This window comes from Balaenoptera ricei, chromosome 5 (genome assembly GCF_028023285.1).
Source record: "Balaenoptera ricei isolate mBalRic1 chromosome 5, mBalRic1.hap2, whole genome shotgun sequence".
NCBI lineage: Eukaryota > Metazoa > Chordata > Mammalia > Artiodactyla > Balaenopteridae > Balaenoptera > Balaenoptera ricei.
In genome coordinates this window covers 28,986,989-29,131,167 of record NC_082643.1, presented here as the reverse complement: position 1 = coordinate 29,131,167, position 144,179 = coordinate 28,986,989, and the positions used below count along the sequence as shown (strand labels likewise).

At 40.4% G+C, this 144,179-nt stretch overlaps 1 protein-coding gene across 4 annotated transcripts; it reads right to left on the bottom strand.

The window, feature by feature from the left end:
- Nucleotides 1-43,244: 43,244 nt before the first annotated feature.
- On the bottom strand, nt 43,245-123,988 carry SMAD1 (SMAD family member 1). 4 transcript variants are annotated; one of them, XM_059922564.1, is made up of 8 exons: nt 123,692-123,988; nt 111,351-111,439; nt 93,812-94,389; nt 65,175-65,432; nt 62,429-62,545; nt 55,311-55,532; nt 49,217-49,473; nt 43,245-44,586 (listed from the first exon to the last, which is right to left on the bottom strand). In XM_059922564.1, the coding sequence occupies exons 3-8, from the start codon at nt 94,209-94,211 to the stop codon at nt 44,443-44,445; spliced, it is 1,398 nt and encodes a 465-aa protein (XP_059778547.1). In that variant the 5' UTR covers nt 94,212-94,389; nt 111,351-111,439; nt 123,692-123,988; the 3' UTR covers nt 43,245-44,442. The 4 variants fall into 4 exon arrangements, with proteins under 4 accessions (XP_059778547.1, XP_059778546.1, XP_059778545.1 ...); XM_059922563.1 differs by lacking the exons at nt 111,351-111,439; nt 123,692-123,988 and adding exons at nt 98,656-98,760; nt 99,700-99,784; XM_059922562.1 differs by lacking the exon at nt 111,351-111,439.
- Between the last annotated feature and the right edge of the window lie 20,191 nt (nt 123,989-144,179).

The window sequence follows — 144,179 nt, the reverse complement described above, 5'->3', positions numbered from 1 at the left end:
AAAATAGAGGAGAGAATACTATCCAACAAATGTTATAATGACTGCATAACCCTGATAGAAATATCTGACCAAGACATTAGAAGAAAAAAATCACAGACCACTATCACATCTATGAATATAAATGCAAAAATCCTATACAAAACACTAGTAAATTGGATGCAGCAATATAGAAAAAGGATAAAATACAATGGCTGGGTTTTTCCCAGTATGCAAGGTTTACCAAATCAAACAATGTAATTTAATGACATTAATAAAGGAGAAAAAAAATGTGATCATCTCAGTGAATTCAGGAAAAGCAATTTGACACAATTTATTTCCAGTTAATGACAGAAACAGTCATAAAATTAGAAATTAGAACTGAGTTCATATTATGAAGATATCTACAGCTACTATAAGACCAATAGCTACTATCATTCTTGGTGGTGAATTAGTCAATCCTAGGATTAGGAAGGTGAGAATGTCTGCTCTCACCACTTCTATTCGACTGTGTATCAGAGGTCCTAGATGGTACAATAGGCAAAAATTAACAAAAATAATAGAAGGTATAAAGATTAGGAAAGAGTAAAACTTTCTATTTACAGTGGTCTACATAGAAAGTCTAATTTTTAAACTATTAATTGCCTTTAGATTAATAGATTTATCTAGATTGTCTTTATTGTTTAATATTATTTTTTACATTTATTTATTCTATTTTATTTTTTGGCTGCATCGGGTCTTAGTTGTGGCACGTGGGCTTCTCTCTAGCTGCAGCGCGCGGGCGCCAGAGCGCGTGGGCTCTGTAGTTATGGCGCGCAGGCTTAGTTGCCCTACGGCATGTGGGATCTTAGTTCCCCCACCAGGGATCGAACCCGAGTCCCCTGCGTTGGAAGGCAGGTTCTTAACCACTGGCCTACCAGGGAAGTCCCTAATTAATTGTCTTTAGAATAATAAGTTGTCCAATTAGAGAATCTTTTAAATCTACTAGAATTAATAATTGAAATTAGTGAGCTCATAGGATAAAAGATCAGTATATGAAAATCAATACTTCTATATATTAGCAAGCAGCAATTAAAAAATGAAATTTTAAAATGTACCGTTTATAATAGTATTATAAATACCTAGGAATAAATTCAGTGAAAGGTATGCAAGAGCTATGCTCTGAAACTACAAAACATTGCTGAAATGAAAGAAGATCTAAGTAAATGGGGATATATACCATATTCGTGCACACAAAACATATACCACATTCTGGGCAAAAACACGTCTCAGTTCATTCATAAGGATTCAAATCATGCAAAATTTGCTCTCTGTCCACAATGAAATAAAAACAGAAGTCAATAATAGATTTCTGGAAAATTCCCAAATCTCAATAATCAAAGGCATAAATTTTCGAGACTGCTTGCCTCAGAAGTTCAGGTTGACACTGAAGACATTTTTCTGCTTTGCACAGCCAGTTGAATGACATAGGAATTGATTACGAACATATTAATACCACATTCTAACCAACTGCGCTAACCTGGCACCTCCCTGAGACTGGGTATGCTGGGAGCAGCGGCAGACGGCTGTTACACACTGGAATACTGCACTGAAACAGAGTTACAGCATATTTAAAATTCATAAAAGTGTTCCATTTCTTGTTTCCTTTCCCTCACAGTCTGAAAATGCTGATGAAAAATCTGGGAACAAGACTGTGGGTGTAGTTGACAAAACAGAAAATTTGTTCCTGGACAGCTTTTTTTTTTTTTAATTTTTATTTATTTATTTATTCTTGGTTGTGTTGGCTCTTCGTTTCTGTGCTAGGGCTTTCTTTAGTTGCGGCAAGCGGGGGCCACTCTTCATCGCGGTGCGCGGGCCTCTCACTATCGCGGCCTCTCGTTGTGGAGCACAGGCTCCAGACGCACAGGCTCAGTAGTTGTGGCTCACGGGCCTAGTTGCTCCGCGGCATGTGGGATCTTCCCAGACCAGGGCTCGAACCCGTGTCCCCTGCATTGGCAGGCGGATTCTCAACCACTGCGCCACCAGGGAAGCCCCCTGGACAGCTTTTGATGAATTTAATAAGTAGAAAGATAATGAACATAGACTACATTTGCATAGTGGCATAACAAAAACTTATTGAATGAGGCTAACTGTCTGAGAAAACTACAGTTTGAAAACTGAATGTAAGATTATGGTTCTGGGGACTTCCTGGGGCGCAGTGGTTACGAGTCTGCCTGCCAGTGCAGGGGACGTGGGTTCAACCCCTGGTCTGGGAATATCCCGCATGCCGTGGAGCAACTAAGCCCGTGCGCCACAGCTACTGAGCCCACGTGCCACAACTACGGAGCCCATGAGCCCACAGCTACTGAAGCCCGTGCGCCTAGAGGATGCTCCGCAACAAGAGAAGCCACTGCAATGAGAAGCCGGTGCTCCGCAATGAAGAGTAGCCCCCGCTGGCCGCAACTAGAGAAAGCCCGTGCGAAACAGCAGCAACGAAGACCCAACGCAGCCAAAAATAAATAAATAAATAAAATTTATCAAAAAAAAAAAAAAGATTCTGGTTCTGGCAAGATTTCCCATTCTATTCAATCATGATGCATTGTTTTAAGGTGGGGGGTGGAATACCCCACATGCTTTATTCTCACTGGTCTTCAGTATCTTTTCATCCTATTTTTCTAATCAAATAATTAAAATTCATTTTTAATAGAAAAATGTCCAACATCCAGTTTGTCCTAAGTGTATCTTTTCCAAGGATTTATAAAAGTAAACATTTCTCTTTAATAGAACTTTGAAAGGATTTGGGGCTATAAATCATTTTTAATATTTAAAAGTTTGTTTCCACCCTTAAAAAGGATTTTAAGTTACTCCCCCCGCCAACTGTTTATTTTGATTGTAAATTATGGTTACTTTAGACAGATAATTTTCAAATTTCACTTTGTAGGTAGAGTTTAGAAGACTTTTTTTTTTTTCACAAGTTCCCTTCCTTTTTTCTATAAAATCATTTTTATTTAAATGTTTTTTTCAACATCAACATTTTGTGGCTTTTACCTTCATGCTACTTCTGATCATTCTAAAAATTATTATGCCATTTTGGTATAACTTTCTAAAAATCTCATGGGAATTATTCTTTCCTGATACTCTTTCTATCCTGGGTTTGAATGTAAAAGGAAAACCAAATGTGATGGTTTGTTAACAGCTAATGATAGCTGATATTATTGAACTGTTTGATGGCCATTGTGCTATTATCATAATAATATCTGCTTCTCTCAACATCCCTGTGAGATAGATGCTCCTGGTATCCCCATACTCAGGAGTAAACTGAGGTTCAAGGAGATTAACCTGGCACACAAGTTCATATCATTATAAGTGGTCTGAGCCAGGGTTTGAGCTCATGTCCTTGACTCCAGTATCCGCATGCTTAATCGTTGGTGTTTATTAGCTCCCATTTTGCTGTGTATTTACTAAACTAACAGAATTATTCCAGATCCCCCAACTTATCATGACCTCTCTAATTTCAGTGTTATCTCTATGTAAGATGTGATATGGCATCCTGTCTCACTGTATGTGGCAGATTTTCCAATGTGATACACAATTTCACCACATGATGGTGCCAATGTAGTGAGAAGCCATGTGATCCTAGTATTTGACGTTAGGCTCAGACCAAAATATAAATGTCAACAGAATGTAAAGGTGTTAAAAAAATAAGAATTTTTTTTAAAAAGCAGCCATAAAGAATTAGTCTAAAGTGTCTTTTTTAAAACATAAGGAATGAAAAGATCACAACTATAAAAAGGGTAGGAGTAAATGACTCATAAAAGTTAAAAATAAAAAGATAAAAGATGAGCCTTTGTATTTATAAAGAAGTATGTGGGACAGATGTCAGAGACTTCCCACAGGAAGGAAAACACCAAAGGAAATGAATTAAATGAGAGCAGGTGACTTACCAAAAAAAATAATAAAGAAAGAAAGAGACCAGCTGTATAGTGATGGAGCTCCAGGGTCAAATGGATGCCTGTTCCAGTAAGATTCCACAGTAAGTGCAAATGGGTTAGCAAAAGCCAGTGACTAAAAGATTTTAGAGAACCTTTAAATAGACATCACTACTTCCTTTTCCAACCAGGATAAGCATTACTATTTTTTCCCTGCAATATCAAAGATATAACCTACTGTGGAAGGAAGAAGCATTGCTTCTCAGAAATTTATTGAAGCAAATCCTTACACATTCTATTAATTACAGTGATTCTAGTGACTCTGAAAATGTGGTCCAGGCACCATCAGCATCACCTGTAGTTATTAGAAATGTGAATTCTTTGCCCCGCCCCAGACTTACTGAATCAGTAACTCTGGGCAAGGGGCTCTCCAGGTGCTTCTGATGCACCTGAAAGTTCAAGGTCCACTGTATTACTGGAAAAAAAGAAAAGAAAAGAAATTCATCAAAGCATTATTAACAATACAAAGATATTGAAAATTATATTCTATCATTAATGGAATATTTAGTAAACAGTAGAATGTTATCAAGGTATTTAAACATGAGCTTGATGGATAGTTTTTAAGAATGGAAAATGCCTATGATATAATACTGGAAAAATCAGAATACAAAATTGATTCAATTGTGTAAAAACAATTCTTGAAAAAAATAGAAGGAAACAGGCAAAACTACTTAATAGTGGTTGCGTTGGAGTATTGGGATTATATGTACCTTTTCTCTTTGTCCTGCTTCTTAATATTGCAGATGCTGTTTTCAAATTTTCTATGAGAAACCATTTTCTTCCTATTAAATTCCTATTTTATTCCTATATTTTATCAATATAATGATTAAGGAAGAAATAGAGAGAGGGACTTTCCAAAGTCAAAATACTAGTTAGAGATACCATTCTTGCCCATTTTTTCCCCTAAACATATGGTTACTAGGAAAAGATGGACACAGTGACCATCCAAGGCATAAAGAAAAAACACAGTCGTCATGTTACCTACTGGAGAGACAAGACACAGAAAGACTGTAGTTGATGTGTATTCAACTGTGGCAAAGTTGATATGTATTTAGTTTGAAAGAGGTACAGGGAATAAAAATTTGACAGAGAAAATAATCTTGTTACAGACACTAACCATGTGCTTTACTCTTTCCAGTATCATTAGTTAGTGAAAATATTAAGTATTCTAAAGTAATGTAAAGGAAAATGTCTTCAAATTTAGAAAAACATAGGCTTAAACATGTTATCCCTAAGAAGATTCATATTCTATACCTGTGTCATTTGAATTAATGACCTGACAAATCAAGTAGGAAAAAAAACCCCTCAGATGACTATAATTTTAAAGATTGGTATCTATCTATCTACCTGTCAACTATCTGTTTATGTATATCTTGAATGTTAGACCCGATGTATCACTACTTCTTTTTGACAAGGATCTATAAAATATATGTTAAAATTGATATACATTAAGCCACAAAAAACTCAGTAAATTTTTTAAAAATCTGAAACTGAACAGGTCACATTCTCTAAAAATAATAAAATACAATCAAAATTAATAATAAATGGTCAGGGACTTTCCTGGTGGCACAGTGGTTAAGAATCTGCCTGCCAGTGCAGGGGACATGGGTTCGAGCCCTGGTCCGGGAAGATTCCACATGCCGTGGAGCAACTAAGCCCGTGAGCCACAACTACTGAGCCCGTGTGCCACAACTACTGAAGCCCGTGCGCCTAAAGCCCGTGCTCCACAACAAGAGAAGCCATCGCAGTGAGAAGCCTGTGCACCTCAATGAAGAGCAGCCCCTGCTCGCCACAACTAGAGAAAGCCGGCACGCAGCAACAAAGACCCAACGCAGCCAAAGAAAAGAAAAAAAAAATAGATGGATTCAGAGAGCACATGTTTAAAAATAATAATAATAATAATAAATGGTCAAACACAAAGGAAAAAAGCAATCTTTTGGAAACTGAGGAAGGAAATTATTCCAAATAAGTCTTAGAACAAAAATGAAATCAAAACTACATAGATCCTTTACAAAAGAAAGATATGAAATAATAAAACTAATGGGATGCCTACAAAGATGAACTCAAAAACAAATTCATTATTAAATATTTTCAATATTTAAAAAAAAAGCCTAAAAGTAAATGAACTAAGCATTCAAATCAATAAGTTAGAAAGAATTTTTTAAAAATGAGAAAGGAAATAAAGGTAAAACCAGAAATTAAAGAATTATGAAATAAAAACTATTAGAATTATAAATAGACCAAGAGTTATATATTTGGAGGAAAAATAATACAAAAATACCCTGGGAATTTCTAGTTAAGGAACACACACATGCAAGCACACATTAATATATTAGGAATGAGAAAGGGAATAGAAAAACAGGTTGAATATAATCTTTTTTTTTATTATAAAAGACCTCCATTTCCCATAATATGGAAGGCTACATTACTTACTCCCAGCTGGAGGGAAGAACAACTTAAAATGATGGATAGCACATAAAAGCAAATTCTTTAAAGCAACAGGCATTTGATGGGATCATAAGAAATTTCCAGGTCAAAATCTAAATAGAGAAGGAACCCCAGAAATATAAGTAGAGCACTTGAACTGCTTTTGCCTTAGGAACATTTGCTAAACCAGGGAAATTTTGGCTTTAGTAGCTTTGTAGAGCATGGAAAAAGAAATTAAAGCCAAGGGTTTACCCAAGGTGAAGATCTAAAAGGAGATCCTTACCCCATAAAGCCAAGATACCAAAGGGAAGGACGAGCCAGCAGTGAACATGCCCACTTCTGCAAGGAAAGTTGCCTTGGCTCTGACCAGAGCAGGGATGGGAAATAAAAACCATTTCTGAAAAGTTGTAACAATATGAATGCTTCAGATCAACACTGAAGGATCACAAAAACATAATATTTAGTGAAAGAATCTAGATATAAAATACTTTATGCTATATGATTTCATCTATATAAAGTTCAAAAATAAGCAAATTAAACTATAATTTATGGATATTACTTGGGTGGGAAAACTATTTAAGAAAAAAAGTAGAAAGGTGATTTTTTAAAAGTCAGTACAGTCTGCCCTCCATATCCATGGATTTCCAATACTTGGATTCAACCAATCTCAGATCAAAAATACTTAGAAAAAAAAATTCCAGAAAGTTTCAAAAAGCAAAACTTGAATTAGCCATACAACTATTTACCTAGCATTTACATTGTATGAGGTATTATAAATAGTCTAGAGGTGATTTAAAGCATACAGGAGGATGCGTGTAGGTTAACGTGCAAGTACTACACCGTTTTATATAAAGGACTTGAGCATCTGAGTATTTTGGTATGTGTGGGGGTCCTAGAACCAATCCCCTGTGAATACTTAGGGACAACTTTATTATGGTTGCCTTTAGGAGTTGGAGGGGTTGTGTTTGGGAAGAGGATTGAGGAAGGCTTCTGGGAATCTGAGAGCATTCTATTTCTTGACCTAAGTAGTGGTTATATGACTAGTTACGTCACTTTTTATCATTTATTAATCAGTACACATATATTTCATGTACTTTTCTATGTTTATATTATATTTCACAATAAAAATATTTTTTACTATATGGGTCATGTTTCTCTGACATTTCAATTCAGTTAAGCTGAGAGGGCAATAAGAAAGTAGTAGAGGGAATTCCCTGGTGGTCCAGTGGTTAGGACCCCACACTTACACTGCAGGGGCATAGGTTTGATCCCTGGTCGGGGAACTAAGATCCCACAAGCCACACAGCACAGCCAAAAAAAAAAAAAAAAGGAAAGAAAGTAGGAGAAAAAATTCCCATATGTTTGCAAAAAAATCACTGGAGAAAATGTTATAGTGAAAATTGGAATATACTTTGACGTGACTAATACTCAAAATAGTACATAACAAAAAGTGATGGGATGCAGATAAGCTGTACATAGAAGGAAATTTACTGCCTTAAATACTCAGTATAAGAAATGAAGAAAGAGTGAAGATTAATGAGTTATATACATCATCTCAAGAAGGCAGAAAAATACTAACAAAATAAATTCACAGAAAGTAGAAGGAAATAGTAAGAAGACAAGCAGAAATAAATGAAATAGAAAACAAACATACAATGAAGAGAAACAACAAAGGCAAAAGTTGGATCTTTGAAAAGATTAATAAAATTCTAAACCTCTAAGGAGAGTAATCAAAAGCAAATAGATATGGCACAAATGATCAATACAAATAATATAAAATAGAATATAAGGGAGGTTAAAGATATTATACATAATAATTAGAGGGTATTGTGAACATTTTATCTGTTATGTCAGCAGATTTGAAAATTTAAGTGAAATAGGGGAATACTTTAAAAATATAACCACAACTTACACAAGAAGAAATAGAAAACTTGAATAGTCCTATAACCATTGAAAAAACTGAACCAGAAGTCATATATATTCCCATTTAAAAAAAAAAAAAAACCTTCAAGCCCAGATGTTTTCATCAGTGAGTTTCAGCAAACAATCAGAAAAAAAGTATCCAATTTCACACAAACATTCCCAGAGAATAGAAAAGAGGGAAAACTCCCATACTAATTTTAATAGGCTACCATAACTTGGATATGAAAATCTACCAAAAACTTTTCAAGAAATGTATTTACAGGCCGGTCTGAAACATGAACTTAAATGCATAAATTGTAATTGAAACTAACATCAAATACAGCAATGTATAAAAAGTACAGTAATTCAAGACCAAGTTGAGGTTCTCCCAGAATGTAGATTTGGTTTTAATTAGAAAGTCAATTAATGTAATTCACCACATTGACAATTCATAAGAGAGATACTGAAAGCCAACATAAAACTTAAGGCTTATTCCAGAAATACAAAGATATTTTAATGTTGACTATTAAAGCTACATCAGCTTGGTCATGTTAGGGAAGCATCTTATTCCTTGTTTACTATAACTTTAAAAATATAATCAAGAATGAATGATAAGTATTATCAAATGTCTTAATTTTTATCTAAACAGATGGTCATGTGGTTTTTCTCCAATGATCTATTTGATTTAACATCTTACATTATATTTATAAGGTATAAATACTGACAAGGTGTGACCAAACTATTTTTATTTCCTGATGGTATTATTGTTTACCAAGAAAATTAATTTTAAAACTATTAGAACTAGTTAGAGAGTATCACCTGAGACTCTTGATAAACCTTATCATCAGCAGGTTAGTCTTCATTCTTTCTCACAGGAACACATGGGGTTAATAAACTGTGACACATTCTTAATTAAGTCACACTAAGATCCGTGTGTTCCCTCCCAGAAAATGAATTATACATAATGCAACACGAGAAGATCATTTAATGTTTAAAACATTCTTGTTAAAGATTTTATTTGTCTAGAAATTATGCTTCTTGCTATTTAACACTTATAGTTTAGGTATACAAGTTAGCCCTAATGAGGTTAAAGTTGTTTTTGGAAATCACCACTGAACATGTTTCACTGGTAAAAGTCTTGAGACTGAAGGATACCTTGAGCACACAGGTTCTGACCCAGAGGTCGTAGTAACAGGGGTCGGCACAACCCCTTTTTGTGACGAGTAAGGCAGTGGTCCTAAGAAACCACTTCTTCACAAGAGGACTGCAAGCAAGAAGGGCATTGTCTGAACGTGCTTGATCGTATTTGACGAGGAACAAAAGGGGACCAGAATCCCTTCATTGGTCTCCATTTCTTGATGTCATAAAATTTCCACACACTGTGACCAGATTTTAGAGCTGGAATAAGGCCTCACCAAAGAAGGGGTAGCAGTTGGTAAGTTTGACAAGCTTTTTACATAGAAACTTTACTAAGGAAGCCAAAATAAAACAAATGGATAAACATTGATAAATTTCCTTTATAACAGCAAAACTAGTTATTAGGCACAATAAAAAATGCCTGATTCACAATATCAAAAAAATTTTGTACATCATAAAGATGGCATCACAAATAAATGGGGAAAGGAAGCACTATGTAATCAATGGTCTAGGGAAAATTGGTTAATTAGGAAGGGAAGCAAGAGCAAGGCAGTATGTGAAGCTGGGTTGTCACTACTCGTCCTCTTTGAGGTGCCTGGTAGAAAGCAGAGAAGACAGCAGATTTTTTTTTTTTAATTTTTATTGGTATATCGTTGATTTACAATGTTGTGTTAGTTTCAGGTGTACAGCAAAGTGAATCAGTTACACATATACATATATCTACTCTTTTTTTAGATTCTTTTCCCATATAGGCCATTACAGAGTATTGAGTAGAGTTCCCTGTGCTATACAGCAGGTTCGTAATTTTGTTATCTATTTTACATATAATAGTGTGTATATGTCAGTCCCAATCTCCCAATTTATCCCTCCCCCCCTTATCCCCTGCTAACCATAAGTTTGTTTTCTATATCCATGACTCTACTTCTCTTTTGTAAATAAATTCATTTGTACCCTTTCTTTTTAGATTCCACATATAAGCGATATCGTATGATATTTGTCTTTCTGTGTCTGACTTACTTCACTCAGTATGACAATCTCTAGGTCCATCCATGTTGCTGCAAATGGCATTATTTTGTTCATTTTTATGGCTAAGTAACATTCCATTGTATATATGTACCACACCTTCTTTATCCATTCCTCTGTTGATGGACATTTAGGTTGATTCCATGTCCTGGCTATTGTAAATGTTGCTGCAATGAACACTGGGGTGTATGTATCTTTTTGAATTATGGTTTTCTCAGGGTATGTGCCCAGGAGTGGGATTGCTGAGTCATATGGTAGTTCTATTTTTAGTTTTTTAAGGAAACTCCATACTGTTCTCCATAGTGGCTGTATCAATTTACATTCCCAAGGACGGCAGATTTGAGAGTCTTCTGCCTCAGTTATCAAATCTCCCAGTAATGTGTGATTCCTAGATCTACATCTATCTAATTTAGTTATTTAAAGGTTGGAAGGGAATACACAGTGTTAGCAGTGGCTATCTCCCAGTTTCATAATGTTTTCACTTAATATGCAAAGAGCACTTTTTTACTTTTTTCAATGAAAAGAACATTTAATAATGACAGCAGAGACATACTCTGCTTCTGGTTTCAACAAGATGATGATGTAGCCTTATTTCTCCCTGCCCCTCCCTGCTAAGGACAACTATAAACCCCAGACACAAGGCAAGACACAAGCAAAGGAAAACTCTGGAAATGTAAAGAGGAGATGAGCTGATTTAGGACCCAGGAAAGGAGGACATCTAACACCTTTCCCAAGTTTTTCTTTGTTTTGTTTTAAATCAGAGAAGTCTGTTTCTAAGTAGCTCTAAGAGCAGGTAAACAACATTACTGCAAAGAATTTTTAAGCAAAAAAAAACCCCACAAACCCTAAATTAGGGTTGCCAGATTCAGTACTTGTATTTGTTGTTAATCTGAAATTCAAATTTAACTAACCATCCGCTATTTTATCTGGCAACCTAACCTAAACTTAAACGCATTTTGAATTTATAGAATTTTGATGGTTATGTTACCACAATTATTTCTTAGGACAGTAGTTCTTAACTTTGATGTCAGATTATAATCAACTAGGGAGCTAGAGTCTCAGGGGGTGGGAACAGGGTATCAGTAATTTTAAAATTGACCCTTCCCCACCCTCTCCACCAGCCACCTCTCTCCCAACCAAGTGATCCTAATGTGCAAAGCTTAGAAAAACTGATCAATGTTTTCAGGTGCTTAAACATTCTCTAGTTTACAGAAAGTTATGAAAAATCAAATTTCCAAGATAATTACCTTAATCTAATTTGATGTCTTTAAATACATTGTCTTAACTGGACAGTAATATATGTGATATATGTGACGTGACCACATCACTCTACAGGCAGCCTGTTTTTCACTACATTTCTCTGGAAATTTCAAGTTTTTTTCCCTCTCATTTCGGAGAAAAATTGCTAAAGATGATGGTATAAAAGCAAGTAAAAACTCTTCCCTAAGCGGAGATGAAAAGCAATTCAATGTAGTATTTTTTAAATTGTATTTGGTGACGGACTTTTATTTCAAAGGAGAAGGAAAGAAATTTATAAAAAGCAGATTATGTTAAAAGTATGAGCCCTTGCCTTCTAGCATAATTCAATATTTATCAAATTCTTTGTGTATTTCTGCTGAGCTTGGAAAGAGTAGCTTTGGTCTCATGACTAATATTCAACTGTCTATGATAAATATTCTTAGTCCCATTTACACAAAATTCAAGCGTGCTTTTTTTTTTCTCCTTTCAATTTCACAAGAAAGGGAGAAAAGACTGAACCGCTGAATGTTTCTTTTTTGATCTTATGTACTACTTCAGCTTGTTGGAAGAAATGAGAAATGTCTGCATTCCATTGTCCGTGTTAGCCTGTCTTCCTACTGCTAAGTGTAGGCAACTACACTTACAAAAGGATCAAAAGTTGTGAGTTCAATTGCTCCTTCATTTTCTAGTCTCTTGACATTTCTTGGGAATATCAGCCAATTTTGTTGAAAATGGTTTATTATAAACCTTGAAATGACCATTTCCTACCTCACATCCTAAATCATTATTTCCTCCCTAGGGATAGTTGATGAGGTGTCTTCCAAATACCTCATGATCATTGGTTAATGCAAACTGCTGATCGGAAAGAGAATTCACCCTAAAACTGGTGGTCTCATGGAGAAAGCCTGGGGCCACCCTGACGGGTAGGTACTGGGGCACCACCTGGGGTGAGAGCTCCACACTCCATCCAGAGCCAGCCCTTGACCTCACAGATTTGATTTATAATCTCTCAGGTAAAGACTCAGGTTAAACACACTCTTACAGATTAATGTGTGTGACCAGAATGCCAATTTATTGATCGGTCATAAAAATATAACATAGACTTGTCAACAATTCTCTCTACAGGCAAATTTCCATTTGAGTCCAAATTTCAATCAGAAGAGGGGTAAGATGATTTAAAAACCTGAAACGGCAGCTCCATTTGGGGATTTTATCTTCTACATTGCTAGTCACCAGGTTAGAGCCAAGTGTTGTCAGGCAAGGGTATATCTCTTATCCCTGTGGTGATCTTGCATTACTGAAGAACTGATGCTTTATAAGCTTTTAAATATTGGGTTGGTCAAAAAGTTCATTCGGGTCTCCCATAATATCTTATGGAAAAACGCAAACGAACTTTTTGGCCAACCCAGTAGTTTACTCCAGAGTTTAGCTATATTTTTATCTTTTCATATTCTGAGGAGCATTTCAACTCTTAAGCCGCATGAGAACAGAAATCTTGTCCGTCTCAGTCACAACTCTACCCCAGAGCCTAGAACAGTGCCTGGAACATAGTAAACACTAACAATGATAACAATAATTGAAAGAACAAAGCCTGTTGTCTCTTAGGTGTTCCTACACTACACAAATGTTGTTAGAAAAAAGAGCATATACTAAGTACCCATGGATTATTCTGCTTTTTGAAGATCTCAAAGAGAATAATTCACAGAGCATTTGCCCTTGAACAATCAATTTAAATTAGACTTCCCCTCCCCCACCCACCCCTTTATTATTCTCTCTCTCATCCTTCTTTTCCTTCAGCACTTACCGTAATCGGTAGTTTGCAATTTATATGTGTTTATTTATTTAAGGTCTGAATCATAAGCTCCAGAAGGCAGGGACTGTGTCCATTTCATATATCACCTGTATCTATAGCCCACCTTTATGCTGTGGGCTTCATGATATTTAATAAAAATCGCCTTGAATTTTATGAGCTGCATCTATCTTGCTCCTAGGAGAAATCACTAATGACTTGAGGACTTTGGATATCAGGCTAGTTGGAGGATGAGCTATTCTGGAAGGCAGGCAGCCATCCCAACACCCCAAAATCCCACCCCATAGGGAACTGCTGGTCATAGGCAGACTGTGAATCATCAGTGTTCCCAGGCTATCTATAGAAGGAAAGAGCAAGGAAACAATTTAGTTCATGTTCATTTTGTAAATCTGAAAGTTAAGATTAATTTATCATTTGGATAGGAATCTAGTTGCATGCTTAATAATCACTAAAATTTGTTCATCTCAACTAACATTCAGTTAATAATGCACTTTTGCCTTGACTATTAAATTTTATATATTTAAATGCTATTTACATCTAACTTTACATTTTTATTGTGTTATGATAGGCAATTCACTGAAATAAATCGCGTGCTTAGAGGTAGTTAAGTAAAATATAAAGGTAGTGATAAAAATGGTAATGTAATAGAACAGCAATGTAAATGTAAACAGTGAACAGGAGTCCAATGCAAATATTGAATGTGAGGCTGTATATGTTAGAACAAGTGAATCTTGATGAATATGTGAAAATTGGATTTTATCAGACCAGCAATCAATTTGCCTCTAGTTTCTATTACATTGTCTCTTACAAAACTTTGTTAAAGAATGGCAAGAAGCCACAGAGGCTTTTGCATTGCTTTCAAAGTATCATGACCTTTCTGATAAACCAATTGAGTTTTTCCTGAACAAGCACAAAATAATGCTTTCTAATATGAAATTGATAAATTTTGTCATTTAAAGGTGGAGAAGAGACCAAAACTAAAGAAACATTAATCAAAGTTGTACACCAAACAAAACAAAACACACCAACCAACCAACAAACAAAATAACAAATATAGAAGTCACATATTGCTAAAAAGTTTACAAATCCAGCTATAAGGCTAATGATAATTACCATGCTCAGAAAGAAATTTTAATTAGCTACTGGGAATTTCATAATCCAAGTGGACTGTTGAACATCGTATAATATTAATGGCATTCAGCAAGGAAGGGCCATGTCTATCATGAGTGCATGCTGGTAGATATTTAGCCTACATTTGGAAAGAATCAGATGTCCAGAGTATCAGTCAATGCTTGGCAGAAATGTGCAGAAATATATAAAAGGGAAGTGCTCAGCGACCTACTGATTAGTTTATTGCTCCACCCCCATGCTAGAGGAGATTTTTTTCATGTAGTTGACAATATTTTGTGAACCATGATGTAGGCTGGAAGGATACCGCCAGCACCAGTTATGAATTCAAGGAGGAAGTGCTTACTTATTTGGATAAAATACTTGTATCCTTATCCCTTGCTTCCTCCCCAGAACATAGTTGGTGAAAGTAGTTAATACGTTTAAACTGTGGTCACCAAGTGTTTATCTTTTAAGCATGCTTTGTGAAGAAATTGGTGGTAAGTACAAGCCTTCTTTTCCACACAGAAGTAAACTGTTTATCAAGATGAAGTTGTTTAAACAAGCTTTTAAAATCAGGGATGCAATAAAAGCATTTCTTCATGACACTAGTAATGCCATTTTTTAAAGTAGTTTTTTCAAGTAGTATATTTCAATGATATATTCTGTTTTTAACAGCCTTAGTCTATCACGTCAGAGTATAAATTTTTATCATTTTAAATATTATGGCTCTCAGGATGTCTTAAGAAGATCAAACTATGGTATAAATATCTTAATCAACAAGTTTGATTTTAACACGTGATTTTTTTCATTCATCGGAGAAATCCAAGACATTATGGGATGTGCTTATGTGTTATATCCCTAAAATTAAGATAAATAAAAGAAACTTAACTCAAATGCTGTCCCCAAGCCTGGAGAAACACTTTGCAGAGCCAAATGAAATCAAAGTGGAGACCTACTCCATTTACCATCATCTCTGAGGTTGCAACAGAGAACGTTCCAGGTATTACATGTGGTGGGTTTTTTTTTTATCCTAAAATTTTTTTTTTATCCTAATGACTGACTTACTGCTGAGAGAGAAACCAGAACATACTTTCTGGGTATATGTTTGAGCCGTAGATTTAGAAGTATCAGACAGAGGTCATGAACAATTTTGCGAATTCTGATGACCAGTAAGTATGGTTAGGATTTTCTATTTCAGTAGAAATGAGTAAGGTAAAAATCTGGAGAGTTCCCTGGTGGCCTTGTGGTTAGGATTCTGGGCTTTCACTTCCGTGGCCTGGGGTTCAATCCCTGACTGGAGAACTGAGATCTTGCAAGCCTCGCGGTGTGGCCAAAAAAAAAAAAAAGAATCTGACTGGATGTGGGCTGTAACCTGTGCCTCCCGTGCTCCCTCTTTTAGAGGGTTAATGAAACCTTCATGAAAGATTACAAACAGTATTGTCCCTTTCCCTGATACAATAATTATTATTAGTCGCTGAAAACTATTCTGTTTCAGATGAACCTTGCAAACATTATGTGAAGTGAAATAAGCCAGATGCAAAAGGACAAATATTGTATGATTCCGCTTATATGAAGTACCTAGAATAATTTATAGAGACAGAAGGTAAACTAGAAGTTACCAGGGATGCAGGGGTGGGGGGAGGGCAGTGGGGAGTTCGTGTTTAAGGGTTCAGAGTTTCTGTGTCGGGTGACTGAAAAGTTCTAGAAGCGGATGGGAATGATGGTTGCATAACAAAGTGAATGTACTTAATACCACTGAACTGTACACTCGAAAATGGTTAAAATGGTAAATATTATGTTATGTGTATTTTACCACAGTGAAAAACAATGTTTTATTACTATTTTAGATCTTTTTTTTTTTTTGGCCACACTGCACGGCTTGTGGGATCTTAGTTCCCCGACAAGGGATCGAACCCACACCCCCTGCAGTGAGAGCACAGAGTCAGACCACTGGACCACCAGGGAATTCCCTTATTACTATTTTAAAACTGTAATAAAAATGCATTTCAGCATACCCCACATGGTTAGTCTTGCGTGGAGAAAACGCCCAACGAGCAGCCCATGCATGCCGGAAACCAGCTCTGGAAATTCCCACTACGGCCTTTTGAAGCATCAATGCTACAGTCTAAAGGAAGTGAGAACCGATTGGCAAAGGCCAAGAGGAGGTGGCCTTGAAGAATGAAGGCCCGGAGGTGAAAGTTGGAGCCCCATGTAGTTTGCTGTGGAGAATCCACTCTCCTCTGGAGTCCAAAGAGAAACTGAACGTTTGGTTTCCTCCCCACGGAGAATTCCGTGCAGTGTCAGGCAACAGAAGCACACTTGCTGTTTGTTTGATAGTTTATTTTGCACTTTAACTCATTAGGCATATTCAGCTGAAAGCCTTTGGCTGTGGAATTTCTTCTTTAGGCAACTGCAGTAATGGAAACACGAGGCCTTTGGGACTTAAAGAGGAGCATCTCCTGGGCCTTTACTGGAAGACGGGCTCCTAGAGTGAGCCATGGAATGCTAATAAGTGTTCCATGAAAAAAGGTATCTGTGGTCCAGTAAGTAACTGCTGCCGCAGGTTTCTCCACCGCAGAACTTTCCAAAGTGGTTTTTGAACTGACAAAAGGGTTAGTTCTTTCTTTTTGTTTTTAAAATTTTTATACAATTTTTAAAGGTTACTTTCCATTTGCAGTTATTACAAAGTATTAGCTATATTCCCCATGTTGTACAATACATCCTTGAGACTATCTTACACCCAGTAGTTTGTACTTCCCACTCCAGGTTAGTCCTTTCTTAAATGTTGCTGACATTGTGGTAGGTCTTAAAGTCGACCTCCTTTATTCTTTTCACAGGGTATTTTGTGGCACGTGTGTTCTGGGGAGCACATCCTGGGGAAGGTTGGCCCTGAGGAATTGTGATACTGTGATCAGAAATATGTATTTGGCTTTCCTCCCGATTTCTGGCACAGAGCTCTTAAAGCCCCTGGTATTTTCTAAGTGATAAGAATGATAAAGGTGTCTTTTAAAAAATTTAAGTACAGTTGATTTACAATATTGTGTTTGTTTCAGGTGTACAGCATAGTGATTCAGTTTTTTTTGCAGATTATACTCCATTATAGATTACTGTAAGATAATGGATATAACTCCCTGTGCTATACAGTATATCCTTGTTACTTACCTATTTTATTTATTTTATATATAGTAGTTTGCACCTGTTAATCCCATACCCCTAATTTGTCCCTCCCCACCTTCTCTCTCCCCTTTGGTAACCACAAATTTGTTTCCTGTAGCTGTGAGTCTGTTTCTGCTTTGTGGAAACATTCATTTGTATTATTTTTTTAGAGTCCACATGTAAGTGATACCATATAGTATTTGTCTTTCTCTGACTCATTTCATCTCATTTTCTAGGTCCATCCACGCTGCTGCAAATGGCAGTATATCATTTTTTCAGGCCCACCCTTTGACTTCTGGAGATTGCATCAGTTGTCAATGGCCAATGATTTAATCAACCCTGCCTATGTAATGAGGCCTCAAAATGACAGGGTCAGAGAGCTTCCTTGTTGGTGAACATGTGGAGATTTGGGGATAGCGGTGCTCTCGGAGGGCATGGAGATCTGCATCCTTTCCCGGTCTCTTGTCCTGTGCATCTCTTCCATATGGCGGTTCCTGAGTTATACCCTTTTATAATAAATCAGTAATACAGTAAGTAAAATGTTTCTCTGAGTGCTGTGACTCGCTCTAGCAAAGTAATTGACTCTAAGCAGTGGGGTCGGGGGTGGGGTCACTGGAATCCCTAATATACAGCTGGTCAATCAGAAGCACAGGACACAACCTGGACTTGCACTCGTGTCTCGTGGGTGTGTGTGAAGGGAAGCGAGGAGCAGTCTTGAGGGACTGAGCCCTTAACTTGTGGGATTCTTTAAAGTTTTTTTAAAGTGTGTTCATTGACTTCATAACTTTTTTTTTTGTTTGTTTTATGGCTGCATTGGGTCTTCGTTTCTGTGCGAGGGCCTTCTCCTGTCGCGGCAGGTGGGGGCCACTCTTCATCGCGGTGCGCGGGCCTCTCACTGTCGCGGCCTCTCTTGTTGTGGAGCACAGGCTCCAGACGCGCAGGCTCAGCAATCGTGGCTCACGGGCCCAGCTGCTCCGCGGCATGTGGGATCTTCCCAGACCAGGGCTCGAACCCGTGTCCCCTGCATTGGCAGGCAGACTCTCAACCACTGCGCCACCAGGGAAGCCCAACTTGTGGGATTCTTGGTAGATAAGTGTCAGAACTGAGTTAAATTGTAGTACACACAGCTGGTGTTGGAGAATTGCTCGCTGGTGGGCGCAAAACCCATACACTGGAACTGGTGTCAGAATCAAGAGAATCATTTATACTGTTATTTATTTGCTTCTCACTCCTGTTTTATATGATCACTGCAGGTTATCTGTCAGTGGCTCAGTTGCTCTCAAATATCCTAACACTTTTTGTTTATCATAAGTTTAAAGTAACATTTACTGTTTTTTTCCTTATTAGAAAAAGCAATGCAATCTTATTGAAGAAAATTGTAAAACACAGATCAGCAAAAAGAGTAACTAAAACACCCATCTAGGGGTAATCACTGGTAACAACTCCTAGTTATCAATTCAGCTCTCTTCTTATTATAAATATATACACATTTATTTATTACAAAGATACCATTCGGTACACATTTATTTAAATCTGAATTTTAAGTTAACAGTCTACCACAAACTTCTTCCCATTCCAATAAATATCCATCCACAGTATAATTTCTCATGGCTAAAAAATTCCATATTTATAAATATATATGCATAATATTAAAATGCATTTCTGAACTATTGGCACAGACTTTGTAGGTTTAGGAAATACGTAAATGCATTCATTTCTTTTATCTCTTCTGTGTTGCACTTTAATGCAATTATAAAGAAAGGATTTCGTCCACCTTTCCTAATCCCTCCACAGCTGCATTTTGACTGTTTGGGTATAGCCACAGCTGATCAAGGTTATGTATGTTGCTATTTTTGCCTATACTATGGCTCTCAGATGAATCATGGGAAGTGACTATAGTTTCTAGAGACACCTGTTAGCAGTTCACTGTTAGCAGTGTATTTATTTATGCACTGATCATCGTCTCGTTGTACACTCAGGACTATAGATGGCGGTTAGCAACTGAAACGCAAAGTTCAAAATGGAAAACGGGGAAAATATGAAACTTCTGCCAGGAAAGGAATTTGGCTTTTGAACTGAAACCTGTAGAGAACGCCAGCACTTTTCCAAAGACGATGCTACCTAAGTATTTCCACTTGCTACCCAAAGCCTATCTGTAATTATGTTCATATTTCAAAGGCCCTCAGAGATCAAAAGGAATTGAGGACTGCGTTCTGCTGGCAAACCCCTGTTTCTCGGGAAACAAAGAATGTCGGTGAAAGGAGCCATTTCTCTCTTGACTTTTTTCAGGGACCCAAGTGAGTCTCCTCTCCTTGTCAATCAAGTCTCCTCTTTTCTCACTGCCTCAATATCACGCAAAGAAATCACGGTAGAGCAACGTTTCCTGTGAGTTCAGCTAAACCACCTGAGTTCCCACTCCATCCTTGGTGAGAGGGACCGCTCCGCTGGTGAAAGAAAAAGTTCCCTTCAATTTGAGGACCAAGTCAGCCACCAACTAGAAGCTGTGGAGTCTAGAGGGTTTAGTCCGAGGTAGAAATTAAAATTATGAACATAATCAAAGATATTTTGACATTAAATTAAATTAAATTAAAAGTGGAGTGTATACCTTTACTTTTTAAAATATATAGGTGATAGATTCACTGGGAGATATTACTGTTTCTAAACCATAAGCATTTCTAATCACATACCAGACTAAGCACAAACTGATAAACAAAGGATCAAAGATCACACACTTCAAGAAACAAGGCTAGTCTAATTCTAAAATCTATTTTGGTTTATCAAATATAACTTTCCCCTTTCAATTCCAAATCATGCAGGCCATTTCTAAGGATATTTCTATGGACTTAGAAAATAGATCTTGTTTTTCCCCCAAACGAGGGTTTTGTTACCAGTAAACGAACTACACACACACACACACACACACACACACACACACACGCACATGCATGCACACAGGCACACACAAGCTTCCATCCAGTTTCCAATAATATTTCCAGAGCAGTTGTTAATACTGTTGCATGCTAACATTTTAGAAACTTTCACAATTTAAAACGAAGCCAGGATTCATTTAAAAAGTTCCAATTGAAAAAGTCCCAAAGGAATACTTAATTAATGCTCCAAAAAGTAATTGTTGATTGAAACCCTGTTCTTCAGTCAACGCATCTCCCAGAAACAACAAAAAATATGTATTTGCTGACATAGAAATATATTTCTATTTTCACTTAAAATGACCCATCTTACTCACATGTGTTTAGTCATTTAAAAAAAATAAATTTATTTATTTTATTTATCTTTGGCTGCATTGAGTCTTCGTTGCTGTGCGCGGGCTTTCTCTGGTTGTGGCGAGCGGAGGCTACTCTTCGTTGTGGTGCGTGGGCTTCTCATTGCGGTGGCTTCTCTTGTTGCAGAGCATGGGCTCTAGGCACGCAGGCTTCAGTAGTTGCAGCATGCAGGCTCAGTAGTTGTGGCTCGAGGGCTCTAGAGTGCAGGCTCAGTAGTTGTGGCGCAAGGGCTTAGTTGCTCCGCGGCATGTGGGATCTTCCTGGATGAGGGCTCAAACCCCTGCCTTGGCAGGCAGATTCTTAAACACTGCACCACCAGGGAAGTCCCACATGTGCTTAGTTCTCTCTCTTTTCTCTCTCTCTCTCTCTCTCCCTCTCTCTCTCTCTCTCCCCCCGCCACACACACACGCACACACACACAATTAGATAATAAGTACCCCCAAAATATTTCTCGAATAAATGATCCTTCCTTAGGGTAAGAAAGTATATGCACATGACCTGAGCAGAATTATTTCTTAAATCAAGACCGTTAAGAGAGACAAGACTTTTAATGAAAATGTATAAATTTTGAGAGACTTTTAGAGCTGGTAATGACCTAATAGATCCTTTCATCCAACTCCTTCACTGTATAGATGAAAAACTCCTGCCCAGGAAAGCTAAGTTGAGCTGCCCAAGGCCATACAGCCATCTGTTGGCAAAGCTGACACTGAAACTCCCCAGGCCTCCCAGGTTTCCCAACACCCATGCTGAACACTTTTCACTCCTACTCTATCATCTTTCATGCAGTGTATGTTTCATGAAATCTATATATGCAATAATAATATACAAAGGCATTTATTGAAAATTATGCTACTCATGAGTCCATTCCTTACAGAAACCTTCACCTACCTCTCAGACTTTGTCAGCAAGCCCCCATTCACTGTCATAGATTGACATCCCACTCCTTCGAAGCACCAACCACAGATGTAATTTTACATTTACTTGTCTGATCATAAGCGTGTAAACTCTATGAGGGCAGGAAATATATCTACTTTTGCTCACCTTTATATCCCAAGCATCCAGCACAAAATAGATCTTAATATATTATATGGCACAAAATAGATGCTTAATTAACTACTTATTGAATGAATGGTGATCATTTGTGCTAATGGTTAAAAAAATTAATGCTGAGTTAACATATACACACATAATTATATATCTATATTCCTCTCTCTCTCTCTCTATATATATAAAATCTTCCTGTTTTATATATAATAGGAATATTATATATAAAACAGGAAGATTTTATACATAAATATATATATATATAATAGGAATTGGTTCATGCATTATGAAGGTCAAGAAGTCCCATGCTCTGTTGTCTGCAAGATGGAGAACCAGGAAAGTTGGTGGTATAATTTGGTCCCAATCTGAAGATCTGAGAACCAGGAGCACCAGTGTCCAAAAGCAGGAGATGATGGATGTCTCAGGTCAAGAAAAAAGAGCATATTCACCCTTGCTCTGCCCTTTTGTTGTATTCAGGCCCTCAACAGTTCAGATGATGCCCACCCAGATCGCTCTCTCTCACCTCTGCTTCCGTTGTCACATCTCCTTCTCTGATTCTGACTCTCTTTCCCTTATAAGAACCTTTGTGATTACACTGGGCCCATCTGAACAATCTCTCCATTTCAAGATCTTTAACTTAATCATATCTGCAGAGTCCCTTTTGCCTTGTAAGATAACATATTCACAGGTTCTAGGGATTAGGACGTGCCTAGCAAAATTGATGGAATAAATTTAATAACTCCTAGAACTATCATTGTGAATTTAGCACAACAAAGATAAAAGATTCCAAAGGCTTCCTAGTGGTGAAAATTAACAGGTCATCTAAAAAAGATTGATAATCAGGCTGGTACCAGTTTCTCACCAGCAGTCCTAGATAACAAGGACAAACTCTATCAGTGCTTTCAAAGTTTTTAGGGGGAAATTATTTTCAACCTGGAATTCTGTACCCAAACTGTCCATCAAGGGGGAGAGCAAAATGTAAAACATTTTCTCAAAGTTTACCTTCATTTTTTTAAAAGGAAATAACTTGTAGTAGAACTCCAACAAATTGAGGCAATAAACCAATAGACAGGATGATATGAATCCAGGAAACATAAGTTCAACTTGAGAGAGCAGTGAAGGGAAGTCCTGAGAAAGTGGCTGTCTGTTAGGAGCTAGAGAGTGATATCTGTGGGTTGGAAGGGGAGGGAAACAGCTCCAGGAGGGAGGGCTCCAGAAAACGGGGCATTTGGTGGACTAAACAGTCGGATGAAGACACTGGTAAATTTTGAAGTTGTGATAAAGGAACAGAAGGATTCAAGTAGAAAAGCAGAACCAGTTTGAGATGATAGAAGATTGACAGATGACAGATTAGATAGATAGATAGATATATAGAGAGATGGATAGATAGATAGAGAGATGGATAGATAGAGAGATAGAGAGATGGACAGATAGATGGACAGATAGAGAGATAGAGAGATGGATAGATAGATAGATATAGAGATAGAGAGATGGATAGAGAGATAGATAGATAGAGAGATGGATAGATAGATAGAGAGATAGAGAGATGGATAGATAGGGAGATAGAGAGATGGACAGATAGATGGACAGATAGAGAGATGGATAGATAGAGAGATAGAGAGATGGATAGATAGGGAGATAGAGAGATGGATAGATAGATAGTAGATAGATAGATAGATAGATATAGAGATAGAGAGATGGATAGAGAGATAGATAGAGAGATGGATAGATAGAGAGATAGAGAGATAGAGAGAGAGATATGGATAGATAGAGAGATAGAGAGATGGATAGATAGAGAGATAGAGAGATGGATAGATAGAGAGATAGAGAGATGGACAGATAGATGGACAGATAGAGAGATGGATAGATAGAGAGATAGAGAGATGGATAGATAGAGAGATAGAGAGAGAGAGAGATATGAATAGATAGATAGAGAGATAGAGAGATGGATAGATAGACTGATCACAAAGGAATTGGCTTACATGATTGTGGGGACTGGTTACAGAAGTCTCAAATCCATAGGCCAGGTTATTGGGAAGAAAGTATCACGGCAGGCTTGAAACCATAGGCACAGACTGAAACTGTTGTCCATAGGTCCAAAGAAATTATTTTTCTCTGAGGGAAACGTCACCCCACCCACTTTAACCTCCCTTACTTAGAATCAACTAATTGGGGACTTTAATGATCAAAATCCCTTCAGAGCAACACCCAGATTAGAGTCTGAATAACAGAACTCTAGCCTAGACAAGCTGACACATCAAAAACCTCATCCCATCTAGGCAAAACAAAAGAGAAGAAAAGCAATCAGAAACTACAAGAAAAAAATTCATATCATCAGAAAGTTATGGTCTACTACTGTACAGCACAGGCAACTACACTCAATTTTCTGTATTAACCTATATGGGAAAAGAATCTGAAAAAGAAGGGATATATGTATATGTATAACTGAATCGCTTTGCTGTGCACCTGAAACTAACACATCATTGTAAATCAACTATACTCCAATAAAAATTAAAAAATAAAATAAAATTTTGATTATCTAAAAAAAACAAAGAAAGTTATGGTCCAAGTAAAAATCAAACTAATATTAACTGTTATTTTGATTACACAGTAGAACACAGAAAAGGAGAATCCTTTTGAACTTGACTGTAGAAACATTTTCCATTCAGGGGCACAGTTGTTGTGATATTGGAGGAAGCCTGGTGATCTAGGCTCACCACTTGGCTCTGGATGGATACTATTTACCTAGTTATGATAGTAAACATTGTTTATTGACTTGGAACATGTAGAATCAACCTGTGGGCAAATCACAGGAGACTTGACTCTGTTTAAGGAACACAGTGTAAATGCCATCAACCTTGACATTTTACCAACAGAGGTTCAGGTAACAAGGCTGGGAGGAGAAGTTAAGGGCAAAGTGAAGGAAACAAGAATCGTGAAATTGCTACACTGGGATTGTAATAGGGAAGAACAAATCTGACTCCATGTTGGATCCATTTCGTTTACTTCAACCTTTGTATTCTATTGCTTTTGCTACAAGTTAATCACTAAATTGGATGTTGCCTATAATTTAAAGTATACATAATGGCCCATCTCCTGGAACCCTTCCTCCCGTGCCTGAGCATTGAGCTAAAATACCTTTGGGGCTTCCCTGGTGGCGCAGTGGTTGAGAATCTGCCTGCCAATGCAGGGGACACGGGTTTGAGCCCTGGTCTGGGAGGATCCCACATGCCGCGGAGCAACTGGGCCCGTGAGCCACAACTACTGAGCCTGCGCGTCTGGAGCCTGTGCTCCGCAACAAGAGAGGCCACGATAGTGAGAGGCCCGCGCACCGCGATGAAGAGTGGCCCCCGCTCGCCGCAACTGGAGAAAGCCCTCTCACAGAAACGAAGACCCAACACAGCCAAAAATAAATAAATAAAAATAAAATTAAAATACCTTTGTTTAAGCTCACAGGAAACATCCTCACCAGGCTCACCTGCGAATGGCTGCAGGAAAGAAGAAATTAACACATCCCCTCCTGAGTCTGGCCAGAGCCAGGAAACATTTGCAACAGCTTATCACCTTGTTTACTTTACCTCCTCACTACCCTCTCTTTGCTCTATAAGAGAAACTAGCAGCCAAACCTGGTCAAGATGGTTCTTTGGGACACTATTCCACCATGTTCTCAGTCTGCTGGCTTTCTGAATAATGTCTATTCCTTACCCCAGCAACTTGTCTCTCAATTTATCAGCCTGTCGTGTGGGCAGCACGAGCTTGGACTCAGTAACAGGAGGAGGCAGGAAGGGGATGTGGGAGCCATGTAGACTAGCTAAGTCCTCTATCGCAGTGAGAGGGATTCAGTAGGATAATCAAATAGTCAGCTTGGAAACCTCATTAGGGGATTGCAGGTAGGGAGGGAACTTTAGGGGGCTTTGGGAGACCACAGTAAGATTAATGATCACTCAAGAAAGTAATGGAAAAATCCTGAAACAATGTGGGCTTGCTTGACTCATAAAGCAGAACAAGTCGCTTAGCATCAAAGCCAGATTGGCTTGCTTAACAACAAAATAAAGCTAAAACTTGATTAGCAACAAAATCGCACAACAGAAGCACGAGACATGCCCCCAAACAATAAAACAATGGTGGCATGAGACCTACATCCTGCCCAGTGAGCTCAGTGAGTTAATGACCCCCAAAACATGCTCTTTGACCCCTAGGACATGCTGTTTGCACACTACCCTATAAACAAGAAGATAATAGTGGAGAATAAGGCCTACAACCTGCCCAGTGGTGTCATCAAGTTAATGACCCCCAGGACATGCTCTGTGCACACAAAAAACAATCATTTATGGAAAGGTGACATTTCAAAGTGAAAGACCCTCATTGCACTGAGACCTGAAATAATTTTTCCAAAGTGCCATGATAGTCCTGGCCTGACCATGTAGGGACAAAAAACCCAACCTGGAGAAGGAGCTGATGTTGAAAGCGTGATGTCTACTCAAGAAAGACAAAGAAAGTCCTCTCCCCCTCCCCTCTCTTCCTTTATTATAAAAATGTAACCCACTAAGTACTCGGGGGCAGTGCAATGCTTGCCTGCCCGCTTGTAAGCCTTACAATCATCCTATTCTAATAATTCACTTCTTATCCATCACTTTGCCTCTCGCTGAATTCTTTCTGCGCTGAGACACAAAGAGCCTGAGCCTCAGCAAGTCCAGACATCAGGTGAGTGATTATAATTAAAAGACCATGGGTTCGGGCTTCCCTGGTGGTGCAGTGGTTGAGAATCCGCCTGCCAACGCAGGCGACACGGGTTCGAGCCCTGGTCTGGGAAGATCCCACATGACGCGGAGCAACTAGGCCCGTGAGCCACAATTACTGAGCCTGCGCGTCTGGAGCCTGTGCTCCGCAACAAGAGAGGCCGCGACCCGCGCACCGCGATGAAGAGTGGCCCCCGCTTGCCGCAACTGGAGAAAGCCCTCGCACAGAAATGAGGACCCAACACAGCCATAAATAAATAAATAAAATAAATTTTTTTAATCTCTTAAAAAAAAAAAAAAAAGACCATGGGTTCAAGTCCCAATCTAAGTTACATCAGTTTCAACGGGAGGGAATCAATAAATGAGGTCTACAATTGATAAATCAAGACATAGAAGTAGAAGCTTATTATTTAGAGCTGTGGAGATGGCAACCAAAAGAAAACAACAGATGGAACAGTGGTTAGGCCTGGGCAGCAAAATCAAGAAAGGGGAGAGCAGAGTCCAGGATAGTTGCTTCACAATGATGAGTCCTTCTGGACTATTTGATTGTTAATTAATCATGTGCATTTTAACTTTATGAAAAATTTAAACAATTGTATCTGTAAACAGAATCTCAAACCAAAACAAAGGGCCATGTGAGGTTTGTAAGCGATGAAATTAGACACAAGAGGGCACTGTGGTGATCACAGTATTTATAACAGGAATCCAGGATTACCGCCCAGTCTTCTATTGCCTGTGTCCTCAATGAAGACCCCTAGGATTGGTGTTTGGGGGTGAAGGTTCAGCATGGTGGTGCACACACCCAGCCTGGAGAATGGGGAAGAATATCAGAGAATAAGTCAAGTATAAAGTGGTAATAACATAATATCTGACCCCTAAGCAGTATCACAGGGCGTTTCTCCAATCTCCCGGCTTCTCAGGCCATCTGCCTTTTGACTGCTCACACATACAGTTACCTCAGAGCAAACAGCTACTTGACTACCGTGTGAAGGAACCTGGGGAGAGGGGACCATTTTGTCAGTGACCCCAATTCTCTTAGCGTGTCACCCCACACTGCAGGTGATTAAGGCTCTCCTTGAAACTGTCCCAGGTTTTACTTCCTCTTTGCAATTTTCCGGCAGCCCTGCTCCAAGGCTAGATGAAATCTTGACTCTTGCCAGAAGCCACTTTCAGTAAACATTTGCTGGGTAAATGCTTGCATACATGAATGAATGCATGATTGATTAGAAGCTAGAGGAAAAAGCTCGCAAGAGGGGTTTGGAGACAAGCAGGGTAGCAAGTGGGAACCTGAGTCCCTTTGAGGCTGTGGGTACCTGGTGGGCTTGCGAGGCGCGTACCGTGGGGAACAGGGAGTGGGGGGCAGACAAGAGTCTTCTCCTTTTCCTCTTTTTGCTGTCAGCTCTGAACTCAGCTCCTGTTTCTCTCCTGCCTTGGGTGGCTTTGCCCCTGGCCTGGGCTTCCAGGGCCCCCCTCGTGTTCTACTCCATTCTGTTCTGCATTTGCACTGTACACGCAGCTTTCCCTCCTACATATGTGATGCTAACTTCATTTCTCCATATTTACATAAGGTTCCTATCATTTCCTTTCTGGCCTTTCTTCTTCCGAAACATCTAGTCATTTTTAGGGATCCCTAGAGAGAGAGGACAGGTGTTTCAGAATGATAGTGACATATCTCATTGAGCTCTTCTGCACCTGGGAGCTTTTTCTCCCTCTCTCTCTCCCTCCCCTGATTGATTTGAGCCCTCTGAGTGAGACTTTTTCAGCAGTAATTCCAAGTTTTCAGTAGAATCACCACAGGCAGTTGTGCAACCCGGGAAGAACTCCTGTTCTTTAGTATTATTTAAAAGCCAAGGGAAACGGGGTTGGGGGAGGGATGGAGTGGGAGGTTGGGGTTAGCAGATGTAAGCTATTATATAGAGAATGGATAAACAACAAGGTCCTACTGTATAGCACAGGGAGCTATATTCGATATCCTATGATAGAACATAATGTAAAAGAATATAAAAAAAGAATGTATATATATACATATATGTATGTATGTATAACTGAATCACTTTGCTGTACAGCAGAAATTAAACAACATTGTGGATCAACTATACTTCAATAATAAAAAAAAAAAAAAAGCCAAGAAAACCAGCATGTGACGATAGACCATTCTTGTCGCTTTTGACAGCAATTGCACCAGGGCAGTAATTCTAAAGAGGGTCCCATTCCACGAGGAACAGAAACACAGAACCTCTTTTTTACCATCCCCAGCCAAAGAGCCATGATGATCCTCTTTCTAAAAGCATAAAAATGGAGTCAAAACAAGAATTTTCCTGGGAACTTCTCATGGTAATTTCCAACAGAAAAAACAAAGTAATAAAATTCATAGGCCCTTTAAAAGAGTTAGTTTGGCTCATGTATAAATAAAGCAAGTCATCACAATTTTAGAAACCAAGAGCCTATGAAACTGCAATTTGAAAAGCTCAAACACAGCTTAGTAATTTTATTACAAAATTTGCATTCTGACCTGTAGGACAAATATAAATGAAATTTAGAAGTGCCTCCAAAGTTTGTGTGGGGAAAAAATGGAGGTATCCAATAGCGCTTAATGGCAGTACAGTTATATAATCTTGGTGAAAAACGGAGATCAAATGTAATGAACATATTATTTACCCCCAGTTTTAAAGTGGTACCCCTTGATATTATATTTAATTTAGGACAAATGGGTTCCTGCCATCAGTTGGAGAAGCACTGCTAAGGAAACTGTCAGAGCATCAGGCCTCCCTGAAGGGATGGCAACATGGCTAAGGGGAGGGAAGATCCCAGAGACTGGGTTCTAGATGCAGGCATGACACCAAGATGCTGTGAGGCCTTGGACAAATCACCCAACTGCTCAGGCCTCAGTTTATTTCATAAAGGGAGAGGGGTTGATAGTGGGCTGTATCTTAACCTTTTACTGGTCACAGATGGTTTTGAGAATGTAGTGAAATCTACAAGCCCATCTACCCCCAGGGAAAATACACCCTTCCAGGAAAAACATATGTTGGTGCATACACAAAGCATTTTCTACGTGATTTCAGGGGTTCATCACCGTACACCTAAAGCCCATACTTGGACCATCTGAGGGCCTGGGGGCTATGTGATCTCCTGGTCCCTTGAGCTCTCTCCCCTGTGACTGTCTGCTGGGTCCCTGTGAACCAGGCTGGGCTGCAGCCTCCACTCTTGGAAACCCCATTATAGTGTTATGGCCACAAACACCCTCCGTAAAAGCTTGTTGAATTTAACATACATAAATATTCACTTGCCTCCATTCATCTTTTACTAAACAATATTCGAAAGAGGTAGAACATATGAATCCCAAGGAAAGAAAGCCCAGCTCTCACATTCAGACTCAGTGAGCTTTCCCAAGGGAATCGTGTTCAATTCTCAAAGGATGAAAATCATATTTAAAATAGCAGCTTCTGGGATATCAGTTTGCTCCAGCGAGAAGAGTTATGAAGCTTTCGGTGAATTCATTCTTTCATTCAGACAAGCACGTACTGAGTGCCTATTATATTCCAAGCCTGGGGATAGTAGCACCGGGGGGCCTAATATAAGTAAGATGCAGTCCTGTAAGCAAACAGCAGCTAGATGAGTGGAGAAGTATGATGAAAATTACACTAGAAATGTTTACTGCTTAAAATGGGGGCCTGTTGAGGGTAGTGCAATGGGAGAATAAGAGAGGGGCACCCAACACTGCCTGAGACAGACATCAGGGAGGCTATACAGAAGAGGTGATGCCTCAGCATTTCTTGATGATGAGTTAGGATTTTCCAGGCAGCAGAAGGGCCTCTCAGGGAGGGGCTGTGTAAGAGCAAGCCACTGTCATGAGTGAGGATGACAAGTTTTCCAGTGTGACTGGAGCTTAGGGCCCGTGTGGGGACATACAAGGGGATGGGAGGACCCAGACCATGAAGGGTCTTTGCCTCCTCTGCAAATAGTGGCACTTCACTGCTTTCATGATTATGCACATCATATGCGGCAATAAGGACTTACCGGAGGATTTCCGTCAGAGTAGAGAGGTAACACTGGTATTTTAGAAAGAGGGTGTAGAGGATGGATTGGAGGTGAGGGAGGCTGGAGGCAAGTTAATTACCACCCTTCACACACATCTCTCTTTGCATACTCTCTGGATAAATTTTTACTCACCTAAGCCCGATGCTTATACTCCAATTATTGATGCTGATAATTTCCTCATTAGTGATAGTTTGCTGGGAGTCATCTGACCTCATGTTCATCCATTATCGTTTTGTTTTAACCTCAGTTTGAACAAGATCTCACTTTTATGAGCTTTTATGCCCTACACGTATGCCCACAAATATATAATAGTTTAACTAAAACACCACACCTAATCGGAAAAAAAGAGCTTGCAAAATATTGTGAACGTCACTTTCGGTTAGCACTAATTTGCAGTCTCTGAAATGGTGAGCATGGGTGCTGTCCCTGCCACAAGATTTGTTCAAGTGTCTCAACATTTTATTTCATAATGCAAAGCCTTACAGTTTTAGATATGATCAAACGATGAATGCTCTTTATAGATCACCAACAAGATGCTTTACCTTGCCTTATCTTATTCATTCTTTCATTCCACAAATATTTACTGGGCCCCTACCATATCCCAGGCAATGTTCAAGGCACGGAGGATACACTGTGGCATAGACAGAAAAGGTCCCTAATCAGGTGGCGACAAGGGCTAAAGAGAATTCAAGTAGGTGGTGTGACAGTGAGGGCCTCGGGGCCACGCCTGCCAGGGAGGTCAGCAAGGACCCTGGAAGTAAAACTCAAGGAGGCGCCATCCTGCAAACAGCACGGAGGAAACCCTGGAGCAGGAAGCGTTCGCTGAAGAGGGAGGGGCTGGTGCAGAGGAGCGCAGGGGGAAGGAGCTTGGTGTGTTTGAGGAATTGGATTGGGGTGGGATGAAGTGAGGTGGGAGAGGTCAGCAGAAGCCAGTGCATGCAGGACATTGGCTCTCAAACTCGAGACCCAGTGCCTCCTTAAAAAAATATACTTTATATTGCCCTTCCTCCTGCCCTAAAATGAAGTTCCCAGATAATATGGGGGTTTTTCCACCTTAACTGTTTTTTAAATTTAAAAACATATTAAGAAGACAAAAGCTATCTAATTCTCCTAGGAAACAAAAGTGGTGTTAAAACTGAAATTCCAGCCCCTAGTTTGTGGGTGGTCCGTAAATTAATGGACCTCATCCACAATTTTTCTCATGAGAAGAGTAAGACCCCTCCTATGTGGCCATGTCAGTTATCGGTTATTTTGTTATAAGGTTGTTATGACAACCGTACTCCATGCATTGGGAAATAATTTGTGCTTCATATCCAAGGGCCCTCATCTCATCCCTCAATGGATGAATATAATTAGTCCAAAATTTTTACTCTTAAGCCCGGACTGGTGTCATCAACCAATGACTAATTCATGCTAAAGGAATAATTTTAAAAAGCAGTTTATAACAAAGTACTACTTTTGTATCATAAAAGTAGCAATTAATGTTAGCATTAAGGGCAGGATACATAAGGGACAACTTGGGCTCCTGTTCTCATGAAAAACTACAGATGAAGTCCATTAATCAATATTTATTTACTGGTCACCTACAGAATAGGCCCTGAGATTTTTTGGTTTAAAAATCACTTGTGGGCTTCCCTGGTGGCGCAGTGGTTGAGAATCCACCTGCCAATGCAGGGGACACGGGTTTGAGCCCTGGTCCGGGAAGATGCCACATGCCTCGGAGCAACTAAGCCCGTGCGCCACAACCACTGAGGCTGTGCGTCACAACTACTGAAGCCCGTGTGCCTAGAGCCCGTGCTCCGCAACAAGAGAAGCCACCGCAATGAGAAGCCCACGCACCGCAACGAAGAGTAGCCCCCGCTCGCCTCAACTAGAGAAAGCCCGCGTGCAGCAACGAAGACCCAACGCAGCCAAATAAATAAATAAATTTATTAAAGAAAAATCACTTGAATGTTTTCTAAGGGAATTTGATAGATCCCCTTTTCTAAATTTTAAAAATCTTTCTTTTTTGTACCTTTATTGAGATGTATATACAATTTTCATACCATACAACTTTAATATTTTTGAGTTTGAAGGCAGTTACAGTGAATTTTCAAACAAACCTAAATAAATTAAAAAAATAAATCACCCCGCCGGCTCAACCAAACATAATAATAGCAACTACTGTTTATTGGGCATCAACTCCGGTGACAGGTGTGGCAAGCAGCACTTTACATAATCATTCCTAATCTTTACAACATCCCTGAAGAGTTTGTTTCCCACTTTACAGAGAGAAAAGCTGGCCTCAGAGGATCTGGAGAACTTCACAGAGGTCACCACGAAGGGAGCTCCGGGGCCAGGATCAGGAAGCAATTCTCTGACTCAAAGCCTTTCTCTCTCCGTTACTTCATCCTGCACCCAGTCTCCCCAGAAACAGAAGCTAGAGGCTGGAATATATATATAGAAACCCTCCACCCATTTTAAACATAGATCAATGTCACACCCCATCAGGACTAGCTTCTCAAGGGCTCAAATTTTAAAGCGTTTTAGTGTCCTACGGGGATTAGCTTCAGAGACACTTCTTAATGGTTACCTTTAATGCCTTATGCTTAAGTAGAATTACATATCCTATAAAGGTTAAATTGGGTTTATCTTGTCTCCTTCCTCTCAAAAGGACCTATGTTAATTGAAGTTTCTAAATATATTTAGGCAAGCAAGGGGGTGGGGTAGGAAAATTGGTAGGGCCCTGAGTTAATGGATTTTACTAGATACAAGTGAGCTATTAATATCTGATGACTGGTAAGGGTAGAATCTGCTGTGTACTTAGGCAGACACCCAGGGCAGAATGGCTGCCAGTTCAACCAGTTAGGAATCATACCCTTCCAGAAGTAGAACAGGAGCCTTCCATGTCCCGACCAGCGGAGACAAAGTTACACTACCAAAATAAATCCTTGCCTACAAAGGGATAAACAAGAATCTGGAATGTGGCACTACACAGACGGACAATGGCTGAAGTTGTGGCAAAGGATGAGAATTCCCAGTGGCGCGTTCTTTCAGCAGATGAAGTAGAATCCGGGTGAAAGCAAGCATGGAAGAGTGGCTTGAATCCTCTGGGGTTAGCAGCACCCTAAGACTGGTGGTGAAAGTTACAGGTCTGAGATCAGGCGGGGCAAACATTCAAGTAGAAATGGAACCAGGAATAAAGAAATGTTTTTAGAATTAGAAATTAGAAATGTTTTTAGAAGAGATGTCCTACCAAGGAGTTAGTCTCTAAATTAGGGGTGACGTAGGGAGTGATGTAAATGAAAATCAATATTTATAAGCACCTCGACAGCACAAGTATTTAGCAAATAGGATAAAACTTTCAATATAGTCACCTCAAGCTTCTTCAGTCAAGAATCCACAGATGGATATCACTCATTTGGAATCTAAAAAATACAACAGACTAGTGAATAAATCAAAAAAGAAGCAGATTCATAGATACAGAGAACAAACTAGCGGTTACCAGTGGGGAGATGGGGAGGGGCAACATAGGGGTGGAGGAGAAAAGGGGGTCATTATGGGATTATATGAAATCATGTGTGTGAAACTTTTGAAAATTGTAAAGCACTATAGAATTTAAAGAATCTTTCATTTAATTAAAAAAAAGAAAAAAAATGCAGAAAAACAAAACAAAACGAAGACTCCACAGACAGGATTCTTGTTGGAAGCATCAGGGGGAAATGGACAAGATTTATGTTTTATTAACATTAGTCATGCTACACACTGGGCATTTCTTCTTCTTCTTTTTTTTTTCCTTTGCCAGAACTCACTGCATTTTTCTTTACTAGAATGTTTATTATTGTTATGGGGATTTGAAAAATTCTTACAGGTTTCAGGTCATCTACCAACTCCCAGAGGTACCAAAGAGCCTACCACCCCCCTTTATTGAGAGACCTGCATTTATGAAGCCCACTGGGTCAGCATCACCAATGCCACCAAGCCACTACTAAGCATTCACAGCGTGCCTGGCTCTGCACCAAACATTCAGTGTGAATCACACAACCTACGAGAACATGGCTATTATTTTCCCATTTTACAGACAGTGAGACTGAAGCTCAGACATTCATTCACTTGCCTGAAATGACACAGCTCGAAAGTGATGGAGCCGGCATTAAAAACAGGTCCCTATAACTCAGGTGCCCTGACTCAACAATCACATCCACATGGGATGGAAATAAGGTGGAGGCGACTCTGACCCAAGACCAAGGGAAAGAAGAACATTTTCTCCCTCAGGTTCTCAAAGGGTATCTAGTCCTAAAGGGTAACAGCAGCTCAATTTCAATGTTTTTCTTCTCTCTTTTTTTTCCTTTTTAAAACTTACTCTATGTTAAGGGATAAAGAGAGCTGAGCTGTGTTACTTGGATTTATTTGGTTTTCCAATCAAGGGGGGTGGAATTTACACACTGTCAGCTTTTCACAAAGTCTTCCTTAGAGAAGTCAGTCTCTACCTTTTAAATATAATACAGCCCTGCCTGTTAAATATCATGTTACGTTTCAACTGGAGTGGATTATGGCCTCTCAATTGCCAGCACCGAGCTTCCAGATCTGCTGAAGAGGTTTTCAGTTCCACTGCTTGGAAACTGCAGCCCTCAGGATTCCCTACAGCACCCTCTTTGGGCACCACTGCCTTGAAAACCACTTAAGAATGATAAAAGTCACCAGACTCAATAAAAATAGACTTTGCAGTAAACTGCCCACAATTTTTCCAATCCCACTTCTCCCAGAAAAAAATAAGAAATGTATATGGAACAAATAAATCGACTAACATGGAGGCTACCAGCTCAGCTACTGTGCTGGGGGAAACCTAGCAGTGAAATCTAAATCTAGCACAATAACTTGCAAGGCTTGGGCAAATTATTTCTTTTTAATAAGTTCTGCTAGTGTAGGAAAACACTGTAGACCCAATGCAGGCAATACACGAAACATATTCTTTTCTTTTTTTTAATTAATTAATTAATTTATTTATTATTTTTGGCTGTGTTGGGTCTTCGTTTCTGTGCGAGGGCTCTCTCCAGTTGCGGCGAGCGGGGGCCACTCTTCATCGCGGTGCACGGGCCTCTCACTATCGCGGCCTCTCTCGTTGCGGAGCACAGGCTCCAGACGCGCAGGCTCAGTAGCTGTGGCTCACGGGCCTAGTTGCTCCGCGGCATGTGGGATCCTCCCAGACCAGGGCTCGAACCCATGTCCCCTGCATTGGCAGGCAGACTCTCAACCACTGCGCCACCAAGGAAGCCCCAAACGAAACATATTCTTTTAAGAAAAACCTACTGCTCTAAATGATTCAGCTGGTATTGTATCAGCCCAGAAATTACCTGAAGTTTCCACACCCATGGTCCCTAGAGCTGGCAGTGGGCAAGCAGCTCTTCTGCTTTACTCTTCTTTCGCCTGCTGGAAATCTGGTGTGCTTTGGGAAGTGGAGGAGATTGCCCTCACATTCTAGAGCAGCTAGGATCACCATCTTCCTGTCCTGCTATTGTGTCCGTCCCACTGCCTTCCATTTATTCCGCTTGCTGACCCTGCTCTTATAATACACATTATCGTTAACATCGTATCATCTGGGGAAGCAACTAGTCTATAACCTGAAATACAAGAGATAAGACTCCCAGGAGCCCAGAATTCTACCCCATGTGCTTCGTCAACTTCACTCTTCCCCACACCTGTTTCCTCTTTCTTGAGTTCCTATTTTATTTAACTGTATCACAAACCCTATGAACTGAGCAAGAAATTCTTCAGAAGTCCTTTCCAAAACCTCAGGCACAGGGAATCTTTAAAAGACACAGATGACGTAAATTAGTGTGTCTGAAATATGCCAAGCACTGGGGAGAAGGAAGCTTTTCACCTTCCACTTGGCTCCCTCTCGGATCCTGGGATGAATCGATAGACGCTCCTAAGTCTCTCTGGTTTTCTTTCTCATTTGTCTTCCCTTGAAGACTGATGTTCTTCTGGATTCTTTTTTCTCACTACAGTAGTTCTGCTGGTCCCTTGCCCTAATTCCACTGTAAGCTCCTACACTGTCTCCTCCATCACCCTAAATGACCTCCGTAACCATGCTGTTAGACCATATCATTCATTCATTCATTTTTTACGGAGTACCTATCACGGGTTAAGCACTATCTGGTGACACAATGATGGGCAAAAACACTTGTTACCTAGTCCAAGCTCTTAACTGCTCACCACACGACAGGCCAGTAAATCGAGAGACGAGGTGCTGGGGCAAGGAATAGTGACTTTAGTCGGAAAGCCAGCAGACCAAGAAGATGGTGGACCAGTGTCCCAAAGAACCATCTTCCCCGAGTTAGAACTCTGGCTTCTTTTATACTAAAAGGGGAGGGGGTGTGGCTGGTTGTTACAAACTTCTTGGTGCCGGAATCCTTTGTTCTTGCAGCAGTCCATGTAGGTCAGGTCATGGTGTTCCTATAAACCTGCAGCAAGACAAATATTATTCTCTGCTCTGCAACTTTTTCTCTCTATGTGAATAGAAAAGTGTTATCCCTTTAAAGGTCAGAGCCTTGAGGATGAGCTATCCTGTATATTTCAGGCTCTAGGCAACATTCTTAACTCCTAGCAACAGCAACAGAATACAAAGTCAAAGAAACAGATCCAATATGGAGTCAGATTTGTTCTTCCCTATGACACACTTGACTCCTCTCAGCCTACTTCTTGGTTCCTTGATTTTCTTTCCTCCAACCACTTTCACAACTCTACCCCACAAAGCACCCTTTATGAAGGGCCTTGGTTCAGGATTTATTGTCTGAGATGCAGCATTTTCAAATTTCTCTGAGTGATGGAAGGAGAGCAGGCTATGGTCATTCACACCAAACATGCTCTCTGGTCTCATCCCAGTTTCCCAGCGACTCCTGCTTGGTTTCTCGTTCCTCATTTGCTTCTCAGCCTGGACCACCTGGGCCACTGTTCCAATGATGGTCATTAGTCCCCTTGAGTTTCCCCAGGACTGCCTTGTCAATAATCAACTCTGGGAATCTTACCACAGTCTTTTTCTCTAATCCTGCCCCCGATTCCAGAGCCTTTATGGAACCATGAAGATGGGATCGACTTCCAGGCCATGTCCCCCACCTCGGCTGTGCCAATGATGCTCTCCCAGGGCTTGAGCTTGTTGCTGGTTGAGTTCTCTCTTCAGCCCCTGCCGTGGCCCTTCCACTCTTCCCCAGCCCAGCCTCATCTTCTTGTGGTGGATGACCTCACCGAAGAGGCCACACCATCTCACAGGCGTGCCACAGCTCTTTGTTCTAACACAGCTTTGTTCTAACACTCTGTCCTCACATCCTCCTCTCCAGCCACCATATCCACTTCCTTGTCTCCTCCACACCACTCAACTTTTCCAGATTCAATGCTCTTTGCCTCCATTTTTTTAGTTCAGACTCTCTAACCCTTATCTGTTGGCTTTATGCACCACCCCCCAGAACTTCTAAGGTCGCCAGAGACTTCCTAAGTACCAAGCGTACACCTTTTCTAAGTTCTCACCTTTCTGCATCTGTTCTCTTCATGTTGTTCTTTAAACCCTCCTTATTGACACGCTCCCCTTGGTTTCTACGATTCTTTTCTACGTTGTTAGCTCCTCTCTGCTCCTTGTGTGTATGCTTCACTGTAGATTCTCTCCTGGACTCTGAACTGTCATAACCACTTCCAGGTTGAGATCTCTAGGAGCTAAAATTCTAGGGGGGAAATCCCATTTTTAGTATTACATATACAAGATCTTTAATGACCTGGCCCCTTCTTTCCCCTCCATTCTTTCCTTTACCATTGCAAATTGCCCTACACTCCAGCTACACTGCATTTTTGCCCCCAAAGGTGCCAGGCTCTCGCACCCTCTGCCCCTCCTGCCTGGCACACATCCTTCCCCACCCATCCCATGCCCATATCATTCCTAGCCAGCACTCTAAGACTGAGCCTGGAGGCACCATCTCCTGTTATAAGTCTTCCCTTACTCTTCTGGTCCCGTTTATATCCCCTTCTGGGCCCCTCGCTGTCACAGCACTGTGTCGTTGCCTATTCACTTGTCTGCCTCTATCAATAGAGTGCAGGCTCCTTGAGGGCAGGGCTGAGGATTTGTTTACTTTTATAGTCCTGCACGGTGGCTGGCACAGGACTGGTGCCAGTAACTGCTTAACAAATGGAGCCAATCATTTCTCTAATAAGACCAACCTTTAGACCTGAATTTCCTATAGCCTGCTGAGTATCTCTCTGCCAGGTTATCATAATCACCTAGTTCAAGGATAAATTTACTTATAAAGGGTTAGTACAGGTGACTTTGTTTCTTCTTTTTGTTTTCCTTGGACTTTTAAAATCTTGCATGAACAAGAATTGCTTTGGTTATAATTACCTATAAAAATGATCTATCTTTAAAAAGTCAAATGTGTTCTTACTTATATTGCTTAAGTCACATTTGCTTGCAGGTAACAAAAACGCAAATCAAACTACATGAAGCAGAAGAGGGGATTCTCCCTAGATTCTGGTGTGTCCCAGGATAGCCAAGAATAGGAACATGGCAGCACTTGGGAAATCCTAGACCCAGGAACAAAGATTCCCTGAGAACCCTATCTCTCTCACTTTTTGTCTCCAGCACAGGTAGCAGAAGAGATGGCAGGAGACAATTCCCAAGGTTTACCACAGCTTCAGCCAGGCACAGAAAAACCCTCTTCCCTATTTCCAGTCCCAGAACAGGCCCCTGCCTGGACCATGTGACAGTAGCCAGAAGAGACATCACATTATACTGTATGGTAAATCCCACAGTAACCCTGTGGGTTGGAGACGGGTCTTTAGAAATTGGTGGGCAGATGCTGGGGTGTTCCAAACAACAGGTGACTGTCACACACACTTCTACTCAGACTGTTCTCTTGCCTCAAAGTTTCAAAATGCTTTCATCCTTCAAGGTTCAACCTTAAACACCACTCTCTTTAAAACCTTCATTGATCTCCACTCAGCCAAGTCCGAACATTTTTCTTTCCTCTGTTCTCTTCTATGCTTTTCATTTTGCCTTATTTTATTATTACTATTTTTTAAATTTTATTTATTTACTTTTGGCTGCGTTGGGTCTTCATTGCTGTTCGCGGGCTTTTCTCTAGTTGTGGCGAGTGGGGGCTACTCTTCGTTGCGGTGCGTGGGCTTCTCATTGTGGTGGCTTCTCTTGTTGCGGAGCTTGGGCTCTAGGCACATGGGCTTCAGTAGTTGTGGCACACGGGCTCAGTAGTTGTGGCTTGTGGGTTCTAGAGCACAGGCTCAGTAGTTGTGGTGCACAGGCTTAGTTGCTCCGCGGCATGTGGGATCTTCCCAGACCAGGGCTCGAACCCGTGTCCTCTGCATTGGCGGGCGGATTCTTAACTGCTGCGCCACCAGGGAAGTCCTTGCCTTATTTTATAGTAAGTTTACATGTCTGCAAACTGACAAGAGTTAAGAATATAATGGAATTAACTCTTGATTTTAATTTTTTTTTTGGCTGCACTGCGTGGCATGTGGGATCTTAGTCCTCCGACCAGGGATCGAAACTGTGCCCCCTGCAGTGGAAGCGCAGAGTCTTAACCACTGGGCTGCCAGGGAAGTCCCAACTCTAGATTTTTAAATCAGACCAGAATTGAAATTCTGATTCCCATACTACCTAGCTAGGTGACTTTGGACAAGTTATTTAGCTTCTGAATTAGTTTTCTCATTTATTAAAAAAAAGGACATAAGGAGTCAAGGACATTGTAGTTCACACATCCTTGTGAGGATGAAACAGTATGTGTGGAAACTTCAGGCACAGAGCCTGGCTCAGTGGACACTCACAAATTGCTAGTTTTCTCCCTTTGGGTTTCTCTCACTGAGCTGTAAAATCCTTTAGGTCAGGATTTCCCACTGTGCTTATTAATAAATGCCTTAAAGGTAAGTAGGTCTTCCTCAAATGTTCGTTGAATTGAACTCCTTTTGGATTGTCTCCTGAGCCAGATTTAATCAGTAGTATTAATACTCATTGAGAGGTCCCTAAGTGCTTTGAATGTATGGACTTAATCTCCGAGATAACCCATGAGGTAGGCTTTATTGCCTTTTTTAAAAATAACTTCATTTATTTATTTATTCTTGGCTGTGTTGGGTCTTTGTTGCTGCACACAGGCTTTCTCTAGCTGCGGTGAGCAGGGGCTACTCTTCGTTGCGGTGCATGGGCTTCTCATTGCGGTGGCTTCTCTTGTCGCAGAGCATGGGCTCTAGGCGCACGGGCTTCAGTAGTTGTGGCATGTGGGCTCAGTAGTTGTGGCTCGCGGGCTCTAGAGCACAGGCTCAGTAGCTGTGGTGCACTGGCTTAGATGCTCCATGGCGTGTGGGATCTTCCTGGCCCAGGGCTCGAACCCGTGTCCCCTGCATCAGCAGGCAGATTCTTAACCACTGAGCCACCAGGGAAGTCCCATTGCCTGTTTTTACAGATGAGGAAATAGGTGCAGAAAAGTTCACAAACTTGCTGGAGGTCTAATTCTATGAAGTAGTGGAGTGAAGCAGTGGCTTCAGGGCCCTCCACTTCTAATCATCCCACATAGTGCTCTCTTAGGGGCAGAAAACATGTCTACTATGAAACAGTTCACATCGCCTTTTTTGTTTGAACTAGCTTAAATTTTTTCTAGTAATCCAAACAAATGGTAGCTTTGACTTTTTCATTCCTTTAATTAAAAACTTCCAGGAGACTTAAAAGCCTCCTATGGCTGATGACAACAGTCCTAGGATTTCACCAAAAATACAAATAATTGCAGTTGTATGAGGACCACACTGCCAACTCCTAGGGTCGTGGACCCAGTACGTTTCAATCTCCTGGACAATCTGGGGGTTTCACCTGATAGATCTCCAAGCTGGCTGCCAGCATAGCTACACCAATTAACCCCTTGCATAACTGTCTTAGCAGGCAGCCCCAGGAACTCGGGGAAAGCAAAAAATAGCTGTCCACTAGGAACAAGGTGAGAAATCCTGACCTGAGCTCTTTATTCTTAGATAATTTCCAGTTATACTTCATTGCTGACGCCTGATAGTTTTATTAATCTCCTTTTATTACAGCTCACCAATCCCCACTGTGTATCCAGATCACCTGGGCCAGGAATGATAGCAGGTAAGTGAGAAACAGAGTACGGGGCAGGGGGGGCAGCATCAAAGAAAAGAGTGAGCCCATACTGGCACGGCAGTTATGTTTGCCAGGTATATTCAAACACATTTTTCTTCCAATAGATCCTCCCCTCAACCTGTGATGAGGACACAACGACATTACCTCCATTTTACAGATGAGGACACAGGTTCACAGAAGTGAAATGCCCTAGCAAAGCATAAATGTGTGTCGTAATGGAGGTCTTCCATTCAGGGCTTTCTACACTTACACCACGATGCTTTTGGAGACAGCAAGATGCCGCAGAATTTTCTGCTTGGTCATAGTTTGGGGAGTAGAAGGGGCTGATAAATACCTCTGGGAAAGAGGTATAAAAATGTACAGGAGAGGGCTTCCCTGGTGGCGCAGTGGTTGAGAATCTGCCTGCCAATGCAGGGGACACGGGTTCGAGCCCTGGTCTGGGAAGATCCCACACGCCGCGGAGCAACCGGGCCCGTGAGCCACAATTACTGAGCCTGCGCGTCTGGAGCCTGTGCTCCACAACAAGAGAGGCCGCGATAGTGAGAGGCCCGCGCACCGCGATGAAGAGTGGCCCCCACTTGCCGCAACTAGAGAAAGCCCTCGCACAGAAACGAAGACCCAACACAGCCATAAATAAATAAAAATTAAAAAAAAAAAAAATTAAAAAAAAAAATGTACAGGAGAAACAGTGGCATCTATTTGGCCAGGGAAGAATCTGAGTCTTCCCAAATCTGTGTCCTTCGTGGGCAAACTCCATGTTGGGGGCGACGTGGGGCTGAGAGAGGGAGGATGGGCTCATCCCAGTCACAAGTAGACGGCAGAAGCGATCACCCTGTCTTGCTGCAGTTTTAGTTCTCCTTCTTCCCCCAGTGTTACATCCTTTCACGTTCACCCTTGCATCCCCATCTGAAGTTTAGAAATTGGGACTTTCGATGGACTCAGAGGCGTCCACCAGTAATGGCTGCGGCTGACCCTGCTCACACGAGAAAGCCTGTACGTTTAGGTCTGCAATTCCAGGTTGTGCAAGTTAGCTTTTCCTTAATTTTTCAAGTTCCGTATGTCCTTTCTTTTCTGATTTAAAGGGATTCTGCTCTTTTCATGATTCAGTCTCCCTGTCTCTGCAATTTAGGTTTTCAGTCATCTAGTGTGTTATGTTTGGCAAAGAATATTTGAGAAAAATCTCTCAAGAGAGTGGTGAACTTTATTAATCTTAAAATCTTGTGCGTGAAGAAAGGAAACAACAAATTTTTAATCAAAGTAAGCAATAATGACAGGTTTATTTAAAATTTCCAGTAGAGAAAACCCACTAGTTTTGGAATAAAAGTACTCAATGTACGAGAGCGTAAGTGAATATAAAAGATTAGCAGAAGAAAAATAAAACCAAACATAGTACAAAAAAACTTAAGTTTGAAATGGATTTAAACTGAGATGTTCCTTAAATCCTCCAAATATTTAACAGAGTTACTAGGTTTGGCAAACAATTCACCTGAAAATTAAAGCCTATTTCTGTACTGTAAACTCCATAAAAACTCCTTATTAAATTCAAGCACTCCATACAACTGGTACTGAAACATACAGGCAGTCAATTTCAGAATAGCAGGAATTATTCATTTGCTCTCACAGTTATATGAATTAACCAGCTGCATAACTGTTTTTTGGAGAGGATGGGATAGAAGATGGAAAAAAAAAAAAAAAGGTAGGATAAAATCTCTAAAAAATTGAAACACAGCAAAATTCAGACATCAGTTTGTTTCTTTAAAGCAACAAACTGAATTTTTACAGTATATTCTACATTTGTCATTTCCCTCTCCCCCCCACCCCCTCCAATACTCCTAAATCCACTAGTCTAATCAATTCTTAACTTCCAAATATTCTGTACATATATATTTAGCAAAGAGCATATGCCTAACATTATTCTGACAGCATTATGGTCAGCATACAATTTTAGAAAGATTACTATGTATATCACCAAGATTAACCTTTACTTAAAAAAAACGAACAAACAAAAACCATTACTAAACAAATAGTTTTAAAATATTATGAAAACCCATGCAAGAAGACTCCACATGGGCTCTAAACCTGATAAAAACACACGTCAGAAAGACTATTAATGCTCAGCTTCTGCCAAACGATGACCTTAAAGTGCCAAACACAACAGAATCTCTCTTAGGACTGTTTTTCCAATAGATGATTTGTCCCTGGCTTGGCCACCTCTCCTTTAACTATACACGAAGTCCTGCTAAAAGTATGCATTTTAGTTGATTTTACAATAGAATGTTACAATGTAAACTAAACAGGTTCTTGATATCAACAGTATGTTACCCAGGTTTTTAAATTTCTGAATCCAACAGTTGGTCACAGAGGTCAAGTATTATCAAGGCTCCTTTGTCAGTTCAGATGGTGTCTGACTCATCCATCCTTCAAGTACATGCAAGGCTCAATAGTTTTCAAGAGGCAGAAGCCCGAGGCCGTTTTAAGACACAGATGAAATAGGATTATGAGGTGAACCCATCTGGGTAAGAACTTTATCCAGCCACTGGAGGGGGCCATGCAGATGGATCTCAATCCAGCAGGGGGTGCTAGTAACATCTTGGCGGTGATATTCTGCTCCCCAACCCTAGAAACAACATTGGAGGTCATTTAACTTGTTTGACTCAGTGGTTAAACTTATGCAGTAAAAAGAGCTCACACAGTCAGACACTCCGATTAAAGATCTGGTTCTCTCCACAAGACAAACGTGCACAAATGTGCACACATGATTCGGCAGGCAATTTCACAGCCCCCCGAAGTCCATACATGGATTCCAGATTAAGAAGTACTGGTCTTGGGGAATGAAAGTTTTAAACTACATTATAAGGCTGTTGTAATAAAGACATTTTCTAACTTTCATTTTTATTGCCCATTATCTCACCGATAATATTGTGACAGATGTTGTTAAATTCTCAATTCACCATCAAGAAAATAAGGAAAAAGGTATGTAAGACAAATTGACATTCTGTTTCTTCCTATTTTAGCCACTGAAGTCTCTATAAACACAGAGCTTGACCTTTCAATCGCTAAGCAAAACTGGCAGGAGCACGTAAGTATCCAAAAATCTATTAGTAACACCTAAGCATTGTCTTGAATCTATTAGTAACACCTAGCCACTGTCTTGAATCTATTAGTAACACCTAACCACTGTTTTGAATCTATTAGTAACACCTAACCATTGTCTTGAATCTATTAGTAACACCTAGCCACTGTCTTGAATCTATTAGTAACACCTAACCACTGTCTTGAATCTATTAGCAACACCTAATCATTGTCTTGAATCTATTAGCAACACCTAACCATTGTCTTGAATCTATTAGTAACACCTAGCCACTGTCTTGAATCTATTAGTAACACCTAAGCATTGTCTTGAATCTATTAGTAACACCTAGCCACTGTCTTGAATCTATTAGTAACACCTAACCACTGTCTTGAATCTATTAGTAACACCTAACCATTGTCTTGACTCTATTAGTAACACCTAGCCAGTCTTGAATCTATTAGTAACACCTAGCCATTGTCTTGAATCTATTAGTAACACCTAGCCACTGTCTTGAATCTATTAGTAACACCTAAGCACGGTCTTGAATCTATTAGTAACACCTAGCCATTGTCTTGACTCTATTAGTAACACCTAGCCACTGTCTTGAATCTATTAGTAACACCTAACCACTGTTTTGAATCTATTAGTAACACCGAACCACTGTCTTGAAAATATTAGTAACACCTAACCATTGTCTTGACTGTATTAGTAACACCTAGCCAGTCTTGAATCTATTAGTAACACCTAGCCATTGTCTTGAATCTATTAGTAACACCTAGCCACTGTCTTGAATCTATTAGTAACACCTAAGCACAGTCTTGAATCTATTAGTAACACCTAGCCACTGTCTTGAATCTATTAGTAACACCTAGCCACTGTCTTGAATCTATTAGTAACACCTAGCCATTGTCTTGAATCTATTAGTAACACCTAACCATTGTCTTGACTCTATTAGTAACACCTAGCCAGTCTTGAATCTATTAGTAACACCTAACCATTGCCTGGAATCATCTGTACAAGAGGGTAGCTTGCCAGGCATCTTCAGGATTACTGAATTAGGACATGAAAGCTGACAGAAGCAAGTCCCTGTACAAAAGAGGAAAATAGTTTCGCCATTGCAAAGATCAAAACCTCACTGGTATGGTGGACGATGGCATACAAGGTCCTGATAAACCTTGTTTCCTGAGGGATGTCAGAGAAGGCCAGGTTCTATTTATCTCTGCTATCTACCTACCCCAGGAATTTCAAGAAATGTATCTGAATATCAGAACTTTCAGGAGAAAGTTGTGATACATGAACATGTATAAACATCCAAGCATTTGTCCATGTATCAACAAACTGCTAAGTTTAATCAAAAGATGTATGTGCATGTTTCCTACATTAGATAGGAAGTTCTTTGAAGGCAGAATCTTATTTATCTTTGATTTCAAACATCTAGCACAGTGACTGGCACAAAGCAGAAGCTCTAGAAACACTTGTTCAGCTGAAATGACTTGGATTTTTCAGATATGTGGAGTTTACTGTGCAAATAATTTATAAAGTATGTTTTATATTAAAGTCCAAAAATGATCATCTTTAAAAAATAGTACAAAATTGGCTATTAATATTAGTAAAACGTTCTATATCCTTTCTCTAAGATGCTAAGTGTGAGAAGGCAAAGTATGCAGTCCTTATGTTAATAAAGAACAATGTTGTACCATGTGCAAATTTTTTGTTGCTAACGTGTAATAAAGTAGCTGCCCTTTATCATGTCAGCAGGGGGTTTAAAATAAGATGTTTATCTTTAACTCTCCAAATCCAGCTTCCTAGCTATGTCCATTATAGCCTGTATAACCCTTCATTCCAATACTTACCACTTTATATTATAATTAAACACAGACTGGGCCATCAGCATCTTGAAGCTAGAGACTTTAGGTGCTTTTTCATCTTTGTATTAATTCTCTGGAATGGTGCTAAAAATGTTCGCTGAATAAATGAAATCTAATACATTTTTAATGCATATCTTTGCATTATAAACACTTTTTATCAGCGTAATGGTGGTTTTTACTTGTGTAAAAGTCAGTAATTAAAAATGTGTAAAAGTAATATCATTAAAATTGATTGGGTAATCCATAAGAAAGATGTTTGAGGAGAAAGCCAATTGGAGCATTAGGGTCATAAATTCTCCTAGAGTGGTCCTTCAGTGACAACAGACTTATCAAGGGACCTCAGTAATGATCACCACAGTTCCCCAAATGCAGCCACCCATTTTAAAGATAATGAAAGTGGGGATCAGGAAGGAATCCCAGGGCCTTAATCACACACACAGAACTAGAACCTGGATCTCCTGACTCTCAAGAGGTCTTCTTTCCTCCATATCAATAAAAACAACAAACAAAAACAATGCTGGCAAGTCACTGTTCTCATTTTAAAATTCATTTCAGTCAAAATGCTAAGTCAAAAATTAAACAGTGTACATTAATAATGGATGAGAAAGCTCTTTGTAGTCTCATAGGTACATAGTATATAGGTAAACCTCTTTAAAAGGTAAAAAAAAAAACCCTCCTTCAATACTAAAAAGGTTCCGGACTCAGCTATAAGAAACTGTTGAATTGTGTTTCAAGAAAACAAACACTAAGAAAACACACTGAAAATCTGCTAATGTGACTCAAAGAAGTAGGGAAAAAATGATATTCAGGGAAAGATATCTTTGACGTAAAGGATGAATAACAAAGTAAGGTTCCAAAGTTACCCTCTGTAATAAATACATCACAGAACAGGTTTAACAACAAGTTCTGTGAGCTTCTGAAGAGAGGATATGAAAGGTGATTGCCTCGCCCAAATATATAATTAGTTTTGTTTCTCAGAGTAACAGAGGAGGAAAATCTATCTTTGAGGATTCAGAGCCAAGTCAGTCAGCCACTAGAATAAGTTTCTGACTCATAAATTTAATCAGACATATGAGTTTCTTTTTTCCATTTCGATGGCATCTTAAAACTTTTTATTTCTCAGAGGCAGAAGAGGAGGCAAAAAAGAGATCAATTCTTGTGAGCAATGTCTGTAACCTTCACCCTCCTCGAACCTCAGAGCACGATCCTAGCGCTGAGGCAAGGGCCTTATTAACTCTTGAATATAAGAAAATCGGGGGACGGGGAGGCTGGGATGTACTGAGAGAGTAGCCTTGCCATATATACACTACCAAATGTAAAACAGATAGCTAGTGGGAAGCAGCTGCATAGCACAGGGAGATCAGCTCGGTGCTTTGTGACCACCTAGAGGGGTGGGATAGGGAGGGTGGGAGGGAGGAAGACGCAAGAGGGAGGGGATATGGGGGTATATGTATACGTATAGCTGATTCACTTTGTTATACAGCAGAAACTAACACAACAGTGTAAAGCAGTTATACTCTAATAAAGATGTATTAAAAAAAAAAAAGGATGAGTGTCATATGGGACAGAGCCACCCCCAGTGGCACTCATACTAGATTAGTGCATCCCTTGCCCACCCATACATATGTACCTGAGAATAAATTATTGTTTTTTGGGAAAAAAAACCCCAGAAAATCACAAGCTTTACTGGAACCACTAAAAAACTGACCAATCAAAAATAAATCCCAGTGTGATGAACTTTTACTTTCACACAAAAAAAAGACCACTTGCTTACTGTTGAAACAACAATCCTAAAAGTACTAACAAGCATAGCATTAAAAAAAAAAGAGGGGTGTGTTTATAGAACTGATCTCTGGGAATTCCCTGGCGGCCCAGGGGTTAGGACTCCGCACTGTCACTGCCTACGGCGAAGGTTCAACCCCTAGTCAGGGAACTAAGATCCCTGAAGCCACGCGGCACGGCCAAAAAATAAATAAACAAAAAAAGAAAAAGAACGGATCTCATAAGACAACCATGCATTTAAAGCATATACTTTATATATATACATAACATATTCTAATAGTATTACAATAGCTAAAATAGTGCTACTTGAATAAGGAAAAGTTATTAAAGCCTGCTACTACTAACATTTAACACAAACACTCCTATATTCCAATGATACTTTCCTCATAGTTGACATCCTTGTTAAAGGTTAAAAATGTCTAGATAATAAGTTGGTGTCTATGGACACATATCAAGAGGATATAGATTTACATATAACATGGAAGTGCGTTAAACCCTGACCAGAGGAATCAGAGATCACTTACCTTCACAAAGCTCATGCGAATAGTACACATTTTTGTGAGCTCATAGACTGTCTCGAAGCCATGGTTCACAGACTGTGCCAGTAACTGAGCAAATTCTTGGTTGTTAAAAATTTTCAAACTACACCCACTAGGGATCTTGCAAACAGTAGTGGGATGAAATCCGTGATGGTAGTTGCAGTTCCGACTTTGCACAAAGATACTGCTGTCACTGAGGCATTCGGCATATACCTCGCCTCCGACATAATAAAGATGAACTCCTGCAGGGAGACAAAGCATAGAGTGTGGTCATTATCGCTTTTCACAGCTGAAAAGCATCCATGTAGCTTCAGAATGTAAATTTACATGGTTGATTCGATAAACAGACATTCTCCAAGTCTTGCACAATTGATAAAATCTTAGTTAACTGTATTAGTTAATACAATGTCCATATGTCAACATGCATGTCTAGAAGGTTGCAGGAAATAACACAACAAAGTCTCTTAAAAATAAGTAACAGTGCAGCAATTTCATTTTGAAAAGCATTTAATGCCTATTTGGCCATGGATTGAGAGCAAATTCTCACTTTAAAAACATAGCACAATAAAGCTGAACTTGACTATGGGATCCTACGCATATTCGTTACATAAGCTCTCTTGTATTTATTTTGCAGCTAAGCTTTTTGAAAAATTTTAGGGTAGGGGAAGGGAGGATCGAGAGGAGTAAAAGAACTAGAAAACCACAGGTGGAGGAAGTATTGCTGAGAAGTGTAAGATGTAAGGTCCAGGAAAAAAAAAAAAACCTAGAAAAAATAATTCGTACTGTGTGGAATCTGATCTCACTCTACTATTATCTGCTCCAAACTTCTTCCTGTGAGACCTAGAGCGCCAGGAGTGTAGGAAACTGATCTTACCCAGCCTTTAAAAAAAATGAAAGGGGAAAAAACCACTCTGACAAAACCCCACACCATTATAGGCCACCCAGCAAACAGAGTCACATCCCATGTGGCTTTCAGTGATGGACCTTGCAGGTAACTCTGGCAAGGCTTAGTCAATGCTAGAACTACTGTCTCATCCAAAATACTATGTGCTCATATATAGAATCCAAAAAAAACAGTACTGATGAACCTAGGGGCAGGGCAGGAATAAAGACGCAGACGTAGAGAACGGACCTGAGGACACAGTGGGGGGAAAGGGAAGCTGGGACGAAGTGAGAGAGTAGCACTGACATATATACACTACCAAATGTAAAATGGATGGTTAGTGGGAACCTGCTGTGTAGTGCAGGGAGATCAGCTCAGTGATCTGTGACCACCTAGAGGGGTGGGATAGGGAGGGTGGGAGGGAGACTCAAAAGGGAGGGGATATGGGGATATATGTATACGTAAAGCTGATTCACTTTGTTGTACAGCATAAACTAACACAACAGTAGAAAGCAACTATTCTCCAATAAAGATATTAAAAAAAGAAAGAAGGAAAAAAAATGCAAGTTGAGCTGCTGGCTGTGTCTACAGGGCTGTCATGATTTGAGTGAACTAAAGTATTTTAGAAAAATGGAAAAAAAAATACTATGTGCTGTGTTGATAGATATACACAATGGCTAAGACTGCTGTAACAAGTAAATAGCCGCTGGAGCAGAAGCCCATTTTTCTGTCTGATGTAGAGAAAACAGTTTAAGGGTGTGTGTGTTTGCTACTTTTTTCCTGATTATAAAAATGAGGAATTTTCATTTTAGAAAATTTAGAAAGTAAAGCAAAATATAAAGAAGCAGAAAACATTATCACTCCTTTAGTGGCCCAGAGGCAATAACTGTGAATACACATCGTATTCGGTCTTGAGTATCATTAAACTTTCTTTGCAAACATTTAACATATCTCCACCATTGAATGACTACAACAATTTATTTAAAGGATTCTCCCATTATTGGACCATTCTGTTGATACTAATTTTCTGCTGTGATAACGATGCCATGATCAATGTCTCAGCATAATTTTTGATAATATCGTTAGGAGCGATTCCTGGAAGTTAAGTCATTGGATCGAAGGCTCTTGATTCACTTTGCCAGAGTGCTTGTATCAATATACACTCTCTCCAGCAGCAGATGAGTGCCTTTCTTACTTCACCTGCGCCAGTACTGAGTCTGAGTTTAAAACAACAAGGAAATTCCCCTAATTTATAGCTGGAAAACAGTATTGTTTTAATTTGCACATGAGCCTTGATATGCTCTCCTCTGTTTACTAGCCATCTGTGTTTCTCTTATGGATTTACTGTTCATATTTCTTACTTATTTATTCCTCTGGGGTTCTAGTATTTTTATTATTTTTTTAATGAGCTGCGCATATAGAAAAGATATAAATAATTTATTTCTTATTTGTTTCCCCATTAGTCCTTTGTCTTTTAATTTTGTTCACGGTATCGTTTTTCTTTAACCTACAGAAGTTTGAAATCTTTAAGTAGACAAATCTCTTGCAATCTTTCTGTTGCTTTTTAAGCTTAGGAAATCTCTGCCACTTTTTTTTTTAAAGCATTTTCCAGTCTATCTCATCTTTTTTTTTTTAAATTTATTTAATTTATTTAATTTTTGTCTGCGTTGGGTCTTCGCTGTCACGTGCAGGCTTTTCTCCAGTTGCGGAGAGCAGGGGCCACTCTTCATTGCGGTGCATGGGCTTATTGTGGAGTAGTTATGGCACGCGGACTCAGCCGCTCCGCAGCACATGGGATCCTCCCGGACCAGGGATCGAACCCGTGTTTCCTGCATTGGCAGGTGGACTCCCAACCACTGCGTCACCAGGGAAGTCCAAATCTCTGCCACTCTTGATCAATATATGTTCTTCTAGCTTTTCAACAGCTTGCCTTAAAAAATAATTCAACTCAATAATCCACTTGCATATGTGGAATGAGGTCAGGGTTTCTACCCCCAGCCTCACCCCAAAGCTAACTTTGTTATTGCAGGACCACTGGAAGACTCTACTAATTTGTTATGCTTCACTTATCATACATTAAATTTTTAAATACAGTATAGTCTGAGTTTACTTTATTCTATTGTTTTGTCTACACACCGATTTAATTGTAGTTTCATAATCTTTCATTAATCCTCACCTTGAGAATTTTTTCTTTACTCTTCCATTAAAAAATTTAGCTATTTTCACTTATTTATCCTTCTGGGTAATATGCAGAATACATCTTCCAACTTTCAAAAAACAAAACATTGTGATTCTGACATGGATTGTTTAAACTATGAATTAAATTAGGAAGAATGAATATCCTTAAAATGTTCTCACAATATTAAGCCTTTTCTTTAAGGAACACAGACTACCTATTTATTACTCAAATTTTCTTTCGCTCTCAGTGAAATTTGGTTTTCTTTACATAATTCTCATATATTGTGGTTCAGATTATTTATGCATTCTGTTGCTACTCAGAATGTAATTTTCCTCTCCATTATATTTTCTAACTGGTTATTGCCAGATTAAAGAAAACTGACACATAATTTATAAAAATAGAGTCGAGGCATCTGGAACAATTTGAAATAACAGCATTCCCAGAATCCTTATTTTCTTCCTAATTGTTAATAGGAATGTTCCAGAGTACAATGGCTTTTTACTACTTTGGAGTAATGGTCAACTTTAGAATATAATGAAAACTGTCCCTCTGTCCCAAATGTATGCAAAATTGTGTTTATATACAATTTCAGGGGTTTACAGACCACAGAAAGATACCCATACGATATGAACCTGAGTTCTGACATTTCATCATTAGATGTGTAATTTAGGCTTATTTTTTTTCCTTAAGCATACTAAGGAATTATCTATCAGTTCCTGTTTTTTTTTTTTTTTTTTCAGTTCCTGTTTTAAGAGTTGTTGTTTTTGTTTCCAGGATTCAATGTTAAACTTCACCTCAAATGTCTTTTAAGCACCTAATGAATAACCTTTTAATTTGGTCTAAATTTCATAGTAGGTCATTTAAAAAAACTTTTACTCTGGAAATAATTTCAAAACTTACAGAAATAGAACAAACAACAAAGAAAAACAGAACAAAGATCACCCACACAACCATTCTCCAGATTCACCTGTTGGGACAGTTCACTCCATACGCTTCATCAAGGGTCCCTCCGACCTCTCTATGCTTCCACACACACCCTCATATACACACACACAGGTACATACGTGTATACATTCGGACACAGGATTGTTTTAGGTGGAGAGATATCTCTATCTATAAACATAAGATACATATATAATTTCCTCCTGAACCATTTCATCATGGTCCTTTACCCCTACATACTTAAGTGTGTATTTCCTAAGAATAGGGGTCTTCTCTTGCAAGCCACAGCATAAGCAGCAATGCCACTGCATTTAACACTGATGTAATACTTTTATCTTATCTACCACTCATATTCTAATTCTGTCTGCTAAGCCCAGTAATGCTCTTTGTAGTATTTCCCCCTGTCTGCTGCAGGATCACGTCCAGGGGCAGATTATTACATAGAGCTGTTGTGTTTCTTTAGCCGTTTTAACGTGGAACATTCTCACACCTTTGTCTTTCGACATCAGTATTTTGGAAGAACACAGGCAGTCCCTCTTCACCCTTTGTGTCTGGGGTCTATCTGAAGGCACCCTGAGATTCGATTCGGATCTGCATGCTCAGCTGGATTTCTGTGTAGGTGACGTTACTCCCTCCTCAGAGCACCACAGCTGGAGGTTCACGACCTCCATCTGCCTCTCACTGGCGATGATAATTCTCATCGCCTAGTCAAGATGTTGTCCAATTTCTCCACTAAATAGTTACTGATTTTTATTCTCCCATGTCAGTAATAGGCAGCCTGGGAGGAGATACTTAAAGACCATGAAAATATCCTGATTCTCATAAAAAATTCTCTCTGTATTTAGCATCACTGACTATTCTTGCCTGATGGCTGCAAAATGGGGACTTTCTAACTCCACCAACTCACTCTGCATTTACCAGTCAGCCTCCCCCATTCATTTATTTATCGGTTATCGGCATGGACTTATGAATTACTATGGTTTTCCAGTGGTTTAAAACTCACTACTGTATTTAATTATTTTGGCACTCGAACTGTCCCAGAGTTGGCCAGTGGAAGCCCCTCCAAGTTGGCTCCTGGGAAATGCCTCCATCATGTGCATACGTATTTGTTTACTTCCGGACATAACAGAATGTTTCGGCTCATCTTGCGTCTACCTGTCCCAGCCTTGCAGTCAGCCCTTTCTCCAAAAGCCCCAGTTCCTCTTAGCAGCCACAGAGTTAAGAGATGATGGTCTGAGCATTGTATCTGCTTATTACTACTGGGTATCTTTGCCTCTTGGCCCTCTCAGCAGACAGATCAGAAACTATATGCATGCAGACACATCTACATATGCCTTCAGACACGTGCATACATACATGTGTACAGGAGGACATAAACATGCATATACACATTATTAAAATCACGATCTCACACTGATACCTCCACAGGGTTTATTTTTTACCCTCCTCCACACTTGTATGTCTCTTCTTATTCCACAGTGAAAACCCAGGTTTCCCACAACCACCACACATTTAGTCATTTGCTTAATATTATAATACACCTTAAAATTTCATAACTGTCTCCTTCATACTGCCACTAAATAATCAAGTCTACCAAAAAGAGTTCAGGATTTGTTTGCAGTCGCTCTACCTTACCTGGCTCAGGCTGAGGTTCTGTAGCCAAATACTATATATTCATAAGTTATTTTGAATTAGTTCTTTTTTATTTCCCCAGTGAGTTATGGTATTCATTTGAAATAAACTCAGTTTACTTGTTTTCATTTGCTTTTTGCTTTTAGTTTTAGGTTGTAAAGAATTTTTTGACAGCTATTTCATTCTTTGGCAAAACACGTGATAGACTGGTGTCCCCAGACACCAAATCACTATTCCATCTATAATTATTACGAGTCAGCAAACCACAAAAATTGCTGATTGGAAAATGAAGAACTTCCTGATAATACGAATTGAAAAAATATTTACAAACCATAGCGGCAAGTGTACATCATCTGGTATTGACTCCAGGAACGACTGGTGAGTTCTGGGGGAAGAGGGACATGGCAGACAAACATTTGAGAGAGGTTCCAGTGAAAACTCACCTTTCCCGATATGTCGCCTAGTGTTTTCGATCGTGGAATTCCGGTTGACATTGGAGAGCAGCCCAAGGCAGAAACGGTTCTTGTTGTTGGAAGGATCGGTGAAACCGTCCACCAGCACGCTCGTGGAGGAGGCATGGAAAGCTTCGCCCACACGATTATTGAGCTCGTAGTAGACAATAGAGCACCAGTGTTTTGGTTCCTCGTAAGCAACTGCTTGAACATCTTTAAGAAAGAAAAGCTTAGAGTCAACCATGGTGAGTGCCCTGGGCTCTCAAAAACTGAAACTGTGTCGTGAAGTTGGCTCAGGGTCGTGGAATGAAGATGTGAAAAAGCCACTGCTATTATAATGTATAGAGTTTATCTCTGATCGCGGAAGCAGGTACTCCTTGCTAAGTGCGACGACATTCACCTTTCACTGGAAGATATTTTCTCCAATGGCTATCAGATAACCGAGACACTGGCTAAGCAAGCACACGAGCAGCCTGTGCTGAACGCTCTGTAATTCACCAAAATGGAAATGACCCCACCACTGACCCTGGCTCACCATCTACAGAAACGCAACAAGTGGCAAGTGAAAAAACAAGTGCGGAGAGAACAATAGAGGACAGGAAATATGCCAAAGGTGCTGGCACAAAGAGGAATTACTTTGGACAACGCCTCAGTATGCCGACGCTTTTTCAAAGCAATGAAAATCAGTTTCTAATTATTGATAAGAAGTTACCTTACTTCACATTCGGTTGCCAATAACTCTCACAGCTACAGCTTTGCTCCAGTCCTCAAGCTCAGGAAGAAATCCTGCCAGCTGGCCATTCTTACAGGATGAATCATATCTCTCTCATCCAGATTTCATGCTAACTTCCTTATATTTGCTTTAAGTCATGCAGAGCAGGTGTGTTTTGTCTCTCCATTCCCAGAATGGGCCAACAATGGAAATTACCCAACTTTACTGACAGGATGCAGCTTGTTAAGTCAAATCTCTTAAGACTAACAAATCTCCAAACAGAACATGCTTCTAAACATTTGCAACTAAAAAGTTCTAAAGATAAGTTCCTTCTGTAGTAAAACCTCTTATACCACTGCTTTAGCAATTCCAGGAATACAAAGCATATATATCTAGTATGCCAATATGCAATGATCTGAGGTTTATGAAGACTTGAGTGTACAATCTTAAAAAAAAAAAAAAAAAAAAAAAGAGAAAATCCACATTGGAAGCACGAACTCTAACTGTTAAGGGAGAATGACCTCTGTGTTCTTAACATCAACCTCCACGAATATTAAAATGAGCTTTACTGTAGAATTTGGTAAAGAAAATAAGGAAAATGATCATTAAGAAAATCCACACAAACAATAGCAAAGATCAATAAAACTAAAAGCTGGTTCTTTGAGAAGATAAACAAAATTGATAAGCCATTAGCCAGACTCATCAAGAAAAAGAGGGAGAGGACTCAAATCAATAAAATCAGAAATGAAAAAGGAGAAGTTACAACAGACACTGCAGAAATACAAAGCATCCTAAGAGACTACTACAAGCAACTTTATGCCAATAAAATGGACAACCTGGAAGAAATGGACAAATTCTTAGAAAGGTATAACCTTCCAAGACTGAACCAAGAAGAAACAGAAAATATGAACAGACCAATCACAAGTAATGAAATTGAAACTGTGATTAAAAATCTTCCAACAAACAAAAGTCCAGGACCAGATGGCTTCACAGGTGAATTCTATCAAACATTTAGAGAAGAGCTAACACCCATCCTTCTCAAACTCTTCCAAAAAATTGCAGAGGAAGGAACACTCCCAAACTCATTCTATGAGGCCACCATCACCCTGGTACCAAAACCAGACAAAGACACTACCAGAAAAGAAAATTACAGCCAATATCACTGATGAATATAGATGCAAAAATCCTCAACAAAATACTAGCAAACAGAATCCAACAACACATTAAAAGGATCATACACCACGATCAAGTGGGATTTATCCCAGGGATGCAAGGATTCTTCAATACACGCAAATCAATCAATGTGATACACCATATTAACAAATTGAAGAATAAAAACCATATGATCATCTCAATAGATGCAGAAAAAGCTTTTGACAAAATTCAACACCCATTTATGATAAAAACTCTCCACAAAGTGGGCATAGAGGGAACCTACCTCAACATAATAAAGACCATATATGACAAACCCACAGCAAACATGATTCTCAACAGTGAAAAACTGAAAGCATTTCCTCTAAGATCAGGAACGAGACAAGGATGTCCACTCTCACCACTATTATTCAACATAGTTCTGGAAGTCCTAGCCACGGCAATCAGAGAAGAAAAAGAAATAAAAGGAATACAAATTGGAAAAGAAGAAGTAAAACTGTCACTGTTTGCAGATGACATGATACTATACATATAGAATCCTAAAACTGTCACCAGAAAACTGCTAGAGCTAATTAATGAATATGGTAAAGTTGCAGGATACAAAATTAATGCACAGAAATCTCTTGCATTCCTATACACTAATGATGAAAAATCTGAAAGAGAAATTATAGAAACACTCTCATTTACCATTGCAACAAAAAGAATAAAATACCTAGGAATAAACCTACCTAGGGAGACAAAAGACCTGTATGCAGAAAACTATTAAGACACAGATGAAAGAAATTAAAGATGATACCAACAGATGGAGAGATATACCATGTTCTTGGATTGGAAGAATCAACATTGTGAAAATGACTATACTACCCAAAGCAATCTACAGATTCAATGCAATCTCTATCAAATTACCAATGGCATTTTTAATGGAACTAGAACAAATCATCTTAAAATTTGTATGGAGACACAAAAGACCCCGAATAGCCAAAGCAGTCTTGAGGGGAAAAAACGGAGCTGGAGGAATCAGACTCCCTGACTTCAGACTATACTACAAAGCTACAGTAATCAAGACAATATGGTACTGGCACAAAAACAGAAATATAGATCAATGGAACAAGATAGAAAGCCCAGAGATAAACCCACGCACCTATGGTCAACTAATCTATGACAAAGGAGGCAAAGATATACAATGGAGAAAAGACAGTCTCTTCAATAAGTGGTGCTGGGAAAACTGGACAGCTACATGTAAAAGAATGAAATTAGAATACTCCCTAACACCATACACAAAAATAAACTCAAAATGGATTAGAGACCTAAATGTAAGACTGGACACTATAAAACTATTAGAGGAAAACATAGGAAGAACACTCTTTGACATAAATCACAGCCAGATCTTTTTTGATCCACCTCCTAGAGTAATGGAAATAAAAACAAAAACAAACAAATGGGACCTAATGAAACTTCAAAGCTTTTGCACAGCAAAGGAAACCATAAACAAGACGAAAAGACAACCCTCAGAATGGGAGAAAATATTTGCAAACGCATCAACGGACAAAGGATTAATCTCCAAAATATATAAACAGCTCATTCAGCTCAATATTAAAGAAACAAACACCCTAATCCAAAAATGGGCAGAAGACCTAAATAGACATTTCTCCAAAGAAGACATACAGACGGCCACGAAGCACATGAAAAGATGCTCAACATCACTAATTATTAGAGAAATGCAAATCAAAACTACAATGAGGTATCACCTCACACCAGTTAGAATGGGCATCATCAGAAAATCTACAAACAACAAATGCTGGAGAGGGTGTGGAGAAAAGGGAACCCTCTTGCACTGTTGGTGGGAATGTAAATTGATACAGCCACTATGGAGAACAATATGGAGGTTCCTTAAAAAACTAAAAATAGAATTACCATATGACCCAGCAATCCCACTACTGGGCATATACCCAGAGAAAACCATAATTCAAAAAGACACATGCACCCGAATGTTCATTGCAGCACTATTTACAATAGCCAGGTCATGGAAGCAACCTAAATGCCCATCAACAGACGAATGGATAAAGAAGTTGTGGTACATATATACAATGGAATATTACTCAGCCATAAAAAGGAACGAAATTGAGTCATTTGTTGAGACGTGGATGGATCTAGAGACTGTCATACAGAGTGAAGTAAGTCAGAAAGAGAAAAACAAATATCGTATATTAACTCATGTATGTGGAACCTAGAAAAATGGTACAGATGAGCCGGTTTGCAGGGCAGAAGTTGAGGCACAGATGTAGAGAACAGACATATGGACACCAAGGGGGGAAAGTGGTGGTGGGGTGGTGATGGTGGTGTGCTGAATTGGGCGACTGGGATTGACATGTATACACTGATGTGTATAAAATTGATGACTAATAAGAACCTGCAGAATAAAAAAACAAACAAATGAAACAACTAATACTAAACTTTCATTGGGTTATTTGTATGGAAATATGTTAATATAAATGTTTCAGACACTACAAGAAATTTCTAAAAATCTTATATGTTCTGGTATAATGTTATAAGTCATAATCCTAGATATTACTTTAAAATGTATATCTCAGAAATAACTAATTTTCTTGTCAACTGCATTATTATGAACTTTCATCAAATCTTTAACCGTGGTCACTTTTAAGTCTTTTGTCACTTACAGACAGTTCTGGGTGTACTCTGATGCTTTTGCAAATATGTTCCTATAAAAGGGTTTCATCTTCAAGAAATTCATGGAAAAGACTCTGACAAGTACAGGTTTCTGGTAACTGACTGTACTGCTGAACTGAATGAATAAGCATTTTCAGAACTCTAATGAAAAACTGATGAACTCATAAAAGTGCTAACAAAAGAACAAGATGAAAAAAAAATTAATTACATGGGACTGAGTGAACTGATGAGGATGAGTATAATTTTTGTGACTTTCTGTTTGAATTAAAAAAAAAAAAATCCCACAAGGACTCAGAGGCAAAGAATATACAAATCAATTTTCACTGCAAAGTAAAGGAGCTGTTACAGTGGAGGATTACTGGACTGAATGTCAATATTATGACATAGTATGAGTGTGTTTTGTGTTTGGTAATTGCAATCATTGTTGCTTTTGTTGTGGTCATCCATGTACAATGCTTGGTGTCAGTCTATTTATCTCTTGTAAAAATAAAATACAGTGTGTGTGTGTGTGAAAAAAAGAAAAAAAAAAGAAAATCCACACATACAGTAACTGCTTTATACACTTAAGCGGGTAAGCTGAACACAAACATATACCATCTTCCCTGTTTGCTAAGTGTTACCCCATGTCAATAAGCTGTATTTCACAGAGCAAAGTTTTAGTGATTTACAGGTGCCAAATCTTAAGGAAGACTGCAACATCATTAAGAGAAGGCTTTTTTTTTTTTTCGGCTGTGCTGCACGGCATGTGGAACTTCCCCGACCACGGATCAAATGTTCACCCCGTGCATTGGAAGCTCGGAGTCTTAACCACTGGACCATCAGGGAAGTCCGAGAGAGGGCTTTAATCAGCTATCAGGATTGCTCACAGGACTATTCATCCAGGTTGGAGGCTGACAATTTTTTTTCTGTAAAAGGCCAGAAAGGTCTTGGGGGCCACGTGGTCTCTATGGCCCCTATTCAACTGTGCCCTAGCTGTGCAAAAGCAGCCACAGATAATATGTAATGAAAGAACACAGCTGTGTCCCAATAAAGCTTTGTTTACAAAAACAGGCAGCAGGCTGAAGTGGCCTGTGGGCTGCAGTCTGCTGACCCCTGCTCCAGGAAAACCACCAAAGTATAACAACCACAAGGCCAATAGCCTGTCCTCATGAAAATATTAAGTGTAAACTTATTCTAATGAGGAGAGAATTTTAAGCCATTTAAAGGAAAAATTTTAAAGCAAATTAAAGGTCTATTTCCTGAAATCAGACATTTTGGGCTTAGCCACCATGGCTGCAGGTCCACAGGCTTATAACTGTTTCACAGTGCTGCGCCCATTCTCTCCTGCTATTCTGTTCCCCAAATACACATTCCAAAGATGTGTGAGACAGGAGTTATTTTCCCCAACCAAAATCTTTGTCAACTCATAATTTTATGTTTGAGAGTATATTCTAGAGATTATCAAAATACAGAGCTAATAAAAAAGATGAAATACATAGCCAATAAAAAAGATATAAGAAATGTTTTTAGATTAAAAAGGTGTAAATTCCAATTTATTACACTGCACACTGAAGGAAGGTTCTTTGAGTTCATCCACAACTTTTAAGAAGTTAAAAAATATCAGCAACTCTGACAAAGTCTGAGGTATCTCCAGACCTTTACTAAAAAAGTGATAAGAATGCGATAAATAAGACATACCTAGTAATGAAATGGCATTTTAACTTCAATTTGCATTAAATGAATACAAATTGAATGAGCCATCTCTGCCGCTGTTGAGCAGGCCAGTGAAGCACTTTCCTCCAGGGGAGGTTACCTGGGGACAGTTTCATTCAACGTGTGGTCATGACTTCTTACAGATGCTCAGGGATTCTCCCAACGCTTATTTACCCGAGTTCCCTGCTCGCTTAAGCCTCTGCAGACCTGGCAGAATGATGCATCCTCCTCTCAGACACTGCCAGGGATCACAAAGACCCACCCTCTACTAGAGAGGAAAAGAAGTCGGCTCCTCAGGGTAAGAATAGGAAAAACATGTGCCTCCCATCCCTTCTTGTAACAAGGTAAGAAACAAATAAATAGAGCAAGAAGGGAACAAAAGCTATTAGTTTGTTTCAGCTGCAGCTATACATAGATGAGGCCTAGAAAATAGATGGGGCTTATGAATATCTATCCCAACGACCAAAGAACCTTTTGGAAAGCCTTGTTATATGAACTATAAATTTTGGAAATCACCAGTGAAAACTCTAGTTTTATGTTCTTTTTTCTCCCTCAACATCCTCTGTCTTTCACTTAAAAATACTCTTTTATCACCAATTCAAAAGTATTGAGTATTGAAGTTATAAACAGATGACTGCACAATTATATCTAGGCCTTCATTAGTTAAATCAGTGTGCCTGTTCTTCATATAAAAGGCTTATCTGTAATCCAAAGAATTCTTTCTATTGAGCTTCTCTTACTATAAGTGCTCTATCTTTTTCAAATAGCTATCTTTTTAAAGACTAATAAAAATCTGTGAGAGAAAGCAACACTTGGACAGATAAACTTCAGACTCTAAAAGGGAATAAGCAGCAATTCATTTTACCTCCTCTGTTGATTTCTGGGGGCAGTGAAGGCGCCATCATATTTGTGTCCATGGGCTGAGAGCCATCCTGGGTCATGGGGTCTTCAGGAGGCAGATAAGCAGGTGGAGGCGTATCGGCTAGAAAATTTGAAAAAAAGCTTTAGTAAGCACACGTGCTTAAAACATATATTCTCTTCGGTGCCGAAATTCTTAAGAGATTAAGTTGCCGTTTCAACCTCCCCATTGGAAGATTAGATGCTACAGGCACTGGACTTGGTGTACACTTTTTGAAAATTACTACCATCTTATGCAATAAATAACCTTATACAATTGTAGTGAAGATTCAGTGGGACGAAAGCACCATATGCCAGTTCTAGAAGTTGTCTGCCTACCGAGGATCATGCCATTTTAAAACAATCAGAAGGGCATTTAAACATGCTTTCACCCAACCCACTTTAAAAGGACCTCTGCATTTCATCATTTCCCTGGTGGACGGAAAACCTTTGAAAGCTACGCAGGACTTCTTAAGAAAAGGAGCTTCAGGGTCTCTTGCATTAAATCTATGGGCTCTTAGGAATTTACCAACTGAGTTTCATTACAGCCAACTTACTGACTCCAACTGTGAATTTCCCATGACTTCAAGAAATCTGCTAGGACTACCTTCTCCCTACCCACTTAAATATATAACAGATTCACTTTGCTGTACACCTGAAACTAACACAATGTTGTAAATCAACTATACCCCAATAAAATTTTTTAAAAAATCTTCTGTACCCATATTAAAAAAAAAATAATCACGAGTTTCGAAATCCCTAGTAGCAGAATAATAGGAAAGAAATCAGTTTGTCACAACTATCTTCTGTTTCAGAATATGCATACATGTTTCTCCTGGAAAGCTCACAGCTAACTGGCAAATAAGAGGCAAACAGTGTGATTTTTGAAACAAAGAACACTAACACAAGTCGTGTGCTTTCTTAAATAAGGATTTCCCACAAATAATCCTTTGTGATGGAAAAACAAGTTCCTCATGGGCTATGGTGAGCCCACCTCATACCACTTAGCACATACAACAGAGCAGGGAACAAAGTTTCACCTTAAAGAACCACCAATAGCTTGGATAGGTACTCTGGACCACTCAGGGCAACCATCAAATAGAAAAAGCTAACACTACTCTTGCAGAGTTTCTCAAGAGATTTCCCAGACTGACTTTCCAGCTGAATCACAACCTGGCCACTTCTACCGTCCAGGTGCTAACAAGCCAGGCCTCAGAGCACAAAGACAGGACTATGGGGACCTGATCTGGATGTATTTTCCACCCTTTCCCCAGCTTTTTAAAATTCAGCTTCTTCCCTGCAGCTGTAACACTGCCTCTGCTTTACTTCCAGCCAGGAATGAAGACAAAGAGCCTCCTCTGAGACCAAATCCAACACCATTTCTGCAAACAAGCTGGTGAAAACATCATCAACGGCTTAAGGCATCAGCGTCCCTGGGAGGCACCAGATACTCTGGGTGATGCTCTGCTCTCCCCACAAAGTCCTCCTCCCACCCCTTCAGCTTTCTCTGCTCCGTATTTCCTCTACTTGGCCTGTGCGTTAAATTACCCTGACAGCCAGGGACAAGGTGTAAATTCAAGCAGTAATCTTCAGTTTTTTCACTCTTGGGCCCACCCTGGGTCTGCCACTGCTACACAGCCTTCCGAAACAACCTCCTTGCCACTAACCTGTTCCTCAAACCCAGCGGGTCCAGGAGGGAGTGCGGTGGATAGCAGATTACCAGATGATACTAGTTTGATTTTGAAACAAGTCTATCCCTCACCCTCATCTTAAACCGTTTTCGACTGAAAAACAAACAGTGCAAAATAATAGGCTAAAAATGTAAAAAAGCAATAAATATATAAATAAAAGATAGGAATATCAAGTGTGGACCACTTTTCAATTTTTGAGGACATACCAGCTCTGCTGTCGAATTCAAATCTGCCCGAAAACATTTCAAGTGACACATTAAACATGCTTGCCCACTCATTTTCCCTTCCTGCAATGTTAATAGATGTCAAGTGTATCTTTGCTTAGCGTATCCTTTGTGAGGTCTGCTGGCAAGAAATTGGGCACTAATCACTTTTTGAGGTGCTCGCTTATGAACCTATAACTCGAAAAATATAATGTCCTAATTAATCATTTAATTTGACAAACATTACACCACCAGAGAAGTCTAAGAAAGAAGGATAATGGTTTTTTGGTCTTTGTTAAGTTAAACAAGCAGATGGTTTCCAGTACTCCTGATGCAAGTCTTTTGTTGTTAAAGTATATGTTTCTTGGGATTACATCACCACTTAAACGAATTTAATTAAGTTGTGTGGTGGGGTGTGATCCCCCAGGAAATATCTTTTCTGAGGTTGCACTTACGACAGCGTTTTTTTTCCTTGCATGGGAACAGCAAATGTGTGCAGCACGCTATTTTTTTTCCTCTTTCTTTTATCAAGCGCAAAGGCTGGAACAACTATGCCACTCCCAGAAGGATGCAGCTGTTTTAAAACCTTTCAAAAATCAAAAATGAAAATGTATTCAAGCATCTGCGCCAGACAAACAGAACACCGGCTTACTTGGCTAGAAGTCCCCTTTCATTCAAAGTTGCATCCTGAGTTCTAGAGGCGCAGTGCCACGTACCAGGGCTGGAAAGCGCTCTCCATTCCAGGGAACCCAGCTTCGCCTTAACGCTGTGATGACAATTTGGATCTGACCACAGAACATCACGGAACACTGCAACCCACCTGGCATCTGAAAGGGGCTTCCTGGGTCCGAGCTGGTCGGAGAGTGAGGGTAGGTGCTACTGCTGCTCCCAGGAGAGTTTGGGTAACTGCTATTGGGAGAATGAGGAAACGGATGGCTGCTGGGTTGCTGGAAAGAATCCGGGAAAGTGGCGTTGAGTGGCATGTGAGGCTCATTTTGTCCTAAGTTCCGGAACTGAGCTAAGAGGCTGTGCTGAGGATTATATTCACTGTGTCTTGGAACCAGTACTGGAGGAAGAACTGGAAAAAGGGAAAGAAAAGAAAAGAGGGACAAAAATGAGAATGATGAAAATCGTTAATAACGTCACAATAAAACACAATAAAGTTGAATCATAATCTGTAAGTAACAACAAATTATTCGAACACTGTTATGCTGCCAACTCAAAAGCACCATTCAAATGAAAAGACATTTTTCACTCAGGAATAAATGCAGTAAAAACTACGGTCTCCTTAGAATCACTGATGGCCTATGCCTGAGACCTGCAGCATTGACAAACTACCCAAGGAAAGTCTGCAAAATACATTCTTTTAGGTTAAAAATGTTAAGGTTCCCTTATTCTTAATTTTTTCATTCACTAAAAACCAAAGCACAACTAGGAACATATATCGCCACTGACAATTCCAGTTTACATCCCTGGCTGATGAGATTTCACATTTAAGAGTTAATAATATTTATTGAATGCTATGAGTTATTCACCACAAATGCTTTAAATGGACATATTAACTCACTTTAAACTAAAGGAAGTAAATAAATAAGTAAGTAAATAAAGTAGTAAATAAAGTTGAGAGGGTAAATACAGTGAGCTGTATAAAATCCAAGTGCCAATGAAGACAGTTAATTGGATAAAATATGATTTTTTGTGGGACGGACTTTATGTTGTGTCCTAGCAGTCATACTTTATGAATATTTTTCCTCTAAGGATCTTAATGTATTTACCCACTTCTCAGTAATCCTTATCACCACCTGATAGGCAAAGGAAGAAACAGGTCATACAATCCACATTTTGCTAACTGAATGAATACTCAAGGTACAAAGGCCAAAAAACATACACACCAGTAGAGAAGGAAATAAAACAACTCAAGCCATTCCTAAAAGCTCCGTATGTTAAGAACCTAAGGAGTTAATAATTAGCATGGTCCTCAACCTCCAGAAACCTCCAGAGGCAAAGCCACTACAAAGGCAATGATAAAGGGAAGGGCAGGCTGGTTTCCAGAGCCCTAACTGGGGTTAGATCCTAAGCTTCTTGCCAGGGTCACCAGATGGCTCCTTCCCATAATAAAGGTCCTTGGAATCCCTACTGCTCTTGTGGCCTTGGCTGGAAGGAGAAAAACAACCCATCTGGTAAACTACATGGGAGGAGAGAGGAGGAGATTTAAAATCTGTTATTGTTGTTGGGAGTTAGGCCTCAGAATACATTTTCCCAAAGAAACCATATTTAGTGGCATTAGGAATTAAGTAGATTTTTGAGGGCTTTCCAGGGAATCTATTCATGACTGATACCATTTCTACAGGAAAAAGTACTCTTAATGCTTGGATTATTACTAATTTATGAGCTGAAAATTGTTTAAGAAAAAAAAAAGTTTTTGAAGGTATTAAAAGCTCTCATGTGCTATATCGTAAATTTCTCCATAATCCTGTAGCAATAAGATTTGCTGATTCCCCTACTATTTGATCCCTTAGAAACAAATCTTTTTAGTATAATAAATGTATTTCCTTTTTCACAGTGATGGAATCTGTCCAAATCAAGTCATCAAAAGCATGATTCCTACCTATAGTGGAAAAAGAATAAATACATATATATATCAGAATTACTTTGTTGTATGCCTGAAACTAACCTAACATTGTAAATCAATTACACTCCAAAAAACCCAATGCCCCCCACAAAATAACCCAAGAAGGAAAAAAGTGGCGGTAAGGGAAAAGAAGGCCTAATTCCTCCTACCTTTCAGTAGTCATTTGAAATGTAAACCACTTTGCTTTGTTGTCGACAAAGTTCCCAACAGTCACAAAGGCTCCCCCAACACCAAGAGAAATCTATATTCCAAAATAAACACATGCTCTGAAATAGTGCAATATCTTTAAATTACCTATGCAATCAAACACTCTTCTTTTTCTTTCAACTGTTGCAGCTTGAATTACCGCTTCCCAGCTTGCCTTTTATGGTCATCTAGCTACAGCCTCCTTTAAAAGGTGGATAATACTGGCTTCTAAACCCCTCCTGCCAACTACAGCACCATACAGCAACTTAAAACAATTCTCCATCTCTCTTCTCTCTCCCACCCACACCCCCTTACTGGAGCCCTTGTTTTAGCGACTCTTATTGCCTAACAGAGTTTTAGAACTGGGAATTTACTTCTTCCCACTGCTTGCAGGTGACAGTGGCAGCAGAAGGCAATGTGTTTCTGTACCTCCGGCTGATACTACGCACACGTGTTCCTGTGTAACTGTTGCGTGGTGTGCAGTGGTCTGGCTCTAAAGCACCGGGCTGCCCTTAGTGTACACCACAGGTGAGATCAATCAGCTTTTGTACATGACCTGGGATGTGAGCCACCAACTACAACAAAGCAGCACTCTATAGATGAACTTGACGAGATCGATACCTTTTTCTCACCTCTGATTATTAAGATGAGATGATTTTGCTGCTGCTGTTATAGGTACAGGTATATTTTAATGAACTTAAAAAAGGTATTGAGGTATCACACACCTATAATAAAATGCAGAAATCTTCGTATAAATGAAATCGTATATACTCTTGTGTCTGGCTTCTTAAGTTCAACATTATGTCTGTATGATTGATTCATCGAATGTGTGTAGCATCTCATCATATGTATATATTACTATTTATCAGTCCGCCCATCTAACCTCCTCAGAGGATAATCAATTTCATTTTTTTCTGTTTTATCCTTTCTGTGTTTCTTCTTGAAGAAATTAAGCAGATAAATGTTTGCTTTCTGATTTCATCTTTATTACTAAAAAGAAAGGCAGCCTGCTATACAGCCTTTGCACTTAGCTTTTTCAACTATATCTTAGAATTAACTTCATATTAGTTTATAGAGATTGACCTTATTTGTTTTACCGCTAATAGCACCATAGTTTATTCAACCAATCTCCAATGTCTGGGCATTTAGGTAGTTTACAATATTCTACCATTACATACCATATTGCAATGAATAACTCCAGGCATATATTGCAGTATTGTTAAAGGTGTATCTTCAGGGTAAATTCCTAGAAGTGGAAATACTGGGTGAAAGGGTAAATGCAGGTATAATTTTGTTATTGTCAAGTATCCCTACATAGGGGTTGTACCATTTTGCATTGCTACCAGCGACAAATGAGAGTGACTTCTCCCTCAAAGCCTCCTGAACAGACTATTTTGACAGGTTTTTAAAAACATTTTTTGACAATCTGATGGGTGGAAAATGGTAGGTATTGTGGTGCAATTTTAATTTACATTTCTATTATGGTGAAAGTTGATCATCTTTTCATGTATTTCAGAAGATGTATTTTTATCTTTTTTTGGTGAATTGTCTGCTTGTGCCTTTTGCCCATTTTTGGTCTTCCCATTTTTCATTTATATATATATATATGATATTAGCCCATGATATATTATGTTACAAATATCTTATCACAATCTGTCAATTTGTCTTTTGGCTCTGCTTCTGGGCAAGTTTATTTTTTATTTTTTGGTAGTCAAATTTATCAGTGTTTTCTTTTATTGCATATGGATTTTGAGTGATAAAAAGCCTTCTTCTACACCCAGACTGTAAGGAGGAATTCATCCATTCTTCCAGTGCATAGAAAGTTTCATATTTTACTTAAATCTCTGATCCATTTGGAGTTCAGTTTATTTATAGTATGAGGAATAGATCTCACTTTCTCTTTTTCCAAATGTTTGGCCAGTTGCCCCAATACCATTAATTAAAAAGCCCAACTCTGGGGAATTCCCTGATGGCCCAGTGGTTAAGACTCCATGCTTCCATTTCAGGGGGCACGGGTTCGATCCCTGGTGGGAGAACTAAGATCCTCCAAGCCAAGCGGCGAGGCCAAAAAAAAAAAAAAAAAAAAAGCCCACCCCTGTCCTAGTGGTTGGAGATAACACCTTTCTCATAAATGTCCATGTATGTTAGGGTCTATTTTTAGACATTCCATCCCATTCCATTCTAGTCCGTGCCCCAGTATCACTCTGTTTTAATTACAGAGACTTTATAGTACATGCTAATATCTGTAGGGCTAGTCCCCTCTCATAGTTCTTCCTTTTCAGTGTTGTACTCATACGCTGACTTTTCCATATGAACTTTGGTTATCACCTTGTCGACCTCCAGACAAAAAGATTATTGGTACTTTTATTGGGATCACATTATATATATATATATTTTTTAAAATTTACTTTTAGTTTATTTATTTATTATTATTTTTTGGCTGTGTTGGGTCTTCGTTTCTGTGCGAGGGCTTTCTCTAGTTGCGGCAAGTGGGGGCCATTCTTCATGCGGTGCGCGGGCCTCTCACTGTCGCGGCCTCTCTTGTTGCGGAGCACAGGCTCCAGACGCGCAGGCTCAGTAGTTGTGGCTCACGGGCCTAGTTGCTCCGCGGCATGTGGGATCTTCCCAGACTAGGGCTCGAACCCATGTCCCCTGCATTGGCAGGCAGATTCTCAACCACTGCGCCACCAGGGAAGCCCGGGATCACATTATATTTAAACATTAATTTAGTAAGAATATCTTGATGATGTTAAAATATTTAATTCAAGAACTAGGAAGGTCTGTCAACTCTACTTTTGCATCTTTCAGGACTGCCCCATAGCTACTGTCTGTATTAATTTGCCAGGCCTGTCCTTAACAAAGTACCACAGACTGGGGGACTTAAACAACAGAAATTTATTTACTCAAAGTTCTGGTGGCTAGAAGTCTGAGACCAAGGTGTTGGCAGGCTGGTTTCTCCTGAGGCCTCTCTTCTTGGTTTGCAGATGGCCACTTTCTTGCTGCGTTCTCCCATAGCTTACTTCCCTGGTGTTTCTCTGTATGTCCTAATCGCCTCTTCTTATAAGGACACCAGTCAGTTTAGGGTCCAGCTCAATGGCCTCATTTTAACTTTCTAAAGACCCTACTTCCAAACACAGTCACATTCTTAGGTATTATATTTATGATTAGGGCTTCAACAGATACATTTTGCGAGGGACATAATTCAATCTATAACAGCATTAGGTTTTAAACAGTTCTTACAAAATTAAGTATTTTATCTTTTCCGTTGCTATTTTAAATGGAGTTTTCTATTCCATTATATCTTCTATCTGGTAATTATTTATATATATGGTTATTGATATTTCCATGTTATTTTATATATTACTACCTGGCTGAATTCTTTTGTTGTCTGAGTTATTTTTATCATTGACTCATTATAGAGTTAGTTCTCCAGCAAATGATCATGTCTCCAACTAGTTTTACTTTTTCCTTTTGAATTGTTTTCTCTTGTCTGATTGCACTGGCTAGTAGTGCCAATACAATATTAAAAAGTAATGGAGATAGTGAATTTCCATGACTTATTCTTGACCTTGGTAAGAATGCCTCTAGTGTTTCCCCATTAAGTAAGATGCTGACTTTAGGACTGACATATATAAATTATGTTAAGGAAGTATCCATCCATTCCTATAGTTGAGTGTTTTTACTAGGAATAGGTGTTGAATTTTTGTCAGAAGATTGTTCAGCATTTCTAAAGATATTATGATTTTTCTTCTTATACTTATTAATATGGTGAATTATCCCTGCATTCTGGCATAAGACCTGCTTGGTGATGATGTATTATTTTCTTAATGTGGGGCATTAGAGTCTTATAACTAATATTTTATTTCAGATCTTTATATTAATATTCATAAACTATATTGATCTGTAAGTTTCTTTGTGTGCTATCATTAGCAGGTTGTCATGTCACTGTGACACTTGCTTCATAAATGTTTGTGTGCTCAGAAACAGTTTATGTTTCTAAACAGACTCTAAATGTTTGGTAGACTCCCTCTCTTAAACTCTCTGGGATTGGTGCTTTCCTGTGGAGTAGTTCCTTAAAACTTTCTCTATTTGTCCTCTGTAAGTAAATGTAAGCTTTCTATGTCTACTAAGGATAATTTTGGTAAATTATACTTTCTTCTAGAAAATTATCCATTTCATCTAGGTTTTTAAATTTACTTGCATAAAGGTATGTTAAGTAACCTTACAGTAAAATTTTGTATTCTCTTTATCAATATCTGTTTCCCTCTTACTTCTTATTTTATATTTGTGCTTTCTTCTTGCAACACCTTTTTCTTCCTTTATTAAATTGACCCTTGGGTTGTTATTTTTTCAAACCAGGATTTGGATTTGTTGACTTGATCTGTGTTTTTTTTTTTTTTTACTATTTCATTATTATTATTATTTTTTTTTAGATAATGTGTGTGTGTGTGTTTTAATACATTTATTCATTTTATTTATTTACTTATTTATTTATTTATTATTATTATTTTTTAATTTAATTTTATTTTTTTATTTATGGTTGTGTTGGGTCTTCGTTTCTGTGCGAGGGCTTTCTCTAGTTGCGGCAAGTGGGGGCCACTCTTCATCGCGGTGCGCAGACCTCTCACTATGGCAGCCTCTCTTGTTGCGGAGCACAGGCTCCAGACGCGCAGGCTCAGTAGTTGTGGCTCACGGGCCTAGTTGCTCCGCGGCACGTGGGATCTTCCCAGACCAGGGCTCGAACCCGTGTCCCCTGCATTGGCAGGCAGATTCTCAACCACTGCGCCACCAGGAAAGCCGAATTTCATTATTTTTTGCTTTTATCTTTATTATCTTTTTCTTCATACTTTTGCTTTTTCTTTGGCTTACTTCAGTGTTCTTTTCCTAGCCTTTTGATTGGGAATTTAAAATTTATTTTTATTCTTTCATTTTTACTGATATAGGTGTTCAACGCTATGAATTTTTCTCTGATCACTGGTTTAAATGCATCCTACAGATTCTAATATGTAGTTGTTTGATCATTATTTTCCAGAAATTATGTAATTTATCTTTATATTTTCTCATTTGCCAACAGGTCATTTAATAGAAGTTTTAAAATTCCCAGAGAGAAGAGCTTATTTGCTTCAAATTTCTAGGTTTATGGCATTGTGATAAGAATGCTGATTGCAGTATTTCTAACTTAAGGAACTTGATATTTTCTTTGTGACCTACAATATTATACATTTTTATGAGTGTTCCTTGCACACTTGAGAAGAAGGTATATTTTCTATTATTAGGATGCAGTGTTTAATAGGTTTCCATAAAAACTAACTAATTAATAATGTTGCTTATGTCTCCAGCATCAGGGGTGGGGGTGCGGGGGAGTCAGTGAACTTCTTCTGTAAAGGATCAGAGAGTAAACATTTGAGGTTTTGTGGACTACAGGGCCTCTGTCACAACTATTCAACTCTGCCGTTGAATAGTAAGAAAGCCATAGACAATATGTAAACAAGTGGATGTGTCTGTGTGTTAAAAAGCTTTATTTACAAAAACAAGTAACAGACTTGACTTGGCCTGTGGGCAGTTACCCAAACTCTGGCTGCTATGATTACTTACGCTTTTTCCCACATGACCTGTCTTGTATTTAGACTGGTGTATTAAAGTTCCCATTATTGGTGTGTTTCTATTCGTTTTCCCTGCCATATCCTGCTTTATATAGGAGGTTGCTGTGATGTTTGGTGCATATATGTTCACTTTAAAGTGTTCTCTGTGTCAGTGCTTTTTGGTCTTCTGAATTCTATTTTGTGTGATATCAGAATCACAATCCCCCATTTCCTGTTGTTTACAAGTGCCTGATATACCTTTGCCAATTCCTTGATTTTTAGCTTTTTAATCACTTGGGGGGGGGGCGCGGATGGGTCTTCTGAATACAGCATAAAGTTTTGCTTTATGAACCAACTTGAAAACCTTTTAATTTTAATAGGTGATTAAACCTATATATATATATATATATATATTTTTTTTTTTTTTTTTTTTGGCCATGCCACATGGCCTGTGGGATCTTAGTTCCCTGACCAGGGATTGAACCCAGGCCCTTGGCAGTGAGAGCATGGAGTCCAAACCACCAGACCACCAGGGAATTCCTGCCCATTTACATTTACTGATATGACTGATGTTTGGTCTCAATTCTGTCATGTTATTTTTTATTAGAGTTATTGTAATATTATATTTACTATATTCCTCTATGTGATGTAATTATTTGTCTTCGTTTTTTTTTAAAGGAAACTCTACAGATAGTTTTATATTGCTGTGCTATGGTTATTTTTCTATTTGTATCTTTTAAGGTCTTCCATCTCTGTTTTTTTCCTTACTCGACCTCATACCGTCTAGTTGGTCAGTTTTAAATGGTATCTTTTAATTCTCATCTATCACCTATACAGTCAATGATCTTATTTTACTTTCCCCCTTTCCCTATTCTTCTGTTCCATTTTTATAGTTGTACTCTTTCTACTTTGTCAGAATATCTAAAGTTTATATACTATTCTTTCATCCATATCACTACACTTATTTTAGCCTTATCTCTATGACTGAATATATTAAACGCTCACCACCTGTCCTTTTCCCAAACTTTCTCCAGTCATATCTTAGTTGAATAAAATGACCCCAGCAGATGCCTCAGGAAGAGCTAGCTCATTGTTACAGTATCCCCTGACTTCTTGCACATTTAAAACTTTCTATAGCCCTGATGCTTGAAGGAGAGCTTGGCCTGTCCTTGATTCTTGAAATGCTTTTTCACTGTTGCCTATTTCTAGACGATGCTTTTGAGAAGTTTGATTTTAGCTTTACTTTCTTGCCTTTACAAGTAATGTGCTCTTTTTACCTGGAAGCCCTGAGGACTTTCCTTTGTCTTTAAAGTCTAATAGTTTTACTAGGATATGTCTCAAAGTTGATCATTTTAGGTGAAATTGCCCAAGGGTAAGTGAGTTCTTTCAATATGTAGATTTAGGTCTTCACTAACTTCTGGAAAGTTTTAAGTATTAGCCCTGTTCTACTGGCTCTGGGTACTTTGGAGCTCCAGTTATACATATTTTGGATCTTCCTTTTTGCCCTTTCCAATCACTTTCTCTTAGACACTTTTTATCTCATTTTAAATTTCTTATTCACTCCTTTAGTTTTTTTTCCTGCCATTCTTCAATGAACCTTACTACATTTTAATACAAATCTACCGTTCTTTGGCACATTGAAATTTATGAAATGTTTTTCTTTTAAATTTATTTACTGAATTCCATCAATTCTCTTTGATTTTCTTCCAATTTTTATCCATTTCTGTATTTAGTTTCTGAATTTCTTATTTTTTCCCCACTAATGCTTGTTTAAGGATATTTATTTTGAAGTATTGTCTTACACTTAACACATTGAAGCCATAGACTCAAAGGAAATATTTGCAATCACATATCTGATAAAGGACTTGTGTCCTGAATATATAATGAACTCTCAAAACTCATTAATAAAAATCCAAATAATCCAATTAAAAATTAGGTAAAAGATGTGAACACACCCTTCATCAAAGAAATTCTTAAAAGTATTATGCTTAGTGAAGTAAATCAAACACAGAAGGAAAAATATCCTACTTATATGAGGGACTTAGAATAGAAAAGTTCATGGACAAAAAGTAGAACAGAGGTTACCAGGGGCTGGGGGAAAGGGAAAAGATGCAGTTACTGTTTAATGGGAACCAAGTTTTTGTTGGGGATGATGAGAAAGTTTTGGATATGAATAGTGGTAATGGTTGCACAACACTGTGAATGTATTTAATGCCATGGAATTGTACACTTATAAATGGTTAAAATGATAAGTATTACATTATGTATATTTTACCACAATAAAATTTTTTAATTAAAAGGCTTATTAACCATATGAAGTAATGGCAACAGGGATTTTCTCCCACATTGTTGGCTGGAATGTAAAATGGCACAACCGCTTTGGACAATATTTTGGCAGTTTCTTGTAAAGTTGAACGTGCACTTACCATATGACCCAGCCATTCTACTTCTAGGTATTTACCCAAGAGAAATGAAAACATGTATTTACAAAGACGTGTATATTTTATTTGTGATAGCCAAAAACTGGAATCAAACCAAATGTCCATCAACACATGAATGAATAAACAAATATGGTACATCCATACAATGGAATACTACTCAGTAATAAAAAAGAATGAAACACTGATTCACACAGCAACATGGATTGGTCTCAAAATAATATGCTGAGAGAAGGCAGACAGAAAAAGAGTGTACGCTGTATGATCCCATGCAAATAAAATCTAGAAGATGCAAACCAAGGTATGGTGACAGAAAGCAGGTCAGTAGTGGCCTGGGGATGAGAGTCGGGGCTGAGGGGAGAGACTGAAAAGGTGCAGGAGTACACTTTTGTGGGGTGATGAGTATGGTCATTATCTTGATTGTGGTGATTCTTTCACATGTATGTCAAAACTAATCACATTGTACATTTTAAACATGTGCAGTATATTCTAAGCCAATTAATCCTCAATAGAGCTGTTCAAAAAATAATGTGAAGAGGCAATTTAAAATTGTCTTTTGCTAATCTAAAAAAACGGCTAAAATTTTCTATTATCTATTCCTTTCCCAATCCCATTTTCAAGGTTTGCAAACCATTATTCTGAGCTCTCAACAGTACTCCATTCCCAGTTAAAACAGTTTTATCCTACCACCTCTTCTTCTGGGGCTATATATAAGATATATATCTCCCAATTCAGAATCCCCATTCAGGAAAGGAATTCCAGTTTGCTATCACAGATACACCAGATCCTACAGGGAAAACCAACTGAAGATACCAAAAGGAAAGAGCTGCAAGGAAGTCTCACGCTGAAGGGGGTGATAATCTTTAAGATATACGTCTCCTACGGGCTGTTCAAAGTTAATAAGCAGAACTGCAACGTAAAAAAATAAATGGATATCCTCCTATACACTCTTGGAAGAAGACATTTCTGTCAAATTTACCTAAAGTTCAACTTAACCCTCTAACAATAGCAGCAACCAGTGCTTCAAACCCTCTCAAATTACCCGTAGAATGTTTCTGAAAGACATTTTCCCAGTATTTCTCAACATTCTCCACCAAGGTAAGCATCAGTGACAGAGGAGAGTGAATTCACCCGGGGTCCCAGCAGCACCACTGGAACTGAAATTACATCAACATGTTGATTTATCTTCACCAACTCATATACATTTTACACTCTGCTCTTCATTATTTATCAAATATAAAAGTGGTATCTTAAATAATTTACAATCCAGTAAAACTGATCCTCCAGGAAGATGTGCTTGCCATGTTACCCATGGCTTTGAGTAGCTAGTGTGGGACACTGTGCTGGGATGGTTTGAATGTGTGGATTTCCTATTTCCTCAGCGTCACAATTCTAATAAGTTACTAATTACTCAGAAAATTACAGCAAAAAGTGACTGGTCACAGCAAGGAGGGAGGCAGATAAGATATAAAGCTAGACTCTAGAACTAAGAGCATGTATGTAGAAGCAAGGAGATGTTCATCAAATTGGTTTTCAGGTGATCACCAGAATCTACAAAATTCAGATTACCACCACTAACATTTACTTTAAGCCTGGAACCATGCCGAGCACATTACCACACTTTGCAAATAAGAGTTCTAGAGGGATAACTTACCTAAGGTCACAGAGAAAGGGGCGAGAGTTGAGATTCAAACAAAGGCAATGAGCACGCTCAACCACTGAGGTTCTGCCGTCTCGATTACTAACTTCCAAGAATGTTAAATTATGTCTGATATAGTTCGTTTAAGGGATGGGTGAGTGGAATAAAGTCTAGAAGTGTTTCTGGACAAATTAAAGGTCCGCTCAATTGTAAGGAGAAAACTCCAGTCCAGTTGAGTAAGTTCAGTTATGAGACACTTCTAACTCCTTGATGATGCTAAGAGATGAATCATTATCAAAACTGATTTGTGTAGTTTGAAGATTGCAAGTAGAGTATCTGTACATTCTGGCTTGCCTGGGACAATCCCAGTCTGTACCTGTTACCCGATGGAATTATTAATAGGTGACCCTGTCACTCTCAAAAGTGTTCTGGTTTAGACAGTAAGTTTTACGGTCATCCAAACTATAAACAATAACTGATTAAATTAAGGAGAGGAATGATATGGGTCTGGGGTGTGGAACAGCTGCTAGTCCTAGAAAGAAGTATTAATGTGGAAGAGAAGAGATGGGGCGGGGTGGGGGGGAGCTAGCTAGGCAGGGTTAGGCCTATACACACAAATTGCTCTAAAACAACAAGGTCCAGGCACCTCGCCTGTGTGGAATCCTGAAGGAAAATGCACTTCCCTCCCAGCTGTCTTCCCCACACCCCATCCCCAGTCCTTGTTCCTTTCATTTCAGCAATATTTCAATATTAAGGTATGTTTCCTACTGGGGGAAAAGGAAAGAATAAACATCCAGACCAATTATCTATGTGTAAGCAAACCTATGTGCAATTCTTTTTTTTTTTTTTTGTCTGTGTTGGGTCTTTGTTGCTGTGCGCGGGATTTCTCTAGTTGCGGCGAGCGGGGGCTACTCTTTGTTGTGGAGCACGGGCTCTAGGCGCGTGGGCTCCAGTAGTTGCGGCACGTGGACCCTAGAGTGCGTGGGCTTCAGTAGTTGCAGCACGTGGGTTCAGTAGTTGTGGCTCGCAGGCTCTAGAGCGCAGGCTCAGTAGTTGTGGCGCACAGGATTAGTTGCTCCGTGGCATGTGGGATCTTCCTGGGCCAGGGCTGGAACCCGTGTCCCCTGAATTGGCAGACAGATTTCTTAACCACTGAGCCACCAGGGAAGTCCCCCTATGTGCAATTCTTATTTCTTGGGTGAGAGATTGATTACCCAGCTGAAAGAAGTAGGATTTGCAAACTCTATGCTTGACTCAGGTCAGAAATAGGAAGGGAGAGAGGGTGAGGAATGCCTTCCTCTTAATATTTCTTTCCATGTTTCAGTCTATTCCATTTTATGGAAAACAGAAATATGGGAGCACTGACGCTTCTGGGGACCCTTTTCCTCGGCAACTGATAAGGTTACTCCTACTTGGCAACTTGAGAGAAGTTTGCGGCTTCCCTTTAAGGGCTGCTCCTACTGGTTAATTTGAATTACAAGAATCTCCTTTGAAAGAGGGGCTCAGTGTTAAAACACTTTCTTTACACACATAAATTTCTTTTTGATTTGAATCACTGAAAAATCAGATTGTGTTGTGTCATTCCTGTATTCTAAGAGTTGTACCCCTGGTTAAAAAAAACAAACAAACAAACAGAAAAAACCTGAGCTGGTTGCACACCACCTCTTCAGGTGTATTCTAGTAGGGGGTGAGGGCAAGGCTCCTAGGTAATTTCACTTCACCTCCCTCCACCTACTGGAAAATCTCTAATAATTGCTGTATGTCTTTAAAAGGAGGGAGCTTTCTTCCCGTCTTTTCCTGACCTCCCGGGAGGAAAAAGGTCAGATTTCTGCCTTTTCTTAGTGACGTATATCTCTGCTTTTCAAAGTATTTATGTGTCTCTTTTAGTTAAAAAAAAAAATAAAATCCCTTTTCCAGTCAATAGGGAAACCAAACTAAGCAAGTTTCAGCAGGTATTTTCATTTCAGGAAGCGAGTTTCAGAAGACACTTGTGATTCTGCTACTGAACTCAGCTCTTCTGCGTTACCAGGGCACAAGGAAAAGGAATGAAAAAGAAACAGCTAACACTGCAAAGAGGGGCTGAGTTGTGGAAAGTATTCCTGTACACCCTCCAGATTTGTGAACATCTTCAAGATTCTGAAGTATTGTTTGAAATTCTATCACCAAGTCATCAGTGTAAAGTAGTCTAGTGACCAGACTAAGGCTGACGAGGTTGTGACCTGCCAAATGCTCGTGGATGAGATTTTTTTTTTTTTTTTTAACACACAAGAGAGTTCTGATAACAAAGCTGCCAGGCGGTTGCCTATGTTTGTCCACACAGACATCATGGCAAATAAGCTGGCTGTGACCCAGTGGTACATAAACGTCCTTTAGTTCCGAAGACCTGGGAAATGAATTGAGGTTAACAGTCGAGACGCCTGAGTTCTAGCCTAGCTATGATAATTATTAGTTCTGTGACTTTGAGCAAGTCACTTCATTTCCCAGGGTCTCAATTTCCTCACTCCGAAGAGCAAGGGGTCTGAATTCCGAGGGCCCTCCTTGCCCTGAACTGTGTGAGCCTGCCGCTGCTGCTTGCGGACATCTGGAGCGCCGCGGTGCACAGGTGTCAGACCACATCTCACTCGGGTCTCAGGACAGCCAGTGAGGTCACCCAAGAGCAGGAAGGTGGCCCAGGGCTAATGGGAGAACAGCCTGAGAGCTGGTCCAGCGGCCACCATTCTCATTTGAAAACAGGTCGGGGGGGGGGGGGGGCGGGAGGGAAGGGGAAAGGGGAAAGACAGCCAAGCTGCCAGAGCAGCTGTGCCCAATATAATATCTATACTAGACAGATGTCCCTAAATATGGTGTGTGTTCATGACCTTCTAAATAGAAGCGTTTCCAGGAGAGAGCGGAGGAGAGGGTAAGACTACTTAAAAGTTAATAGTATATGCATTTATGAAATAAAATTCCTAACCTCAGGATATGTCAGGGAAACTACACTGAAGAAAAGAGTCTCATAACCTTTAATGGAGGTTAAATTTTAATGCAAATATAGCCCCACATCCCCGAGTGGTGGCCCTTTATCTTTTTGCGTGCTTATTGGTGGTGAGGCGGCAGAAGGGAGGGTTTGAAGTAATATTAGATACTGTTCACTGGGCACTACATACATGCCCATCGAATACTGACCTCAGGGCCAGGCTCTGGGTGGGACATGGCAGGTGCAGACGTCAGCGGGACAGCCACTGTCCCTGCCCACACGGAGTTTATAACAGATCCCTGAACCCTCACAGCAGATGAGGAAGCAGGCTCAGGCCAGCTCCATGACACGTCCAAGGTCACACAGCTGCTAAGTGGAGGGCCAGGGTTTGAATCAAGGTCTGTACATAATAACCACCAGACTATGTTACTCAGTACTGCCAAACTGGAAAGAGATTGTGGATCTAAAATTCTGTTTCCATTCTTCTGTTTAGTTTTTTGAGGGAATATCTTTTTAAAAGTTAAGATGATTTTGCCTAACAACAGCAACTTTGTAGTATTTGTTTTCTAGGAATATATCAATTACTCTTGAGTACAAATACATGAATAGAAGATGAATATGTGAACAAAATTTAAACATAAACAGAGAAATGAACTGTATTCAATAAAAGTATCTGCAAAACAACATGAAATTGACTTAAAAAGAGCCTGAATTGAAATCAACTTCTGAGAACCCAACTTCCTGGATAATTCTAGGCTGGGGATTCTCTCTTTTTTTGTACACCATAGGTGATTCCTTTGAAATACATCTCACCTGAGCGATTACGTGCCCACAGTACGTCCTTTAAGACTCCAGGATCTAGTGCAGATTCAGGGTCCAACCTATCTTTTGGGTAACTGCCCTCTCACCCCACTCTTCACCCAGCCACCCGGAGCTTCCTGCCGTTTCCACCTGCTGGTTTCATACTCCTGTACCTCTGCTCACTTGACATCCTTCTAATCTCAGCTCTAATGTCATCTCCTTTATGGTATCTTTCTTGGTTTTTCTACTCACCCCCAAGAGAAATGAATTCCTCTTTTCTTTGTGCCCCACTGTGGCTTAGATCATCATGGCATCTATAACATTTTATTGCTAATTTGACTTTACCTCACCCAGACCATAAGCCCCTTGGGGGCAGAATTGAGTTTTCTTTCTTCTGTATCATCCAGTGCCTGGCATATAATAGATCCCTAATAAGTGTTTTTTCAATTAATGTATGTTTGTGAACTATATTACTATTCTTAGATTGCTTATTACAACCTGATTAATATAGACCAGTCTTGCTCAAAGTATAGTCCTCGGTGAATTAGCAAGACACTTGTTTAAAGGCAGATTCCTGTACCTCATCCCAGACACAATAAATCAGGCCTCCTGGAGTCTGGCTGAATGCAGCCTGGGTGGGGAAGATGAGGGGTTACCATATTTGTGGGCAACACAGCCCCAGGCCTCTTGCCCTGTCTATGTCTCTAACTAGCTGTGGAGCTTGAACTTCAATTTTCTCACCTTAAGTCAGATGTCTAGAAATCATCCCTTTCACCTCTAAAGCTCCATACAGCATCAGTCCCAATTCTCAGGTATACAGATTAAATTAGAATGATACAGAAAAGACCAGCATGGCCTTAAACTAAGTTGACAAGAAAATTCACAAAGTGTCCAGTTCTTTTGGTCAGGTGTCTTGGTGCCAAGGAAAAAGCACTGGCTTTGGATCAAGAAGCCCAGGGTCCTAGCTGCATGAATCAGACAGCACAGGCCTTTGTCTCCCTGCAGGGCTAGTGACCAAGCTCTGGCAGGTGGCATGTGGCAGGCTCTCAAATGCTGGCTCCTCCCTATAGCTCCTCTTCCCATCCTTACCCCAGCTTCCTTTCCTTTGCCAAATACTTATTTGCTTAACTACCACAGAAGGAAGATGCTGTATTATTAGAGACTTCATAGTTTGTTAGAGGTAGAAAAACTTCAGGGTGTCCGCTAAAAATACCAGGAGAGGAAAAAGTCCTTCATAAGGTACACCGGAAGTTTAGGAACAGTTAGAGGCGGGCTTTAGTTTTGGACTTCTGGACAGAAGTCTTGTTCAGTTATTTACTAGACGATTAACGGGGAATTTACTCTTTGCACTGAACTTCTTACTAGTAAAATGGGAAGAGTAGTACTTCTCCCAGATTTCCTTTTCATTTAACGTTTACATTGTGCTTACATATGCCAAGGGCTGTACCAAATGTTCACTCATCTAATCCTCATAACAACTCTGACCTAGGGTGGATATTGAGGTAGAGAGAGATCAAGTGACTTGCCGGTAAGTATACAACCAGGAACCAGTGGAGGGAGGCAGGTGTCTCTCAATGTGGCGCAGGTTAGTTTTAGCAAGTTCCTGGGCTCTGGTCAGCCCTTGGCCTAGCGCACCTAATCATCTATCAGACGCTATTGATATGGAAATGGCCATCCTCAGGTGTCACACCAGGCAGCTGGGCTTCATTTGTAATTGCAGCTGAATGTAATTAGTTCTCTTTCGGAGTTCAAATATATTCTAGGAAACAGACACTTATTATCTAATGATGAAGACTGACCAATGGGAAATAAACACAAATAAAGCTTCCAGAAGCATCTGAAGCACAGGTGTGGACTCTCAATTTACCATTAGCAACCCCAAATTCAAGCAGCTGTTGCACACGTGTATTTCAGATCAAATGCTCTACCACTGAAAATTTTGGATACCTTTCCCCTTTGTCAGAGAGAGAAAATTGATTAGGGTGGGTCGGGGAGAACGACTTCTTTTGGGAAGCAGTGGTGTGGTGGGTAGCAGCATGGACTTTGCATTTAGACTTCAATTTGAATCCCGCCTCTCCCCTTACAAGCCATGTGACAACTTCCTTAAATTGCAGCTAAGTGGCCCTGTCGGTGGGTACCACTCTCTACCTTTCACAGCTCGGTCAGGATGAAATGAGAATACACGTGAATCCATAAGCACAGTGCCTGGCACACAGCAAGCATAAAAAGTAGCTATTTTAATTTCTATTGTTACTATTATTAATACTGTAAAAATTGACCCTTGAATAACGTGGGTTTGAACTGCCCAGATCCATATACACGGATTTTTTTCCCACTAAATATGTACTACAGTACTACACGACCCACAGGTGATTGAATCCAAGGATGCAGAACCACGGATATGGAGGGCCGACTATACATTTACATGTGGACTTTCCACTGCATGGAGGGTGTGTGCCTCTAACCTCCGAGTTGTTCATGGGTCAACTGTATTACAGTTTTCTGCAGATCTGTTTAGTGAAAACTTAACATTACAAATTTTGTTTTTATTCTGAAGAAGATGTGCACAAAAGCTATGCTCTTTGTTTCACTGTTTCAGCCACATTATGTTTCCAGAATGCATAAAGCCTTTTCATGTGCATTATTTAATTTAAGCCTCAGCACGACCTTGGAAGGTAAATACCATCGCTCCCCATTTCACAGGTTAGCAAACACAAGCTCAAACAGGACAAGCAACTGGCCCGAGGTCAAATATACCAAGTGCCAAAATTTTAGTCCTGAACTCACCTGAGTTTCCGCCCCACCATATTTTAACCTTACAGCTCCAGAGAGGTATCTCCTTTAATAGTCCCCATTTGTCCTGATTCTCCTGAAGAACTCCACTCCACACCTACCAGTCAGCAATCAGCATTCTACTGGGAGCAAGAGTAGAATGAGTGCTATCAGCATGGATCCCTGTTTTTATCCCCCAGTGGCTGATAATTCATTTCTGCCCTTAAATATCTTGTTGATCAAACTGTCTGATTTAGCCAGAAGCAGCCCCTTCAAGCTGACCTCTGTGTCCCTGTGACCTGCTCCCACCAGTTTTCTCTTTTAAAAATAACTCATTTTAAAACCAGCTGTTCAGTTTGATGTTTCAAAAGCGTTTACCCACAACTGCTTCCTAACTTGACCATCGTACTTAAATACCTGTCCTGGTACACCACCATAACCTGGAGACACTTTTTAGATGCTCAAAGAAAAGGTACTGTCACAAAAAATACTGCTGAATCTGCTACAGAGCTGGTCAGATGTAACTGTCAGGAATTTATAGGGAAACATACAGGAAAAAACATACAAGAGAATTCCACTCTGTTGTCATATATATGTTTACTTTTAGTTTACAAAAAGCTGCCCAAATAGCACTCAAAAAAAAAAAAAAAAAAAAAAAATCACAGGCTGGGGGCTTCCCCGGTGGCGCAGTGGTTAAGAATCTGCCTGCCAATGCAGGGGACACAGGTTCAAGCCCTGGTCTGGGAAGATACCACATGCCGTGGAGCAACTAAGCCCGTGAGCCACAACTACTGAGCCCTTGCGCCGCAACCACTGAAGCCCGTGCGCCTGGAGCCCATGCTCCGCAACAAGAGAAGCCACCGCAGTGAGAAGCCCGCGCACCGCAACAAAGAGTAGCCGCCGCTCGCTGCAACTAGAGAAAGCCCGCGCGCAGCAACGAAGACCCAGGGCAGCCAAAAATAAATAAATAAATAAATTTATATATTAAAAAGAAAACCATAGGCTCTCCTTTTGCCTTATTGTGACTGAAGATCCCATACAGGAGCAAGTGGGAGGTGGTCAGGTGACGCAGGACTACGTAAGCCAGACACTCGCGCTTAGACAGGAAATGGCTCGTTCCGTGTGAGAGCGGGGAACTGAGAACAGTGGCATCTGGGAGAGCTGTTTTAGAACTGATGGAGCGATACAGTAATACGTAAACCTCTTCTTCCGCTGTAAGGGCTGCTAAAATGCCAGAGTATAAAAACGACCATTTAAAGAACCGGGGGAAAAAGTGCCAAACAGTCCTTTGTGGACCTAAATCTCTTTAAACATAGTCTCTGTTTCCAGATTCTCCCTCTTTTCTCGGGGAGGTTACCGTTACTTCTAGTTACACAACCCACGTGGCTCGCAGCACAGCTGTCCCCAGCCCTCGTGGCACCAGAGGCCAGTTCTGCGGAGGACAGTTCTTCCATGGACGGGGGGGGGACGGGGGGGGGACGGGGGGGGCGGGGGGGGCGGGTGGTGGGGGATGATTCAGGCGGCAATGAGAGCGGTGGGGAGCGACGGGGCAGATGAAGCCTCGCTCGCCCGCCCGCTGCTCGCTCACCTCCTGCCGCGCGGCCGGTTCCTAACAGGCCTCGGACCGCTGCTCACGGCCCGGGGGCTGGGGACCCTGCACTGCAGTTTTATGAAGCGCCGACTGGATGGAGCGTTACGGGCAGGCTTCGGTGCTAAAGGTCATGGGAATGCAGAAGTCCAGCTGAGGCACCGGTAGTTAGGTTAAGTGAAATGGGTAAGTGGCAATTTCGGCGTTACCTCCCCATCTCCCACCCACGGGGAAGAACTGCTGCTGACACGGTGGAAGCCCAGCCCAGACTAAACGCAGGGGAAGCAAGTCTGCAGCCTTTCAAACGAGTCCTGAGACCAGTATCTGAGAGCAACGAATCCCCAGCCAAGCTAGCAAATTAACAAAATTTCGGGTTTTTTTAGTCCTCCCCTTCTCCAGGCCCTCTGCGATTTTTAACACAGTGCTCAGGGTAGCCTCCAGCTGCCCCAAGTCCCCCAGCTCTGCTCTTTAAAATAAATAAGTATCCACTCTGTTTCCCCATCTCCTCCCCAAACAAATCGCCTTTTTCCAAATAACAGGGCAGAAGTCTGATGATTTGGCTAATTCATGATTATTAGGCATGATGCTGGGTCTTTCAAGAGAATAGCTGCACCTCAAAGTGGAAAAAGCCAAGGGGATGGGACATACATTTTGAGAAAGAAATGCCCAGGCTTTTCCTTGAGCCTTTGAACAGCTAGTACCAAGGAGGCTGAAAGTAAAACCGAGAAAATCAGTCTGAGATCATTACAAAAGCCAACTTCCCCTCCATTTCTCTCACTTTTCGTGTCTGTCAAGAGCCTAGGGCACTACCAACCTGGGGCAAGCCACCTGTGGCTCCCCACCACAGTCACACAGAACGTTCCCAGACCGACAAGACATCACTGTTTGAGGATTTTCCACACGTGGGGATACAAAGCCAAAAAGCAGTACTCGCAGAGTCTCAATGTTATTTCACCCAAAGCTAGTCCTGGAAGTTATTAGCCAGGCTTTCCCTTTTGATTTGAAACATGATTTCCACACAATTGCAATCAGTGAACTACTTTATTACGACAAATGTTTTTCTGTGGTTTTCAAAATTGCTTTTTCATCAGCCATGGTTCTGTGTGTGTGTGTGCTTTGTTTTTAACAGCTGCCAGCCGGCTAGTGTTCCTTCAGCCCTATGACCTAGCAGGGGTAGAGAGAAGAGTGCTGAGCTTTAAGTGAATCCAAAAGGTCTGAAAATATCTTCTCTTGCCCACCTAATGTTGCAGAGATAGAAAAGGAATGAAGTGGGGGATAATGGTCAGGAAAGCAAAAGTATGAGCAAGATGCTTTGTATAACCTATGGAGTATGGTCTTAAAATTTCAGATTGGAGTAGACCTGGCAATAGAAAAATGCTACCCAGAAACAAATCACAGATTTATGGCCTCCATGTCTGCTTCAACTTATGAAATTTATGTACTTTTACAATTTATGTAAACGTTAACATACAGTAACTGCTAAAACTTACCATGTGTTCATCAATTAATAAATAACACAAAACCAGTTGCCCAAATCATGCACTAGGAACAGTTGCTCGGGGGAAAAAAAAGATCGGAATAATAAACTTCACATTTTGCCTTGGATTTGAGAAAATGGAATCCACTAAGAGATCTGGGTATAAAATCCCACACATGATTACATTACTTCATCTGTTTCTAATAATATTTGAGATGACAGTGATGAAATTATCAAACACAAGCCAAATGCCAACGATAATATTTGGGAAATAAGTTCAACATCTAAACTCCACGTCCACTTGGCTGTCCCTTGAACTCGGACGGAAGCAAAAGTAGTAACCAAATGCTCTTGCAAAACAAAACTTCCACATGGACGGGAGAATGGGGCCCTGAGTGGACTATGGAAAAGCAACTGCAAAGTCAGGGGACGTTGCCCTCGCCCCAAGGATCCCTCCTGCAGGAAGTCTCTGCAAACTGCCTCGGTGGCTCTACCCACCACCCACCCTCAGGCACAAATGTTCTGAACTACCTTTGACAGCTTTCAAAGCCTTCTTCCTTCTTTTCAATGTCATACACATCTCTCTCCCACACCAAAAGTAGGAGAGAGCCATCCAGACTAGGATCACAGACTTAATAACGATGCACAGCAGTACATCTGTATCATAGTGAGTCATGGACGCATATGTGCTAATTTTCCTCTTAGTCTTGACCTTCCTTTTGAATTTGTTTTCCCTGGCCTACCTTATTAGTTATACTTTCTACTTTACTGGAAGTCTTCTTATAAACCAAGTTAAATCCTTTGTACAATGAAATATACTACATACTTATATAACTGAACCACCACGCAGGCTGGAACACAATGTCCAGATGCGCTGGAGTCCAGTGAGCTTTTCTGTGGCCACTCTCAGGCTTGTAAGAGTTGGCTGCATCTCCCGTCCACGCTTCTATTATTCAATTTAGCACACTGTGCTGTACTCACATGCCCGTCTTTCTCTGGCAGACCCAGTTCCTGAGGAGTTGTACATGGGCCCCAGATGTTTGAGTGAAGAGGAATTTAGATGTAGATGATGAACACAGGGTGTGATGGTTAATTTTATGTGTCAACCTGACTGGGCTGAGGGATGCTCAGAGAGCTGGTAAAACAATATTTCTGGTTGTGTCTGTGAGGGTATCTCCAGAGGAGATAAGCACTTGAATTGGTAGACTTGAGTAAGGAAGATCACCCTCACCACTGTAAGTGGACATCACCCAATTGCTGAGCACCTGAACAGAACAAAAAGGCTGGATCACCTGTCTTCTCCTGCCCTTGGATACGGTGCTCCTGGTTCCCAGGCCTTTGGACTAAGACTGGGACTTCCACTATCAGACTTCCTGGTTCTACAGCTTGCAGACAGCAGATCATAGGACCTCACGGCCTCCATACTCATATGAGCCAGCTCCCATAATAAATCTATAATATATAATAGACTTTTTTTTTTTTTTTGGCTGGGCTGTGAGGCTTGTGGGATCTTAGTTCCCCGACCAGGGATTGAACCCAGGCCCTCAGCAGGGAAAGCGCCGAGTCCTAACCACTGGACCGCCAGGGAAGTCCCAATAGTAGACTTATTAACAGGATAATTAATAAATTAATTTAAATTTAATAGGATCCTATTAAATATATAGGATCTAGATATATAATATATATATATAACATATAAGATCTATATATATAATATATATGTGCGTATATGTATATATGTATATAGATAGATGGATCAATTGATCCTATTGGTTCTGTTTCTCTGGAGAATTCTGACTGTAATATACAGGTCATAATGCTTTAATTTTTATAGTTGATATTGTTGCTAATTAATCCTAAATCTTCAAAACACTCATCACCGTCGTATCCTGGTATCTGGTTTACAGCTTCAGTCACCAGACTCCTCGATACAGCCACTCAGATAAACTTAAAGGAAAAGTCAATACGTCCCCCCACCCATCACCATCCTCCGAATGGATGTACTCATACAAAGACTTAAAAAAAAAAAGGCACTTTAATTAGATAGAGGTTTTTGTCATCATTGGCTCATGTAAAAACACATTCACAACATGAAGAAACACATTAAAATTTTTTGATTTTAATTTTTTAAATATTAATTTTATTAAATCTTGATCCTTGAGTCTATGTCTGTCTAATATTCTGTGTGACAATATAAAGTACTCACAGAGCACCCCTGCTACATGCCAAAACACAATGGTTGTCGAGGAAAAGCACTCAATGTGACTGAGTCGTGAGCTGCACTAGCTGCTTTTTCAGGGAATCACCATTTTTAAAATTCAAATAATGGCAGATTCACAGGCAGCTGTAAGAAGTAACAGAGAAATCCTGCCTACCCTCTTACCCAGTTCCCTCAAACGGTAACATCCTGCAAAACTATAGAACGGCATCACAATCACGACACTGACACTGATACAGCCAAGACACGGAACGCTTCCATCAACCCAAGGGTCCCTCCCCCATGTTGCCCTTTTATAGCCACACCCACTCCCCTCCTGCCCCCAGCAACCACCAACTCATTCTCCATTTCTATGATTTTAAGGCCTTCTTCTTAAGGTAAAATTTACCAAGCCAGGAATTACCTGGTGACCGAGGCAGCCAAAGGGGCAAAACTTGCATTCGGTCAACAGGTGAAGAGGATTTTAGGTGTATTTTCAACAGCTGGGAGCCATGCTGCTGAAAATGGAAGAAGCACCAGGAAGTGAACAGCAGGGTGTTACTTTAAAGATCAAACTGAAATCTCAGAATTTCAAGCTCAGGATCAATATGGCCTTGCAAGTGGATGAAGTTCAAAGTACAGAAGATAATTCTCAGGAACCATGTGAAAAACATTAAAAAAAAAAAAAAAAGGCCAAATGACAGGAAGTCTCCATGAAGACATTTTAATGGCGGCAGAGAGCAACTGAATAGCCTTCTCATACCACATTGAGATGACTGACTTTACCCTCTCAGCATTTGCTTTGGTAAAGAAAAAGAAAACCGCCATTTAACCCAACCACTAATAAGTAGCCTGGACTCTAAAGGCTACCAAAAGTCCAAGTAAACAGTCACCTGTTACATCATCAGCAGGGGCAGTCTTCAGAAACTGTACAAACAAACTTCCTCTTTCCTATAACTATCCACACACTTGCAGAAAAAGAAATTCTTACCACTTTCTACTTTCCCAAAGATGCATTTTTCAGTAATTGGCAAGGTACTTACTACCTTTCACCAAAAGGAAGGTTCGTACCTCTCACACTCTCTCCCATCATTGCCTATGATGAACACAAGTTGTTGCAAAGTGTTTCTGTAACTTTCGCGTTTTTCCCCACCACAATGTTTAGACTCTTTTATTTATAACAAAATTAATGGCACAGGTTAAAGAAAAACTACGTTTACTTAAATCCATTAAAATTATTTTTGGTCAAAGAAACAGAGATAGTAAAAGATACCCCAAAGAACAATTATAAAACTTCCACTGGGCCAAACAACAAAGCATTCCTTTCTCCCCTCACTCCTCCAACTCCCTTAAAGACACCTTTATCACACTGTATCAGAATGCTAATCTTAATGAATATCAGCAGGAAGGGAAATTCTGGAAAGAGCAAGTCAGTTTCATACCCCTAACAAGATGCAAAGTTCAAAATGATGAAGGATTTCAAACTGTAACTCATTAGCGTCTCTTTTCAATAAGAGACTTCATCTAGTCAGCTGGACTTGACCTGCCTGGATACCTTAAACCAGTGGTTCTCACAGGTTAGTCTGAATCAGAATCACCTGGAGAGTTTGTCCAAACAGATTGCTGGCTCCATCCCCAAAGTTTGATTCAGTAGGTCTGTGCAAGGATCTAAAAATATTCGTTTCCCCCGAGTTCCCAGGTGATGCTGGCGCTGCTAGTCTGAGGGCCACACACTTGGAAAACCACTGCTCTAAATCTAGAGACTCCCAATTGCGGCTGAATTTTTCTCCAGAGATCCCCAAAGGGGCCTTAGCAGAAAATAACAAGTTTGGGAGACCTGACTATCTTATGCTTAAACTGTTAAATTGCTCTTTGAAAGACTTTATCTGAGGTAAAATAGTTACAGAGTTCAAAGTAATTCAGGGTTGAGCTGCGTGGCCGCAGCTTAGACTTCCAGACCCCTTTTTTCCTATTTCACGGAAACAATAACCAGGTATGCTCCAAGCTGCATTACAGAGGGAAAATGCCTACTTAACTCTGGGATTGTGAGGGGCTGAGGCCCCGCTGCACTTGGATTTAGAGGGGCTTCTCCCCATGAGGTGCAGGGGCTGCTTCACGGTGGTCTCCGGAAGAAGTCCAGTTACTCTTACTCCCACCATATTTTCACTTCACAATATAAAAAATATAAGGAAAATCCTGATATGTTCAAATTCAACAGATATTGGCCTCATGGTTTTTGAGAACTGGTCTATGCATGGCTGCTCACCAGATTCTTGGCTAAAGGGGAGGACGGAATGATACTCGTGGAGTCTCAGAATGCCCTATTTTAGCTGGTTTTCCACCTCCTCCCTATCAAGCCTTTTACATGTAAATTATTAAGAGCGACAAAATCACCTCAGCCTTAACTTTTAAAAAAGCCTTTCCATCTTATGTCAGATAGTAATGGCAATGAAATGAACACGAAAGGGAAGATGATGGTTGGAGGACCTAAACAAATTGAAACCTCATCTTTAAACAAACAAAAAGACAACACAGAGAAATTAAAAGAAGTATTTTCATTTAACAGCAAAAATGTATTTAACCATGCTCACTACTAAATGTAGAGATGTTAATAATAAACATGGTCCTTGCCATTATGAAGCTTGATTTACTATTCTGCAAGGAAGACTAACAATGGTAAATGTAAGTGTGAAGAACATCAGGAAGAAATTCAAATTGCTATGGGAAACACAGACAGGCCTGGGGGGGCAGGGCAGGGGGAGGAGGTATCAACAAAGGCTTCTCAGCAAAGTCGGCCTCCATTAAGCTTAGGCCTGAAGGATAAAGAAGAGTGAACTAGGCAAAGAGGGAGGAGAAATGAGGTAGAGAGGAAGAGTGCACTGAGTGTTCCCATATGACTCAAGCACACAAAGCATGGAAGGTGGGAAAAGAAGCTGGCGAGGTAGGTGAAGACCAGAACACAGAGCTGTGCGTAAGAGCAATGGGAAGCAGGAAGATTACATGGCCATGGTGCGCATCTTCAAAGAACACTCTCTGTAGTGCGCTGGTCCCCAACGGCTGCAGTGTAAGATGAAACGGAGCAGAGTGGAGGAAGGGGTGGCCGGAGAAAATGTAGCCACAGTGTTTTCTCAATACTGAAGCTTGGCTGTCTGACACACAGGTCACTTAATTTATAGGGACCTCAGTTTTACCATTTGTGAAGTGGGATTAGAATCTTCCCTGTGTACCTCTTAAAGTTACTATGGGGATCTAAAAACCATGTACCTAAGCAATCCTGTTTGTACATATTACATGCTAAAATTTACGTCACAGTGGGTGTGACAAGCAGTAAAGAATGTCTAGATTAGAACAAGGAGAATTCAGCAAGATGGCTGGAAAAAAGCAAGTATAGTCCTAGCCATAAACAACTGTAACAAGATGTAACTTTTAAAAAGATACAATAGGGTTTCCCTGGTGGCGCAGTGGTTGAGAATCTGCCTGCCAATGCAGGGGACACGGGTTCGAGCCCTGGTCTGGGAAGATCCCACATGCCACGGAGCAACTAGGCCCGTGAGCCACAACTACTGAGCCTGCGCGTCTGGAGCCTGTGCTCCACAACAAGAGAGGCCGCGATAGTGAGAGGCCCGCGCACCACGATGAAGAGTGGCCCCCACTTGCCACAACTAGAGAAAGCCCTCGCACAGAAATGAAGACCCAAGACAGCCAAAAAAATAAATAAATAAAATAAAAAATAGTAAAAAAAAAAGTTAAAAGGATACAATAAAACCCAGTTACCTAGAAATAAATCTAAGAAAAGATGTGCAAGAACTTTATGGAAGAAACTTAAGAGACCTAAATAAATTTAGAAAAATACTGCGCTCAAGAGGAGAACTATGTCAATCCTTCCCCAAATGAAATCAATGAAATTCCAATAAAATCTCCAGAGGATTTTTCACAGGCCTGACAAGGTAATCCTAAAGTGTGTAATATAGAAATCACAAATCAATGATGTTGAATGAATATAGCAACTTGTAGAAGGATACTCCAATATCATTATATAATACCTTTAAATATACAAAATTGACAGTACATACTATCAAGGATTCAAACACATACAGAATTGCTGTATAAAAGCATGCATGGGAATGATGAACTTCAAATTTAACCATCAAATTCAGGACAGTAGTTACTGAAGGCAACTGGGTGGCGGATACAAAGATGTTTATTATATTATTCCCTAGTCCTTAAACTCTTCTTAAATATTCCATAAGAAACCAGAATGCCTTTTATTTGAGAGCCATGTTATTACAGGATCTAGCTTAGTAGCTCCCAAACAACAATCCAATAGTACCCGTCAGCCCCACCTGGAGTACTTGTTAAAAACACGGATTACCAGGCTATGCCAGAATCAGAATTTCCGGGGGGGAGCCACGTGAATCTAACGCACAGCCTCATTTGGGAACCCTTGGTAACCACCAGCTATTAATAACTAATCCATCAACAAAACTGGTTCCAATCTGACAATGAGATATTTAAGGTCTTGAGATTGCCTAATCACTTTCCAACTGATGCAACTGTCTAGAATGTGGACTCTAATTTGAGGGTAAAACGAAGTAAATTTTAAAGTATATCCTTTACTGTGCTTCTCCCCCTGCCCACCGGCCAAGGTCATATATGTAAAAACTAAGAATATCTTATAAAGTAACAGTATCAAATGATTCCACAGCAGAACATAATTCCTTCATATCCTCTACAGGGAATATGCCATAGCGAAATTCCACTGGAGGTGATAAAAATTGCTATTTTTAAGGATAAAGTGATTCAAGTCACTGGCAACTGCCCTCAAGTAGGTAGACAGCAACGCCATGCTTCTTTCCTTTCCTGATTTTCTTCCCTCACAATAAAATCATAGCTAAATTTGTCTAGAGAAATGCACAGAGCCAAAGGGAAACATAAAGAATAAATTTAGAAAGAAAACAATTTATTACAAGTTAGAGGTATTAGTACTGGGATAACAGGTTTCACAGCCCTGCTCCTAAGAAATAAGGTTAACTAGAGACTATGCTGTTAGAACGTATGACATATTCAAGGGCGGACAAATGTACCTTTTCCCCTAATATTTGAAAATTACAACTAAAAACATGGAAAGGAATGATTTTGAGAAACAATACAAATCTGCTAAACGCATCAACACAAAAGGACTCACTTACCAGGGCTTTCTACTCGCTTATAGTGGTAGGGATTGATGCACACCTCCTTCTGCTTGGAACCAAAAGGAAACTCACAGCATTCCAGTGGTTTTAGTTCATGGTGGCTCTGAAGGTCGGGCCAGCGCCACACACGGCAGTAAATGACGTGAGGCAGCCCCTTCCGGTGGGAAACTTGCAGCCTGCCGTCCAGGGAGCGGGGTATGGTGACACAGTTACTGGGCTGCCCCGGACAGCTCAAGGCCTTTTCCAGTTCCTCCATGGCACCTTTCTTTTTCTTCAGTTTTTTCACCAAAGCGTCAACAGCTTTCTCTGCCCATTTTTCTTCTTCATCACCCTGTTTCCACCCAAGAAGTCTCTTCACAGCTGGACTTGTGAAGGAAAACAAACTTGTCACGTTCATGATGGCACCACGTACACTCCTTGTGGATGGAGAAAGAAAGACGTCCCCAAATGTGAAAGGACAGCAGAAGAGGTTTCACTTTATTTACATAGGATTCTCCTTAGCTTCTTCGTGCTGAGGTCCTGAAAAGTAGAAATCACCATTCCTAGTGTTTCCAAAAGTAACCCAAAGTCAGCACCTAGAAAAGAAAAAAGGGAAAAAGATGTTTAAAATCATCTCTAGCACAAAATCACAATTTATTAAACAATTACCATGGGCCAGATACTATTTTAAGCACTTTTATGTATTACACTATGCTATGGGCTGAATTATGTCCCCCCTAAAACTCACGTTGAAGCCCTCAACCCCAGTGTGACTGTATTTGGAGATGGGGCCTCTAAGGAAATAATTAATGTTAAATGAGGTCATGAGGATGGGGCCCTGATCTAATTGGATTGGTGGCCTTATAAGAAGAAGGGAGAGATTTCTCTCTCCCTCCCTACATGTGCACCCACTGAGGAAAGGCCTTCTTCATAGAGAGAAAGCAGCTGTCTGCAAGCCTGGAAGAGAGCCCTCACCAGAAACCAAACTGGCTGGAGCCTTCATCTTGGACTTCCCAGCCTCCAGAACTGTGAGAAATACATTTCTACTGTGTAAGCCACTCGGTCAGTGGTATTTTGTTATGGCAGCCCAAGCAGACTAACACAGTATTTAATACTTTAAATAATTCTTTCAACTAGGTAATACCATCATTGCCATTTTATAGATGAATAAACTGAGATGCAGGTTTAAAAAGGAGTATGTTACTGTTTACATGAGTTCTGAGATAGAAGCAATACACCCCTTAAAGCAAAAAAAGTTCAAGTTCTCAACAGATATTGTGATGTTTTATATTTAGATTCATTTATAGGCTCTAAGATATATATTTCAAAATACACCTCAATCAACAAAAACTGAAACCAAAAGAAAGAAATAAAAATGCAACAGCTTACAAATAAATAGCTGGAAACTCAGAATTCTATACTTAGTAGAGAAAAATCATTCAAAATGACTGTGAAATAAATATGCTCTCCAACAAACAAAATTTGAGAGAACTGGCTTCCAGCAGGAATTTTCAGGCACAAGGGAAAAGCAAGGAACTGCAGGAATGAATGAAGAGCTCCAAAAGGGTACTGACTTTACAGAACAATTATAGGAATGTCTTGTGGTGTTTAAAATACAGAATTAAAATGCGTAACAAAAAAAAGCAGAAGGGGTAAATGAAGTCAGATTTCTAAGGTCCTTGTATTACCCAGGTTGTGGTAAAGCACTAAAGTATTGTTGATATGTTATGAGTTCATGTCATAATAAAGCAACAACTGAAAGAATTTAAAAACCATAAAAAGGTAATAGAGGAGTTTAAAATATGGAATTATTTTTTAAAATATGCTTAATCCAAAAAAACTTAAAAGGAAAAAAGAGCACATAATAGATGGGACAAATAGAAAACAGTAAGATTCAGATCTAATCCTCAAAGTCTCAAGAATTACTTAAATATCAAGAGACTAAATCTGTCAAGCAAAAGACGGGGGTAGGGGTGGGGACACCACTTAACTATACTGTACTTACAAGAGACACACATCGTCGAATATAAAGACAGAGAACGGCTGAAAGAAAAAAAAATATGGAAAGAAATATACTACGCATATTCTAACCAAAAAAGCTCACACAGCTATCATATCAGGCAAAAGAGGCTGTAAAGTAAGAAGCATCACCAGGGATAAAAGAGGGACATTTCATAATGTTAAGAGTTGATCCACCACAAATACATCATAATCCCAACTTTTTATCCAAGTAATCACAGTTTTAAAACACATAAAGCAGAAACTGACAGAATTAAAATGACTAACAATCTTAGTGGGAGATTAACACAGTAAATGACTAAACAAGCAAACAGAAATCAACAGATATAGGAGATTAACAACATGTTTAAAAACTTGACTCAATTTGTGTATGCACCCAACAACTGAAACATACGTAATACTTTCAAAAACACATGGAATACTTATCCAAATTGACCATATAATGAGCCATTAAGCAAATCCCGACACATATCAAAGGAATAAAACCATACAGAATGTGTCCTTTGATCATAGTATAACTAAGAATAAATGCCAAAAGTATTGTTATTGAAAATAGTTACACTTTTAAATAATGCATGGATCAAAAAAGAAACTACAGGAGAAATTAGAAAATATTTTAAACTGAATGATTATAAAAATAAGACACATCAAAACTTGTAGGATGTGGCTCAATCCATGCTTAGCGGGAAATGTGTTGTCTTAAATGCATATATAAGAAAAGAAAAAAAGCTGAAAACTAATTTTCTATGTATCTATCAAAAGAAAAAAAAAAGGAACAGCAAATTAAACCTAATGACAGTAAAAGGAAATGAGAGCAAAAATTAAATATATATATACAAAATAGAGAAAACCTATAAAATCAAAGTTGGCTCTTTGAAAATACGAATAAAATCAGATATTCCTCTAAAAAAAACTAATCAGTAAAAGAGAAGGCACAAATTACCAATAAAAGGAATAAAAGGGGGAAATCATTACTGATCCTCAGAACTCAAAGGGATAATAATTATGAACAGCTATCAGCAAACTGTGCATGTCTATAGCTACTTTGTGGTATAGACATACAGCTGTGCATGTCTATAGCTACTTCCTCACTAGAGGAAAATGACTGAGGAATTCTATCTTACTGTCTTCCTAGCTTTGGAACCTAGCCCTGTAGCTGGCACATTTCAGAGTCTCAATTAATGTTTGATGAATGATTTAGCTCCCTGAAGGAATCAGAAGGGCAAGTGTGGAGCTCTACTTATTCAACAGGCTGTAGTGGGTCAGTTGTTCCCTTTTGTAAAGTAAAAAGTTTTACCAGTGCTTTGAAGCTGGCGTTTTCATTGAACAGAAAAAGAGAAAACAAAACTATGCTACCATCAAAAGTCACACTTGGTCAGAGTGTACCTCCTGAAATGATCATTTACTTTTACTAAAGGTTAATTGTGCCAAAGAACAAGAAAGACAACTTCTTTTCCTTGTCCTCTAGCAACAATTTATAAAAGGAATACATTTCTTCTTATTCTGTATGTCCTTTTCTTCGACTCCAAAAACTGCTTTTTTATATTTTGGTCCATGGTTTTCAAATAGAAGGGGTGAGTTTATATCAAAATCACCTGGGGCTGTTTCAAACTCTAGCACTGCTGGGTTTGTTATAGAAGGTAAGTATGTGGGGGGTTGGCGAGATGAAGGACCACCATTGCAGACCTTTGCTTTAACTGCTCAAAGTGACATTCATTCAGCAAAGCTGCACTGAGTGTCCGCTAAGTACCTATGCTACCCACAGAGGATGGAAGCAAAGATGCCTCCACCCTGAAGAGCCAGTGTGTAAACAGTGAACGCTCTTGAAGCAAATTGGTTCCCCTGCATGCCAAGCTAAGGGACTGTACTGCGGAGTCTTGGGTCAAGTGCAGACCTCAGCAGGAAGGAATGCCAGGACTGTAGCAAGGTGAACCCTGAGTGTAGGAATAGAAGAGGCGGCCCATGTACCATGCATTTGCCCACCATGAACCAACAATAACACTGTGTGCAAAAGCTCTATGACAGGTATAAACGATAACGTATAAAAGCAGAAAAGGAGAGAAAAGTTAATTCCAGGGATTTCAGGAAGTTTTCCCAAAGAAGAACTATCAGACAAGCATTAAAGGATGAGTAGAATTTTGCAAAACAGCAGAGCTAATATTCTGAGTGATCGTTACTTGATAGACACTGTTCCAAGCACTTTATATCTACTAACTAGTTTAATCTTTGTGACAAACAAAGATTTAGTTCACTCTTTAGTGAACACTCTTATTTTCCTCATTTTACAGGTAAGGAAAGTGAAATATACAATACAAAAATTAAATAACTTGTCCGAGGTTTTATGCGCACAGTTGTTAAGTGGCGGGGCCAGAGTGAACCCATGTTGTCTGGCTCTAGAGCCTCAACTTTTAAACCACTTTCCTAAATTGCTCGTTCTAACCGACATCAGAGAAATGCTAGGGTTCAAGGTTGTTGTAGACGATACAAGGCTGATAAAGGCAGGGCAAGACTGTGAAGGGCCTGTCATACATCTTATCCTGTGGACAAATGGAAGACTTTAAATCAGGGTATCAGTGTGATTAGATTTATGTTTTAGAAAGATAGCTAAGGTGATATCCTCAATACAAAAGGCACACAGGGAACGAAAAATGAAAAAAACCCCCTAGGGTCTCCAAACACCACAGGGCCAGTTGGGGGGTTTGATGCCACTAAAACCATTAAAGTGACAAGATCACAAACTCTTGCATATAAATGTGCATATGAAACAAAATACAGGCTGATGACTGATTTTTGCCTACTTGAGTTAAGCATTTTTTTATATTCAAGTCAAACAAGTAACCTACCTCCCATCAGGAACTCAGATGTGTCCATGACACTATGGCCTTGGCAAGGCAACGCATTCTTTTTCTGCCCCTTTTGGTACTTCCTGCTTTAGTTTATGTCAAAAGCTAAGTGGCGTTATCAGTTTAAAGTGCAAAATAAAAACATGAGTCAGCAAACAGAGATTTCCTTCCCTCTTCTCCAAATACAAACATTTCACACTGACAAAGAAGCAAAAGCATTCATCTGGTAAAGAACCCTCTAGAAGCCTTAAAAAATAGGGAGATCTCTGTTCCGGCAACTTCACTTCTAGAAATTTACTCTAAGGAAACACTCTGCACTGGAAAGGTAAAAAAGTTTTTGCACAATGATTTTCATTAGAGCATTCTTTATTATAAGGAAAAAAAGAAATATCTAAAAGTTGGAAAATAGTTAAGTAAGATGTAGTATAATCCACTCGATAGAATATTATGTAACCCTTAAAAAGTTATGTTCATAAAAATAACTGGGAAAAAACCTTAAGCAGAATGTAAAATGGTATACATAGCATGAACAACTATGTAAATATACCAAAATAACGGTATACATAGCATGAACAACTACGTAAATATACCAAAGCATGTAACGGTGGCTGGGTCTGGAAGGGTAATAATCTCTCTCTCTCCCCCCTACTTGTTAAAACTTTTCAAACGTTCTTTAATAATAAACTGCTACTTTCAAATTTTTTAAAAGCCTCTATACACAAATATTTGCAAATTACACACAAAAAAACAAAACAAAACCTCAATTCATTAACTCAAGCCACATACAAAGTCTACTTATAAATCAGGTCGCACTTACAGTGTGACCTGATTTTGGAAGTAATAAAAATGCAGTTTAAAACAGGGTTCTAAAGTCAGGCCCTTTCCCTATGGAGTCTCGCCCAAGGGAAGGATTTCTATTAGCAATGCCAGAACCAAAGGAGAAAAATACTCTTATAATGCTCCTTTGGACATGGCTACTGAATTCTGCAACTTATGTGGTATTCCTTAATGTTACAAGGAAAAAAGGAAGAAGTAGTAAAATACCTTTAACTGCTGTGAGACTGGCTCTATACTGAAAGGAAACCTCATTAGCCAACTGCACAACAACGGGCACTTTCTTCACCTTCATCTAGCAAAGAAACATGTAATTATCCAACTGTGTGAATATCAACAAAATACACTCTCTGCCATGCAACACCACCTCAGATCCCAGACTCCCACTGAAAGTTTTAAAAGGAAATTATTCTAATTTGTATCTGAAGCACAAGAAAAAGGCGGGGGCGGGGGGGTGGAGGGGGGGCGGGGCGGGTGCGCCAAGTGCTACAAACTAAGTACCTTTAACAGAAGGAGGAGGAGGGGAGGAGACGGACAATGGCCAGTCGCCCTCTACAGCCTCAGATCAGTGCTGTTACAGTTCCTGCACTGGCACGCAATTCGGTGAACTAGACAAAGCGACTGATTCCTTTAAATACTGACGGAATAATGAAATGATTCAATAAAATCAGCATGAAATACAGGCTCCAGAAAAGTGACTGGGGGAAAAAATATCAAAAGACTCCCTGCTAGTACCTTAAAAAAAGTAGATAAATGGTCTACTGTCAATGAAGCAAGCAACTCTCCCCAACCCCCGACTTCTTGTTCTTTGGTTCATTACTGTCTTAACTCTAATGGTAAAACATCAAGGCATAAAGATCAAAAGAATCAAGGAACTAAACGCACGGGTATTGATTAACTTTGTTTTGGAACTGTGTAACCCTTGGATATGTTACTTAAGAAAAACGAAAACTTTACAAAAATTATCTTTCTGTAAAAAAAATGCCTGATCCATTTTGCTGGGGAAACAAGTATTTCCAAGTAACTAAATAAACTGTATGCATATTTCCTGACTTATACCACTAGCTCTTCTTCAATAGATCATCTTCTGAAGAAACAGAAAAAGTAAGACTCTAGCTCCTAAAGAAGAGCTACTGTGCGGCCTTAGAGAAATCACAGGCAAACTATATGATTTCTGTAGTTCGGCAGTTGTATCTAAATTATTTCACCAAATACCTCACCAGAATGCCATGGAGATGTCAAGTACATCAGAGGTGTGTTGTATAAGGTGACTGGCGGCAATATTAATTAGTTCTGTGGAAAGGTATGTGTCATCTAGCCTAACATCCGATTTCAGATAGGATTCAAGGCCTGATGAGAAATCTTGCCTCCCCGGAGATGCTTAGCTAAATTAAAACATCAGAAAGAGTCAGAAAGTTAACATACCAGGGGATCTGTAATGTAACTTTTCATTACTCCAAAATGGACTATTTTTTTTTTAACGTACTTCATTTCATTCAGGTACCCACATCAACCATATGTATACTCCTAACCAAAAGCAGAATCATCAAAACAGATCATGATTCCCAAGGAGGATAAAAAAAGACACTCAAACATTCCTGATGCTCATAGGAACCACAGAATCACAGACATACACTATAAATTAAGGTTAAAATCGCTTAAAAAGATGAAGGCTGGGGCTTCCCTGGTGGCGCAGTGGTTGAGAATCTGCCTGCTAATGCAGGGGACACGGGTTCGAGCCCTGGTCTGGGAAGATCCCACATGCCGCGGAGCAACTAGGCCCGTGAGCCACAACTACTGAGCCTGCGCGTCTGGAGCCTGTGCTCCGCAACAAGAGAGGCCACGATAGTGAGAGGCCCGCGCACCGTGATGAAGAGTGGCCCCCACTTGCCGCAACTAGAGAAAGCCCTCACACAGAAACTAAGACCCAACATAGCAATCAATCAATCAATCAATCAATCAATCTTAAAAAAAAAAAAAAAAGATGAAGGCTGCAAAGAAAAATATTCCAGAGACTCAATGCCAGCACATATTTTAAAACATAAAGAGCAACCCATCATTAAGCCAAGAATTGCAATGAGCTTTGCTGGTAAGAGTATGATGGAGAATTCACAAAAAAGGCAGGGTGAGGGGGTGAAAACCATAACCATATTCATTAGGCCTAAATAAAATTAGGCTACAGAATTAATCCAAAGTCCTGAAGAACTGGGAACTACCAAACTTTTGATAAAGCTAAAATACTTATTACTTAAAAGTAGAACCGCAGACACCCCCACATACTGGCTGAATAGGAAGGCTTCCAGCTGGAGAACCAACCCTGTGAACGGTACCCAGGGAAACCAGTAATGAGGACAGGCAGAGACAGTACTCTGGACATACAGGACACAACCAGAGTGGAACCAACTCCAAACAGTTCCTAATAAAGCATCATCAATTACTGATCGTACAGCTCCTTACTCTTAAGGCAAACAGGGGGGAAAAAAAAGAGTTAAAATTTGCTACACAAGTATAATGCCATCACAGTGAAAATAAAAACGGAGATGGGTTTTCTCCAGCTATTTCAGTCTCAGAAAATATCCCAAAGCAATGATGGTCTGTGATTCTGTGATGTCCTTTGAACAAATAACCTGTTCAAATGTTTCTTTTCCCTGGTTACTCCAATTAGGAACTCATTTGGCTTTGAGATACTTGTCTTGAAGGAGAAAACAGGTGAAGTCCCTCTGCATTTCCTTTTCCTGTTTTAAACTAGCAGTTAGCCCTGGACCTTCACTCAACATTTCTCAATTTCAAACAGGTCAAAGGTAGCTAAATAAAGCTCACCACTAACCAAAATAAAGGGAAAAAAAAAAACCTAGAACAAGAAGAAAGTGAGGATAAATAAAACCTCTCTCCATTTCTTTTACAGACTTGAAAGCGCTTTTTAAACTACCTACTTCTTTGCTGAGAAGTTGGGCTAACAGGAACTCTACTCTGATTCAGTCCTCAGAAAAAAGAAAATATATTTAAACCAAGTCCCTACACAAGAAAGCGATACGAAGATCCACTGGCGGGTAGGAACAGATTGGGAGTCTGGGATTGACATATACATACTGCAGTGTTTAAAATGGATAACCAACAAGGACCTACTGTATTGCACAGGGAACTGTGCTCAGTATTCTGTAATAACCTAAATGGGAAAGGAATTTGAAAAAGAATAAAGAAAAAATTTTAAAACGTTTTTTAAATAGTACTTTTTACAAAAAAAAAAAAAAAAAAAAAAAAAAGATCCACTGACGATCACAGAAATCTGCTGGTCTTACAGCAAAGTCCTGTTGTCACAAACATCCAGAAGGCAGACTTCACTTTCCTGAGCCTCTTACTGTAAAGCCTTGTTTCGGTTACTTCCAAACATTTCCCAACTTTCTAAATGTCAGTTTGATGACACAGAATAGCTAGTTTGCCTCTTTTTCATTAAAAAATTGTTTTCAGAGGTTAATTTTCCAAATCTGGAGAAACTAGGGGGTGAAGGTGGAAGAGAGGACCAGCTCTTGAAAGCTATTTTTCATCATGAAGTCAAGCACGTACCGGTGCCTTTAAAACACAGGCACTAACAGCCGGTCTACCAGTCTCTCAGGTGTGACCTGAGGGACATGCCAGCAAGAGCTGCTGTGATGTGGTCTCTCAACAGTGTTGAGTAGGAATCTTAGGAATCAAAAAGAAGAGCTTACCACCTACCACTTGGAAGTTCATCGTGAGCGGTGACATTTCAACCAAAAGCAGCATCCCCTTGATGACAATGAAGCAAGGAGTTTAGGGATGTCGCACTTAGATGCGTCTCTAAGGACAGAGCTGTTGTTTATGCGTTTAGTTGCACCAAGTATGCTATTTAATATACGTTCGTTGTGTTAGAAAATTCTTCAAGACAAGAACTCTTTCTGGTTCTGCTCTGCATACACAAGTCCTTCCATCCTGACAAATTCAGGCTGCTGACAGGGCACCTGGTCAATTTTTCTTAGTCACAGAGCTTCCCTTATAGAAGAACAAGTGTCAGTTCTGTTTTGTTTCACGAGACGATTACCTGTTTAGTTAAGGTAGACTGGAGACACTTAAAAGTTTTCTTGCTGTCCTCGGCTTCAACAAACAAGCCTGGCTTATTTCTACATCTCCTTACCACTTCTCTAGAAGTTGTATAACATTCCTTAATCCCCCTGAAGCCCTGTTCTCGAATTCATGCTTGTAATGGAAAGCTGTCCTTCAGCACGTGGTAGCCTTTCAAGACATGCAGGTCCTAATGGCCTCACTCTGATAAATCTCATCTGCAGTCACCTCAACTCAAAAATTGTACAGACTCATTTGGCTCGCAAGTGCTTACTCCTCAAACACAGGAAACTGCAGAGCAGGGGCATTTGCAAATTGAACTGTACAGACTATAAGCGGAAAAAGTATACAGTAGTTGTCTCTCAGAAAAAAACTCTTCGCTTTGAGTCACTGTTATCGTAGTATAGCAATTTTACTGATTGCAAAGCATGCTAAATGCAGTAAATTCCCATAAGCGACCAGTTAGGAATGACACAATCATTAAAAAATGAAAGAAATTATTTTAATTGAGCTATTACCTTGTGCAAGGATTATATTGGTCGTTTTTACAAACACGATCGTATTGACTTCTTAGAGCAATCTTTCAAGATGTATAGCATTCTCTCAATTTTAGTAATAAACCTAAGGATCAGAGGTGAAGTAACTTTTTCAAGATCATATTCTAGTAAGTGGTAGATTTACACTTGAAACCAGAACAGATACTAAAGTCTATGAATCAGGTTAAGAAAAAAAAAAAAAAAAAAAAAATCAGTAATTCAAATGCCAAATTCACAAATGAAAATGGAATAGGCCGAAGGACGGAAAAAAACTGTCCCTTTCATTTAAAAAAAAAAAAAATACCCTGCTGTGTTTCATTTTTTGGAACATTTCTCCTTCTCCACTGATCTGGCAGGTGTTATTTATGACAACACACACACACGTCTGTAGGGGTGAGCTGACACCCACAAGGCAGGACAGCCTGAACCCTCTCCCTATATTTAGATCCTCCAGCTCCGCGCTTAACTGAATAATTTAATCAGGACCCTCTAGAAGGGAAACACATCCATATTCATCACAGGCATCAAAGGAAACATCTTTACAAGTTATATCCTTTTACAAACCAACATATGGTCTCACGCCATTCTCCCAATTGTTGAGCTCCTCCTCTGGGAAGAGCATGGAATTTTCTTTCTTTTTATCACTTGAAAAAATCACTTCCCTCCTAATTCAGTAAAACTGGGTGGAGGCCACTTCCTCCACAGGTGAGAGAAATAAAACTTGTTGCTCTGTCATTGTCAGGAATTTTAAAGGGAACCATGTATTTTATGTGCTTTCCAAATGGAAACAAAAGGCAGGCAAAATCTAGAGTAAGAAATCAGGGCACAGTCTCCAGGCTTTCAAATAAGACCCCCACCATATTTCTGTCATTTTGAGATGCTTCTAAATGAGAAAGCAGGAGCCCTTCACTTGGAATGAAAAAAGATAGGTCTGAAGAGCAGCTTTCCACTTGGCAGCTGCTCTTTGAACAAAACACCTCTCTGAGCCTCAATTTCCTCTTCCATGAAGTTTTGATTCCACCACCTACCCCGCTGGGCTGGTATCAGCCTTAAATAGGAATCGGTAAAGTTGATTTGAAAATTATAACATGCTGAAAAATGTAACATATTTACAGAGCTGGTTCACAATAAGTTAATTCTAATATTTTGTTTACACACAAAAAAAACAAAGTTTGTGTCCTAGCTTTTGTCTGTCCAGTGAAGTTCTAACTTTGTACAAAAAAAGGAAAGAAAATGATAAAAAGAAAGGCTGATGACCACTACAGTCATTCAACTCATTTGACAAACACCCACAATATACCAGTCACTATTCTAAGCACTGGGACACAGTGCTGAACAAGAGACAGAAACACCTTTTTTTCTTTTTCAAAAAGATCATGCCTTCATGAGACCTACATTCTAGTGGTCAGGGAAGGCCTCACTGAGAAGGTGATATTCCAACAGAAGCCTGAAAAGGTGAGGGACAGAGCCACGTGGATATCTAGGGAAGCATGTCGCAAGCAGCGGGGGAGCAACGGCAGAGGCCAAGGGGCGAGAATATGCCTGACATGTTCCAGGGGCAGCAAGGAGTCCAATGTGACTGGGATGGAGAGAGCGAGGGGAGAGGAGGTCGGAGCAGACAGGAACGCCGCAAGGACTCTGTAGCTTTCCCTCTGAACTAAGACGAGAACCGCTGCGAGCTGGGAGCAGAGGTGCCAACGTGATCTGACTTCTAGATTAACAGGCTGACTGTGGTATGGCTGGGCTGAGAACAGCCTGAAAGGATGGAAGGAGGAGGAGGAAGAGGAGGAGTGATAGTAGTAGGAAGGAGTAAAGAGACCAGTTAGGAAGCTATGGCAATTGTTACAGTTCAAGGTGATAAAGGTTTGGATCAGCCCAGCAGAAGTGGTCAGATCCCAGCTACTGCATATTCTGAAAGTACGCCTATGAACAAATACACTTTATTGCTTAAGTAAATGAGGAAAATAATTAACCATAAAGTTGGTGAAGTCTGTTTAATTTTTACAAGTGCAAAATCCCATATTATGGGCCTATGAGACTGAGTACCTGAGCTGGGGTCAAAGGTCACTGGAGATGTAGGCCAAGAATGATCCCAGGAGCAGCAGGAAGGGAATAAAAACACTAAACTCCTGTAGGAATGAGGGTGGAGGATGGGGAGTGAGGCAGTAAATGAGTAACACAGAGGGGAAGTGTGGTATAACTTGACAGGACAGTCAAAGGTGGGTGTTTTTATGGAGGATGGTGGAAGAATGGTCTGGAGGAGACAGTTAGGAGGCCCCTGCCTCCAGCAGGCCCTGTGGTTATGAGGGTGAGGAGAGAAAACAGCCGCAGAAACAGCTACAAGGGAAGCAGCAGCCTCAGATGCACCTGATCTGTGTTCAAGATCATTCATGTTCCACATAACCCAGGTATCTAACAATAATGGAATGATTAAATAAATTATAGTACATCTGACAATGATGTAACTGCTAAAAAAAAAAGGGGGGCGGGGGGGGGGGGGGGAAGGACAGCCTTTCATGTCTAACATGGGAAGAAAACCATACTATAATTGTTCAGTTAAAAAAAGCTAGAGAACCATACATATAGTACAATCCCATTTTAAAAACACAAATAGAAACGAAACCTGCACATGTATAATATATGCACACCTTTAAAAGCCTGGAAGGAAATAAACAAATCTGAACAAGTGGTTACCTTTAGGAGTGAGCTGGCAGGAGGGGAGTTCAGGAAAGCAGACCATTTTTACTTACAACCAATTACGGTTTTCAATTTTAAGACTCTAACAATAAAAACAAATAAAAACTGAAAGTAGGTAAGAGATTTATTCTACACGGCTCCAGGAGACAGTATTATGACCAACAGGTGACAAGATTTATCGTTTTACGAAGAAAAAAAATAATAGAAAGTGTCTCTGCACAGAATGGAATTATCACTGAACTAGGATTTTCAGAGAAATGTATTCTGATATATGGGGTTGGGATATATGACCTAATTCTGGGTGAATATGATATGGGTGGGAATGTATTTTTTTATTATACAATTCAGCCATATGATCAAAAAATTCAATTTTACAAAATGGCATATTATAACAAAAAGTCAGTTTCCTCTCCGTTCTAGTTCCTGGTCCCCTTTACACTAACAATTCAAATCTCCTTCCAATTTTTCAGGGCATGAATTTCTTACCAAAGAAATGTTTTGTATCACTCAAATATCTCAAGAGCAATTTGGTCCTGTCCCTTGTCCAGTATGTAAATCTGTTATCTGGAAGAATAAAATAACTTCTCAAAATCAAAGTTTACATAACCAGTGAAACAAACATTGAGATCAGCCAGATTTCACTCTCCTCCATGATCAATGACATCCTGTTTTCAATCTGCCAAAAACTAAGCTGGACTTACATTCACTCGGCCACCTCAGAGGAGAAGCAGCCCTCTTCCAGAACAGTAAGAGCTCCCTCCAACTAAGAGCGGAAAGAAGCAGATGCTCGTCTTTCACTGGGTTAGGAAAACAATGCTGTGGATACAAGCATCACCTATAGAATTAGGTGAGACCAGCACCATCAATCTAGATCTCTTCTGCCTCAGATCACTTGTTCAGTCAGTTCTATCCATCAACCTCCCCTCAGTGAGTTACTGACCAATCGAGATGGAAAAACCTAATAAACAGAGCGCTCTTAGAAGGCTTCAGAACACAAGTTCTCCTCCTTTGTACGTTCAACTACTAAGAGGCGTCAGTCTCCACCAATTCACTATGTAACTGAACAGTACTTTAAGTGCTTATCCCCAACGTAAAGGTGCAGTAGGAAGAAAATGGGTATGAAACAGTTCCCAGCATCACCCTGCTCACCGTTATGGGGGGCTCGGGGTTGAAGAACCGTATTATCAGGTTGACTGTGACAGAGTCACAGGACGTGTTCAGGCTGTTTATCCAAGGGACAGTGGCCAAAAACCTTTGCCATTTCTTTACCACAACTACATCTCCTGTGCATCTTGGGCTTTGTGTTGCCTACCCTGATGTGGAAATCCAAACGAGTTCAGCTGACTATCAACCACTTGCATCAGTGGGGATGAACCACGGAATGGATTATCCAAAGCAGCCTTAATAAAACTTAACCATTGCTTTTCAAATATGTATTATGCTTTTATCAAAGAACCCTTTTAATTCCTTACCACATGTTGCTTACACTAACCAGAAAACTATTATATACTCTGAGAACGTAGTAAATTCTAAAGAAATGCCTGCTCAAGATTCAAATATTGTTGTGGAAAAATCTATACGTGGATGACAGAGACTTAACTATAATGGTTTTATTACGTTATAAAAACTTAAAAACATATTTCATCACATAAATCACTTTCTCCTCCTCTGGAAATTCATTCTACTGGCAACAGTCTTTACAGAACGTCTGCAACACCCCAGTTTGAGGACTCCATAAACTCTCATCCTCATCACCGCCCACTTCGAAGGGAGAGAGGACTGTCACGCAGGTGGCTCTATGGGTGACATCACACAAGGGTGTATCCATGGTCTCTGTCAGTTTCCAACACAGCTCAAGTATTCAGAGGGAATAAAAGATCATTCTCATATCGTCCTCGTCATCACCATCACCACCACACACTGTCCTGAGCACTTTATACCTATTCCCTCTCTTTAATCCTTATGGGAATCCTATGACGCAGAGACTATTTTAGAGATGATGAAACCGAGGTGCAGAAAGGTTAATGGCTTGCCAAGGCAACCCCTCTACCACCCTGCTTCTCCTAAATAACCTCCTCCTTTGTCTCATGCATAAAGTAGAGGGACTGACAAGCAAGAATGTGCTTATGGTTTTACTTTAATCCCCCTGGTTCCTTCTCTCCCCAACTTATTTTTGTTTTCGTTGTTGCTTTCCTTCTTGGCATCTTGCCACTTTCCTAGAACATGAAAAAACCAAGAGTTTTATCAGGGCAGCGATGACAAAATTAAATTCATTTTAATCTAAACAGCCTAGAATAGGGATAAGTAGTTGTAAGCTATAACTCAACAAGGACACAAGGAAATTGGCACCACTACCTCACACCAACAGCCCACGTATGTGTTCATCTCTTAATACTCTTTTCTTATGATGAGGCTGCGGAATATTAAAATTAAACTCCTTTTAAGAAATTCATTTTCTTTACATTCCCACTGATTGTTCTTTTTTTTAAATCTAGTTTATTTTTACCAGTTACTGTGTAGTGGTTTAAAAAAAAAAAAAGACGTATAGACCGTATTTTCTTATCCATTCCTAAAAGGGAGACACTTGCGCTGCCTCAAACTCCTCCTTTATAAATGATGCTGTAAGAAACAGCAGTTGAAAAAGTAAGATTTTAGTAGATAGCCTTTGTTAAGATTGGAAATTTTCCTTTTATTCTGGTTGTCTCAGAGATGGATTGATTGATTGCTTTATTGGATTTATTTTTTTAATGTTTTTTTTTTCCAGTTTTACTGATGGTTCTTAGTATCCTTTACTGAAAACATAAGCAAAACGGAACAAAAATTACTGGCTCATTTCTTTGCGTGTGAATTAATACTGTCCCATTCAAGCAAATGTAGAGATGGAAAATAGCTGAAGGACTCTTTCAAGTACCATATTTTATTATAGGTAATTTTTAACGGCTCAATCACAGCTGGCAGTCACAATGCTATCTACAGATAAGGGCAAAAAAACAGTGCTCTTGACTCTAGAAGATTTGGGAGAGGGGCTAACACAGCAAACGGCATACGGGTGTGGCAGGAACAGCCGTCTGTGACGCTACCACTTCAGTATCCTATCTGCCTCCTAGTCCCCTTCCTTATCCCCTATTCCAGGGTTTCTCAACCTCGGCATTTCAGGACATTTGGCAGCATACCTGCTGGTGGAAACAGCCCTGCCCCCGCCCAGCTGTGACACCCAAGCACTCCTCCAGACGCCGCCAGATCACCTCCGCTATCACCTCCGCTGACGCTCTTCTCTCCTTTTCTCTTTGCGCTCTTGGTGCCCCAGGTCGCAACAGCTTTATTTATTAGCTCTACTTCTAGACTCTAGGACACAGGGAATCGCTGATTCCTTCAAGAAGGGAAAAGCGAAAGCTCTCAAACACACATATCCTTTCTTTCTATCTCTTCTTTCCTCAAATTAAAAAAGGGGGAGCAAAAGTTAACCCTCAGAACTACCTGGGTCGTCTGGAGGACCTAGAACAGGTATCACCCAGCACCAAGTGCTGCTGGGTATCAAAGACGTAGTTCATATTCACAACAGACCTGCAACATACCACAGGTCCTATTTCCTGACATGTTTTTAAACACATCAAAATGAAAAACTTCACTCATCACTACCATGTGTCAAGCCGACAGTTCTCAATGCTGTTGTACATTAGACTCACCTGTGGTGCTTCTTTACAAGCTCCCCAACCGTAACCCTGGAACCAGACCCCCCCAGGGGCAGGCCCTGGTATTTTTGCGGTGGTTGTCATTCACAGGATTCTGATGTGCAAAGTGAGAACCACTGTGCTAACATGAAGATCGTAAAGATACTGTCCACATACCCTCAAGGAACTCAGTCTAAAGAATGAATAAGATAACTGTAATAAAAGCTATTAAAACAGAAGTCACATTAGACAAGCAGGTTCGTATTTTTCCTCAAAGTTACAATCTCAGTGCAAATCCTACATTTATGACCCCTTACCCCAACTTTATCAAGCTCTATAAGAGACACTATGAACAGAAGTATACGTAGAGATGCTCAAAAACTTGCTGAAAGAATCCACTAAGCTGGAGGTGGGCACGGCGCAGGAGCTCTACCAACTACATCAGATTTCTTTCCTAATCCGTTGACTCTGAAAGGCTATCCCAATTACTGAAGAAAAACACTCAAAATAAGACGCTATAACATGAATAACGATGGCTCGTTATTTAGCTTTCCATATAATCATAGTCTCCTCTTACCAGTTAAGATTGCTTCTGCACAGCAAAAACTGACTTAGATATTTCTCTCTCCCTCCCCGAAACAGAGCCCAGCGCTGGATGCATGAAACATTTGCTGAATTGATTAATATTGGCTCAACAAAAAGCAGAACTGCTCAGTGAGGATGCACCAATTTTAAAGGAGGCTTTCCTGGAATACAGATCAACACCTCAGCCTGCACAGTGTGACAAGACAGAACCCTTCAGTGTTTCCATGCAAATAAATGCTATAAATACAGCTTGGATGCCAATCATTTCAAGGATAATCAAATTAATTTTGCTCACAGTTTAACAGAAGGCCATTTGAAACCAATCAGACGTTCTCTCGAGCTTGAACAAACTGAATAGAAGTCCTGAGCACACAAACACGAACACTGGGAAAATAAAGAGGTTGTTATTAATTATGCAGACTGCAAAGCCAGCAACGGACACAAAGCAAAACAGGAAGCCGTAACAGATGGGAGGGCAAGCTATGTACAGGCAGCTGTGCTGAGCTGTCACAGAGCTAAAGGTGTACTTCCTAAAGCAACACTCACTGTAGCATTACCACTCCCTTTCACACAAAGCTACCCATAAAATTAAAGACCCATTTTGATAAAATTAAAGACCCATTTTGATAAAATTAAGGCTCGTGTTGCCGGCATTCGTCCTCCCTCCCCAACTTTGCTCAAAGAGTTTGAAGGACGGCTCTGACCAATGCGTACCAGTTCCGGCGCCCTACTCCCAGTCACCGTCCTCTGAAGGGACTTAAGAAAGAAGAGGCGGGGGTAACTGGCCTGTGGCTGAAACTGGTGGTAAGCCCGGGGGTGAAATTCAAAGGCCTTGTTTTCCCCCAACTCTGAAATATTTGCAGATCACGTAAGAGAGAGGAGATGGTGGGTCAGAAGATGCTGATGAATCCTCTTCTGTCTAGTGGCCAGGTAAAAACTCAAGGCCGAGGTAAGACTGGGTGTACTTCGGTTAGGTAAGGACCCTACCAATAACCACCTTACGGGCGGTACATGAGAAGCCTTTCTTACGCCCACGACCTTAACTATTACCCTTAAGAGACAATCTGGGAAATCAAATGCTAATGCCTAACTTTAAATTTTCTTCACTTTATAAGAGGTTTTACTATGTGGGAGAACTTCTTATTTCAATACCTTATGAACCAGTCTAGCTCAATAAGCAAAACCATGCTCTAAGACCATCACTGTGTCTCATATGAATACGAAAATGCCACTACAAATCAAATCTAATACTGTGACTCAGGTGGGAGAGAAAGAGGCCCATTTCGATGTGCTCTGTGGAGCACTGGTATCCTTAAGGTTCACCGATCGTGCCAGCTGGTTGAGAACCTGCATAGAACTGAGAGCCCCTAAAGGGCTGGGAACACCTCACATTCTAATGAGGAGACTCCTAGCCCAATGTCATGAGGGTAATGCGGCAACATCAAGGAAATGGGATGGAGATGGCCTGTCTCTTATAACTCCAGCTTACATTCATTGGGTACCTCCTTGTGACCTCAGCTTCTCTTAGGAGGCAGGGAAATTTTGGCTTCCTTTCCTTCAGTGAGAAAAGCCCAGTTTCCCCAGACAGATCCTTCCTGGTCCACAAAGAATGATACAATAAAGTAAAAGAGAAGACATCATCCCCATTCCAGTGAAGAGTCTCATCCAGGACTCGGCAGAACAGTTCATGTCTATTAGTAGTTTGCATTTCATTCGTTTGTGAATTGTTCCTGTCCTTTACCAATTTTTTTAGGAGCCCAGAATTTCATTTGTTTTTTTTTTTAATTGAAGCATACTTGATTTACGTTTCAGGTGTATGTACACACACACACATTCTTTTTCAGATTCTTTTCCATTATAGGTTATTCCAAGATATTAAGTATAGTTCCCTGTGCTATACAGTAGATCCTTGTAGTTTATCTATTTTACATAGAGTAGTGTGTATCTGTTAATCCCAAATTCCTAATTTATCCCTCCCCCGCTTTCCCCCTTGGTGACCATAAATTTGTTTTCTACGTCTGTGAGTCTTTTGTAAATAAGTTCATTGTATCATGTTTTTAGATTCCACATATAAGTGATATCATATGATACTTGTCTTTGTCTGCCTGACTTCACCTAGTATGATACTCTCCAGGTCCATGTACCAATTTTTCTATAGGGGTGGTATTTCCTACTGATTTAAAAAGTTTTTTACAAGAAGAGTAACTTGCTGCAAATTTGAAAGGTTGTATTTTTGTGTGTGGTCATTCAAGACTGTGTGTTTGGTCACATAAATGTTGTCAAACCTATAAATTTTTCCTTTATGGTTTCTGCCTTCAGAGCCATGTTTAAAACAGCTCTACAGGGACTTCCCTGGTGGTCCAGTGGTTAAGACTCCACACTCCCAAAGGAGGGGGCACGGGTTCGATCCCTGGTGGGGGAACTAAGATCCCGCATGCCACACAGCGTGGCCAAAAACAAAAAACAAAAAAAAAAAAACAAAAGAGCTCTACAGGCAGCTATTAGTACTACCCCCGCTCCCGCTCCCGTATCCCCATCTCTTGAAAATGACAATTCACTCAATCAATGACAATCGAGAATCCATCTCCCCCTTTCCTTCTGACACTACGACAAGAATCCATGCCGGAATCTTTCTTCACTGAGTGTGTATTCTCTAATGAAAAAAATTTTTTTTAACACTAATGAATAGTGTAAGAAAAATCCATAGATAAATTCACAATACTTACTTTGAAAAGCTCTGGGCAACTTTAAATAGCTTTTTAAAATCATTAAAGGGCATTCTTCTCTTAGTTCAATTACTATACTTTTCTTAAAAACCTTTAGCTGGCATTGTCAGGGAAACGCTCCATCTACAAATTCCCAAACTTGCTATTTCACAATTTCATTACCGGGATTCCCATTGCTTAACCCTTCTCAGTTCATTTAATCCATTAGACTCCTTATAACCTGTAACCCCTTATCTAGATTGGATTCAATATTGCTCTCATTAACATTCTAGACCCTACAATCACATTGACTCTTACAAATATTAAATAGCTAACATTTTCCAAATGCTTATTATGTGCCAGGTCCTAGGCTAGGTCCTTTATGTATTCTGTACTTCACTGACTGCAAGATGTACCCTCTCCTAACCAGGAAATTTACAATCAGTGGTATGTTGTGCCTAAATGATGGTTTTTTTCCTCAGTAGTACATGAAATAACATCTTATGATTAACAGTATCTTAGATGAAATATGGAAGGATAACTCATCTCATCCTTCTATCAACCCTGAGGCTGATACTATTATCTCTATTTTTCAGATGAGGAAAGTGAGGTTCAAAAGTTAACGGTCACAACATTGTAAATCAACTATACTTCAATTAAAAAAATATTAGAAAAAAAAAAGTTAATGGCAGCTTTCCCAAAGTTATAAAAGAGCAAGTCAGTGTTGGGGGATGGGACTTAAACCCAGGCAACCTGACTCTAGAACCTCATTTCTTAGCCTATTTTCTATCCCTCAGCCAGAATCATCTCTGCCAACATTCCTCTCCAATCTTACTTTCAGGCCACCAAGTTACACTAAAAAGCAACAATTACTAGTCTACTCTACAGTCGCATCAAACCTCACCCCAGGCTTCCTCCCACTGTTCAGCCTCTGAATTCGCCATAGATTTCCTGGCACATCACCTACAATGGTTCTTCCAAAACTTGTCCATTATTCTTAAACTTCCAGTACCATTTTCTGATTCTCCCGGCTCACCATCCCAATGAAGGGACTGACTTGCCTCCGACGCTACTGGGAAAACCAGCGCAAGCTGACAGGAGCTCTGTGCTATCTGCTTTCCTCTCTCGGACCCCATTCTGCTTCCTTCTCAGACAATCTCCCTCCTTACCATGACTCATATTTTGTCACCTGCGCTCCAGATCACTAACTCCATCATCTTTGATTGCTTTCTGTCCATTAACTTCTTTCCCTCAACCTTCAAATAAGAAGTCGTCTCATCAATTTTGGAACATAAGTCACTCGAGGGCATAGAAGACTGTTTCTCATTTCTTAATATACTCAGTCTCTTCACCTCAGCTGCATTCACTTGATTACCCTGACCTTCTCTCCTTCACCCTGAACCATACAACATGTGCCCCCTTTGAACCTTCCTCTGGACTCTCTCTTCCCTTGGCTTCCTGGTTTAACTTCTCCTCTGACCCCACACCCTTCTTCCAGTTCCTCCTTTTGTCTACTTCAAACATGCCTCTCTCCTTTCTACCACTTCCTAATTGTGGGCATCAATGGAAGATTCCACCCACCAGCTCTCTGTTTCTCTGTTCATGATCCTCTCCAAATACCCATCCATTCCTGGACGTTCCACCATCATTCCCAACAGATCACTATTTGGCATCTACGTAAAGCTCCGAGCCCTTCCCTAGGCTTTAGCTTAGTTATGTATCTCCAACTTGCCTGTAGAATACTTAGATACCCCACCTTAAATTCAACCTGTCAATTCTAATTTATCATTCACAGAATTTTTATTCCTTCCACAACCAGTTCTTCTCTATTCTTAAGTAAAGGCTTTATTAATTTTCCAGCCACTCAGGTTGGAAACTTAAGAATAATGTGACACCCCTCTTTCCCATTACTCTATAGCCAAATAACCACCAGGTGTCTTTTCACTCACAAAACCCACCCCCATCAGAGAGAGAGAACTCAAAGCGCTTTCTTATCAATCTCCTGGCATATGGGCTCTACCCTCTCCAACCCAAACTGTAAGTTCAAACACCTTCTGTGACTTCCCAATGCTTGCTTATTCTGGCACGCTGAGGCCCTCAAATCCTCATCCTCAACTCAACCTTTCCAAACACCTCTCCCAGCTCACCATATGGGACCCCATCAGGAATGCTCTCTGTGGTCAGGCAGAGCTGCAGACTGGCCTCCAGATCTGTGCTGTCCAATGTGATAGCTCATTGTTAAACAGGTGGCTGTTTAAACATAAACTAATGAAAATTTAAAATGCAGTCCTCAGTTGCACTAGCCACATTCTAAATGCACGACAGCCACTTGTGGCTAGTGGCTATAGTGCTGGACAGCACAGATACAGCACATTTCCATCACTCCAGAAAGTTCTATCGGACAGCGCTGCTCCCAACACTCCTGGTTACCTTGAGTCTTCCACGCCGCTACTCTGCCCAAATGTCTCTTCCTTCTCCCTACGCAAACCCACACGTCCTTCCACACCACGGTGGGCCTCATGTGAACTGTCTGTACAACTTACCCCTATATTACCCTGCAACAACTCTTGTGATGTTGCATTTAATTTTTCATTTTTGTGGGTCTCCTCACTAATTACTGAGCCACTCTGAACTAACAGACTCACTAAGTGAAGCATATGCTCATTACCACACTGCATCAAAATTTTCAAATAAGGAGATATTTAATACCCCTCTCCTCCATTAAAAAGACATGTTTTCCTTCAATCTAAACAAAAGATCTTGCATTTAGCTAAATAATAATGACTTAATTTAATGCCTAATTATAATACTTGAAAGATAATTAGTTCCCTTTTCTTCTTGTGGTATTCGAAACTGAAAGAAAAAAAACTATAAAGGTCTGAAATACTTCCACTTTGCATAAGCACACCGCAAAGAAACCACAAAAGATAGACATGGAGAGGAAAATGAATGAATAGTTTGAGTAACTATACCTTAACTATCTGGAATTGTAGAAAAAAATATAGTACAGCTGCCCTAAAATTAAGGGGAAACTACAAATAAAGCATTAAAAAATTACACATATAAATATATTTTTGAATCAAAAGCTAGACCCCTCTATCCTCCTTTTTGCAAACATGACATAGTGAATATTTATTTTCATCGTGAGCTCAAAAGCATATAGATGCATAAGTAACTGCTGTGTATGCTGTATGTGTTCCTTGAAATCCAGGCTTGTTTGTCTCAAGAAAATTAGTTAAGAAATCAATCCACCAACCATAGACCTGGGTTCTATATAAGGCTCCTATGTGAACACTAGGAACCAAGCAGAGAGATTTGGGAGAATTGCCAGGTATGGATTCCCTCAAACCTTAGAGAGTTTGATGCTTTATCTTCAAGAGGGAATGTTCTCTAAAGTTCTGATTTTAGCTCATTAAAAAATCACAGGGCTTCCCTGGTGGCACAGTGGTTAAGAATCCGCCTGCCAATGCAGGGGGACACGGGTTTGAGCCCTTGTCCAGGAAGATCCCACATGCCGCGGAGCAACTAAGCCCATGCGCCACAACTACTGAAGCCCTCGTGCCTAGAGCCCGTGCTCCACAACAAGAGAAGCCACCGCAATGAGAAGCCCGCGCACCGCAACAAAGAGGAGCCCCCGCTCGCCAAAACTAGACAAAGCCGGTGCGCAGCAACGAAGACCCAACGCAGCCAAAAATAAAATAATAAATTAATTTTTAAAAAATCACAAAGATGTTAGATTAAACTGCTCAAATACTGCAGTTCCCAGTATCAGCCTAAAAACCCGATGCAGTCATTGGAGTTGAACTGTTTTTGAAAGATTGGCTTTTCCCATCTGAAAGACAGCTTTCCTTATGCAAATGAATGTTCTACAGGGCCCGCTCGTTTCTGCAAGTCAGCAAGCAATAGCTGTAAATGTTACTTTTTTGCCTAGGACTAGTAGTACATCTCTAAAACTGACATTATTTTAATAGTGAACACCATAGTGAAGATTTTGACTTAGATTGTAGGTAAATACATTCATGCAACTTAGTTTTTTTTTTTTTTTAAAGGCAGTAACTCCAGAAGTATTAAAAATACTTCAGGTATTTTTGCAGCAAATCAGATGACAGGTCACCAGATTAGCCTAAATAGTTGCAATACGACGTTAATAGCAGAAAAGGGGGATAAAGAGTCAACAGTTTTCAATTCGAGGCAAAATGGAGATGCCTCTATTTGTTATCAAAGCGCTTCCTGCTAATGTTGGTACCAAAAATGAAGACCAGAGCCTCCAGGCTGGTGAACACATCAAGGTGCTATGGGGATGGGGAGCCTGGAGAGGGCATGGAGCTCACGGCGCCCTTCCCCCACACCTTGCCCCGTGCATCTCTTCCATCTGGCTGTTCCTGAGTTATATCCTTTCATAATAAACCGGTAATAGTAAGTTTTAAAAAAAGAAAAGAAAAGCCACATACAGAAGTACAATTACACAGAATACTTCATCAGCCTCAATGTCATTTTATAACTTTATATTTCATTTCTAAATTTTTATATTTAAATTATCCCTTTTCTCCTTAGATCTTTCCAATTCTCTCCCTAGTACCTCCTAACTCCTTCCCTAAATACCCCAACCTCTGACTTTTGGTTAGGAATATGATTTGTTTTTGAGAGCCAAAAGAGGAGATTTGTACAGCAGACTTGCCTGATTTAATTTGAACTTCGTAGAATCTCGGATCTACCATTTCCTAGTAAGGTCCCATTGACTAAATCAGGCATAAGGCGTTTCTTTTCCATCTCTAAAATTAAAAAAAAAAAAAAAATCAATTTTAATCTGTAAAAAACATCTCTCTGAGGTTGTCAGACTTTTTGATTCATACTCAGCTCAAACAATGTTGGGTACAAAAAGTTAATATCATGCCAAAAAATTCTTCTTTCCTCCCCTCCCCAATTAACACTGGATATGCTCAGACCAAAGGCCCAGAAGCACAGCGAGTGAGGAAGGAAAAAACAAACAAATGGGAACTTGACAATGACAGTGATCCAGGTGCAGGCTTTCCCTCCTCCAATCACTGTATGGGTGACTTCAGGCAAGTCCGCTATCTTCCCTGGGCCTCGGATTGCTCAACTTGATAGGAACATCAAAGTAGCTTTTAACACTCAATATCTCTATTCTTTGTAAAGGAAATTACAAATCAGTGTTTATGAACACACTTGGCAAGGCAGTCCCATGGATGTCCTTCGCCTGAAATTTGGGTACTTCTGTGCACACACAAGCTTACCAGGGCATATAAGCATTTTTGGATTAGAGGATGGGAGTGTGATAGGGGATCCAGGGTTTCATCAAATTCTTAAATAGCCCTGACCAAAAAAAAAACAAAAATACAAATGACTGAACTGTAAGACTATACAAAAGTAGACATAAATGTAAAAAGAGAAAAAAAATTTCAAGGAATTTTCAATGAACTATTTGTATCTCAAGGTGCAGTGTTTACCAGCTAAAAAAGACTAATTATAATGAGATAAACTGAACTACTAGAACTTTCTTTTTTAGTACCATCAGCTTGTGATTATACAAGAAAAAAGCAAGGGGAAAGTGACAAGAATAATCCAGAAAAGCAGAGATAAAACCAATTTGGCTTTGAAATGCATTACTTTTATGTCAGATTTAGTCTTCCAATTATGTTCTGCTTAGAGAGGTGTTAACATTATGTTTCCTTTCTTAAGCACTTAAAGGAAGACAACAGAAGATGGCCCAGAAAAGCACAATAGAAGGCAAAGTTGTCTAAAAGCCTAAAAAATAAAAGCAAAGTCATGTCTATACCAGAATAATAAAGCCCAGCAGAACAATGATTATTCAGGTATTCTAGATATATATATATATATTTAAAAGTGAGGGGACTTCCCTGGTGGTGCAGTGGTTAAGAATCCGCCTGCCAATGCAGGGAACACGGGTTCGAGCCAGGTCTGGGAAGATCCCACATGCCGCAGAGCAACTAAGCCCGTGCACCACAACTACTGAGCCTGCGCTCTAGAGCCCATGAGCCACAACTACTGAGCCCATGCACCGCGACTACTGAAGCCCGTGTGCCTAGAGCCCATGCTCCGCAACAAGAGAAGCCACCGCAATGAGAACCACGCGCACTGCTACGAAGAGTAGCCCCCGCTCACCACAACTAGAGAAAAGCCCGCGCGCAGCAACGAAGACCCAACACAGCCAAAAATTAATTAATTTTTTAGAAAAGTGAGGCTCTAGAGCGAGCTTGCCTTGTTCACTTCATGGCTAAGAATATAATCACTAGTTATGTAGCCTGAGGCAAGACAATGAATCACTCAGAACTCAGTTTCCTTACCTGTAAAACGTGACAACAACAGTACTTAGGGAAGTTTTGATGCTTAAATGAGATATGAGTATTAAAGACAAGGACACAGTAAAAACTCAGAAAAAAAATCAGCTACAATTATTTCTCCTACCCAAAGCTCTAAATCAAATTAGAAGCCATGACACCAATGATAAATATGATTGACAGAAAAGTCAACCTCATTTTATGCAGTAGCTTCAACTGTCACTTCCAAACTCTTTTAACAAGAGCAACTAGGAAGTAGCAAAATTAATTGACATATCTCTTTCTCCCTTCTACCCCACAAACTCATCCACAGAGGTAACAAGCAGAGAAGCAGCTGAAAGGTGAGTAGAAAGTGAGGATGAGGAGAGGCGAAGGGTCTAGAACAGCACTGTCCAACAGAACCTTCTGTGATGATGGGAATCGTCTATGTATACATTCTCCAAGGTGGTAGCCACTAGCCACATTAGCTACTGAGCACGCGAACTGTGGCTAGTGCTACTGAGATGAATTTTTATTTTAATTTAATTTTAATTAATTTCAACTTAAATACCCACACATGGTTATGGCTACCTAATTGGACAGCACAGCCCTAGATGACCCATAAATTGAATAAGGATTGCCAGAAATTTCAGCAAAAAATAAGAATCTTCTTTTCCTGAATTGTTTATATGTTCAATTCAAATATCTCTGTTTCCAGTGGAGACCTGGTAACTGTGATTAAAGAAATAACGTATCAGCGTTTGCATCAATACAGTGCAACTCAGTGTTAATAAAAGGATCAGAGATGTGAAATATATGGTCCTCTGATATTTTATAAGGTCCCTAAGGCCAAGTTAAATTCAAGCTCACATGAAGCATGATTCAGTGCATGGATCAGAGCTGCAAAGGTCCTTATCGGCACCCTCAAAGCATCTGTTTCTCCACTACCAAATGGAAAGCTACTTAGACGATGCGGACTGAACATCCCTCAATTTAGCTTCAATTTTTTCAGAAATTCAGAGTTCTGTAAGCCTTTCCCCCTTTTCAGAAACACTAGCGTTCCTTGCCAGTTTGGCCTTTCCACTATAAACAAAATCCATGTACCACCCATATCTGAAGGATAACGCCAGACTCCTGCTTAGCCGCCCCTGTAATATGGTTTAATTATGATGACTGAACTAATAGGCTGACATCATAGACTTTTGCAGGCTGACCCCATGTCATCCTGATGTACCAGTTTGCACCAGTTCAGCGCTGTAAATCAATTTAAGATCTCAAGCAGGTTGAAAAGGCTGGTAATGATGCTTTCTCTGCTGTCTCTGGAGACTCTACATTATACACCACTTACATTATTTATAAAGCCTCAATGATGCTTCCATTAGCCTTGTAAGACTACACAAATGAGATCTTTTATACACACACAACTTGGCCTTGATTATGTAGGCGACTGCAGCTTAAATATACTCATCTAATTACACTCAAGTTTATTCTTTTTCCACTCTAACCAAGTTACTAAACCCAGAATTACTAGAAATCAAAGTTACAAACTGCAATTTAGTTTTCAACTAATAAATGTATTTGGAAAAATGAGACTTCCTTCCTCTTAATGCTTTAATGAACTTAGTAGAAAAAAAAATTAAATTCCAAGAGGTGTAAGAAGTTAATATTTTAAATTGCCTAAAAACTGTCATTTCTCTAAAATGCAAAGGTCATCAGCTCTTCAAGGGTATAAAACCAAAGGATACTGCAAAAAGGAAAAATGTATTTGGTTACACACCTACGGTTGGAGGGGTCAAAACTAAATCAAGGACAAATCCCTACCGTCAGAAGAAACCCGATCCTGCCTGGATCCTCCAGAGGCTCAGACATCACCCACCTCTAGAAAATCATCTCCCACGACCCTGGTTACAGTTTCCTAAGAACTGCAATATTACACAAATGTACACCACCTGCACAGAAATATCAAATAACTACAAATGGGAAAGGGGGAGGGAGAGGGGAGGACAAACATTTAAATCAGTTACAGCATATTTAGCCCTGGCACCTCCATCAGAATTAACACTGATGCAAAATATTTATACGAATTGAAAATCCCGGGGCAGTGCACATTGATTCTGCCCTGATTCTTTTTCAATCGTGGTTCCAATACAGCTCAGCTACCTCCAATAAAGCGTCAAGTGGTAATGAGAAACAAGATGAAAAATCAACATGGGCAGAGAACAGTTTTCTCATTGTGCTACTGAATGCAGGCATGTTATCAACGGCAGGTAATGGAAGCGAGAAACGTTCTGAAATAAAGGCATTTTGCGATGGAGCTGCTTGCTAGGAGCTTCAGTAAGAGGAAGCACATACAGGTATCAGGCAACTTCTGTATCATTCCACCTACTGTGAAATTTCAGCTACAATGGCAAGAGAACCTCAGGGGAAAGAAAGAGGCCGGCTGTCACAGCACTCACGACGACGATGTTTTCTCGGGAGAGGGCTCGGAGACGCGCCTCGATTTTCAGAAGGGAAGCGCCCGGCCGGGGATCTTGCAAGTGCACTGAAACATGGTCCGCGCCGCAAAATAAACAAAAGCCGCAGCTACTGTAGTTGTAAGATCCGGCAGGCATTTGTTCCCCCTCCCTTCCCAAAGTACATCAGGGAACCGCTCTCCCTGGAAGCCTTCATATATATTAAGCAACGAGAAAAACAAGCCCACGTCTGTCTCTCTCACACCCTACACCACCCCACCCCCCTTCCTGCAGAAACAACCCCGAGAAACACTAACAAAGACCGGGCGCAGAGTAAATGAACACTTGCTGCACAGCGAACTCACAAATACACATGCAGTGAGGCAATCGAATCCGGGAAAGGGAAAGGAATGAGACGACACTCGGAGACTCCGGGGGGTGTAGGCGGAAGAGAAAAAAAAAAATTACGCGCGCCGCCGCCGCCGCCAAACCTTTGAATAAACGAGAGGGAATTTCAGTGCGAACTTTCCTTGACCTCGACCCCCAAGACGCTAGTGGGGCACAGGAAGGAGCCCGCCCCGGACGCAGAGGGACCCAGGGCACCGGGTGTCCCCCTTACGCCAGCCCCGCTCCGCGGAAAGGGCAGCGCCGGCGGCCGCCCTCCGACTCCCGCAGGGGTCGCCCGGGCCGGCGCGGGACACAATGGGACCGCGGGCCGCGCCGACGGCCCAGGCTCGGCTGCAGGAAGGGAAAGGGAAACGGGCGGCGGGCGGAGGGGGAGGGTGGCCGCGGAGGGCCGGCCGCGGGCAGGGCCGGGGGCCGAGGAACGCGGCTTCTCCACCGCAGACCCAACAAAGACGCGGGGGGCACACGGGCCCGAGCCTTGCCCGGCTGGCCAGGCGCGAGGAGAGGAGGAGGTGGCAGGCTTGCTCCTCCGAGCGGCCGGGAGGCGCCATCATGGGGGGGGGGGGAATCCCCGGTCTGCCCCACGCGGGGAAGAGCCCCCTCCCCGCCGCAGCCCGCGCCGCCGGCCCCGCGCGCGATGGTGGCCACCCGGCCGGCCCGCGCCCGCCCCAGCCCGCGGCGGCAGCGGCGGCGGCGCTGGGAAGCCGGGGGCGCCGAGGGGAGGGCGGGGACGCGACGGAGGGGAAAGTTGGGTTCGGGTCTGTTTCGTTTTACCGGGTTGGCTGCGCGCCTGTCCACGCGGGCGCACGCGTTGGCCGGGCGAGCGGGGTCCCCCGCGGCCCCGGTCAGGCCGGCCGGGCGCTGCGCTCGCAGGGTCCCTCCCCGCGCCTCGGCCCGGGCTCAGCGGCTCGGCCTCTCCTTCCTCCTCCCGCCCGCCCGCTCGCACACTCGCTCGCTCGCTCCCGGAGCCTGGATTGATCTGGTCGCGCTGGCGTCAGGGAGTCGGAGCCGCCCAGCCTCCACTCCTCAGCTGCCAATACCCGGCGCACTCGCCCGCCCGCCTGCTCTCTAGCTCGCTCACACGCGCACTCGCGCGCGCCGCCGCTCCCGCCGCGGCTGCGCGACCAGGGATCCTCTCCAAATTCCCGTCCCCGCCGGCGCGAGCGCTGGGCCCGCGCCGCCTCCCGCGCCGCCAGCCCCACGCCCCGCCGGTTCTAAGGAGAAAACACCACAGCCCCTGCCTCCTTTAGTCCCGGGGGAGCGGACTCGGTACCTTACCTGCCGGTGAAGTTCCGAGTTCAATTTTTATTTATTTGAAATGTTCCTCGAACACGTCCACCGGGCCCACCGAACCGCTCTATAAACGTGGAGTGCGTTTTGACAATTACCTTTCGAGCCTCGCCTTTTTATGTCTAGTTTCCTTGCCCCTCGCTTACTCCTTAACGATTTGGAAGCCCCAGAAGTTGCAAGTACCCAAAAATGGATAACCTAGTAACTATTGCATGTGCTTGTAACAAACCCTGAATCAGTACGTGTGTTTTATGCCAATTCGGGATCTAATGATTCCAGCTGGTTACCTCGCTGCTCCAAATAATGAGAGATGCCGCAATAGAACTTTAAATTTTTTTGATCCAGTTTCTACAATCTTTTAGATGACACCAACCTCCCAAAATAAAAAGGAACTAGCTCCCAGATACCTGATCTGCGTAGACATTGAAAATATTTTTTTATAAGATTTCATTTTTCTCTTGGCCAGCTCTCTTGGAAGCTGGCATGAAATCTTGGATAATTACCATAATGTTGAGTTATGTTTAGAGGCGAATAATTATTCTGAGGAATAAATTTCACATGTACCAAAAGAACCATTACCAGCAATATTTTTTTAAAAATCCAATTAATGGTACTCTCCAATTGTTCATGTACTTTTACACGTGCACATTCCATTTAAAATTCTTATTTATTAACTATTTTTTAATTTCTGCATTCCATGTTTAATTGTTCTAAGGAAATGCAACAAGTCCCCCAAAACACATAAAATACTGTTTATGTATAGGTCAGAATATTTCTGCTAATTTCTTCATTGAATGATTTGAGCACTTACAGGTCAATTCTTGGGCCTCATTTTCCCAAAAAATCAACTTTTGATACAGTTATTCATTCTCTACTCCTCAAAACAGCAGTTGGAGTGAGTTAAATGGGAGTTAAATGCCACTCCCATCAGATCGCTCCTCTGCGCAAACCCTCCTTTGATAAATTAGAATGTGCTGTATCCATACAATGGAACATTATTCAGCCATAAAAAGGAATGAAGTACTGACACATGCTACATGGATGAAACTTGAAAACGCTATGCTAAGCGAAAGAAGCCAGGCACCAAAGACCACAAGTTGTAAGCTTCCATTTATACAAAATATCCAGAATAGGCAAACCTATAGAGACAGAAAGGAGAATGGTGGTTGCCTTTGTTTGGGGGAATTGGAAAGGCTGGTGGGGGGGTGGTGATAGCTAACGGTTATGGGGTTTCTTTTGGGGGTGACAAAAATGTTCTGAAATTAATTTGTGGTGATGGTTGCCCAACTCCGTGGATATACTAAAGCCCACCAAACTGTATACTTTAAGTGGGCAAATTGTATGACATGTGAATTTTATTTCAATAAAGCAGTTTAAAAAAAAAAAAAGACATGACAACTAATCCTTGTTTGAATTCTGGATTGGGGGAAAAGCTATAAAAAGACGTAGAACTGTTCATTTTTTTAAATCTATAGATGATCTTTCCCAGCGCAGCCTAGTAGCCCCAAATGATAATTACTAATATTACACATGCTGTGAAATTTGATCTTGCCACTTGTGCCAGTTATTTCTTTCAATGGTAATAGACAATTGGACTGTTTTCAAAAGGACATTATTGGGACAGTTGTGAAACTTGAACGTGGGTTGCATATTAATATCATTGTATCCAAAAAAATCCTCCCTTGGTTCCCCATTTCACTCAAAATAGAAGTTCTCACAATGTGTACAAGAGCCTACATGAACTTTCCTTCCCGTCTTTCTTTACCACTCTGACCTGGTCTACTCTCTCCCTTGCTCTTTCCTCGAGTCTCTGTGGCCTCCTCACAAGTCCTGGGACCACTGGGGCACACTCCCACCTCAGGACCTGCGCACACCGGCTGTTTCCTCCCTGGAAAGCCCTTTCCGCAGACGCCCACGTGGGCCTCTTCCCTCGGGTCTTCACTCAAACATTCCTCTCTCAACGAGGCCCACCCTGGCCACTCTATCTAAAATCTCACACACACACCCCCCGCCCACCATATCCCGCCCAAATACACACATTTTATGTCCTCTTTCCCTGCCTGGTGTGGATGTTTCGCTCATCACTACCTAAGTACTTCCTTCACCAAAACAGCAGGATTTTTTGGTCTGTTCTGTGCACCTCTGTACCCTCAGTGCCTGGAGCAGAGTCCGGCACCTGCTGAATAAAGGAATGAGTGAATGAATCAATCTAGCACTGTTCAAGTCACAGGGGATATGGTGCAAACAGATACAAATCCCTCAGGGGGGACAAATAATGAATAAATACACAAATATTCCAGGTGACTGTACATGGGATGGAAGCCAAAGGGTAACAGGGATGGGGAATGGGGGCAGTTGTGTGTCCATGCGGGTAGGGAAAACCTTATTGACAAGAGGTCCTAGAGGAAGAGGGAGCATATCACATGATCTGCAGGGAGGGTTGCCAAGTACAAAGACCCTGAGGCTGAGTCTTCTTCCCCCTTTCACAGAAGAGCCAGGGGCCGGAGCCCTGAAGCAGGGAGAAGCTAGCACAGAAAGGAAGGCAGTGTGTGGGCCCAGATGCACGAGGGCTGGTGGCTGTGGAGCTGGGAACACAGGGACCTTCTCTTCTCTCTGCTTCTCTTTTCTTGGTGAAATAGCCACGGACCCTACTTCCGGAGAAATGGTGAGGGTGGAAGAGGTGCTGGAGGTTGGAAAAGAGAGGAGCACATATGAAACGGTTATCTTTTGGGAGAGTCTGAGAACAAATGAGCCATGGAAATGTGGTAGGATTGCCAAGCAGCACTATTAAGTGCCCATTTGAGGTTAGTGGTCATGAATTTAAAGCAAGGCCAGTCAGCATGGCTGTGGCTTTTCCTCCAGCCTCGGTCGGCCTAAAGGGGCAGAGCTGGGGTTTTGCAGGTGGGTGTGATGGAGGGAAAGAGGGTCAGAGAGCAGAGGGTGTAGGCAGGGGAGTGACTCTGGGGAACTGTGATAAGCAGAGAGGTGAGGACACGGGAGAGTGTGCTGATGATGGAAAGATGAGAAGATCAAAGGAATGAAGGTGGGAGGAGGGGAATCCAAGAATTGCTGGAGCAGGGAACCACCCCCAAAAGCTGGGGAACAGTCTGAGAATGGGATGCTGGAGATTAAAATCATGGAGCTGGGACAGTGTGGGATAATGCCAAGATCTAGCAGTGTGATCAGAGAAAGTGGATGGGCTGAGCTAGGGAGGAGGACAGGATCCTCAGGGAAAAGGAGATATCAAGGGACCGAAAGCAAGTTAATGATGCTATTTAAGCAGTTTGTCTCCCCCTGCCCCAAATCAATTACTAATCATTTACAATAAGGTGAGCCCTTAAAATTGGCTGCAAATTTTATATATGCAAACTATGAACCCCAAAACTTATTTTTTTTAAATTAATTAATTAATTAATTAATTTATGGCTGTGTTGGGTCTTCATTTCTGTGTGAGGGCTTTCTCTAGTTGTGGTGAGCGGGGGCCACTCTTCATCGTGGTGCGCGGGCCTCTCACTATCGCGGCCTCTCTTGTTGCGGAGCACAGGCTCCAGACGCGCAGGCTCAGTAATTGTGGCTCACGGGCCCAGTTGCTCCACGGCATGTGGGATCTTCCCAGACCAGGACTCGAACCCGTGTCCCCTGCATTGGCAGGCGGATTCTCAACCACTGCACCACCAGGGAAGCCCCAAAAACTTATTTTAAGAGATGGTTCTACTCAGAAAAATAAATGCAATGTAGAGTTTGTGTATCAGCTCCTTAAATGAATTTAAGTGAATTAGTTTCCCTGGAACAAGCCTGCCAAGGATCACTGGTGTGGTATTCTTCACATTAAAAAGGGATACTCCTTTTATTTTGTATCTAGGTGAGAGGACGGATGTTCACTAAACTTATCATGGTCATCATTTCATGATGTATGTAGGTCAAGTCATTATGCTGTACATCTGAAACTTATACAGTGTTGGATGTCAATTACATCTCATTAAAACTAGAAAGAAAAAAAAGGCAGGAGGCAAAAAAAAGGGGGGGGGTGTTCCTGTGATAACTGTGGTGGGGGGAATTATATATTTTTGATGTTGAAATCCCTTTATTCTCTGATCACACCCTTTCCTCCAGAGAACTTTGAACTGTTTGTAATTATAGACGTATTTAGGCATGTTGTTGACTATTCGTGGGAAGACCCTATCAGCCTTCTAAGTTATGTGTAGGTGGGAGCTCTATCTAGTTTGTTTCCCACTACATCCCCAAAGTTTGCACAGACCTATCACAGTAGACACTCAAATATTTGCTGAAGGAATAAATCTCTAATAGAACGGCTGTGAAAATTCCAATTGCTGTCTTTCTTAGAGCATACTTCACAGTAATGGTTCTTTCTCATTATTGTCCTTACTCTCAAGTCTAAATTTCAGATCTAATTATAATTCTAAGGATTTGCAAAAAGTTGTTAGCCTTTTTTCTAAGAGTTTCAAAACAGTCTGTATACTATGTAAAAGTTCTATGTGAACATTTAATGGTAAATATCATGGTGACAGTAGAATTTTAGATGAATTTCAACAGTTTCTGAAGTCTGTGGGGCATTCTATAATCCTTGCTTAGAATTATTCTCTCAGACCACATTTCCAGTCAGGGTCGGGTAGCATTTGCAGCATGTAGACACAAGCCTTTGAGGACTGTTCCCTCCTCCATTTTCCTGCCACACAGAACTTCAGTGTTGTTATTCCCCAAAACTCACAGTGAATATTCAAGCTACTGAACTCCTAAACTGTAATAAATCGACAGCATTCTTTTTGCTTATCTGACCTCTATTAATTCAACCATTATTAACAAGGCTGATCCCCAATTTTGTGAGCTTACTACCTACCATTCAAACTGTTTCCAAATTCACCTAACAAACGTTCAGACCCCCAGTTTCTGCCAGGAATGAATGGCTCTGCACTAAACTGCTGAACTGTCACATCTACTCCTTGCCAATTAAATCATATGGGAGAATTTCCACAGGTCCATCCCTTCCATGAGATATTCACTTCCCTCTTGAAACTCTCTCATGTCCTTCCTTTCCCATGCTCCTCGTTACTTTGATCTCATGCCTAGACCTCTAGGGTGGTCCCCCAACCCTCCTCCATGCATCAGGTAACCCTTATATCATTCTCGTTGCTGAAATAGTCTCCCAAGGGGAGTGGTTTGAGTATGTCATTCCCCTGCTCAGAAAAGTTCAATGGCTTAGCAGTGCCTCCCAATAAACTTCTAACTTCAAGGCCTGGTACCCAAGGTTCTCAAAGTACGACCCCGACTCACATTTCCTGCCTGGTCTCACTCATACTCTCACACAGACGTGGGCAAATTTGCAATGGTATTCCCCCAAAGCATCTAAATAGTATATCCTGTGTTCATACTTTGGTGTATGAACCAGAAGCTCCAGTTTTCAAAATCTGACCTATTCTTTAAGGTCCAACATCATCTCTTAGATATTAAACAAACAAAATTACTTTTTAAAGTTGAGATAGATGATGTATTGAGCTCAGAATTCTCATTTTAATAAATGAGGGAAATGAAAAGTAATTTGCCCAAGGTCAAAAAACTAGTAAATGGCAGAATCGGGTCCAACTCCATGCCTCCTGGGCCAGAGTTCTCTCTTCTCTATACCAAAGCCCCATACCCAGGCCTTCTCTGTTCCTTAGCTCTTGCCGTGCCCCGTATACTTGGTTTGTATCTATTGCATGTCAAATATCACTCATCCTTTGACATATTAATTATATATCACAAGGCACCATAAGTACATTATAGGGATGGATGAATAATACTAGCCTTCTCTCCCACAAAAAAAGCTAGTTTTTTCCTCCACACTGACACAATATTTCGCTAAATTAGTGACACAGATCTCACTAAAGGGCCTCATCTGACTGCTGTTCTGTATCGAACTCATAATAGCCAGAGTTTACTGAGCATTTACCTGGCACAATGCTAAACGCTTGAGAAGAATCATCTCATAGTCTCAGAACCTCCCTATGAGATAGACGCTCTTACCCTCATCTGCTGGTAATAACAGTGCCTAACCAAGAGGGTTTGTGGGGAATAATAATCATGGTAATAATAACTAACACTTAGTGTTTCCTATTTGCCAGGCATTGTTTTGAGCACCTTACACATATACTATTAACTCCTTTATTTTTCAAAACCCCTCTATTATATAACTATTGTGTTATCTCCGTCTTATAAATGAGATGAAGCACCAAGATGCTGAGTTGCTCAAGGTTACACAGCAAGTATGCTGATTCCTCTACAGTGCTTAGCACAGTATCTGGTACATTGCATGTGTTCAATAACAGTGGCCAAAATTCTCTTCACTGGTGGTTCATACTGCTGTGCTGAGAATACAATTTCTGCCTCTAGAGTCAAGTATTTTAGGTAGACTCATTCCAACAAAATATTTAGTAGATTGGTCAGTGTTTTTTTTTTAAATAAATTTATTTATTTATTTGTTTGTTTTTATTTTTGGCTGTTTTGGGTCTTCATTGCTGCATGCGGGCTTTCTCTAGTGGCAAGCGGGGGCTACTCTTTGTTGAGGTGCGCGGGCTTCTCATTGCGGTGGCTTCCCTTGTAGCGGAGCACAGGCTCTAGGCATGCAGGCTTCAGTAGTTGTGGCACATGGGCTCAGTAGTTGTGGCTTGCAGGCTTTTGAGCGTAGGCTCAGTAGTTGTGGTGTGTGGGCTTAGTTGCTCGGCGGCATTTGGGATCTTCCTGGGCCAGGACTCGAACCCATGTTCCTTGCATTGGCAGGCAGATTCTTAACCACTGCGCCACCAGGGAAGCCCTGATTGGTCAGTTTTTAAAAGTTTTAATGACTGTGATTTCCAGGAAAAAAAATTTTAAACAGTTTTGCTTCTGGTAGCAATTTCCCTTTACTAGGTCTGTATCTATTGGTGAGTTTGCCCAAGGTGAAAGGCTGGCTTTGGCTGCCTTTGATACAAAACCTAAATGACAGTGGTTTAAGCAATATAGGAGTATATTTTGTTTCTTATTTTAAAAAAGATCATAAATAAGAACCCAGAGGTTGTAAGGCAACTCAAAGATGTCAGGGCCAAGATCTCTGTGAGTTCCTTGTCCTCTCTCCCTAATTGTTGATCATAAAATAGCTGCTGCAGCTCCAGTCATCATGTATGCATTCCAGGCAGGAAAAAGAAAAGATAAGGGTAAAAAGAGTGAGCTGAGTCTGAAGCACCTTTAAGGAACACATCAATAGCACCACTCCCACCATGACATGTGCCTACTTCTCATCAGCACATGCTCTCTTATGGCCTATTTGCAAGAATGACTAGGAAATGCCTTTCTTTTCTTTTTAATCATGGAAAATTGCCAGTGCAACAAAATGGAATTTCTGCTAGTGACGAAGAAGAGGAGGATGAATGCAGTGATGTGCTCCAAATGGCTCACTCTGGCTTGTGAGAGCCAATGGTTAAAATTTCAGGTTTTTTTTTTACAGGGTGGTTGTTAAACACATTTGTAGCCTGAAATTTGTCACAATGGGAGCATTTACAGCACAAAAATTGGCAAACACCAAAACGTTAAGGCTTTCTTTCTTTTTTTTTCTAGAGCCAGTTGTTAAACATATACCATACCACTGAATATTGGATAAGTAGCTAGAAGACCGTGCTACAGAAGACTTTTCATCTTCCTTACTACATTTGTCATTTATCTCTGACCGTAATGGTTGAGGCTTGTGAACACTTAGGCAGGTAATCTTTTGAAGTACTTGGTATATTAACAATCTCCCTCTTTTTGTTCTGTAAAGATGTTAGGCGTATCCATTTATATTGGGTTTTAGTATTTTCCCAGAGATTGTAAAAGCTGTTCTTCGGTATTAAGCTAGGGATGTCATAAAACAATCAAATTTCTGTCCCGGAACTTGAAAAAGTTTTATGTAAAAATATTCTGTTCTGGTAAGACTCATACATGTGCAGAAACAGCCCCTGCATTTTGTATTTGAGGCAATTGTCATATCAAGCTGTCGCTAAGACTGACCAGCTTTTCTAAGTTAAGGTATAACTTTTCTGAGATATAAAAAAATTGTTTAAAATAATTTCTTCTTCCAAAATGTATTCCTGGAAAAAGTGTACAGTGGAACATTTTCTTCTCCTGATTATAAGGAGGAATTTATAGTTTTTCACTCTTAAGGAGGAGACTCCTTGGTAGGTTTTGTTTTGGTTTGTTTTGTTTTTGCATTTCTTTTGAACACATCCAGACACTTGAAAACACAGCACTGAAGGGATAAAGAGTGCCTTCCCTCTGGAGGGATAAAATAAGAAGAATGATTTCAGGAGTAGAGCCAGAAACTGAAAAGTAAATCTCAAGGGCTTGTGAACATGACCCCATCTAAGGGGTTTCACCTCCAAAATACAACTTAGGGTATTTAGAAATGAGAACCAGAAACAAAGTCACATATAAATTAGAGTGGCCAAATGTACCTTTAGATTTTTCTTTATCTTTTTCTTGTGATAAGCTAACAAGACTGACAAAGAGAAGCCTTTGAAATTTTGCATTAAACTTTCCTTTAACTTTTTATTTCTTTGGATGATATCTTTTATGACTGGAATTTTTAGTGTTGTTTTATCACCTTTAGAGTCCATTGTATAAACACAGTAAAGCTTTTTCTTGTACAAGAGATTTTTCTTTTAAAAATCTTGCTTTTTATGATTTGCTTTAGCTAATGTTATCTGACTGTAGCGGTTATGATGAAGAATCTTATTTGAAAATAAAAACAGTGATCAGTAGTGATCTATCTATAAGGCTTGGGTATCCAACTGAATCAACCACATTTGAGCCACTGTCTGTCCAGGGGTTTTTTGGAGGATGGTTGACAAATAACACTTCCTTTGTCTCCTGAGTATGGAGACAAATAATAACCAAACCCCAAAGTCAGGCAGATGGAATTCAAAACACCATCTTTATTACCTATAAAGTAGCTTGGAATATTTAGCCATAGATCTGTGGCCAAATTGGCTTGCTAATACTTTACCTCCAAATTAGACAGTCTTAGGCACTAGCATAGTGGGACAGCCACAGGCTGCAATTTATTTGTACGACTGGATAGAAGGGGTCACTCCCTTACAAAGAATACCCTTCTTCTGGTTTCCTAAAGGATTCTTCCACTCTGCATCAGCATATACACGGAGTTATCTCATCTTTCAAAAGAGAGGCTAATGTTGCACTTTTCCACTTGAGACAAGGTGATCAGGTTTTTTTCCAGTTAACTTGGGGATACACCACTTTGCCTATATAAAGCTCCTGAAATTTGCATTTTGTTGTTAAGGAGTTCAAACTCAAATTTTGTCTGTTTCAAAGTTTCTGCAGTTGTATTTATTCCCCAAAGTCATAACTGTTAAATGGAAATGCTTTGTGTAAAATAAAAGGAGAGAAAACAAGAGGTAAAAGGATGTGAAGATTACTACAGCAGGTCCTTGCAAAAGTCAAAGAACAATATGAATACAGTTACCAAATGTATATTGAGTGGCTACTGTGTGCTGGGCATTGTTTAAGGCACCGGGTTTACTACAGTGAACGAGAAGTTTTCCTTTCAGCTGGCACATATTTTAATTGGGGAGACAATGAACTAAGGAACACAAGATAAGTGAAGATGTGATCATTTAAGCTATGAGGACAATCAAACAGGGTGCTGTGACAGATAGTGACTTTGAGGAGTAGGCAGTGTTCTGTTTTAGGTAAGGCAGCCAGAGAAGGTGCCTTTGAGCCAAGTTATGAACAATGAGAAGGAGGCAGAAGAAGTTACAGATCATCATTTGCAGACCCTCATAAGGACTTTGGAGTCTTTTCTAACTGCCATAAGGAGTCATTGAATGGTTTAAAGCAGGGGAGAGACAGGATCTGAGTTATATTTTCCTGGCTTCTCTGTAGAAAAGTGGGAACCACAGAAAGGTCACGAGTGAAAGCAGGTAGGCCAGTTTGGAGGCTACTACAGTGGTGCCAAGAGAAGATGGTGGCTTGGACTAGGCAGTAGTGGTAGTGATGGACCAAAAAGGATAGAATGCTGTAATGAGGATAAATGCCTCCTATACTATAAGCTTCAAGGGGACAAGCATGAGGCCAGTGAAAGTTGCCTTTTCATGGTGACTTGAGTTCCTATAAATTTCAGGAAATGTATTTTTAAAAAGATGCTTGTTACATGTTATATTTTCTAACCATACTTCCAACAACCTTAAGAGTCTTCTCTTCAGAAATGGAGAATTACAGCATCTCTCTGCAATCAACACCTTCTTTTCCTCTCATTTTAACTCTTTCTCTTTATGGCTCCTTCCCCAAACAATAAACATGCTGTGATATCTTCTATTCTACAAACACATTTGCACAAACATTCATAAACATATAAAGTAGAGCCCCCCAAATAAAACCCCTCTTGTTTCCAAATACTTATCTAGTTACACTTCTGTGTCCCTTCTTGTCCAACTTCCTCAAAGAGTAGTTTATACTTCCTGTTGTCTCCTTTTTTTCACATTCACCCAGTGACCCACTATAATCTGATTTCAGTTTGCACCATGACATTGAAACTATCCTTGCTAAGCTAGGTTCTGTATACTACTGGGTAGGTTGTGTGTATACATCTTAGCCCTGGTTAAGATTTCATTGACCTTCACATTGCCAAATCCAGTGAATACTTTAATGTCTTCTATTGAATGGCTCAGATTTGTTGGACACAACTAGTCATTCCTTCATTCTCAAAAACTTTGGCTTTGTAACAGATTGGAAACAACCTAAGTATCTGTTCTTCAAAGACTAGTTGAATTAACATAATGGAATACTTTGGAGCTGAAATAAAGAATCAGGACTATTTTTTATATGCTACATGGGGTAATCTCAGTATATCTGGTTAAGTAAAGAAGTAAGGTGAACAAAAAAAAAAAAAAGTAAGGTGGAGAGAATTCCCTGGTGGTCCAGTGGTTAGGATTCTGCACGTCCACTGCAGAGGGCATGGGTTTGATCCCTGGTCGGGGAAGTAAGATCATGCATGCCACACAGTGTGGCCAAAAATATAATAAAATTTAAAAATAAATAAGTAAATAAATAGTAAGGTGGAGAATATTATGTATAGTATGTTATCATCTATTTCAAGAAAGTGGAGAGCTATGAATATATATTTATAGATATTTGCTCATAACAAAGCAATAATGCAAGGATAAACCAAAAGTTTGGGTGTCTTTTTGTTTTTTTAAGTTACATGTAAGGGAGAGAAAGAATAAGGTGGTAAAAACAGGGATAGAAATTAGATTTCTCTGAAAAGACCCTATTTGTGAATTTGGTTTTGGAACCATGGAAGTGTTTTACCTAGTTATAAAACAAAAGTAATTTTTTAAAAAGAATCAATGAAAATTAAAATCAAAATGAAACAAATGAACCTAAGTATAAATCAAAACTGTGACCTAAACACACAGAGGTGAATGATTTCAAATGACAAAAAAACAAAAACAAAAACAAACAAAAACAGTAATTTAACTATAAAGCCCTACTGGAATATAATTTAAGGACAAAAAGAACTAAACAAAATCTTAAACTATTTTCAGTAGTCTTGTTATTAGTAATAATATTGGGCATTTTTATTCTGAAATTATAAAATATGTGATTCTGTAATATATAAAATATATGATAGAAAAAAGCAATACAAATACTAATTTAACTAAAAATGCTTAATCTTAGTTTGGAATTGGGAATATCAGTATGAACTCATGATGAATTTTGTCTAAAAATACATATTCCTGGCTCTTTTGAGGAAAAAATCCTAGAAGTAATTACCAACGCAATAGCAATGAGCACCTTCATCATGCAGAGTGTGGTCTCTAAATACCATTCCCCATTAAAAGAAAATAGAACTTTTTGGAGAAATAAGGCAATCCAGATCTGGAACAACAAATGCATGAAATGACTATGGAACATCTTGTCATACCAGAAAGCAAGAGTGAGCAAATGCTACTGGAGTTATCTCAGAAACTCAGGAACCAAATTTTTAAAGTTCCTATGGGCTAAAAATGGGACAATTTGTACATTTATAATAATTTCAATACAGTGAAACAAAAAATTTAAATAAATGACTTTATGATAATACTTTGAAATATTCCTTGTTAAACACTAGGAAACCAACTTATTATATTTAAAAATGGTTAATAAAAAGAAAGGATGAAGCAATTATCCTGCCTTTCTTGTATAACTTTACCATGGGTAACCAAATAGTTGATATGGGAAAGTTTCTCCCTATAAAAGTATTTCAATTAATAAATGAAAAGAGGAATAAAGGAAAAAGAATGATAGAATAAGAATATTGTAATTTCTAATAAAATTATGTATGTAGATCATGACCATCAATGATTGCTATATCACAAAAAGAGAGATAACCAGAAGTGTACAATATCTCCTGTGAAGCTATTCTTGATAAAAAATGGAACTTAAATCAGTCAAGCCTCACCTCTAGATCTAAATTACGAATACACAGGAAATAAAGTAGAATCTGCAAAATCCAGAATGTGGAAAATTCTACAAGACCCCATTTTTTTCAATAAATAAGTAGCCAAGAAAAAGAGTAAGGGGGTAGGGTGAAAACTTGTAGGTTAAAAGGGAGCTAAGAGACATGTCAACTAATTGCATTGTTTGGAACTTATTTGGCCCTGCATCAATCAAAAAAAAAAAAAAGAATGTAAAACCAAAAAAAAAATTATAAGACAACTGGGAAAATTTGGATATTGACTGAAAATTTGATGATATTATGGAATTGTTGATTTCCTTCCGTGAGATAATGATATTATTGTGCTATTTTTCAAAAGAGGTCTTATCTTTTAGAGATGTATACTGAAATATTTGCTAATGACCAATAAGATGTCTATTATTCGTTTAAAAAACAATACGATTTAGTTGGAAGGAGGGAGTGGGTGGAGATGTAAGTAAAATAAGATTGGCCATGAGTTGACCGTTGTTGATGGCTCTATGGGAAATCACTATGTTATTCTTTCCACTCTTTTTTTTTATGTTTGAAATTTTATATAATAAAAAGTAAAACAAACAAACAATAAAAGCCCCTGATTCCCATGACAGTGCACTCCCCCAGCTCTCTCCTACCTCTCTGACCATTACCTTTGTCCTCTTTCTTCTTTACCTGTTCCATAAAACATGGTGCTTCACTTGTAGCTCACTGCTCTTCTCACTCTACCTGCTCCCCTTGAGCAATTTCATTCAGCAAACTCCTGGCCCTATCCTGGCTCTAACTACCACCTATCCACTTGGATTCCAGTTTAGAATCCAAACTGGGATCTCTGGCCCAGAGCTCTCACGCTCTGGGTTTTAGATTCTCATATCCAACTGTCGAATGATTTTATTCTCCTGGGACTCTCACACACTTCTTCAAACGCAATATATCCCAAACAAATCACCATCTCTACCCCAAAGCTGCCCTTCATCCTGTAGTACCTACCACTATTCATGGTATCACTCATAGTTATCCAAGCTAGAAACCTGGAACTCAGTCTTTTTTCTATCTATCTCACGTCTACATCATCAGGTAATGTCGATTTTATCTCCTGAGTATTTCTTGAATCTATTATTCACTTATTCATTCGGTGAATGTTTATTGAGCACTTACTATGTGCTACACCTAATCTAGGTGGTGGAAATACAGAATGAAATAAGACAGACAAAATGCCTGCTCTCACAGAGCTTATACTTTAGTTCTAGATTTTGCTTTAGACGTTCCTTTTAAAGCGCTTTCCAAATTGCTGATATTAGTCTTCCGAGTGGTCTCCAGCCTTGCCCCCTTCGAATACCTCCTCTGTAACAGTAGTGGCGGCCTCGACGTGTGGTGCAAACAGCCACGGCAGCATCGCCCGGAACTTGCTAGGAATGCAAATTCTCAGGCCTCACACCAAACCTACCTGATGAGAAACTCAGGGAATGTGGCCCAGCCACCTGTTTTATTTTATTTTATTTTTTTAAGATTTTTTTGATGTGGACCATTTTTCAAGTACTTATTTAATTTGTTACAATATTTCTTCTGTTTTATGTTTTGGTTTTTTACCCGTGAGGCATGTGCTCACCCCCTGCATTGGAAGGCGAAGTCCTAACCACTGGACTGCCAGGGAAGTCCCCAGCCATCTGTTTCAAAAGTCCTCAGGGTGATGCTGGTGCACACGCTGAAGTTTGAGATGCGCTGCTGTGAAAAGCCGTCAGAAAAGATGTATCTGAAACATTAAGTCTGGCCATGTTGTTTCCCAGCTTAAACCCTTTCAGTAGAATCTCCCCGAATACAGAGAAAAGCCCAGACTCCATGGGAAGGTACACAGGGCTCTCCGTGATCTGCTTCCTGCCTACCTCGTCTCAACCATCAACTTAATGCTCATTCATCTTTTAGGGCTTCCTTCTGGCCTGGCTTCCTCTAGGAAGCTTTTGCTCATGGTTACCACCACCCCAGTCAAAAGCCCTACTTCTGCGTTTTTATAATACTGTGTGTGTGCCCATCATTGTATATACTACACAGAAGCAGAGGAAAGCTTCAGGGGCTCTGGAGCCAGATTAGCCATGTGAATTTGGGTCAGAAACTCATGCTCCTTGTTTCATCTATGAAATGGATTAATAGGCCCTCCATGGTAAGATTGTGAGATTATGTATAGTGCTGGCTGGAACTTGGTAAGAGCTCAGTGTCACCTCTTTTGTGAATTATCTTTGTGCGAGCATCTCCTTGCTAGATTATGACCTGCTAACAAGGCAATGCCTGGGTGTTATTCAGCAACATGTTAGAAATACCTACTACAGGATCTGCCACATAACCGGCACTCAGTACACATTTGTAAATGAAGTAATTTCCCAAGTGTTACTTTCAATTCAGATAGAAAACTCAATAGCTGGTCTCTAAGTCTCTGTTGTTAAATGATCAATATACTATTTATAGTGAAACATTTATTAATAAAGCAATACACAGAATCAAAACTGAAAAATATGACAAATACATGTTATCATTTAGTTGACTCAATTCTACTTAAGTTTTCTAAATGTCAATAATGCTAATTGTGTAACACGATCTCACTACCAGTTTATTCTTTTGGCAAAATTGCTTTTCACACGTTTAAATGGTCCTTTCACTCACAAGGAAATGTATATAAATTGTAAAACTTTGTTGCCCACTATCTTACCTCTACTTTTACAGTAATGAGAACCCAGCCCTGCGTGAGTAAGCTTTCTAAATGTGTTTGTTTTTCCACTCAAGATTTCTGGAACCTGTAGCTGTTTCAGTCTTTCAAACTGTCATGCTTTGAAATTCTAACTTTTGCAGAAAGCCCTTTTGTCTGAATTAAGTATAAGCTTTTCAGGCCAGAGAAACCTTGTGCCTTTTCAAAATTCTACATTTTCCAAAACTCTTCCCATGCTACAAGTAGCAAGACACAGATGATTTACTAGGTCATTTTCTACATTAGCATAACGAAAAAAGCCTGGTACAAGGACCCAGGAAACCTGCAACAATAGAGTTTCCTAACAAAGTAACAAATTTTAAAAAAACTCAAAGATAAAATATTCTTCTTTCCCAGTAAGTAGAGGCTACCCTGACCTTTTCAGTCACGCTGGGGGGAATCAAACCATTAGTACACGTGTACACGTTCAGCCACAAGCATCTCTGGATAAGTTACATCTTACCATCGTTCCATTTCTTCTCACATAGTCTAGACATCACAACATGACTTAGACCTCAAGCCTCACAGTGTGGCTCCTAGAATTACAGAGAGAACAGCAGAAAACATCTTTCCCCACATTCTCTATTACTTCCTGGACACACATTACTCAACGCCGGCTAACCCACAAAGGGAGGAAAATATACAGTCTGGAATAGGTCTTAAGGTGTTGTCTCCTTTGTCTGTCATCTTTAATGTGCTGGAATATCTGGCATCAGGCCCAGAGTATTGAGATTTACTTCCCCTTCTTTGAAGCTCTCTATTTCCTCTTGGTAGGGATACTTATCAGTAAGCAAATGTTCTCTGGCTCAATTTAGCTCTGAGGGACATAGACTGAAGCCCCCCATCACACAAGCTTTCTCCCCAGTGTGTTTGTATTAATGTGTTCCTTCCTCTCACCAATCCTCCCTGAGGAAACTTCTCCCTCCCTAGTAGTGTTTTCAATGGACAGAAATTAACCCTCATCCATCTTCAATCGTGCATAGTAGTGTTTAGATACTTTCATGCCCCTTAGCTCACTAGATTCATTTGTTTGTTCAATAAATATTTACTGAGCTTCTACCCGGCCCTCTTACAGGTCAATAAGCAAAGCACAACTCTTGCCTTTGTGGAATGGCCAACCTAGCAGATGCTGCAAATGTCCTTGTGAGATGGCTTCAAACAGGCAGCATGCTGGGATGTAAGGAAGACGAAGCATAAAGAACCAGACTAGCACATGCAGATTTCCTTTCTCAAAGCGCTCACTATTACCCTCTGGGTCCATTTTTCTCAGAGATAGGCTGTGTGCTTTGCTTCTTATATTTCCAGAAATATTGGGCTTAACTGCAGGTGTTGTGGGAATACATTTAAGAAATTTAGAGAAAGACCGTAAGGGAAATGACTCACTTGCTAAAAATCCATGTCAACGGTGTATCTGGAATGATCCACGGCTACTAGCTTGGAGTACAAACACAATCACCTCACTTTTATCTATTCAGTGTATTGCTCAAGCACCCACCTGCCCTCAGTGACGGGAGGTCCTCTTATTCCCCAAGGCCTCCCCCAACCACCATCCTTGGGCAGGAATACTAGGGACTTAGTTCAAAGAAGATCGGTGCTATTGCAAGAAGCCAGGAAGAGAGAGAAAACCAGGAAGCGTGACCAGTTCACTAATGCCGTGGCCTGGGACTCTGCCACGTGAGGTTACAGGTGGTCCTGCACGTTCTGATGGTAGGAAATTTGTTCATGGTTCCTAAGATACTCCTATTGATTCAGCTCTTTTCTTCCCATCACCCCAGCAGCGTCCCCCTGAGCTCTGAGGACACTTCTCTTTTAGATCACACTCACACGCTCAGCCATTTCCCCCTAAAGCTTAGCACAGTGCCAGGTGGGCCACGCTGGAGAAGAGCCCCCAGTCCCAGCCTCCTGAGGTGCTGGAATACGTCTTCCTTGCGGTGCCTGGTTCGCTCCCCCTGCATGGGACCACCTCAACACATCCCAACAAGGGATCTCCCCCTTGCACATAAAGGAGAAAGGCAAATATTGCTAAGCAACAAACACACACCTATTTTACATAACCACACCTACACCTACACCTACACCCAAACTTTCACTGGCAAAGATTGCCTGTTTGCTTACATTTTCATAACTTTGAGGGTCTTTTAAATCCTTCTCTACAATGAAGCAATAACCTCCAAGGGACTGTTCTTGGCTATACAGTAGAAGTGGCTCCCCATTCCAATACTAATTTTTCATAAAGAAAAGTCTGATCCAAGACTATGGCTATTGAGTGAGGGCAAGTAATCATCATTCAGGGCTTGAATGCTCATTGGGGGAGAGTTAATCAACCATTTGCATCTCCCCCAGCATCTGTTAGTTTTACCAAGCATTAGAATTTTTTTCTAACACATGTAACTGCAAAGGATTAATATCCAAAATATACAAAGGACACCAATGGTCAAGAAAGAAACAGTGTAGTAGAAAAATGGGCATTTCACGCAAACAGAATCTAAATGGCTAATAAGCCTTTATTAGTAACCTTGGAAATTCACATAAAAACTATGAGATCCATTTCACACCCACCAAAGGGGTAAAAAATAGAAATTGGACAAAACCAAGTGCTGATGGCATGTGGAGGAATGGAGATGCTGGTGGGAGAGGGAGTTGCTTCAACTCCTTGGGAAGACAGTGGCGCTCACGAGGCACCACGGTGTTCAATTAGCCCCAAGTGTCAGCGGGTCAGTGAGCTGCGGTGCTTTCATCCAGCGGGCGTCTGCAGCGGGGAACCAGCGAGGCCTTTCCAGGACTGGCCGGAGCGAGCAGCCCACTGCCCTGAAAGGCCCAGTGCCACCAACACCAATGAATCTCAAAAACCTTCCCAGCCCCCATGCATCGGGGCTGTGAGCTCGGGGAGAAGCTAGTGCTTCCCCAGCTGTAACGGGCACGGTGGGCAGCCTCACGTCGGTCCCAGTGAGCCTGCCCGTTGGCAGTCAGGGCCTCAGTCGTCCCTCCCAGTCTGAGTGAGGCCAACCTGCGTAATGACACAGGTGACTTTGGAGGCACTGGGACTTCCTCCTGCTTCTCCTGGACCACATGCTGTCAGGACACTCGAGTTGTCCCGTGGGGTGGAGAGGCCCCATGACGAGGAGCTGTCACCTCTGGCCACATCAGCATTTACTGGCCGGGCAGTGAGTGGGCCCTCCGGCCCCAGGCAGGCCTTGGCCAGGTCTTACTGCAGCCTCAGGAAGGACTGAGCCGGAGCGATCCGGTGAAGCTGCTCCCTGACCCTCGGAAACGGCGTGGAGGGGTGGGCGGTGCGGGAAGGAAGGACCGGGAGTGTGGGATTAGCAGATGTAAACTCGGACATATAGGATGGGTAAACGGCAAGGTCCTACTGTAGAGCACAGGCAGCTACATTCAATATCCTGGGATAAACCGTAATGGAAAAGAATAGCAAAAAAAAGAATTTCTGTATGTGTATAACTGAGGCATTTGCCATACAGCAGAGATAGGCACAACACTGTAAATCAACTATACTTCAGTAAAAAAATAAATTAAAAAAACAAGAAAGGGCGTGAGATCATAAATGTTTACTGTTTTTAGCGCCTACAGTCTAGAGTGATGGGTTATGTAGCTACAGATTATTGAGAAACCTGGTCAAATGCAGATTCTCTAACCATCCACCGCCGGAGGCTAGGATTCGGCACCTTAACAAGACCCAGGCGATGCCAGTGGCCCAGCACGTGGTCCACGGTGAGGAGGAGGATTCGGCTCCTGCCCCCACTGCGGTGAGAGGCGGCAACACAAACCAGCGCAGAGGCTGCAGCCCCAGGGCTGCAGGAGGGGTCAGCGCAGCTAGGCTGCGGGGACGGGCGAGCACAGCCCAGCGCAATGGCGGTGACCAACCCGAGGGCCCAGCCTGACGGGGGAAAGGTGCCTGGTGGACTCCTGAAGGTTCTTTGAGCCTGGAGCCTCCCGGTGAGTGCTGGTTCCATTTAATTCAGAGTTTGCTCAGTGGACTCCAGAAGGTTCTATGTGTTCTGGTTCCATTTAATTCAGCATTTGTCCCATGGACTCTGGCTGGTTCCATTTAATTCAGAGTTTGCTCAGTGAACTCCAGAAGGTTCTATGTGTTCTGGTTCCATTTAATTCAGAGTTTGTTCCGTGGACTCCGGAAGGTTCTGTGAGTTCTGGTTCCATTTAATTCAGAGTTTGCTCAGTAAACTCCAGAAGGTTCTATGTGTTCTGGTTCCATTTAATTCAGAGTTTGTTCCATGGACTCCGGAAGGTTCTGTGAGTTCTGGTTCCACTTAATTCAGAGTTTGTGCCATGGACTCTGGAAGGTTCTGTGAGTTCTGGTTCCATTTAATTCAGAATTTGTGCCATGGACTCCAGAAGGTTCTGTGAGTTCTGGCTCCATTTAATTCAGAATTTGCTCAGTGGACTCCAGAAGGTTCTATGTGTTCTGGTTCCATTTAATTCAGAGTTTGTTCCATGGACTCCGGAAGGTTCTGTGAGTTCTGGTTCCATTTAATTCAGAGTTTGCTCCATGGACTCGGGAAGGTTCTGTGCTCTCTGGTTCCCTTTAACCCAGCATTAGCATTTTAATAACTGAGGAAAATATGATAGGGAAAATGTTACTATGTTATTTGAATTGCTTTTCAGGGAGGCTGGTGTTGAACAAGCACAAACGAATGATGACATCCAAGCCTCTCTGGGGACAGAGCACCCATTTCAAGGCTCTGCTCTGCTCCTTTCTCCTTCAAACCCCTCACCATCCTCCTACA

What these genes read in the sequence shown, in the direction of transcription:
- SMAD1 (XM_059922564.1), bottom strand. Translation starts at nt 94,211, where the DNA reads ATGAACGTGACAAGTTTGTTTTCCTTCACAAGTCCAGCTGTGAAGAGA. An exon ending in TAGGCGACATATCGGGAAAG is followed by an intron (nt 49,474 to 55,310) that starts GTGAGTTTTCAC and finishes GTCTCCCTGCAG; the next exon opens with GAGTTCATCTTTATTATGTC. An exon ending in TTCGCATGAGCTTTGTGAAG is followed by an intron (nt 44,587 to 49,216) that starts GTAAGTGATCTC and finishes TGTTGTTTCTAG; the next exon opens with GGTTGGGGAGCAGAATATCA.